The sequence below is a fragment of the Neoarius graeffei genome, chromosome 28 (assembly GCF_027579695.1).
Source record: "Neoarius graeffei isolate fNeoGra1 chromosome 28, fNeoGra1.pri, whole genome shotgun sequence".
NCBI lineage: Eukaryota > Metazoa > Chordata > Actinopteri > Siluriformes > Ariidae > Neoarius > Neoarius graeffei.
In genome coordinates this window covers 23874070-23978564 of record NC_083596.1, presented here as the reverse complement: position 1 = coordinate 23978564, position 104495 = coordinate 23874070, and the positions used below count along the sequence as shown (strand labels likewise).

Sequence of the window (104495 nt, the reverse complement as noted above, 5' to 3'; positions counted from 1 at the left end):
GAGGAAACCCGTGCAGACACGAGGAGAAGGTGCAAACTCCACACAAAGAGGCCCTCGAACCCAGGACCTTTTTGCTGTGAGGCGACAGTGCTAACCACTACGCCTCCCGTTCTGTGTACAATTATGTCCGAAGGGGCTAAAGTAGAAAAGGTTTAGAACCCCTGATGTAAGATCTGTACTGTAGTGAGTTGGTTTTCATGCACATGGAGTTTATTCTGTAAAGACCTGGCAACCCTGCGCATCACCAGCACTCTGAGTGCTAGTCTGTGTTTGTCTTGATTAGCTTAGCCTGCTAGTGCTGCAGGAGGGTGAAGGGATTTTATTCGTTTCGTTTTGGCGTAAAATGAACGTTTTTGAACATTTCCTCTGGATGTGCTGGTGAGGTGCGTTTTTACTGTTTATTTATCTCAACAGAAAAGTCATTGTGTGTTGTTTTTGTGATAGCCGAGCGGTTTCCTCTGGGCAGTGGCCTCCTGTGTATAGACGTTAAACTAAGGGATTTTGACTGAGGTGTTTGTTGCTAACAGTTCCTTCAAATGTCAGTTAGGAAAAGGATTATTTTGTGGTAATATGCAGCAGTATTGTAGATAAACAGCTCGGTAAGTATATTTCTGTCAGATGTGATGTTTGTGCGCTGTCATTGTCATGAAACAGCAGTAATGATGTCGAAGGAAGATGTTTTCCTTGTAAAATATCACAGGAACATTGTTTATGATGTGTCACAGACATGAAGCTGGAGACCTGTGCCATGACTGCAGCAATAAAAACAGGATTATAATACATTATTTAAAAAAAAAAAAGAAGAAGCTGAGGTGTTGCTGCTCGTCCAGCATGCATTGTTTCCCTTTTGTCTGATGTAACACTTGGGATATGATATTGTTTTGTTTTTCCTCTTTCCTGAGAAATATCTCAGTCATAACATAACAGTACACATTTCTGATCAAATATTATATCAGTCAGATTTCCCTTTCATGCAAAACACTTTTTTTAAGGGTCATTTTTAATCATTTAACTAAAGGTAGAGCAATTCATCTTATTGCTGATATTCATACAAGTATTTCATATAGGCTATTGTAGCAAAGTGAGAGAACAGTCAGTGTTAGCCGTACTTGTCCCACGCATATCCATCTCTAGGGTCCCTCGCACAAGGGCCACCTATCCCGGGGTTCCAATGTCCATCCCACTTCTGACACCATCTGTACCTTGAACCCAGGTCTATAGGGAGAAGCCGTACTTGTCCCACACACATCCATCTCTGGGGTCCCTTGCACAAGGGCCACCTATCCCAGAGGTCCCTCATACAGCTCTCACACAGGGCTTCGATGTCCATCCCACTTCTGACACCATCTGTACCTTGAACCCAGGTCTACAGGGAGAAGCCGTACTTGTCCCATACGCATCCATCTCTAGGGTCCCTTGCACAAGGGTCACCTATCCTGGGCCTTCGATGTCCATCCCACTTCTGACACCATCTGTACCTTGAACCCAGGTCTACAGGGAGAAGCCGTACTTGTCCCACACACATCCATCTCTGGGGTCCCTTGCACAAGGGCCACCTATCCCAGAGGTCCCTCATACAGCTCTCACACAGGGCTTCGATGTCCATCCCACTTCTGACACCATCTGTACCTTGAGCCCAGGTCTACAGGGATAAGCCGTACTTGTCCCACACACATCCATCTCTGAGGTCCCTTGCACAAGGGCCACCTATCCCGGAGGTCCCTCATACAGCTCTCACACAGGGCTCCGATGTCTATCCCACTTCTGACACCATCTGTACCTTGAACCCAGGTCTACAGGGTGCCGGACCTGCACCCTGACTACAACACCAAAGAGCCAGGCTTGTTAGTATGGCAGTCAGAGCACATACTCAACTGTAGCGACGGGCACTCCGTCACAGCTATTTATACATATTTTCATGAATGGATGTTGTTTGAATTAAAATATGCATTTCACTGTGAAGGCACTCGACACAAAATCTAGCTGAGAAATTATTTCTTTATTGTTGAACTGAGAAAACGTTATTATTATTATTATTATTATTATTAATAAAAATATTTTTAAGCCATTCAGAATAAAATCTAACGTAAATCCAAGAATAGCTAATCAACATTTCCTCTGTAATGTAATATTAATTAGGGATACATTTCTTTGGCATGTTTAATGATGGATGTTATTACAAAGCAGCATTACAGAAATATATATGAATTTAGAAACTAATGAGCAAGCCAGAGCCAATGGTGGCAAGGGAAAAACTCCTTGAGAAGACATGAGGAGAAAGAAACCTTGAGAGGAACCAGACTCAAAAGTGAACCCATCCTCATCTGGGTGACCTCGGATAGTTTGATTTTTATAAGTGACTCGCTTCTATCAGGGCTTTCCCCAGAAAAAAAATTATCAGAGCGGTGCTACTGATGCGGAGCCCAGCCTGTAAGGGCTGGCCTGGCCCAGAGGGCCCTGAAGCAGGGCTCGAAATTAACTTTTTTTCTTTGCGTCCCCCAGTGGTCCCGAATTCTGTGTTGTATTGTCCCGAATGGAAGCAATAGTGTCCCCATTTTTTTCCTCTCTGAAATAACCAGTGGTTAATATTATCATATGAAGTTACTATTATATTTGTAACTATGCGATTTTGAACCCTTTATATCATTTTTACAATAAGTCACAAAACACAAGTGACACGTGCTATACATCATCTACTTCAAAATTACAGTTATTCCATTTTCAGTTTATTAAACTTTGGCGATCTCACTGTATGAATAGATACCCATTTATTTAACGGGGCCAACTAGCTCATTCAGAAAATGTTTCAACTCACTACATCTGCAGTACACTTTAGTTGAAAATAAGACCCCTTTTATGTTCATTTCATCTACTTATACCTTGAATATCTGTTGGCATATATAAGGCCAACTTATCATTTTCACCATTACCGTTATCCATTTTTATGTAATATACCTGTTGCCCCATTCAGAGATGTTTTGAAAGCCATCAGCCATACCATCAATGGATGAAATGCCCTTGAGCAAGGCACCTACCCCCCAACGTTGCTACAGGGACTGTAACACTGTAAAAAACTGTAAAGTCACTTTGGATAAAAGTGTCATATCATATAAGTGCAAACAAAGCAATGTAATGCAAGTTTTTTTTATTGTAACCTTTAGTCATAGAAATCATTTACATTATTTACAGTGACTTTTCTGATTTTGCAGTCACAGCGCAGCCATGTTTATAATGGCAGTCTATGGGGCTGAGCGCCTGTCCTCTCCTCACTTTCAGGCTTCTCATGCAAAAACTCGTTTTTAACTCGCTCTAGTGACCTCAATTTTTACACTACAGACAAAAAAATTACATCGTGTTCAGGAGAGCCTTGTGGCACTCAATGTGAAAGAATTTTGTGACTATCTCCTTCCGTTTTCGTGTAAATCCCCGTTGTTTGGAGGGAGCGCTCTGAGCAATTACTGCCCTTTCTGTGTCTCTCAGCGCAGCGTGCGGGTGGGGAGGGGCTGCTTGCTCTCTCACACACACAGCGCGCTGCTCCCTCTCAGAGACACACAGGCTTGTCGCCTCAACGCAAATCATTCATTCACAGAGTGCAGCTCAGGCCCTGCAATTGTGACTGCTACGCGCACTGCATCACTCTCACAATTTCCCCCATGTAGAACTTTTTTTTCTAGATCTATTTTTTTCCATTGTCCCGGGATTGTCCCAGATATGATAATTTTGTGTCCCGATGACATTTTTTATGGTCCCCGGGACGTCGGGACACCGTTAGTTTCGAGCGCTGCCCTGAAGGCTGCTAAATTTTGTGTGTGTAGGGTGGGGAGATTTTTAAATTAGAGACTTCAAATGATGCATTCTGGTGGGCTGATTTAGGCACAATTCAGCATTATTAAATTTGTTGTTTTTTACCTTGTCAAATATGCAAGGGGCAAAATTTAAAGGGCAAAATTCAATTTGAAATGAAAGCACTGGAAGCAGTCAGTTCAGAGAAATATTTAATATTGGTTGGCATTGAGTGGTATATCGGATGTATTCCATTCAGCTAGCATGATATTGAACGAGTCGAAGACGAGTAGCTGAAGGGAATATATCCGATATACCACAACAAAAGCCATTTATTATTATTATTATTATTATTATTATAATTATACATACACATTTGATGGAACAACTATAGATTTTACAAAAAGTTAAGAACGGGTAACTTGCCAATATTGAATGCTGATTCTGATTGAGTGTAATTCAATGTTTTGTCAATCCAGTGTACATGTACAAAGTCAAAGTTCTAACAATAAAAATGGTACAAGTCCAAAAAGCCTGAACAGCAACCCAACTTATGTACAAGTTATACACAACTTATATCCAGGTTGACAGTTCAAGTTCAAAGTTACTTTTGGTCGTAGTTAATTGTTACATTGCAGTTGTTCAAAACAAAAAGTCTTTGCTGAGTGAAGTCCTCTTGTAAAAGTCCTCTTGTCACTTTTCCTCACCTCCAAGTAGAACTTTGACAATATTTCCGCTATTGCGCTCTCTTCCAGTTTTTCAAGGTGCGTTGGTCTGTTTTTCTCTTGTAAATATGCGTGAAGAATATCCAGGGAAGTTTTGGTAGCCTTTTGGGTGTTCAGCACGTCTTTCTCTTTAAATTTTCCGCTTTTAATGAAACAAGCCTCGCAGCCATGTTTGTGTACAAACTGTCGGTCACTCGCAAGCGCGGAAGTTTTACGTCTCCGACGTGTCTCTTTTCCATATGTTTAATGCGGAAGATTAAATGCGTGAAGAATATCCAGGGAAGCTTTGGTAGCCTTTCAGGTGTTCAGTGCGTCTTTCTCTTTTAAAATATATCTTCTGCTTTTAATGAAGCAAACCTTGCAGCCATGTTCAGGGCTCTACATTAACTTTTGAAACCACTTGTCCTGTCGGGCAAGTTGAAAGGAAATTTACTTGTCCGAATGTGAAGTTGACTTGTCCGAAAAATATTTGAGAAAAAAACCCCACAAAAACTATTTGTAACCCAACAATCTTTATGGCATTTGTTTCCGAATTCACAACATATGCATAATATCTATGAATCAAAAGTAATCAATACTTGATATACTGAGGCAAAAGTTCAAAAATATAGTAAAACAGACTGATTGATACCATAATTCACCAACTATTATGCTGAAGTTCAGAAGCAATATATTCCAATAGAGTAGAAATTATGAACATAAAGTTTTAAGAACAAAATAACTGTACTATGAGATCCAGAAACACTAACCATTATATATACACAGATCAGTACTCTGCAGTTCAGTAACAAATATCACAAAAACTAACGTTATCATAAATTTTATGACTTGATGAGATATCACTAGTTTGGACAAGAGAAACAAATAACAACAATGCTACAAATAAAAATGACGGATAACAAAATTGACTGATTAATACTGTAAATCACTGATTATTATACACTGAAATCTAGTTATCAAATGACAAGATAATATATCTTGTTATGAAAACCTCCACACCTCTATTGACTCACAGATGAATGGATACAAATAAAGTTTCTATTCATCTTCATCTATCAACCCTTGAGTTCTGCTCCATCAATTGGACTCCATCAATCATTAATTTATTTATGAGAAATTGAAAACCAGAAAATTAAAATTATATATATTTTCATTTTTAAATTATTAATTTTGAACATATATCCTCCACTGATTAATTGTTGTTTAATTATTCAGTGTGGCTCCTGTATGGTATTTAATGGTTAAAAAAAAGATAATTACAAATAATCCATAATTATATCTAAATTATAGAGCCCTATGTTTCAAATCCCTAAACTCCCATTACTAATTAGTTAATTAATACAGCCCGTAACCTAATTAGCAGCCATTTGACAGCTTGGTATTTCATAGATAACTTTCCCCACTCCTACCTCACTCCCTGTCAATCCACACGCGCATGCAGGCGCACATTCCAAGCCCAGCACACGCTCAGCTATAGAATGAACACCACCAACAACAATTCAAAGATTTGGAAATTACCACATACTCAACGTAAATATACAGTTGAATAATGATCCCGCCAACAGAAATGTCAACAAATCCACGGGTATTACACGATTAAAACCAATCATAAACGACCGTTTACTTTTCAGCTCAAATACACGAAGCGGTATTGGCCGGTTTCGCAAGTGGAATATTGCGCATGCGCACATTGCTCTTTCCGAATAGAAACATCCGGCGATTCATCAAAACAATATGTCGAGTGAGATGCTTCAGAAATCATGTGAATAAACTGATAAATTTGATATGTAACCCGAATATCTTGGCGTATTTTGGCACTTGTCCGATCGGACAAGTAACTGAGACGATGAACTTGTCCGACATTAAGCATCACTTGTCTCGGACAAGCGGACAACCGTTAATGTCGAGCCCTGAATGCGTGCGCATCCTGTTGCCATGGTATCACTAAGTGTGTCCCGATGGTCATCTGAGACTTTGGTAAACTCAGCCCTTCTCTCCTCGATCTGGCGCTCGACCAAAATGACGCTTCCGAATAGCGCCGAACATCTCCGAAGATGCACGAAGACGACGCACTTTTTTTTTTGTTTTTTGTTTTGAAGACGACACACTCCTGCTGCGGAGCGGAGCGTGACAAAAACAAAGATGGCGGACCTCGTATCGAAAAGGTGCATTTTTCGAACAATTTCTTCACAATTCTGGGTAAAATATGAGTAATAAAATTAGTTAATTTGTATCGAAAACGTACTGGCCCGCCCGGGCCACTGTTTGGCCAAATTTAGTGGCCCGAATTGGCCTGAAAGACGTAAAAAACACCGCCAGGCCATCGGGCAAGTGTTAATGTCGAGCCCTGCGCCAACAGAAATGTCAGCAAATCCACGGGTATTACACGATTAAAACCAATCATAAACGACCGTTTACTTTTCAGCTCAAATACATGAAGCGGTATTGACCGGTTTTGCAAGTGGAATATTGCACATTGCTCTTTCCGAATAGAAACATCCGGCGATTCAGCAAAACAATATGGCGAGTGAGATGCTTCGGAAATCATGTGAATAAACTGATAAATTTGATATGTAACCCGAATATCGGCGTATTTTGGCACTTGTCCGATCGGACAAGTAACTGAGACAGTGAGCTTGTCCGACATTAAGTATCACTTGTCCCGGACAAGCGGACAACCGTTAATGTCGAGCCCTGCATGTTTGTGTGCAAACTCTCACAGTCCCTTGCTAGCGCATAAGTTTTAAATCTCCGACATGTCTCTTTTCCAGTTTTTCAATGTCTGTTGGTATGTTTTTCTCTTGTAAATATGAGTGAAACATATATAATGAAGGTTTGGTAGCCTTTCAGGTGTTCAGCGCATCTTTAGTTTCAGTTTATTTATTTAGTGCTTAAACCAAGCACTGGATCTTCTCTCTTTCCCGGCCAACAAAGAAATGATTGTGCGCATGCGCAGCAGAAAAGTTGTCACTGGATCTTCGCATGAGCTCCGATGTATGACGTCATGTTGTCTTGACAACGTGCAATATTATAACAATATTGAACGCGCATTCTCCAGTGGGGAGAGTAGCGTAATACATGGAGGATAAGCAATATGATAATATTGCATCAAAACATGAAAGCTCTGTCCTATAACTGTGTGCTATATGGTCAAAGTGTAATTGGGTAACCAGGAAATTCATTATAGTTTAACCATGAAGTCTATTTTGTTGAAGTTATCAACTGTTCAGTGATGGAGGCTTGAATGCAAGACTTCGTGGTGATATTAGTCCTAAAGTTATCATCCCAATTGTAAGCCTAAGTCATTGTAGCAGATCTGTTTGTTTCCTCTTCCTGCAGGAATAAGAATTAACATTTAAAAAGCTTTCAAGGTTTGCGAAATATTCATTAAATAATTGGAAGGAGGTTGACTTTCCCATCATCAAGTGGATCAAATAACATTGGGTAGAACATTATTTTATCATCAGAAAGCTTCTAGATTGCTTCACTGTGATAGAAAATGGAAACATGATCATGAGGTGAGTCTTCTCACCTCATAGACATTCCCTTTTTTAACATACATGTAATAAATACTTGAAATTCATTTTTAAAAACATAACATGCAACTAGATGTTGTTGCCTTGCAGGTCTGGGGTTCAGTCCTGGGTTACTACCAAAAACATGCCGGTAGTTGAAATACAACCCCGATTCCAAAAAAGTTGGGACAAAGTACAAATTGTAAATAAAAACGGAATGCAATGATGTGGAAGTTTCAAAATTCCATATTTTATTCAGAATAGAACATAGATGACATATCAAATGTTTAAACTGAGAAAATGTATCATTTAAAGAGAAAAATTAGGTGATTTTAAATTTCATGACAACAACACATCTCAAAAAAGTTGGGACAAGGCCATGTTTCCCACTGTGAGACATCCCCTTTTCTCTTTACAACAGTCTGTAAACGTCTGGGGACTGAGGAGACAAGTTGCTCAAGTTTAGGGATAGGAATGTTAACCCATTCTTGTCTAATGTAGGATTCTAGTTGCTCAACTGTCTTGGGTCTTTTTTGTCGTATCTTCCGTTTTATGATGCGCCAAATGTTTTCTATGGGTGAAAGATCTGGACTGCAGGCTGGCCAGTTCAGTACCCGGACCCTTCTTCTACGCAGCCATGATGCTGTAATTGATGCAGTATGTGGTTTGGCATTGTCATGTTGGAAAATGCAAGGTCTTCCCTGAAAGAGACGTCGTCTGGATGGGAGCATATGTTGCTCTAGAACCTGGATATACCTTTCAGCATTGATGGTGTCTTTCCAGATGTGTAAGCTGCCCATGCCACACGCACTAATGCAACCCCATACCATCAGAGATGCAGGCTTCTGAACTGAGCACTGATAACAACTTGGGTTGTCCTTCTCCTCTTTAGTCTGAATGATACGTCCCTGATTTCCATAAAGAACTTCAAATTTTGATTCGTCTGACCACAGAACAGTTTTCCATTTTGCCACAGTCCATTTTAAATGAGCCTTGGCCCAGAGAAGACGTCTGCGCTTCTGGATCATGTTTAGATACGGCTTCTTCTTTGAACTATAGAGTTTAGCTGGCAACGGCGGATGGCACGGTGAATTGTGTTCACAGATAATGTTCTCTGGAAATATTCCTGAGCCCCTTTTGTGATTTTCAATACAGAAGCATGCCTGTATGTGATGCAGTGCCGTCTAAGGGCCCGAAGATCACGGGCACCCAGTATGATTTTCCGGCCTTGACCCTTACGCACAGAGATTCTTCCAGATTCTCTGAATCTTTTGATGATATTATGCACTGTAGATGATGATATGTTCAAACTCTTTGCAATTTTACACTGTCGAACTCCTTTCTGATATTGCTCCACTGTTTGTCGGCGCAGAATTAGGGGGATTGGTGATCCTCTTCCCATCTTTACTTCTGAGAGCCGCTGCCACTCCAAGATGCTCTTTTTATACCCAGTCATGTTAATGACCTATTGCCAATTGACCTAATGAGTTGCAATTTGGTCCTCCAGCTGTTCCTTTTTTGTACCTTTAACTTTTCCAGCCTCTTATTGCCCCTGTCCCAACTTTTTTGAGATGTGTTGCTGTCATGAAATTTCAAATGAGCATGAATTTGGCATGAAATTTCAAAATCTCACTTTCGACATTTGCTATGTTGTCTCTGTTCTATTGTGAATACAATATCAGTTTTTGAGATTTGTAAATTATTGCATTCCGTTTTTATTTACAATTTGTACTTTGTCCCAACTTTTTTGGAATCGGGGTTGTAGATACTCTCGATTGCCCCAGGTGTAAACAAGTGTGTGTGGTTCCTGTGATGATGACCCAGTGTTCCTGGGATATGCTCCAGGTCCACAGTGACCCTGACCAAGATAAAGTGGAATCAGTGAATAAATAATGTACAAATTCTTTATAATAATGCCAATCCAGCAGTATGGTTAGCACAGATTAGCCATGACCATGTGATGTAGTGAGTGAAATTTTAGTAAATTTCCACTGCAAGCTATCAGAACAGCTTCAACGTGTCTTGTTGTATGTTTCTACAGGTCTCTGAAACTGTACTCAAGGGACGAACACCATTTTTCCAAAAGAGTACTAACGTGTCGAATTATTTAGTGAGCTGTCATGCCCTACAGAGGAGATGTATTGATTTGCAGTAACTCTGCAGAGCAGCTGTTTTTATCCTTTATTTTGTCATCCATTTCTGTGCAAGTTGATGAATAATTTGGCCTGCAAACTGGATTTATACTTTCATAATTTACATGTACTATAATGTTCAGTGCGATTTAAGTGGTAAGTAAAAGGGTACACAGCAGGGTACGTTACATCCACGAGTATTTTTCGAGAATAAAGAGCACCAAATGTCCCCCTTTTAACCTGAACTCATGTTGTCCATTATTACCTAATTAATATTACCATTACATCCAGTTTTGAACTGATGGAAAACTATTCAACCTTTGTCGACTCCAAGCCAAGACCAAAGTGTTTGAAGCCATCTTGTGAGAGTTCCTGTTTGCAGATGATTGTGACCTTGCAGCTCACTCTCATGAAGACATCCAGTGCATAACGGATCGATTTGCATCAGCGTGCAGACGATTTGGCCTCACAATCAGTCTTGGCAAAACAGAAGCCATATTCCAACCAGTACCTTCACAGGCTTGCAATGCTGTCCCATCACCTGTTGGTGAAATTCTGCTACTTGGGCAGCACTGTGACTGGCAATGGATCCCTGGATGCAGAGGTGACTTTGTGTATCGCCAAGGCCAGTGCTGCCTTCGGCAGATTCATTAAGAGACTATAGGAAGACATCAAAGGCTACGTTCACACTGCAGGCTGAAGTGACTCAAATCCGATCTTTTCGCCCATATGTGACCTGTATCCGATCTTTTATTGACAATATGAACGACACAGATCCGATTTTTTTCAAATCCGACCCAGGCCGTTTGGATATGTGGTCCTAATTCCGATCCCTATCCTCTCTTTTCATATGCGACTTCAGTCTGAACCGCCAGGTCGCATTCATCCGACTTACACGTCATCAACAAGCCACAAATGTCACTATTCTGCGCTGAAGTAGGCGGCGGGTCTCTCAAAAAAAGTTACAACAACATGGCGCATAATCACGGGCGCAGATAGGGGGTGGGACTCATCCCACCCAGATTTAAATTCACCTCGCGCGGTCCCCCCCACTTATAGGGAGGAAAAAACGTCTATGCTGTCTTTCTTTGTATAAGGCAAACCTCACGGAAAAATCAAAAGACTAATTACCATTCGGTTTATTGAGGTGCACAGCAGTGTATACATAGTTGCAACAACTCGCATAAAACAAAGACTGATATTCGGTTGGTTGAGCTGCGCAGACTGCACAGGTTGCGAGCTCGAGCTTGGTTGCTATGGTTACTAACAACAAGTTTGACAGGCATATCGGGGTTGGGGTTGGTTTGCTGGCAGCTTTGTCCCCCCCAGTTTTTTGTCCCCCCCAGTTCAAAAAACGTATCTGCGCCTCTGCGCATGACATCAATGCGAGGGACGCTTTGGGCTGTGAAGGTTCAGAATCTTCTCAATGGAAGGACGCAGAGGTTAGGGAGCTGATTTCCATTTGGGGGGATACAGCTATTCAAGCTAGATTGGATGGGTCATACCGCAACCGGGCGGTTTTACTTCCGTAAACACTGGCCATGCTCATTGCGTGTGACGTCGTCGTATCCTGCAATGCGCATGCGGAACACTTTTAGGTCGCTTTTCGTTCATACTGAGGATCACATACAAGTCGCATATATTTGTTAATGTGAACGACCTCACAAAAAAATCGGATTTCACAAAAAAATCGGAATTGAGCATTAAGCCTTGCAGTGTGAACGTAGCGGAAGTCACCACCAAGGTTACTGTGTACAGAGCAGTTGTTCTGAGCTAGCCTGGGCCCGCCCATCCTAAGCGTGACGCAACACGAGGGCCTGTTGCGGGCTTAGTCTGGCCAGGCAAGTTATCTACAGCTCTTCCAAGCTCCCGAAAAATCGGGAGCCAATCAACTTTGAGCATCTCCAACGGCCCTGGGTAGAGGCGTGTTCAAGGCAGTGACGTAGTAGAACTGTGACCGGAAGCCATAGATTGTTTACAGAATCTATGCCGGAAGCGCTTCATTCACTAGAAACATTACGAACATGGAGCAAGTTCTCATTGAAAACGGAGCAAAGAGCAGCCCTGGAGGTATTTATTGAAAGGAAGGACGTTTTCGCCTTGCTCCCGACCGGCTTCGGTAAGAGTTTAATCTACCAGTTAGCCCCGTCGCGTCACATACGTCAGAGGAAAGAGTGATGTGATTGGTTTAAGCTTCATCACAGCCTTTTCTGGCTTCGACCAGTAGCAAACTGAGGCATTTCAGGGAGGCGGGTCAACCACGCACTTTGGGAAACGGTTGGGCTTAATATCTTTGCCAGACCAAATCCTCGCAGAGCTTTGAAGTCGCTTTAGCCAGACTAGTTCTGAGCACCCTACTCTACTGCTGTGAGACCTGGACCACCTACTGGCGACACATCACCCAGCTTGAGCAGTTCCACCAAACATGTCTGCGGAAGATCTGCCACATCAAATGGCCGGACAAAGTGTCCAACTTATGCTGGAAAAGTGTGGTCTCCCCAGTATTGAGAATCTGATCATCAAGTGTCAGCTCAGGTGGGCAGGACATGTTGTCCAGATGGAAGACAACTGGATACCCAAGATGCTGCTTTACGGACAGCTGAGCAGTGGGTATCGTGACCAAGGAAGGCCATTCAAGAGGTACAAGGACACCCTGAAGGCCAACCTCAAGAGCTGTGACGTTGACATCGTCTCCTGGGAAGACCTGACCCTTGACAGGGCGTCCTGGAGACATCACTGCAGTCTGGACATAAAGATGTTTGAGTCCAAGAGGGCAGCTGCAATCCAGGCAAAGAGAGAAAGAAGGAAGCAGCCCCCAGTCCCATTGAACTCTTTTGCCTGCAACGTCTGTGGCTGACTGTGCGCCTCAAGACTAGGTCTTCATTCCCACATGAGGACTCATCCTGGCAAATAATCTGACTGCCTACTCATCTGTCTTATCGACAGAGACTCCATCAATATTACCGTTACTGGGCAACGGTTTTCCGTGATTGCTTGAGTGACGAAACACCCAGTGACAGTCAAATCCTTATATTAAACAAAGGAGAATCTTATGTCTCTGAACTTAATGTAGGCTCTACCTGAGGTCTCCGTGCTGTGCTTGACCTGTCCCCCTGCCCCTTTCAAACCATCTTGGCCATGTTTCATTGGTCAAGACGTGTTTCTACAACACTTAGAGATATGGTTCTGACAGTGAAGTTAAAAAAAAAAAAGTTTTCTTTATTCCCTGAATTCACCCTACACCACGTGATGTGCGTCATATACTGAGCATAGCAATTTTGTAAACAAGAAGTCAAGTACATTTGTGTAATTAGTTGTGGTTTTTCTTTTTAGTTTAAGGCCTCATCTTTTGTTTGAAACATCAGAACCAAAACATGACCGACTGTGGAGACATTTGTCCTCATTTGGACTCCATAGGTGAAGTGACCAAGGAGGACCTTCTGCAAAAATCAAAGGTGAAACTTGAATGTCAGTACAACCAAAATTAAATCTGGTCACTTCGAGTTATTTGTAATGATTGATTGACTTTACACACTGCAGATACACTGTAGAAATGTCAGTAAACTGAATTTTACGTAAGGGTTGTTTTACAATCAGGGTACAAAGTTTGTGTCACAGGCGTCCAAAATTCAGATTGATTCAAACTGGTTCTTGTACCAGTTTTTAAGTGAAGGACAAGTTAAAGAACAGATTTCAGGTAATTTTTTGACATATGTGTATGGTAGTTTTGTGTAATCTGCTGTAAGATAAAGAAGATTAAGTGTAGCTTTAAGCAGGGCTGGGAGAAACAAATGAAGTGATTCTCGGAGAGGACTTTTTTTTTGACAGTTCAGAATCCACTACTTCCATAGTGCTTTTAAATATAAGGTTGTAAGCTTTGTGTTAGTTGTCTCTAATATTTATGTCCCAATATCTTGACCACATTTTAGGATGAAAATAATCATTTTAGATATGTTATTTTATATTGAAAAATTATTTGTTTTGGAGAGGACATTTTTTGACACAATTACATACTAATTTGATAAATAGTCTGAAAACTTACTGGCATTCAACATTAAAACTTAACTATGTTTCCAATGATATGGAACCAAATATTTGTTTTATGGTATAAAGAATGATTTAAGTGCATCCCTTTTGGAGCTACCTGTGGTCAAAAAAGCACTTTTTCTAAATGACACGAGTAATTTTGCTAAATATGACATATATTGCCATACATTCACCAAAAATAACGTTATCACCAATTTTTTTTGCATGGTAAATAGAGCTATCACAGGGCTACAATCAACAACCAAGTTTATTTAGTCAAGCCTTTTGATATTGAAGATAATAAGTGTTTAAATGTGATTTTTAGCTTGCGTACGCTGATTGTAAAGCAACCCATAATTTTTATTTGTCAACGGCATTTGAACATTCGATTTTCTTTTTCTTATAGGGCACTTGTCAATCATGTGGGGTAGGCGGACCCAACCTCTGGGCATGTCTTCAGGTGAGAAGGAAAATGACGGGGGTTTTTTTTCTCTTTCATTTGTTAAATGAAAATATTCTGCTTGTGTTTGCTACACTGTCCCTGCATTCTGAATCCGAGTGTTGGTCGTGTAGTCCACGAAATGAATAATATTTTTTATATATATATATGCGGCAGTTGGGGAAAACTCACTGGATGTTGCAGTGATTCAATTCTAGCAAACGGTGAGGGCTGAAAATTGGGTTAAAATATTCTGCCTCTAACATACTTTGACACCTTCAGTTTAAGAAAGCATAAATCTATTCCACCAAAACAACTTAGAATGGTTTTTTATGCTTTTGCCGGTAGATGCCTTGGGATGTTTTCTGTTTGTCCCCCCATATCTGTCCAAGAGTGTCTCTTGCATGGAAAGAGTGGTTGAATGTTTGTAGGATTTATATGGAAATATCATTGTAACCAGCAGGTGAACTGATGATATACAGGAACAATTGATCAACTGAAATACATTTTTAAATAGGTTCCCAGTCGTGGGATTTTTCTCCTTAATTTAATCTTGGCTAATTCTCACCCACCAGTCAGGTCCCTTTTATCATATGACCGCTACCAACCTGGGAAGGCTTTGTGTGAAGCCAACCAACGGCTTCTTTTCGAACTGCTGCTCGTGCTGCGTCATGGGCCGGGTACACACCCTTGGAGGAAAGTGCTATTCACCTCCTTCTATATGCATGAGCTCACACACACCTATGATTCACTACTGGCACTATGATTGACATGGGAGAGAGACTTTACCATTCTTTCCACCCTGAGAGCACAGCCAGTTTTGCTCTCTTGGACTCCCTGCCATGAGTGGCTTTGGCATCATTAGGATTTGAACTTGTGATCTCCTAGACGCTTTTTTGTTGTGCCACTCCCGAGTGCATTGAAGTATTTTTTAGGGGTCTTCTGGCATACAAATTAGTAACCGGAAAGACTTGACTTGTTGGTAGTGGAAGTATCTCTGTCAATGCTGTTGACATCACATTCTCCTTTTTTTTAACCTGACCTTCGCTTTCTGCCTGCAAAGGTCACATTAACCCGTGTCCGAAATCGCTCACTCGTTCACTACTCCCTATTCCCTATATATGGAATTACTATATCGTGAGCTCATTGGTAAAATAAAAAAAAAATGCTTTTGGACACTAGTCCGTCGCGCTGATCTTTACGCCATTACTGTCGCGCAATTAAAACGTGCCAGATCAGTCGGCTGGTGGGTTTTCAAAATAATAAATACATGCATGCGCTTTTGTGATAAATCCATATTATACGGAGCGCGTAGCCCTGTGATGACCTGGCGACTTGTCCAGGGTGTACCCCGCCTTTCGCCCGTAGTCAGCTGGGATAGGCTCCAGCTTGCCTGCGACCCTGTAGAACAGGATAAAGCGGCTAGAGATAATGAGATGAGATGAGACTGAGCGCATTTCCCACATTAATCAATACAAAGTACCTGCATCTTTCAGTTCTTTCTAAATCAAGGCTGAATACTTTCTTCTTTGCCGCTGCCTTTTATTAAATCAAATTTGAGACTTTTTAATTTGATTTCTTTCAGCGCGACCGCAATACATGATGGGATATATTGCTTTGGTTAGTGACCATTATTGTTCACTACTTTTCATGATGCATTGTGGGATACTTTGAGTGCACTATATAGGGTGTAAGTAATCCTCACTAAGGTTTCGGACAGCACCACAAAATGGTGACCTCACTATATAGTGCCCTATATAGTGAGTAGGGAGCGATTTTCGGACACAGGGATTGAATAAGCAGCCAGTTTAACAAATTGAGTGGTAAATGCAGGCAGTCTGTCTAAAGATGTCCTAAAAGGTTGGTAAATAAGTGTAATTGTCTGTGATGCTCCTGCACCATCACGTCTTCAAAACAGAGAAAAAAACTCTCTCTCTCACGCACACACACATACACACGCATCATAAAAATATGGGAAATTTAGCCACCAGAGTAGCACGCATTGAATTTTTAATGTTCTAATTAAATTTATTAAAGTGTTGCTAATGTTCTGTGGTTTTTCCCAATAGTACATTAGGTTACAGATGTAAAGGTCAGCAGGGTGTTTGCTTGTTGGATAATATGATATCAGTTTAAAATCATTTCAACTGACATAACATAGAAATGACCGCAGTATTTGTAAGGGCTCGTAAAAGCATTTAAGATGTAAATATAATGACTTGTAATCATCTACAAATATTGGCTGCCCTGTTTATATAAAATAAAAGCGATTATTATTAAACATGGAATGATTGATAGATGGGCGGGACTTCTAAAAAGAGTCCGTAGACTATGAGCAAATACTGTATTGTAGATTTTTAAAGGATTATAATTGTGTTTTTATAAAGGTTATTAATCTTATTTATGACTAAGTGCAAATGAAATTAATAAATGGTGTTTGCTTCTTCAGTGTGACTGTCCCTATGTGGGCTGCGGAGAGTCATACTCGGACCACAGCACTACACATGCGCAGGTAACTCTGAACCGCACGTACAGTACATCCTCACCTCTCTCCATTGTCTTGTCAGTATCATCTTTCAGTACCTGTTCTGTTTATTCATTCATCAGTGTAACTTCCCTTCCCTTTTCTTTTCAGGCGAAGAAACACAATCTGACCGTGAACCTGACCACGTTCAGGGTGTGGTGTTACGTATGTGAGAGAGAGGTGTTTCTGGAACAGAGACCTGTAAGTCCAGTGGCAGCAACTCAGCGCTACAAACCTCTGGAACAGGTATCTTCATATCTCCTCTCCTCATCTGAACTTGAAGATCTTGTGCATACCACTCTTCATTTGATCAGGGTGTCCGCGGAGTCTAAAAAAGTCTAAAATGACACATTTTCAATTTTAGGCCTAAAAAAGTCTAAAATACAGAGATATTTTGCACTGTTGGTCTAAAATCTCATTTGGGTAATTTAAGACCTAGGTTACGTGCAGAATTATTCTGCACGTAGAAAATCTTCCCGGAAGTTCCGTTCAGCACCTAGATGTCACCCGGGATTGGTTGGCATCTCGGTGCTGAAAGGAACTTCCGGGAAGATTTTCTAGTTTCGGTTGTGTTGCCAGATTGGGCGGTTTTAAGTGCATTTTGGCGGGTTTTGAGCATATTTTGGGCAGGAAAACGTCAGCAGTATCTGGCAACACTGCCAGCGGGAAGATTTCCTGGTTCCGGTTTATAGCGCTGACTCAGTTCGTGCAATTGCTGGTGTTGCGTAGGCTACCGTGTAAGCTCTGTCAATTTCAGCGACAAATTAAAAATGGAAGCGGACGAATTGGTTCCTAAAAGAACTAGTAAGGGGTCAGTCATCTGGCATTTTTTGGATCTTGCGAGGAGGACGTGGAACAGCAAATGCCAGTTTGTAAAGTGTGCAAAAAAAACCTGTCATCACGAAAGGCAGCAGCACTACAAGTATGTTCCATCACCTGAAAACTTACCCGGTACAGTATGAAGAGTCTCTTAAACTCCGAACTACTTGCCCACGAGCTAAAATCCCCCACACAAGCTAAACAAATGGCCATAGTGGCCTCGTTCTCCAAAGCCGCCCCATGAGAAAACGAGGCAGAGATGGAGAGCTATAACGGATGCAATCACTAACTTCATTGCCGAAGACATGATCCCAGTTAGTATAGTGGAAAAACCAGGCTTCCAAAAATTACTAAACACACTTGATCCCAAACATGAGTTGCCTGGTCGCAGACATTTTACAGAGAAGGCAATACTGGAATTATACACATCTGAGAGGCAGAGCCAGAAAACATTCAGTTCAAAAGTGTGCAAAGAGAAAAATTATGTTTTGCAGATCTCTCTCTTCTCTCCCTCAATCTCTCTCTCTCTATTGTGAATGTTCCAGTGGTTCTCAGTAGTCAGATTAATAGCTTGGAGATCTGTTTTTTTAAATAATTTAATGAATGAGCACTTTTCTTATTTAGGCTAAACGTCTTTCTCAGTGTTGAGCTTGCACTTTATTGGTTTGAGCTCTGAGCAGCTCTGTATTGTATTGCCCCTTTGTTGCAATTTTCAAGATTGTTTTTGCAGTTTGTGCCACATCTTTGTTGAATAAAAATAGTCTTATTTCAATTCAATTGTGATTAATCACCAACATGAAAATTTAAAATGTGTTGTTGAAAACCACCTGTAAAGTTAACCAAGAATGTTGTTTAATCTGCAGGGACTGTAGTGAAAACAGTAAAGAGTAAAAGTTAGATTTCATGGGGTCCTTTAGAGGAGATTTAAATATATCGAGATATATCGTGAAATGGAGAAAATGTATCGGGATATTCACTTTTTCCCATATCGCACAGCCCTATTGTCACGGTTTGTAGCAAAATGGGTGTTGGGGTTCACCCAGAAACACTCTGGTTCCCCTGTCTGTTTCTATCGTTCTATCATTCGTCCCGGATCCGAGGGTGGCCCACGAAGGAATCGGGGTCTCTTTCTGGGTGAACCCCAACAATTGGCAAATGCAAGTTTAACGACTGCTGGCTTGAATGCAATGATTTCGTAGACTGGTTAAAACGTGTACCAAACAATCCGTTTGAGGCATACTGCACATTGTGCAAAAGAGCACTCAAACTCAGCACCCTGGGTGTATTGCTGCTTTTCCACTACAAACGCGGCTGAGTCGGGCTGAGCCGTGCCGTGCTGAGTCGAGCTGAGTGGGGCTGTTGGAGTTGCATTTCGACTACAACCGCACTGAACCGTGCTGGCTGGAAGTGGGTGGACACATTGGGTGGAGTTAGCTAAAGTGGGTGGACGTCAGGTGATGTCGTTAAGCAGCGCAAACAGTGACATCAGTGATCTTTTAAGCGGTAGTCTCACGACCCGAATAGTAAACAATAAACATGGAGGACATGGAGTCGTTAGTGTTGCTGGTCTTGGTGCTGTGGCTTGTTGTCACCGACAACGCGGACAGATACTGGCAAGAGCGTATAGATGAGGCGAGGTGCATAAGGCTTCAGAAATTCTCGTAATTTGTAATTATTCTCCTTCCGGGTTTGCGGTGTTTACAGATCCCAGCGCGCTCGCGGGGCGTGTGTGGGCATGTGAGGACACTCCTCCTCACCAATCAGTGCACAGGGGAGTGTCTGCTCACGCCCCCAGCCTCACTCGGCACGGCTTTGCTCGCTTCAGCCCCACTCCAAAACGGTGCGAGTTTTAGGGGCTAAGCAGGGCTGAAACGAGCTGAGTCGTGCTGGTTTTTGGTAGTCGAAACGCGAGCCGTGTCGGGCTAAAGTGAGCTGAAGTGAGCTGAAAAAGGGTAGTGGAAAAGGGCCATAAAGGCACCGGAATCGCACGCGAAAGCGGAGAAGCACCAGGCTGCCCATAAAAGTCTGCAACATTCGCATGCCATCACTCAATTTTGTTCACCGTTGTCAGGTCCAAGCACATCTCGAGACGGTGTATCAGCTAACTCCGTGCAAACTGTAACGTTATAACACGCAAACCGTACGGAATCGAATGCCTCATCCTCAAGTGATTTGCGGGATGTCTTTGGCTCCACTGCAACTTAGTTCCTCATTAATGCAAGAGCGCACCCTCGGGATGTAATGAGTTCACTGGTGAATGATAATAAATTTTGTTATTTCGAAAGTAATTCAGGCTCTCCCAATTTTCTTTATTTTTTTTTGTGCAGCATAAGTCTTAAATTTAACCTGTTATGGTCTTAAAAAGGTCTTAAATTGAACTTGTTCAAGCCTGCAGAAACCCTGTTGATAACAGGGACGTTTTTCAGCCAAGTAGTGTTCCTGAATTCTTTGGCAGACTGGCGTTTGAAAGTATTTTTGTCAAGACACTTTTTATTTTAGAAAAAAGAAGAGTGGCAATAAATATCAGTGATTTAAAAGGGAATGCAAATAACGTGAATTTTATTTTTCAACATTGACCTTTTTCTTGACCACCTTCTCGCCTGCATTTCTTTCTTTTCAAATTTGATAACTTTATAACTCTCAAGGATGGCAGACATATTTCTTGTTTATTTGTTTGCTTGTTTGTTTGTTTTTTACGTTATACATTTGCAGGTCAATTTACACTGTGCTCATACCCCAAAAATGTTTTTTTCTGCTCAGGATTCCCCTCCCCAGAATGCATGCCACCCGTTAAAGGCAGTACCGATCGCTGTGGCGGATGATGAAGGTTCAGAGTCTGAGGAAGATGAGTTTAAGCCCAGAGGTAAACAAGTAACATAACTGGCAGTTATTTCAAAGTGATACAAAATTTCAGTAGCTGCATTGGTGCAAATGTGTACCTGAGATGAGGCGTAACTATATGGACAAATGTTTGTGGACACCTAACCGTCACACCCATATGTGTTTGTTGAGCATTCCATCCAGATTTAGTTCTCCTTTACTGTTATTATAACCTTCACTCTTCACAGGAAGCATTTTCTCTAGATTTTGGAGCGTGGCTGTGGGGTTTTGTGTTCATTCAGCCACCAAGAACAGTACTGAGGTCAGATACTGATGCTGCTTGAAGAGCCCTGGGGCACATTTGGTGTTTTAGGTTATTTCAAAGGTGTTCAGTGGGGTTGAAGTCAGGGCTCTGTGCAGGCCACTTGAGTTCCTTTAAGGCAACCTCGGGAAACCATGTCTTCATGGAGCTCGGTTTGCGCTCAGAGGCATTGTCATACCAGAACAGGTTTGGGCTCTTTAGTTCCAGTAAAGGGAAATTGTAAAGTTACAGCATACAGAGACATTCTGTACAATTGTATGCTTTCAACTTCATGGCAACCGTTTGGTGAAGAACCACATACGGGTGTGATAGTCAGGTGTCCACATACTTTTGGCCATGGGTCATTCCACGTCAATTCAACCGGGGCCTGCGCACTTACGTAGGTCTCAAAAAATTCTGAAAAAATCACCAGATGTACCCATGTTACCTAGGAGAAACACTGTAAATTTATTTGAATGTAAGATGTATACTTTCCATGTTACAGCCAGTTTTACTGGGGGGTCAATTTTGTTCAGACTCTTTTTTTTTTTTCCAAAGTTCACAAACCCATAGCTCAAGAACTAAACCATGTAGGAGGCTCAAATTTTGCATGCTGGTACATAAATAGGAATAGTATGTAGTAAAACTGTCGTTTTGGGTCTGGATGATCCTGCATGGTCATAGCACTCCCTCAAAGATGATCAAAATTTTATTGGAGTTTTTGGCTGTGCTCTGTTTAGGCCTTCAGAAGACATATTTTTACCCAACATAGGTTCTTGATTTTTTTCCCTTTATTGATAAGTAGAAACACTCAAAAAAGCAATAAACAGAAAGGAAACTCTATCAGTGTTTGAAGAGAAGACCTCACAACTCTGTAACCACAGGTGCCCCTAAAATCACTGAATCATTGAAATTGAAAAGGATCCCTCCACCCCTACACAGGCGCTCTCAGGTGATCATGTCAGGGCAAAATTGGCCTTTGGTTATTTACTCTTTACATTAATGTTATAGAAAACATATTGCTTTCAATGGTGCATTTTGCCCACGTTCAGGGTGGAAAATAAAAAAGAAAGATTCGAGTAAGACAAGCCAAATTGGTGTTTTTAAAAAGAAGGGATCATGGAGAATAAAGAAAAAAATATTTTTAAAAAATCTGCACATATTCCCACAAGGTGTTACGGTGCTCTGAAAATGACATCCAAAATGATTTGTCAGACTTGTGAGGTCTTCTGTTCAAACACTGATAGAGTTTCCTTTCTGTTTATTGCTTTTTTTGAGAGTGTTTCTACTTATCTCAATAAGGGAAAAAAATCAAGAGCCTATGTTGGGTAAAAATATGTTTTCTGAAGGCCTAAACAGAGCACAGCCAAAAACTCCAATAAAATTTTGATCATCTTTGAGGGAGTGCTATGACCATGCAGGATCATCCAGACCCAAAACGACAGTTTTGCTACATACTATTCCTATTTATGTACCAGCATGCAAAATTTGAGCCTCCTACATGGTTTAGTTCTTGAGCTATGGGCTTGTGAACTTTGACAAAAAAAAAAAAAGAGTCGAAATTGACCCCCCCCGGTAAAACTGGCTGTAACATGGAAAGTATACACCTTACATTCAAATAAATTTACAGTGTTTCTCCTAGGTGACATGGGTACATCTGGTGATTTTTTTTTTTTTTTTTCAGAATTTTTTGAGACCTAAGCGCGTGGGCCCCGGTTGAATTGACGTGGAATGACCTGTATGCCATTTATTTAGCCTCACTCAGTTTTAATCCATACACAAGGTAAATAAAGTAACAACGATTTAAGTAAACCATTACAAAATTTTGTAATAATACTGATTCTGCATCCATACGTCATAATATAATTAAAGTAATATATTGCATCAGTTAGTTTCTCCTCCATCTCATCTCAGAAGGAATATTTGATATTTCACAGTGGGAAAAATATTGTCTTCTGAGTCGCATCATCCTCAACTCCAAATGTAGTAGTCACCACATTGTTTTGCTTCTCATTTGCATCAGGCTAAACGTTCATCAGTCTCATCTCACCTCACCTCCCCCGTCCCTACTTTTGCTTTTTGTGGTTGAAAAATGAATGACTTCCACTTTTAACAACAGACATTGCATGCACATCCAAATCGTTTTTCCACTTTTAACAACAGCGTTTACATGCACATCCAAATCGAGCTACTGTCGGTAATCGAGCTGAGGGTCCCAGCAGGGGTGCCAGAGAAATCCAATCCTACATGCACACAAGGAAATCGAGCTATTGTGTGAGGTACATTGTGCACCCGAGCCACAGGTGGCGCTACACGCCCCATTGTGTTGGTACACTTCCGGTTGTCGTCATGAAGAAGAGCTGTTCAAGAGTATAAACAAAGTTATCAGTTCCGTGTTCTGCTCGCCATTTTCTCTTCTTCGTTCGTTTGTTCTTCTTGTTCCTCCTGACCTCTTCTGCTGCTCGCTACTACTGTTGTCATGCCGACTGAGGCTGTTGTGTTTCCCGTTTGTGGTCTCGTCACTCGTCACTTCCGGAAGGGGCAGTGCTGAAGTAAGTAGCTCGACTACGTAGCTCGATAGGGTATACATGCACTAAGTAGCTCGGCTACAATCGCATAATCTAGGTCGCGTAGCTCGATTACGAGAAATCAAGTTCGGTTCAATTTCAGCCGAGCTAAGGTGTTTCCATGGCATTTAGAACTTCGATTTCAGTCGAGCTACGGCAGAAATTCGATTTTCTCTATGTGCATGTAAACGCAGCTTTGCAGAAGCTGGATATCTGGATATTAAGGTGGTGTTTACATTAGACCGTATCAGCGGATCATCAGATTAACGTTTTTAAAACGATACGCGTGCACACAGCAACGCCAATACATGATTCGCGTGCACACAGCAACGCCAATACACGGATACGCTCGGCTCCGCAGGCACCCTGTGCTCCAAATCACTCCGCCCTGAACAGCGAGTGCCCTCTGGAGGGTGCGCACTCCGGCCCTGCGCAGCTCACAGAGCGCGTGAGTGAAGCGCACGAGCAGTGATTCGGGACAAATAGCAGGACGTGAAGTTCGCGCCGTTTTTCAGCAGTCGCGTCACATGACCAACGTGGCATGACCAACGCCAGCGAATCAGGAAGGTAGATGTCACAGTGACGTTGTCCAATGACGACGTCAGCTAGAGCTCAGCACTGCGTATCCTCGTTCCTCAATGTTTACACAGCACCGGATCAGATACGTACTGGGTTGAATACGTGGGCCCTGGCGGATTCAAACTGTTCCGCCTGTGGAGTCGTTTCCCGGTGTTTTAATGTGCACGGACAGTGCATCCGCGACGAAAACGATACGGATACGGTCTAATGTAAACACCACCTAAGAATGCAAGTCTGGATATTGACTTGCATACCTAATGAACAAGCCAGAGATGACTGTGGCAAAGAAAAACTTCCTGAGGCAACATGAGGGTGAAAGCTTTAAAGAAGAAGGAACCTTTATTTGTCCATGCACACTTCAAGCAGGGAGCCCATACGGTTCTAAAATTGTATCCTATAAAGTCAAATGGCACAAATTGTGTTGAAAAGATATTCAGTATGAGGACTGTTAATAAGAGTCTCGGGATAAAAATCTGCAAGTATGCAAGTGAGAAGGACTTTCACTGAAGGAAGGATATGACTTGAGCATAAACTGCCTTTGGGAAGTGCAAATCTTTAGAGTATCCATGTTTGTGTATTTATATCTTCCTCCCCTTTTCTGCAGGCCTCACAGGGATGAAGAACATTGGAAATTCATGTTACATGAATGCAGCATTGCAGGCCCTCTCAAACTGGTGGGTTCCACATTAGGGTTGGCTGCCAAAACCCAGTCCCTATATGGCGCTGGTTCCTATACGATCGGTATCTACCAGACTGAATCGCAACACAAATTCCAGTGCCTCATTTTGGTGCCACTTAAACGCAGTGAAGCTGGTTTTATATTGGGATAGTCAATGCACATTTGAAATTCTGCTATTTCTCAAGAAATAAACACAAAAAGGGCAAGATGTGTGTTTTCTTACTCTGGAGTGGAAAGAGAACTAAATGCAGGTCAGTAATATTGAGAGTAAGGGACCATCTAAAAAATGCATGACATGGGCAACTATGTAAGATGCTACCAAGATTATCCAGTTGGCTAATTTGCCAGATATCTTGTAAGGATACAGTATTGATTCAGTAAAGTGAGATGTAAGACTCACTACAAGTAAAATACTACAAATAATTCTTACAAAAGAAGTATAGTAATAAAATCATAATACTGTGTGCGCATGTGCGTATATCGGCGGCACGGTGGTGTAGTGGTTAGCGCTGTCGCCTCACAGCAAGAAGGTCCTGGGTTCGAGGACGGCAAGGGCCTTTCTGTGTGGAGTTTGTATGTTCTCCCCGTGTCTGTGTGGGTTTCCTCCAGTTTCTCCCACAGTCCAAAGACATGCAGCGTGCAGGTTAGGCTAATTGGTGGCTCTAAATTGACCGTAGGTGTGAATGTGAGTGTGAATGGATGGTTGTCTCTGTGTCAGCCCTGCGATAACCTGGCGACTTGTCCAGGGTGTACCCCGCCTATAGTCAGCTGGGATAGGCTCCAGCTTGCCTGTGACCCTGTAGAACAGGATAAGCAGCTACAGATAATGGATGGAGATATATAATAATCTCATCTCATTATCTCTAGCCGCTTTATCCTGTTCTACAGGGTCGCAGGCAAGCTGGAGCCTATCCCAGCTGACTACGGGTGAAAGGCGGGGTACACCCTGGACAAGTCGCCAGGTCATCACAGGGCTGACACGTAGACACAGACAACCATTCACACTCACATTCACACCTACGGTCAATTTAGAGTCGCCAGTTAACCTAACCTGCATGTCTTTGGACTGTGGGGGAAACCGGAGCACCCGGAGGAAACCCACGCGGACACGGGGAGAACATGCAAACTCCACACAGAAAGGCCCTCGCCGGCCACGGGGCTCGAACCCGGACCTTCTTGCTGTGAGGTGACAGCGCTAACCACTACACCACCGTGCCGCCCTATATTTTTATATATAATATAAAATAAAAAATCTAGAAATTGATATTTCCACATTCTGAAGGTTGTAGTAGTGGGGCATAGACTCACTACAACTGCAATATTTCTGTATAAGTACAGTAGTAATTTAGCATATATTTTATGAATGGTTGATTTGTTAATCATATTCTTTTTTTGAGAATAAGTGATTACAAAAATAAATTAATTGTGCCAAATACAACCAAGGGTTAGTCTTTCCAACTACAGCAAAATGATTTTGAAATCAAGTGTTTTTTAATTGCTACTTCTTTTCTGAAAACAAATTGAAATGAAATTCAACAAATTCACGCTATATTATACTCCATTTATTCTAATAAAGACACAACTCCGTTTAATAAAATCAATGTAATAAAATATTATCAACTTAAAATATTTGACCTCTGGTGATCCGAAATGGATGTTCCAGGCAATATAAGCATCACTGCACCCCACATCCCATCGCTAATTAACATTACCCTTGCTCTAATGGCAGCAGATGCCTACCGTCAGCCAGGAGCTCCCTTAAACATGGTTAAAATGCCTAAATATATATTGTTCAATTTGAAGTTCAAATTTTCCTTAGAAATAAAAAAGATGTTCTTTAATGTCGTTGACCTTCATTTTGTGCCACTCCCCAGTGTTTAGGCATTGGCACCATTATAAAAGTATCGTTTTAGCACCGATAGCAGAAAAAAAAAAAAAACCAGACAATACCCAACACTCTTCAACATTTGTTATATCCTTCTGAGTGACATGAGGGGAGTGGATGGAGTTTGTTAGAAAATGATGGAATGGAACTTTACTGTAGACCCTTTAATGCAAGTATTGTTTTTGTTCTGCCTCTGTAAAACAAATTTATCTCATTTTCTCATCTTTTTTTTCCAACTCTGTCTGTATACCAGTCCTCCTTTGACTCAGTTCTTCTTGGACTGCAGTGGGCTGGTGCGTACAGATAAGAAACCTGCACTTTGCAAAAGCTATCAGAAACTCATCTCTGAGCTCTGGCATAAAAAAAGGTACACACACACATTGTTATAATGTAATATGCCTAGGTTGAAAAAGGGCTTTTCTATTTTTGGGGCTCGTCTAATAGATTCAGTCATAACAATAATAGTTCATTGCCTCCACCTGGTCCAGGGTTATAATTCATTCTGTGTCCTTTTTTAGCAACTGTCAAATGCCCCTTTTCCACCAAAGCAGTTCCAGGGCTGGTTCGGGGCCAGTGCTTAGTTTGGAACCGGGTTTTCTGTTTCCACTGACAAAGAACTGGCTCTGGGGCCAGAAAAACCGGTTCTAGGCTAGCACCAACTCTCTGCTGGGCCAGAGGAAAGAACCGCTTACGTCAGCGGGGGGGGCGGAGTTGTTAAGACCAACAACAATAACAAGACCGCGAAAGATCGCCATTTTTAAGCGACGAGAAGCAGCAGCTGTACAAACGCAAAGTCATCCATTATTATTATTGTTGTTGCTGCTACTGCTTCTTCCGTGTTTTTGTTTTGATATTCGCGCCAAGGTTTATGAAAACGTAGCGACGTAACTGACGTATACAACGACGTAACTGACGTATACAGCGACGTAATGACGTGGCTTCCCTTAGCACCGCGAGCTATGGAAAAGCAAACTGGTTCTCAGCTGGCTCGCAAGTTGAACGAGTTGTGAACCAGCACCAGCACCGGCCCCGAACCAGCCCTGGAACTGATTTGGTGGAAAAGGGGTAAAATTGTTACTTTTGTTTTCTATCACCCGGTTTCTCTCTTCCTGTTTAGACCCAGTTATGTGGTTCCCACTAGTTTGTTTCATGGAATCAAACTGGTGAATCCTATGTTTCGAGGCTACGCCCAACAGGTTTGTAAAGAATGTTTTTCACTACATACACAAGCACCAACTCACTGTGCTTTATTTACAAATGCAGTAAACACTGAGGATTTTCTTTTTCTCACAGCATTTTATGTGCTTTTTGGCCTGGAAAGACACACACAAACACTAGTGATGTAACTAAATATAAATGCATTATTTCAATTGAACAGATGTGTTCTAAACAGATATAAATAGGAGGTGCAGAGTGAAACTGTCAGATATGAAAAGCATTGGAGAAACAAAGACATCATTGTCAGCATGAGTGTGACGCTACATGATGCATTTATAGCAGGGGTGGGCAATTATTTTTTTCCATGGGGCCGCATGAGAAACAGAAAATTTTGTGGAGGGCCGGACCAAAAGGCTGAACTAAATTCTGCATAATATTAATTGTATTTCTTTATATAAAGCAATAAATAACATTGTTTTTACAAGCTGCTAAGACTGGTAAGAGTATGGAAAAAACGAGGTTGCCTTACAAAAAATGTCATTTATTCAATCAAATTTCCCAAAACAATGGTTAACAAAATGTCAACGTTTGTACCTTTTTTTTTTTCAGTCACATTCACCCGAAAACACAATAAAGACATCACAATATTGTCTTTCTACTCCAAATATCAAGTAAGATACATCATATTATAATAATGATGCCCACATTTGTAGTTTAATCACCTCATTTGGTGTTTTTCGCCGGAGATCGGCTCGGGCTCTGGCGCCTGCTGGTGACGTCACACTATGTGATTGGCTGGACCGTTTGAAGGATGACGTACAAGTTTGTGGTTGGTCTGGACAAATTACGGAAGTAGTTATCGCGGGATTAGGTTTTGTGGGATTTCATGTCATGTTCATGTCATGCGCATTGCGTTTTTGTTGAACACAACTTCAAAATAAAAGCAATGCACATTCAGTCCATGCATGAGGTAAAATTAGAAAATACGTTTATTTTGTAATTAGGGCCCGAGCCCTATGGGCGAAGGCCCTATTGTTCTTGTAAGAGTTCACTATTATTATTCTTCCGTCTTCTTCTTCTTCTTCTTTATTTTTCTCCGCTGTTGGGCCATTTTCGGGGCGCTTGCCATGGGCGAAAACGCACGAAATTTGGCACCAGTTCCGAGAATTGCCACCGCTACTCAGAACCAAAAGCCCAAACTTGGCCGGGGCTCAGGGCCTCTATAGCGCCCCCTAAGTCGTTGTGATTTTGGTCTCCCGCATTAAGGTGCCTGGTTGCCATGTAGTTTGTAGTAGTGGCATGCCATTTGGTACGCATATGTATCTCACTAAGCCGGACAAAAATGTCATGCCAATGCATTAGCCACACCCAACAGGAAGTGAGGTAATTTCACTTTTGTGCGAAATGCATGGCCACGAAGACGGCGCAACTCCTCCTAGACCGTTCATAGGAATGTCACCAAAATTGATACACTTCATCTACAGACATGGCTGACAAAAGTTACTAAATACGTTTCACGTAGCATAAACCGTTCAGAAGTTACAGGTCAATCAATTTTCGATGCAAAATTTTACCTGCTTAAAAATTCATTACAAATCTTCTAATTGCTCAAAACTGCTCATACTTCACACGCAAATCACTCATTGGGCTTCTGACATGTTACCCAATTTCTGTGATATTTCGCCACTGGGGGCGCTATTTTTGGGCAAAAAATCCATCCTTTCCTCAAATTTGGTCAAACTTCACGGCCACCCTCTTACTACCTCCCATGTCATGTATACCACATTTTGGGAATTTTCGTCCATGGGGGGCGCTGTTTTTGGCCGACGCAATTGCTCCAAAACGGGTTTTTGGTAAATAATTCCATAATGCTTTTCCTTCACACCACTACCTTGTGATAGTGCGTTGCTGTTGTAGACACTTATTTTTCCAACTCATAATCGCTCATGTACAGCATAGCGCCACCTTCTGACATGGGAAAAACCAAAAAATTTATTCTTCAAAAATCTATATCTCGTCTTCTATTTACTCAATTGTCATCAGACTTCATACGCAAACTCTTCATAGCTCACCTGACATGCACGCCAAATTTTGTGCTCTTTCGCCCCTGGGGGTGCTGGTTATGGCGGAAATGATATTGCAGCTTCTGATTTGTCAAACTTGGCAAGCAAACTCTTTACAAGACCCTTATTGGGGCGCTTGCCATGGTCGACAACGCACGAAATTTGGCTCCTTTTTCTTAGACTGCCACCGCTACTGAGAACCAGAAGCCCAGATCCAAGCGGGCCTCAGGGCCTCTATAGCGCCCCCTAACTCGTTGTGATTTTGGCCTCCCGCATTAAGGTGCCTGGTTGCCATGTAGTTTGTAGTAGTGGCATGCCATTTGGTACGCATATGTATCTCACTAAGCCGGACAAAAATGTAATGCCAATGCATTAGCCACGCCCAACAGGAAGTGAGGTAATTTCACTTTTGTGCGAAATGCATGGCCACGAAGACGGCGCAACTCCTCCTAGACCGTTCGTAGGAATGTCACCAAAATTGATACACTTCATCTACATACATGGCTGACAAAAGTTACTAAATACGTTTCACGTCGCATAAACCTTTCAGAAGTTATACGTCAATCAATTTTCAATGCAAAATTTTACATGCTTAAAAATTCATAACAAATCTTCTAATTGCTCAAAACTGCTCATACTTCACACGCAAATCCCTCATTGGGCTTCTGACATGTTACCCAATTTCTGTGATATTTCGCCACTGGGGGCGCTATTTTTGGGCAAAAAATCCAATCTTTCCTCAAATTTGGTCAAACTTCACGGAAACCCTCTTACTGCCTCCCATGCCATGTATACCACATTTTGGGAATTTTCGTCCATGGGGGGCGCTGTTTTTGGCCGACGCAATTGCTCCAAAACGGGTTTTTGGAAAATAATTCCATAATGCTTTTCCTTCACTCCACTACCTTGTGATAGTGCGTTGCTGTTGTAGACACTTATTTCTCCAACTCATAATCGCTCATGTACAGCATAGCGCCACCTACTGACATGGGAAAAACCAAAAAATTTATTCTTCAAAAATCTATATCTCATCTTCTATTTACTCAATTGTCATCAAACTTCATACGCAAACTCTTCATAGCTCACCTGAAATATACACCAAATTTTGTGCACTTTTGCCACTGGGGGTGCTGGTTATGGCAAAAATGATATTGCAGCTTCTGATTTGTCAAACTTGGCAAGCAAACTCTTTACTGTATTTCGCGGGGACGCATGCCCCCGCCCCCCTTGGCCGCTGGCGCGAGGGCCCGTCGAGGCCGCTTGCGGCTTTAATTTCTAATTAACCTTACGTGGGCCGGTCAGAATGAACCAAAGGGCCGGATGCGGCCCGCGGGCCGTAAAATGCCCAGGTCTGATTTATAGTATCCTGAGTAAGTGCCTGATCAGGGTCGCAGTAGTCTAAATGAGGCTGCTGGGTTGCTTATATTTTGTGAATTAGAATCGACTGAATTCATTCGAAAATATTGCGGGCAGGTACAAACAAAAAAGTTGCACACACGTCAGCATTCGAGACCAATTATAAACTCAAGCGATGGAGCGAAGGTTGAGAAATTATCAGAGCCAGAATTCACACACTGTACTAACACCACTTTGAATTGCTTGTTGTGTTTGACCAAAAAGATAAACCCTGTCTTTTTTATTGACCTTTGCAAAACAAAAGTTATCAACCTGTGTGTGTGTGTGTGTGTGTAATGTATTTGCTGTACTTCATCGTGGTACAGGGCACCTCGATGCTTTATCTTTCCCATTTCTTGTCTTGAGTTCCACTGCCTGCTGCACTACACACATTGCCCAAGGCATGATCAGTTAATGTTTTTTTTTTTTGGTTTGCTTGTTTTGTTTTCACTAGCCAGATTAAATAATAATAATGGATGACAAATGATTTTTTCAGAATGATGTGCACGCAGATATTTAGAAATACTGATGAAACTAAGCAAAGCAAGATTCACCTCAAGAGAAAATATGAACACTAACCATAATCAAACTAGGGATGGCGAAAACTAAAACAAATCTTGACCGACCACCGAGCCTCATTAGCCGGTTAAAGTCGGTTAATCTATGAGTTTAACAGGGATGCAAATGGTGCGCCTTTTGGCGGATGCCGCCTTTTTCACAGCTGAATCATGCAGATCCGATTTTTTTTGGGGGGGGGCGTTGGAGTGTCGGAATAATTTCAACGGCATTTGCTCATTTAGTAATTTTAATACAGAATTTACTCTGATGAAATTATTCAGACACTCCAGCGCCCCCCCCTAAAAAAAAAAAAAAAATCGGATCTGCACGATTCAGCCGTGAAAAAGTCGGCATCTGCGCCTTTAGTTTGTGTGGAGAGATATGATCTGCAATAACATGCATTGTTGGCTACAGACCGAAACATACTTTCAGAATGCACTGGCCAAGGCAGGACTAAACTCGATGTGCCTTCTAATAATAATTAAAAAAACCAGAATAGTAATTTGTAAGCTAAAAAGCCTGTGTCTACACTTTTCTCTCGCTGAGTGGCAGCTGTTTTCAACTGGGGCAGGAGGGCAGGACATGACTGAATGGGTGTTTCTGATTTGTCAGCTGTCTTCAACTGGGGCGGGAGGGCGGGACATGCCTGAATGGGTGTTTCTGATTTGTCAGCTGTCATCCTTACACCACATGGCATGCCCCAAGCGTTTACAACACAGAATTCCAGGTTCTCTGCTCCAAAATCGGCAGCTTCAAAACGATTGATTTTTTTTTTTTTAACTGACAACCAAAAAAAAATTAACCGGTTGACGTTGATTCGGTCAAACGGTCATCGGTTAACATCCCTAAATCAAACTGTCTTTAATGTGTGATGCAAGGATAGAACCCCACATCTCATACCTGAAAAGTTGGTCGAAAGACTTGCTGAGTTTTTGTCAAGAGCAAAAATATTTTGCGCTAGAAACTTTATTGGAAGAGGATGATGATCATAAACTTATTCATTTTCCTTAGTCCGTATTAATACCCTTTGGTAGCTGATCATTTCAGTTTCACATTGGAACCATTTGCCTGGAACTGTTTATTTGTAGCATTTTTATTGAGTTGTTTACTTATGTAATTTTTGTTTTTTTTTAATTATTCATTTGTTTAATTTTTAATCCACCTTCTTGCCATAAAATAGACTCAGATGCTGAGATGGCAATAAACACAACTGCCTACCATTTACCTTGTGGGCTAACTATTGGATTTATGATTTGTCCACCCCTGCAATATGTGAAAATCAGTCCAGTGTATAGCAGCCAATATTCTAAGATGCAGTGCTCATACAATGCAAAACAATGCGTTTCAGTATTGTGCAAACAGTTTAAACTTAGCTTTCCCTGCATGCTCTGTGCTCTTCAGGACACTCAGGAGTTCCTGCGCTGTCTGATGGATCAGCTACATGAGGAACTGAAGGAGCCTTTCATTGACTGCAGCAACTCCATCACCGATAATGAGTCTGAGAGCAGCCACGACAACCAAACCCATGTTGACGGAGACCGTAGTCCCTCTGAGGACGATTTCCTGTCATGTGACTCAGCTTCAGGGAGCGAGAGAGGCGATGGAGATAGAGCAGGAGGTGAGACGGAGCTTCTTATTCAGGATGAGTGCACAGGAGCGAGGGAGAGCAGTGGGATCTCTGAGAAAGAGAAGCTGAAGGAGAGACGGAGGGAGGACCGGGGAGAGGAGAGAACGCCGGAGATGGATGAGGACGCCGATGTGGACACGGCAGTGCAGGAGGAGCAGCACGAAAGAGTCGGAGGGCAGATGGGGACTGGCAGAGCTCAGGGAAGTACAGGTACACACAAAAACTGATTATGTATAGTACTGTGTAAAAAAAAAAAAAAAAAAAAAAAAAATTGGGCACGATATTTAAATATGTACACTCATAGAACTCACTTTTATTGAAATTGTCTTTAGATTCCACTTCATGTTCTTGACTGATTGATTATTAATCCCAGAGGGAAATTCACACACAGGCATAATAACTTTGATAATGATGGGCTATGAGTTACTTCATTGTAATAATTTAATAATACATGAATTATGAATCATATAACAGCTTTATAATATTTTAGTCGCTACATTTGGATTTATTGTGCAATCCTCTGAACACTGGGTTCATTATCCACAATCATTTAAAAGTTGGTTCAGTTTTTAGTTTAGTTTTTTGTTTGTTTATTGTTTAGGTGTAGTTTCCTCTTCATATTTTCTCTTTCTCAGAACCAGACAATGAGGTGTCCATGCATCGCTCGTCCTCTCGCCCCTGTAGCCCCACTCACGGCGTGCAGGAATTTCATTCAAAACTGTCCAGCAGCCCACCCAGGTCCAGCCCTCTCCGAGCCAGCCCCGCCTATGCCTTCAAGAAAGGTCTGACAAATATGATTGCGTTTTGTAACGTACTGTTGCAGTAATCAAATCTTTACCTACACCTAATTATCTAATTTATCTCTCGTATGTATCTGAAGATAATTACAGCATTTTTACCAACAGCAAAACTGTTTACTAAAAAACTAATTTATAATGGAACCTTGAGTGCAGTTGTTGGGGTGGTCAGCAACTTTTTTTTTTCCATTCTTTTCTCAGAACTTGTGCCAATTCTTGTCTGTAGTAATAGTTGTCGATACAGAGGCAGTGGATAAAGAGTATGTTACAAAAGCTTAATGTGCTTTTATGTCTTTTGTTTGGTCTTGGTATGCTTTTCCAAGACTTTTAAAAGAAATGAAATGAAAATGCACACTGCATTATTCACAACCACCTATTTCATCTACAGCTCAGATGCTCCTGGGCACCAAGAAGAAGAAACAGTCCCGGTTCCGTAGCATTATTTCCGACGTCTTTGATGGGTCCATTCTGAGCCTGGTCCAGTGTTTGACGTGTGACCGGGTGAGAGAGCTCATGTTGTCCACTAGAGGGTAGTACGTGTATAAGAGAATGTCGTGATGCACTAGAGCAGTGTTTCCCAACCTTTCTTGAGCCATGGCACATATTTTTCATTCGAAAAATCCCACGGCACACCAAACAAAAATGTCACAAAAAGTGTGTGTATATATATATATATAATGAAATATGATCATCTAGTCTCAATTTACTCACAGTTTACTTACTCAGTGTGAAACCTGGGCCTGTTTAGTTGAACACAAAGCTGATATACTCGCAGGAATTGAAGAAAGACACACACGAAGATCTTCCTCAACAGCTCTGAGTCTCTCCTTTTTTAGTTTTTATTGCAGTCATGCTTGAAAAGCCCAGTTCGCATAGATAGGTTGTGGAAAAATCACCTTTTTTGCTTTCTTCTGACCTCTACTCATACTAGGGCCTTCATCTGGGTCAGAATTTTCTCCAGGATCCAGTTTGGATTGTGTACCTTTTCAAATATTTATCCATCACTATCACCCCAAAGCATTACTAATTCTATTGTTTGAATGGCAACAGGTAGATACACAGGTTAATTAGCTACCTGCTGCCATCTAGTAGAAGAGTAATTGTTCTGCCTGTCACTATACGAACGAAGACAAACTATTTGCAGTAAATAAATAATTTTCGGAACAATTAAGTGAAATTGGATAATTTCCCACGGTACACCTGATGATCTCTCACGGCACACTAATGTGCCGTGGCACAGTGGTTGGGGATCACTGCACTAGAGCAGCATTTCTCAACCTTTTTTCAGTCATGGCACCCTTCAGAAGTATGCAAATTCTCAAGGCACCCCCATATAAAATATACGCAGTCACGCTGATCATACGCTGACCCCGGCAGTGACGTTGTGACATGGGAAAGGGGGCCGTGAGACAAATTTTGATGATGCATGAGGCGGCGATGACCTGCATTAGTGTAACTATCGTTTTTTGGAATTTTAATTCATTTTATTTATTTCAATGTTAGAATATAATTTTTTTGACGGCACCCCGGTTGAGAAAGTCTGCACTAGAGCTTCAGTCCTCCAAGCCCTCGATTTGTAAAATATGTTTAATTACAATGCGTGTTTTAATTATTATAATACAGTAAACTCTATGAATGTGTTAATGATTTTTATGCTTATGAAAGCATTACCAGTGCTTTTATTTTTTACTTCTCTAGGTGTCAACAACAGTTGAGACCTTTCAGGATTTGTCTCTGCCAATTCCGGGTAAAGAAGACCTGGCTAAACTCCACTCCTCCATCCACCAGAGCACTCCAGCCAAGATGGGCGTGTGCACGGACACCTACGCTGCCCAAGGCTGGCTCTCCTACATTATGGAGTCAATACGCAGGTATGAAAACCAGATAGAGAATATTCACGTTTCTGTGTATCTGTCTGATTGCTTTTATTTAGCAGATGCTTGTATACGAAGCAAATTACAAGACACCTGTGTCCACAATGGCAGTTATTTTTTGCCTTGTGCTATTCAGGTACCTGTACACTGTAGTGAGTATTCCTACCTAGTTAGCCACTCCAAGCGGTTATGGTTTTCTTGCAGCTCCCTACTAGTGGCTAAATAGCTGCCTACACAGTATATACAAATCTGCCCATTTATACACAAATTAGATGTCTTCCTGCCACAAATGAGAGAGCTTTCCTCCTACAGTCCAAAGACCTATGGATTAGGTCAACTGGCTACTCTAAACTGTCCATGAGTATGAATGACTGACTGACTGACTGACTGACTGTCTCTCTGTGTTAGCCCCTCAATAGACAGGTGACCTGTCCAGGGTTTTTTTTTTTTAATTGGCTTGAGATCTGGGGACTGTGAAGGCCATAACATGTAAATTACATAATTTTTATACTCCTTAAATTATTCAGTGAGTCCTCGTTTCCTGTGGATGGGGCGGGGTGATCTAGAAAAGACCACTCCTTTCAGAATAGTTATGTTTCATTATAGATTAAACGTGATCAGCCAGAAGAGCTGAATTTTTAATGATTCTTTCCATGCCAGCAAAATTCCCTCACAGTATAACGCAGCCTTTTTTTTTTTTTTTTTTTAAATCTGTCACGTGTGTGTGTGTTCAGGTTTGTAGTGTCCTGTATCCCCAGCTGGTTTTGGGGTCCCATGGTGACACTGGAGGACTGCCTTGCTGCCTTCTTTGCTGCAGATGAACTGAAAGGTGAAACACAAAATACACTATGATTTTATGATTTTAATCTCCACTTTACTCTTGAAGCTCATCCTCTGTGACAACAAAAATTTGTAATTTTTTTAAATGGTTATTTTCTGTCTTAGGAGATAACATGTATAGCTGTGAACGATGTAAAAAGTAAGCACTTCCTTAAATGTTATAAGATCATATTGCTGCACTATTGCTCTAAATACATGATTTAAAAAACTGCTATGATGTTATGCCAGTTTGATCATGTGACCAAATATGAGTTTTGCTCACTACAGATTGAGAAATGGTGTGAAATATTGTAAAGTCCTCCAGCTCCCAGAGGTGAGCATCTGCATTCATGCTTTTTAAGTTAGTGCACCTTGAGCAAGTGTAAAACCTTTTTGTGTGTCTCTGTAACTGTATATATTTCTCCCTCATACGCTGTACACAGATTTTGTGCATTCACTTGAAGCGTTTCCGACACGAGGTGATGTACTCCTTTAAGATCAGCAGCCATGTGTCTTTCCCGCTGGAGGGTTTGGACCTGCAGCCTTTCTTGGCCAAAGACAGCCCTTCTCAGATTACTACTTATGATCTCCTTTCTGTCATCTGCCACCATGGCACAGCCGGAAGTGAGTCAGCACTTGCTAACTAACACTGACACATTTCTGGCATCATTTGAAGGCCTCCAACCCGAAACACAATACATATGATTATATTAAAATGTTTGAACTGTGCTTATCAATTCCAGTGCTCGTTTGTTGGCCGATGCTGTATTTTGTTTTGGGGGGTTTCTCCTTTCAGCCCCTCTTCAGGAGGTGAAATGTAGGTTTTGGCTTTAGTAGAGCTTAATTTAGGTTCCTGAACATTTGTAGCTCATCTCTGTGTTGTTTTGTATATATTTTTTTTTTTGTAAATTCCAATCTGTCCTTCTGATTCTTACTGACGAGTAGGTGCATCTTGTGGTTTAGACTCTGTATTTTTGCTCTCGAAGTCCTTTTGAAACTGAGTATTGTGATGCACACCTTCACCCTGTAGAGGTTGTTGGTGACGTGACTGACTGTTGTTGTTCACAGCTCTCACAATGTTTCTCTCATCAGCTGCGGTTGGTTTCCTTGGCCAGCCTATCCAGTGTCTGGTTGTTAGTACACCAGTGATTTCTTTCTTTTTTAAGACATTCCAAATTGTTATATTGGCTATGCCCAATGCTTGTAATCTCTTTTCTGAGCTTTAAAATGGCTTGCTTTTCTCCCATAGACAGCTCTCTGGTCTTTCTGTTGATTTATCCTTTATAACTAACAAATGTGGTCTTCACAGGCAAAACCAAGGGATCAAGCCAAGAGTACACATTCACAGCTACTAACTGTTTGAACTGTATAAACAGTCAGTCTAACAGGGCATGTCTGGGCAACAAGAAACGCCTGTCAGTTACATGGGTTTATTTATTATTTTTTTTGGATGACTTGAAAAGCATTCAGACAACAGGTGCCAGGTTCTAACTTAACACGCCTGGATATAAATATCAGGAAATTAAAGCTGAAATTTGATGTGTCCTCTCATTCAGCTTTTTATTTCAAACACTGATGTCTTTAGTGTGTAGCAAAAAGAATTGACCTTGCTGTTCCAATATTTTTGGAGGGGATCGTATGCTCGAAGTCTTAGTTTAGTAGTCTTAGAAATTGTCTTAATACTCCAGCAATGTAGTCTCTGTCTACTGTATCCATAGCCATTCCATACACTCAGTATGTTTACTTTTACTGAGTCCTGTTGACACAAACTGACTTATAGCCTACAGGAACTCTAAGGGCAGTTGTTTGAGCAGCTAGTAAGGTAAAGCTCATTTTTCTGGAATGTTTACTTTATTTCAGTGGTTTCAGTCGAGCCCTGCTCTGCAGATTTGGAGGAGGGGAGAAATCATGTCTAGCCATCTCCATGGTGTTTCATTCTTGCTGCTCCCAAGAGTGGGGGGTGGGGGGAAGGAGTGTTCACCTCACACTTTGGAAACCACTGCATTAGTTCAGGGTATCTTATTTTATGTTTTAGATGATGGAGTAACCAGGTTTTCTGTTCTTTTGTCAGTACAGAGGATTAAAATGATTGCGCTAATCACACATGCAGTTGATAGCGGTTAGGCTGAAAATCTCTGATGTTCCTTGAAGGTACGAATGAAAAGAATAAAGTATAAAGAATGTGATGTTTGTTTGTTTTGGTAATATATATTGTGGTTTGGCCTTTTCTTAGGTGGCCACTACATAGCATATTGTCAGAATGTTATCAATGGCCAGTGGTACGAGTTTGATGATCAGTATGTAACGGAGGTCCATGAGACGGTTGTGCAGAATGCAGAGGCCTACGTCCTCTTTTACAGGTGAGACATTTTCAGCTTACATTAAATGGCCATCCTAGCTTTTTTTTTTCTGTTGACTAATTAGACCTGTTTGTGGGATGGAAAGCTTCAACCCCATGGTCATACAGTTATTTTAAGCTTAAAGTGCCATTCCACCATTGGATGTATTCTTTGGCATAAAATACAGTATATTTTATGACAACATGACTAGACAGAGAAATCTTTTAGCTTCAAAATGATATATCAAACATAATTTTTTGACAACGACAAGTATATTAATTTTGCGACCAAAGTCACCTACCCTTTTAATTTCCGCGCGGTAGTGAAACGTGATGTCATCGGCAGGTTCCCCTTCTTGTGTACCACGTGTCGGTCTATTTTTAGACCAGGAAACCCCTAGCCTGGGAAATCCCATGCTGCTTTGCACAATCGTTCCGATCTGAAAAGACAGCATGGAAACTATGTTCTAAAGGCTCGCCTGAGTTATGGCCCTTTTCCACTACCCTTTTTTAGCTCACTTCAGCTCACTTCAGCCCGACACGGCTCGCGTTTCGACTACCAAAAACCAGCACGACTCAGCTCGTTTCAGCCCTGCTTAGCCCCTAAAACTCGCACCGTTTTGGAGTGGGGCTGAAGCGAGCCAAAGCGAGCCGAGTGAGGCTAGGGGCGTGAGGAGACACTCCCCTGTGCACTGATTGGTGAGGAGGAGTGTCCTCACATGCCCACACACGCCCCGCGAGCGCGCTGGGATCTGTAAACACCGCAAACCCGGAAGAATAATAATTACGAATTACGAGAATTTCTGAAGCCTTATGCGCCTCGCCTCATCTATACGCTCTTGCCAGTATCTGTCCGCGTTGTCGGTGACAACAAGCCACAGCACCAAGACCAGCAACACTAACGACTCCATGTCCTCCATGTTTATTGTTTACTATCTGGGTCGTGAGACTACCGCTTAAAAGCTCACTGATGTCACTGTTTGCGCTGCTTAACGACATCACCTGACGTCCACCCACTTTCGCTAACTCCACCCAAAGTGTCCACCCACTTCCAGCCAGCACGGTTCAGCGCGGTTGTAGTCAAAATGCAACTCCAACAGCCCCGCTCAGCCCGACTCAGCACGGCACGGCTCAGCCCGACTCAGCCGCGTTTGTAGTGGAAAAGCGGCATTAGGGAGCTAATCAAAGATTGGGGAGGGGTGGAAAGACGGTGACGCGTATTACTCGACAAACGGAAGCTTGTAGTTTATTTGGGACTGTTTACGGATCACATTTAACATGGCGGCAGAGGGTCCAGCTTCTCTCATATTTGTCTTGCACAAACGGCAGTAATCATTCGGTGCCATTGTTTTCCTATTTTTGTTTTGCCTTCTCTTTCTCTTTCCTTCTCTTCTTCGCCTCTTCGTCGCTCTAACTACGTCACCGGGTACAACTGCCATGATTGGCCATGGGCTACGTATACGCCAAATGATAGACATTCGCAACGTCCAATAAACGGCCGTTGACAATCGTAAACCACACCTCCCCTGCGAGAAATTCAATAGGCGGATTCCAGACCACATTTCACTTGTGATATGATCTGGTGTTAACCAGACTAGGAAACCCCCAAAGTGAGAGAGTCATTTCTCCTCGTATATGGGGGCCAAAAAAATTGCGAAAAATTGAGTTAATCTTTCAGTTAGCTAGATTTATTGGTATTATTTTTATCGCGTTCTATCCGCCATTGCTGATAATATGTGCCACGTCACACGTCACGTGGTACACAAGAAGGGGAACCTGCCGATGACATCACGCGTGGAAATTAAAAGGGTAGCTGACTTTGGTCGCAAAATTAATATACTTGTAGTTGTCAAAAAATTATGTTTGATATATCATTTTGAAGCTAAAAGATTTCTCTATCTAGTGATACCATTTATATATGTTGTCAAAATATATTGTATTTTATGCCAAAGAATACATCCAATGGTGGAATGGCACTTTAAGACTGTTTACAGACGAAGAGGTGATGATCCCCCGCCGCTGCCCCTTTATCTAGCTACTTAGTTAGTTAGTTAGTTATAAACATTAAGCATTACTGTAGGCTTGGCATTGGAACAAGACCAAGGGAATTGTTGCATTTTGCTCATGTCTTTTTTTTTTTTTTTCCTTTTCCAAGGAAGAGCAGTGAGGAATCAGTAAGAGAACGGCAGAAAGTCATAGCTCTGGCTAATCTGAAGGAGCCCAGTCTTTTACAGTTCTACATTTCCAGAGAATGGCTCAACAAGTTCAACACATTTACCGAACCTGGACCCATCACTAATCATACCTTCTTGTGTCACCATGGAGGTATACAAATATACATAAACACATCTCCTCTCTGATGCATATCAGACATGTTTTTAATTGAACTAGAAAATGGCAAGAATATGATGATGATAACTTTTCATTTGCTTGCAAAACAAGTTTAATTATTCAGGTGTTGGAATAGTCCAGGGGTGTGACATCAAAAGTTAATGCAGACTAGAGCCGAGGCAAACTACTGAGAATACAAGTATTTCTAGGGGATGCATGTAAATACCATGTGTAAACAGCTAGTCGTCTTGGCTGTCCACTTGTGATCGAATCATCTGAGACAGATGTTAATATCTTAGTAAGTCTAACAGGGTCCATGTCTGTGTTGTTGGAAAAACGCTTACTTAAATTGCCATGTTTTTCAGGAATCCCTCCTACCAAATATCACTATGTGGATGATCTGGTGGTGATTCTGCCTCAGAATGTGTGGGAATACCTTTACAACAGGTGAGTAGGGCGGTCAGTTCTTTTTTTTTAAAGATTTTTTTGGGGCTTTTTTCACCTTTATTGGATAGGACAGTGTAGAGACAGGAAATGAGCGGGAGAGAGAGACGGGGAGGGATCGGGAAATGACCTCAGGTCGGAATCGAACCCGGGTCCCCGGATTTATGGTATGGCGCCTTATCCACCTGAGTCACGACGCCCCCAGGGCGGTCAGTTCTGAGTACAGTAGCAGTCAAGCGTTTGGACACACCTACTCATTCATAGGTTTTTCTGTATTTTGACTATTTTCTAAACTGTAGAACAATACTGAAGAAATCAAAACTATGAAATAACATGAAACACATATATGGAATTATGTTGGAAACAAAAGTCTTAAAACAAAATAGGTCTTATATTTTAGATTCTTCAAAGTAGCCAGAGTTCACCGTGATGACGCTTTGCACACTGTTGGCATTATCTTAACCAGCTTCATGAGGGAGTCACCTGGAATGCTTTTCAATTAACTGGTGTGCCTCGTCAAAAGTTAATGAGTGGAAATATGTTTTGCCTTCGTAATGCATTTGAGATCAAACAGTAAGTAATAAAAATACAGTAAATAGTCCTACTATATTCCACAACTGTAGTTATCCATATTACGTCAAGAACCGCTCAGCTAAGTAAAGAGAAATGACAGTCCATCATTACTTAAAGACATGAAGTGTCTCTTAATTAATAAAAATAAAGAAAAACCATTGAATTAGAAGGTGTGTCCAAACTTTCGACTGGTACCATATGTTAAGGAACACTTGTACATTTGTTTTTTTTTTTGTTACCATTCACTTCATCTGTAGAAGTCTGTCTGGCATTTCCCAAATTGCTGCGTTTTTGTTTTGGTTTTTTTTGTTCGTGGAGAAAGACGCATGTTGGCCGTAAGTTTGTCTTGCAACCTGAAAAAAACCGTAAGCGCCCGTAGAGTTTGTGTGACATGACAAAGAACCTCTGCGGCCGGTCTGCAGCCAGTCTACAGCTCGAAAATCAGCACGTCACACGCGCGCCCTCCGTGCATTTCTTGCGTTTTTTTGCACGTAGACCGGCCGTAGGAGCACGTACGGCCGGTTGTGACCGAGGCTTTAGACGCATCCTTGAGAATGGAATGAAAAACCCATTTACACCAAACTCGTAGTATAATGCGATCTCTGGACAGGGTTTTTTTTTTAATTCTGCATTTATTTATTTATACATGTATACAGACATGGACAAATTTGTTGGTAGCCTTACAGCTCGTTGAAACAATGCTTTACTCCTCCTGAAAAGTAATGAAATTAAAAGCAATTTTCTCATGTATACTTGCATGCATTTGGTATATTGTGAAGATGAAGCAAAAAAAAAAGTGTGAAAAACAATTTGTTTCTTTTCCAAAGATATTCTAATATAGCCTGGGCAGATTTGTTGGTACTCCTAGAAAAGACTATAAATAATTGGATTATAGTGATATTTCAAACTAATTCTTTGACCTTAATTAGTATCACGGGTGTCTTCCGTATTGTAATTGGTCATTCGGTCTATTTAAATGGAGAAAAGTCGCCACTCTGCCGTTTGGTATAACTGTGTGCAGCACATTGAACATGGACCAGAGAAAGCAAAGGCGAGAGTTGTTTGAGGAGATCAGAAAGAAAATTATAGACAAGCATGTTAAAGGCAAAGACTACGTATAAGACTAGCTCCAAGCAGCTTGACGTTCCTGTGACTACAGTTGCAAATATTAAGAAATCAGCTACATGTTCTGTGGAACTGTATTATTAAGAAATGGCTGCATGTTCTGTGGACCTGTAGCCAGCCTTCCTGGATATGACCGCAGGAGGAAAATTGACCACAGATTGAACAGGAGGATAGTGCTAATGGTAGAAAAAGAGCCAAGGACAACTTCCAAAGAGATAAAAGTTGACCTCCAAGGTCAAGGTTCAGCAATGCCTGTTTGTACCATCCATCGTTTTTTGAGTGACCGTGAGCTCAGTGGAAGAAGACCTAGGAGGACTTTGTTGTTGAAAGAAAAACTTAAAGCCAGACTGAAATTTGCTGAAATGCATCTTGACGAGCCACAATGCTTCTGGGAGCATGTCCTTTGGACAGATGAGACAAAACTCAAGCTTATTGGCAAGTCACGTCAGCTCTATGTCTATAGAAGAAAAGAACACCATACCTACTGTGAAACACGGACGAGGCTTGGTTATGATTTGGGGCCGCTTTGCTGCATCTGGCACGGGGTGCCTTGAATCTGTGCAAGGCACAATGTAATCTCAAGCAGTGGCGGGTCCTGAAAATTTTCTCGGGAGGGGTAAATTATCCAATAATGTCATAAGGTCAGTGTTTCTTAACTGGTGGGTCGCGACCCAAAAGTGGGTCGCGGAGGGGTCCTGGGTGGGTCGCGGAGCTGTGGTGTAAAAAAAAAAAATGCTAATTCATTGATTCACGAAAAAAAAGTGCAACTTTTTTCTGCGACAATTTGCAACTCTTATTTTGATAGACGATTCCAGCTCCGTGTCATCTGTTGCCATAGACGCAGAATGTTTATGCGACATAACGTGCGTGCTAGTCATTTGAGTGGTGAACAACATGTTGAAACGACGGTACGACCCCGAATATTTGAAATATGGATTTAGTTGTGTTGAGGACAAAATGGTACAGAAACCCATCTGTGTGGTATGTGGTGAGACACTTGCACATGAGAGCATGAAGCCGTCGTTTTGCCTATGTTTATTGATCAGACATACAGCATATAATGGCCATGCAGATGCAAACACAGGTATTATTATAATAATAATAATAGTTATTATTACATATTATGGTTATATTTTGAGAATTACATTAAATTGACTTGAACGCTAAAAAAAATTGGGTCGCGACCTAATGACCATGGAAAATTGTGGGTCCCAAGACTGTTCCAGTTAAGAACCACTGCATAAGGTGACTCATTCAACAGGTACATTATCGGTAGCCAGACATTATTGACTTTTTTTTTTTTTCTCTCTGCATATTACAGTTCCATGCCACTTCTGTCCACTAGATGGCAGCACATTACAGAAATCTTTTCCCTGTAGCTACCTAAGGGCCTCTGCGTGCTCTTGCGACAAGGCTTTCGCAGATAGCTTTTCGCAGACAGTTGTAATTTATCGTTGAGCAGGGAGTAATAGGCGTGCGCGATGTTATTTACCGCCACAACACAAGGGGGCGCGAAGTCGCGAAATCGCTAGGAGTAGTTGGTGGGTGTGGTTAGTGGAGCGTTTATCCTCCGGTTACTTATAATGACTAGAGCTGGAGTCGTATAGATGTACGTACTTCCTCACTTCCTCGATCAACCGCTCTTCGTGCTGCTCCATCTTCACTCGTGTTTTTAAAAATGGCGGTCGTGAAAACAAACCAAACCGGGAAAGTAGGGAAGCGGAAGTGCGTGTACAGCGGATGTAGAGTGGACCAATCAGCGCCCTCTTGTCTGCGACGCTGTCTGCGAGGCTTCTGCGGTGGTCAATTTTTGGGAGGTGCGCGCAGAGCGTCTGCGAAGGTGGGGGGGCTACGCAGACGGCGTCGCAGATAGCAATACGCTAGTTTGAGGAGCAAAGCAGCTTGATAAATGGCGCAAACCGCAACGTCACAGGCAATCGGAGAGATGAGCATGGCAAACAACGTTTCGATATGATGTATTATTACTAATTATATTTTATAATAATGATTAAAAACTAATTACAATATATTTAATAATAATTATTTTAAAAAAAAATTTTTCGCTATTTTTTTGTCATCGTCCCTCCAACTTTCTGAGGCCCCCCTAGTGCCCCCTGGCGGCCCCCCACTTTGAAAACCACTGACCTAAGCTATAGGCTGTGGTGTAAAGTTGCAAACAACATTCACAATCGAAGAATAGTTTGGCTCCACAATGGCCAATTCCAATTACGCCCTATTCACTATTCACATTATTTCAATATTGTATGATGTGAATGATATCTTTATAAAAGATATGTCCAACGACTAAATAAGAAAGGGAACCATATTTTTTAAAAAATAATACACATTTATTTGCCAGTCTTGAAAGTACTGTTCTACAGAATGTTCTGTAAATAGATTTTGTACTTCGAACTCCATGACCAGCAAGAATTTTACAGACTGTGCAACTTAAGGACAAACAGGAAAGTGCACTTACTGTAACAAAACATTGTAAGTAGTTGGCTAACATAGCAATAGCAGTTGAATAAATAGATGAGTGGATCTTTAGATCTTGCAATTACTGGTATTTACCAAGGATATTACCAAAGTGCTAACGCTCAGAGCAAAGTGTGGCAAATATAAAAATGCACATTGAAAACATCAAAAGTGAACTGATTCTGTGACTGTGTGTGTGTGTGTCACGAAGTCAACCAAACCCAGAAAAACACCACGGTGACTGGAGCCCTCAATTTCGTCTTTGCCTCGTAGAGCTAACGCGAACACTCCACAAAATTTCACGCATTGGATGAGCCGGTTTAATATGTGCCTGTTCTTGCTCACCTCATCGTTGTGGCGGTGAACTGCTAGCCTGTAGCCCTCATCCGGTTGTGTAGCGATGTTCACTCTCCCAAAAGCTGAAAATTTCAGGCAGCTGCCCATGTGAATCTTTGATGACTCGTTTTTATTTTCTCCGACAAATGATGCATGTCCGAAACTCCAGTGACCGTCCAAGCAGTGTTGTCCGTGGAGCACCTCCAGGGTGGAAAAGAAAGCAGGGGGAGCAGAAAACCGCTGAGGCGTCCTCGCAGCCAGCTCGCCAGGATTTGCGCTGGGACCATGTTGAAGTAAAACCTCGAGTATATGATTCCCCCGCTTTGTCGAAATTTGTTTAATGTTTAGATTTGGTCGAGGGGGGCCCAGCTTGTTTTGTTGCCAATTTAGCTCGATTTGATCGCTGACTAAATGGAACTTCTTTTAAGGACCGCACTGAATTGCTTTCCACATCCATCTCACCTCAGAAACTGAGCGGATCGAACGCAACTTTGCCGCGCTTCGCAGTGACGTAAGCACGGTAGGGCAAGTCCCCCCCGGAACCCATAGAGATTGCATTGAAGTGTCCGTTAGGAGAAAAAAAAAATATTAACATGGGACTCTATCAGTGAACTCTTGGGCGATTTTCAACGTGACTGAAATCGCCCCAAAAGGGGCGGTACTCTAGAAGCAAGACCACCCTGATTGGACAATGATACCCAGAGACAGATTAAAATGACCTAGAGCAGCACAGGTGAAAGTTTGTTTAAAAAAAAAAAAATTATTTTTTTTTTTTTCGTTTTGGCAGTGCGTTGCCCAATCGCCCTTATGCACCACCTGCCCTTGATCTCAAGACTAAGTTGCAGGTCATGGGCCCTCCAACAGGATAAAGACCCAAAACACACAGCTAAAAGCACCCAAGAATGACGGAACAAAACGTTGGACTATTCTGAAGTGGCTTTCTATAAGCCCTGATCTGAATCCTATCAAACATCTTTGGAAGGAGCTGAAACATGCAGTGTGGTGTAGGTTGAATTGGGATTAATTAAATTATAAATTATGTAATAATTGATAATTAAATTAATCAATTTATAAATAAAGATCAGTCTCATAAAATCTTAAATTATTAATCTTAATACTCACCGTGAATGGTTACATTCAAGATTAATGGTAGCTCTGTATTAGATGGGAAACCCAGTTGTGTACAAAAGCTAAATTCTGAAGGAAAAAGGAGTTCTAAATAGTTGACCTTGTGAATAAACAACAGGAACAAGTAAAATGCAATTCAATTTTATTAGCTTTTATTTGTCTACTACTCACTAATAATAATAAACTCAAAATACATTCAATGTCAGCAAAGGTAATAACAAGACAAAACAATGGAACAATTACACCTGGACTATAAATTTGAGGGAAAGAGAGAGAGAAAGAGAGAAGGAAAAAAAAAAAGAAAAGAATCCCTTGTGTGTGCGTGTGTGTGAGGCTAGGGCAAGCCGATGCGTGTGTGTGTGTGTGTGACCTAGCTTGTCGTTAGCTAAAACAAAGGAATGTTAGCTAAAACAAAGGAATGTTAGCTAAATAGAACAAAGGATTAGCTCTGTGGCTAATGTGTGCTTTGTGTAGGTATCTGTGGGCAGATGCTAATGCTAGCCACTCTGGCAATGCTTAAACAAAATGGCGGTCAGTGCCTAGGTGTCGTATCACAGGTAACTCAATGAGGAAGGTATCAAAATGGCGTCGGAAAAATGGCGCCTGCAGGCCTAGTCGAGAACACAAGCCTACCAGCTAGCAATAAGTTGCTAAGGAGAATCTGACCACGCTACAGCTGGATCCAAACACTGCACTTAACAACAATTTCCAACAGACTATCTAGGCAAAGAACTCAACGCGAGAGAGAGAGAGAGAGAGAGAAAGAGTGTGAGAGAGTGTGTATATGTGTTGGATGGAGAGAACTAGGCCTTGTAGCGGTCTAGCCTCGGAGCTTAAAATAACAAACTTGTCGCTGCGCTGCTAATCAGATAGGGAAGCTAGCAATGGAGTTAAGGAAAGATATCATGCAAGATACCCTGTCTAACAAGTTCAAAGAAAAAAAACAGAACCAAAACAAACAATAAAAACAAACAAACAAACAATAAAAACAAACAAACAAACAATAAAAACAAACAAACACCTTCCGTGTCTGAGCGGGTATGCTAAATAGCTCAAAGCTTAAACATGACCCTAACAACCATCTGAATAAGCTACAAATTAAAAATTTGCCCAAGTGCCTACTCAATGCGATGGAAGTTCTTTCTCCGATGTCCGCGCTGAGGGTCGCAGTCCGAGGAGAGGAGGTTAGCGGCGCGTTGCGTCCAACCGCGGCTAACGAAGCAGGGAGATGAAGGCCTAGCTGGCCCACGGTGCTTCAGGAGAAACCTCCGGTGATGCGTCGACGAGAAAAAGGCTGAGAGGAGCGAAGCTGTCCGCAAATGCCTCTTAGCGTGGAAAACTACTTAACTGTAGTTAAACTTTGCAAAGGTTTAGAATCGAAACCACTATATCGCTGAAACTTAGCGGGTCGTTCAAAAGTTCGGCCGAAACTAATTTGAACAGGCTGTTCTCAGACAATAGCGGTTAGTCTCAACACTGTAGGCGAGCGTGCCTACAGTCCGTCCGACCACTCCAGTAGTCAGAACATGAGAGAGCGAATCGAGGCGCTCTCGATACAGTTAAAGCAGTTCCACTTTACATCACATCCGGGTGGAGCGCGCAAGGAATTGTGGGATCGTTATAGGGGGCGCTGGCGAGTTACCAACATTCCCCCCTTGGCCATAGGCGCTGAAAGGAGTGATACCCTATGGGCACATGGTGTTTAGTCTGCGGCCCACGGTCCCTAGTAATCCACAATGAGGTAGTTCCACAATGAGGTAGTTCCACAATGAGGTAGTTCCAAGGGTCCTTTCTGTGAAAAGTCTTTCAGACACAGTTCAACAGTTCAATTCATTTCATACAGTCCATAAGATGCATAGGCACTTGGGCATGAAAGCATAGGCACTTGGACATGAAAACAATTACACTATGGCTACTTAACTACCTTCTACATACAATATTTCACACAGCAAACAAAAATAATCAAAACTCCATAAAGGAAAATGGAAAAGAGGGGTTAGTTAGCGTGTTAGCAAGCCTACTCTTCAAGAAAGTTAGTGGAGGCCTTAGGCCTGATGGAGAATCGGACAATGCCACGATCTAATTTCTCAGGTGCGTAGATCGTTTTGTCCAGTTTGCGGGGTAGTGTCAGTATGTACCTGTGTAGAGTGATGGCTATGAAGACTGTGATAACCCAACCGCTAGCTAGAAATCCCAGCGCAATTCGGCTTATTAAAGATCCTTGATCGGAAGAAGGGTTTGCGCGGTTATTCAAGAAAGTGGTAGCGATGCCAGTGGGCTTAAGATCGAATTGCACGGTTTTGGTCCCTTCCAGCAGTAGTTGTGCTTGGAGGGTGGAGTTTATCTCAAGTTCGTGACCTGGGAAGGCATCGGGCATTTCTATCTCGGTCTCATACTGGTCAGCGCTAAGGTGATGGAGGGTGATGTCACCCACGTGAACAGTGGCTCCTAGTGGGACACTTAGGAGAGAGGTTTCGTTAGGGATCTTCATTCTAGTGGCAGTGTTATGTTGATCATATGATACCAGAATCTCAGTTTGGGGAGTGTTGATTAGCCACCGATTACCAGCTCTTTCTACTCTAGTTCCTATTCCTTCATCTTTAATAGACAATTTGCCTGCACACTTCTGCTCGGGGACTTTTGTCAATCCACAGAGACGGTCTGTGGTGTCTCGGATAAAGGGATTGCTGGGGCAGACCCAGTGGATATCTTTGGTAGAGGTGCACATGTCTAAATTAGGGACGAGGTAGATAGAGGGGTTGTCATCGTGATAGGCTATGGTGGAAGGTGTCTGCAAACGTACGTGTACGTCGTTGTTCCAGAAACCTACATTAAGGACAGATTTGATTCTGTATATGTTTTGCCGTTCAATAACGGGGAGATTGAGGATGAAGCCTATTTCTAGGTTTTGAGGGTTCACAAAAATGGGGATAGCACTGCCAAGACTATAAGCCAGATGAATCTGTGATGAGTAAACGTTAGTCGTGGTAGTAGATCGGAGTATGCTGTCAACCATGCTGAGGGGTATCAAATATGGTGGGATTTTACCTCCACTCAGGGTGCTGAGAGAGCTACTTACTTCTCTCATCAGGTCCTGCATTAGGTCTCGGACTACTCGGACATACTTGACTTCGCTTCTCATGATTGCTGCTAGCCTGTCTACGGCATGTACTGTGTTCTTGATTAATGTAGAATGCATGTTAACGGTTAGTATGGTTCCCTGCAGGGTTTTGCCTAGGCCCTGCAGCTCCTCCTGTTGAGTTAGTAGTCTACCCTGGATTTCTGGCATTTCTTCCTTAAGAATGTTCATTTCTCGTTTGACCGCGGTTAGGCTAACGGTGTTAACGGCAGAGAGGCCCATTGAGAACAGAGAGCCAATGGCGGATGCAGCAGTAAGTAGTCCTCCGAGGAACCGTTTAGGGCGTGTTTTGCCGCTGAGTTCCTCCTCAGTGACTATGAACTTCTGTAACTGTTCGAGCATGTGAACTGTGGTACGCTTGGCGTGTTCGATGTTGGACCCAATCTCGGAGTCAGGCCCGGTTTCGAGGTTTGTTTGTGTGGGCGATCTAAAATGCTTACGGTACACGTCCCAAGGATCGAGGCGGGTGTACACGCGCTGGGTATGGACGCGGCAATTGGTGAGGAGCAGTCCTGGGGCATCTTGGAGAACAATGCCACTCGGCGGACCTGGTTCCACTATGTTACCGGCCAATGTGGTCTGCAGGACTAGGAAGATACCGAGGATTCAGAGAGGGGCCATTCTGCAACATACAGGAGTTTGTTATTCCGATTTGAGTGATAACGAGGGTGGTTACTTATAGATGCACGCTTATGGATTGAGAGGCATGCAACTAAGTTGGGCAGGCTATAACTTATTGTTTGTCCACCCCCCTATGGAGTGTGGACTGCTCAAAAAGCTTTATTTGGTTGCTATGGACCCATCTATACGAAGGCGCCTGGCTGGGCTTCGAAGTTTTGATGCGGTAGGCGACGGGGGACAGTTTACCGACGATTTCGAAAGGGCCGGACCAACGGGGTAAGAATTTTCTGGCTACTCCTACCGGTTTGGTGAAATTGAAGTATAGGACTCTGTCGCCTACTTCGTACTCACGGTGTGTCGCCTTTCTGTCGTAGTAAGCTTTCTGTCCTTTCGCACTCTTTTCGAGGTGTTCCTGGGCCCACGCAAACGTGGCCTGCAAGTGGCGTTGCAAGTCGGTGACGTACTGGTGTGCGGTGTACGCAGTGGCAACGCTTAGGTCCTCTGGTCGGTAGAGGAGGTGTAAGGGAAGAACCATTTCACGGCCAGTCATCATTTCGAACGGGGTGACTCCGGTGGTGCGGTGAGGAGTGGACCGAATGGCCATCAGCACCAGAGGGAGTTTGATGTCCCAATCTTTGCCATGGTGACTCACATACTTGCGAAGCATGCTCACGATGGTTTGGTTGGCGCGTTCGACCTGACCGGAAGACTGAGGATGATACGCGATGTGGAATTTTGCCTCGACTCCGAGCATCTCCCACAACACTCTCATGACCTCTGCGGTGAAATGAGTACCTCGGTCGGAATCAATGGATAGGGGCAAGCCCCAACGGCTGAACACATGGTTCATAAGAAGGAGAGCGGTGGTCTCTGCGGTTTCGTTTGGGGCGGGCAAGCATTCCACCCACTTCGTGAACGCGCAAGTGACGGTCAGGAGATACTTATTACCTCGAGCCGATTTCGGCACCGGTCCGACCCAGTCTATCTGGAGATTAGACCAGGGGAATGAGATGCCTTTGCTTTGCAGTGGGGCGCGGTTCAACGGTTGGGCTGGTCGGAATTGGCAGCAAATCAAGCACCCTTTGACATACTCAGTAACGTCCTGAATCATGAAGGGCCAATAGACAATCTGTTGGAGTGTCTGGTAGGTCGCCTGAGCGTTCCTATGGCCCCCGCACGGGCTGTCATGAGCGTACTGCAACATGACCCCCCTATGATCTGTGGGCACGACCCACCGGGGAGGTCCCTGGTTGCGTGGTGTGTACACCAGGAGTCCTTTCTCGAGTTTTAAGCCGTTTTTGAGATTGTGAAGGTGATTTAAGTCTCGGGACTGTTGCAACTCTTGTGGGGAAATTGGGGACGCCACGGGGTCCGCAAGGAACTTACGGATTTGGTGGATCACGGGATCCCTTTCCTGCATAGACACCAGGTCGGCATCCTGGGGCAGTCGGCCGAGTTGCACTGTTCCTGCTTGGGGTACTGCGTCAGTTTGACCTGCTCTAGCCTGTCGGCGAGTAATCGCGGTTACGTCATGGCGTGGCGTCTCGGGAAGCCATGGCGGCTGGAATTCCCAAAGGGGGCCGTCTACGGCTCCCGCTTTGGCGAGGCCATCTGCCTCATCGTTACCGACTTTGTCAGGTCCTGGGACTTGAGAATGTCCCTTCACCTTCTTCCAATAGACGCACATTCCCTGTTCGGTTATGAGTCGATCGCATGCTAGGAAGAGTTCGGAGTGTTTCACTTCCTTGCCCCTTGCGTTTTTCATGTCCTGCACCTTCCACGAGGGAAAGTGTGAGACGAAGCTATGCCTGGCATAATTTGAATCAGAGCAGAGGACTAACCGCTTGATGTTCTCACAGGCAGCTTGTTGCAGGACGATGAGCACGGCTGTTACCTCCGCATATTGGCTAGTCTTAGCCCCGAGTCGATGTTGGTATTTCCCTTGTATAGGGCCGTTCGCCCATACGATACCGACACCGGCTTGGACTTTGCGTTCATGATGGAATGAGCATCCATCTATGTAAGCGGTGGGGAGGTCTTTGCAGACGTTCTCGTCATAGTAGTGGTGGTCGGAGGGGAGAGCAGGTACGGTTGTTAGTTCGGTTTGATCCGGACTATTCTCGCAGTCGCAATGCTGGCATTCCGCCAGGCCTCGGCCAAGCGCCATCTTGTGGTTCTGGGCGTACTTCACCTCGACGTCGTAGCCCTGTAGTGCCATCATCCAAGCTGCGATGCGACTGTTCGAAACTCTTCCCTCTCTCAGCCTCTGGCTGTTCAAGAACGAGACCGGTTGATGATTGGTCTCTATCACCACCTTCTGGCCACCAATGTAACTGCGAAAGTGTTCAACGGCCCAGACCGTGGCCAGCAGGGCTTTTTCGCAGTCTGAAAATTTCAACTCCACAGCACTGAGGGACCGACTGGCGTATGCTACGACACGGCGATCTTTGTCATGCTGCTGTGACAGTGCAGCGCTCAGGCAGTGGGTGGAGAAACTAGCCTCCAAGAAGAACGGTTTGTCTTTGTCGGGATACGCGAGGCAGGGAGCAGAGCAGAGCTTCTGCTTCATGCTCTTGAACGCGAGTTCTTGAGGCTCACTCCACTGGAAGGGTTTATCCTTCCGGAGGAGCTCGGTGAGCGGTCGTGCTATCTCCGCGTAGTCCTCGATGAACTGTCGGGAGTAGTTGCAGACCCCTAAGAAGCTCCTGAGTTCGGGTACGTTGGATGGGGCTTTGATATCTTGGATAGCCCGCACCCTCCCTGACTGGGGTTCAATGCCATCTGGCCCGACGCACAGTCCAACGTATTCAACTTTGGTGCGACACCACTGCCCTTTGGTGACAGAGAGCTTCGCTCCTGCTCTGGACAGCTGGGACAGAACATGGCGTATCTCTTCGAGGTGTGCATCAAAAGTCTGTGACCTAATGAGGATGTCATCGACATAGATCAAGTTGCCACGAGCTGCGGCATCGCTCATTGCCTTATGCAAGAAGATGTTGAATTCAGCGGGGGAGTTCGCGTAGCCGAACGGACATCGGTTGAAAGTTAGCTGGCGGTTCCCAAAGGAAAAGGCCAGCTTGTGCTGGTCAGCTGGATCCACGCGCATGGTCCAGAATCCACTCGCCACGTCGGCGGTGGAGAAGAACTTTGCACCCTTCACCTTGGCAAGTTCTTGATCCAGATGGATCATGGGCCATCTTGACAAGGGCACTTGCTTGTTCAGCTGCCTATAGTCAATGGTGAGACGCCACTTGCCGTTCGGTTTCAGCACCGGCCACAAGGGGGAGTTGTAAGTCGAGTTACACTCACGAATGATCTGCTTTTCCAGCAGAGTGTCCAGTGTTTCTTGTATTGAGTCGTATGCGGCTAACGGGATTTTGTATTGCCGCACGAACGTCGGTGGAGCGTTCAGATCTGTTGGGATTCGGACGGTGTGGATGTCCGTGACTCCGCAGTCATTGGAATCTCGCGCCCAGATCGCCTTGAAGTCGTAGAACAGTTCACGGAGCTGTCGTCTCTGGGCGTCCGTGGTCAGGCTGTCAGCTTTCACCAGCTGTTGTTGAACTTCTCGTTCGAAGCCTGGGTACGGTTCACCTAGAGCTGAATCGACGACCTCAGTTGCAGGGGTGTCGTTGCTCGATTGCGTGGCAAGAGCATACACCAGCATGTGTTTCGGGGTGTCAGTTTTGGTCATGACTATGCGCTCGTCGCAAAGCATGATGTGAGGTTCGATGCGGATCATGTGGAAAGGAAGAGTGATCCAGGGAGGTTCCACTGGATCGGAATGAGTGTCCGGCGTTGGCAGCTCACCAATGACTGGAATGGTGAGTTCAAAGTCATGGAATGCCTGGTCTATCAGAAGGCCTAAAGGCCGACGGGCGGGGATCGTGATGGCGTCCCGCGTGGAGTTTTGAACCAGGAGGTAAGCGGAACGATGACTCACTTCAAGCAGCGGAGTCCCACACACGGCTAAATCGAGCTCCATGAAGAATCTGAGAGGCTGGAAGAACGCCTGGGAGCTACGAAACTGTTGGTCTTTCATGATGACCAGCTTAAGAGGGGAACCAGCAGTCCTAGCGGGAATGACGATGTCAAATTCGCTAGCGACATGGCAGGCTTGGGGAATCGTTTGTCCTGACCGCAGCTGTTCCGGGTCAGCTTGGAACGGGTGCTTAGCAGCGTCGGCTTGGGTCCAGATGACCCGGTTGACTAGGTCCAGTTGGGCTCCCAGTCTGACCAAGATGTCTGCCCCAATGACCAGTGGGTCAGGAAGTCCGGGGACGACACTCAAGAAATGAAGGAATTCTCTCTGACCGATGGCGAGCGACACGGCGCAGACGCCCGTGGCTTTGATGGGGCTCTGGGGTTGTTCGGCTGACAGTAGCCGGTGGCTCTTCTGCACAAAGACAGCGGAAGGAGTGCTCTGACGCACTATGTCGAACCACGTTTGGCTGATGACTGACTTCTCTGACCAAAGCGCTAACCTGACGCCAGGTGCCGTGACGCCGTTGACAATAATGTTGCCAGATATCCAGGGGTAGTACCTGGTTGGGGCAGATTCGCCAAGAAAGCAAAGGAAAGACGGGTGGCCATCAAGCGCGTTGCGGTTGAGAGGAGTGTCGGTTGAGTTTGGTGCGTCTTGACTCGGCTCAGGGTGGAGCGGAGTGGTCTCGAGGTTCTCGGGGACCTGCCCTGACTCAGCTATCGGTGGAGTAGCCTCCACCCTAACTTCATCGCAACAGGCTCGATCGTGACGACGAGGATCTGGGGTCTGTGGGGACGCGACCTGGGCCCACAGTTGCCCACGACGACAGTCAATGAGGGGCGCTAGCCTATCTAGTAGGTCTTGGCCAATGAGGAACGGTTCTACACCAACAGAGCAGATGTAAGTGGGGTGAGTGATGGACATGCCCTGGAAGGTGAGTTCTAACCATGCAATGGTTGTTACTGGGGCTTGATTCTGGGTGAAGCTAACCAAGTTGACGTCACAACGTTCGGTTCTGATGGGTCTACCTTGCGCGCGCCGCGCATCAGAAACCTCTGCGAAGACTTTGGAACACATCAGGGTGATTTTTGACCCGGTATCTAAGAGAGCTTGGAGGGAAACGTTGCCTTCTACCACAACTGGGGTATAGATACGCTTGGCGTTGCCTTTCCTAACCAAATCTCCAAGAAACTGCGTCAGGGGTGCATCCTGCGGGTCAGGCTTCACTAACGGAGGGGGTGGTTTCAACTCATCGCTGCCTATTGGGCAGGGGTCCTTTCCCCACCCCACGAGGTAGACACGCGGTGGTGGTGGGGATGGGTCCCGGCCTAGTCATGCTGACGGTTCGTCCCTGTCCTTGCTCGGCTTACCCTTCCTGTTCTTATTGCTCAGCAGTTGTTTAACTCGTGCTAATTCGGTCCTCAGTTCTGCCATCCCAAGCGGCTCTTGGTTGGCTTGTTTAATCCGTGCTAATTCAGCCCTCAGTTCTGCCATCCCAAGCGGCTCTTGGTTGGCTTGTTTAGCGGTAGCTAGCTTAGGGCTCCGCTCCCTTCGAGAGGAGTTGCGATGGGGCCTTGACTGTCCGCTATTCTGAGATTTAGGGCCGTGACTGCCAGGTTTGCGGTTACCTTGCCCTTTGGCGTTGGGGCCCTGTTCCCCCTTGGCTCCAGCTTGTCGAACTTTCCAGTTACCTTTGGGTTGACTCGACGTCTGGTGGCCGGGGTTTGGGTTCGCCCAAGGGGGCCCGCGGTTTGGGGCTTCACCCCCTTCTAGGCCTAAGGACTGATCTTCCTGCTCATATAGGCTGAGGACTCTGGGATCGTCCTCGTGGCGGTCTGTGGGTCGGACGAACGTCTCCCACGTTAGTTGTGCGGTGCGACGCATTTCTCTCATAGTATGGGGGCGCTGGCGACACGCGAGTGTTACTTGGTTACGGATGCACGGGTGAAGGTTATGGAGGAAGAGAGACTTGAAGTTGCGATCTTCCTCTAGCCCGGGCTCGCTTCTGCCCTGAAAGTACGCTGCGCGGAGCCGACGGTAGTACTCGCGAGGGTGTTCGCTTCGTTTCTGTCTGATCAGAATAGCACCCATCGTCGCAGCAGTCTCGTCCTCGTACAACGAGTATTCCTCTTTCAAGTACTTACGTATTTTCTTGTAGTTGTCGAGGACTGACTGCGGTAGGGTCTCAACGAATGCTCGTACGCCACTACCTAAAGTTTTCCAGACTAGTCTGGCCTTTTCATGCGACGTAGCCTCTGGCAGGTCCAGGAGGCTACGCTCGATTTCCCGGAAATAATCATTAACGCTTCGGTGTCTATGATTTTCCGGCTCAAAACGCTCTATGTCTTTCGCAAGGACGTCGATTTGGCGGATCCTAGTTTTGCGTTCTGCGACGAGGCGTTTTGATTTTGACCCGTAGGGGTCCTCGCTGTCTTCGCTATTTGAGCTGCTCTCATATCGCCTATGTCTGCGTTTCGGCTTGTAGGCGGCCTCTCCGTCAGAGGAGTCTGAGGGTACGTAGCGCGGCGTTTTCTGCGGGCTAGAGGCTGCAGCGATATTGAAGCGCGAGGGGGTGTAGTGGGGAGTAAAGTAAAAACTCCCAGCGCCACGAGGTGGCGATCGCGCGACTTTCACGCGAGTTGAGCTTGAGTGCGGTGTCTGATCTACCGTTCTAAGCTCAGGTTCTTCCTCCTCCAGAGCGGAACTCTGTTCTTGGGAGGGTTTGGCCGATCCCTCATCTGAGCGACGTGCTTGCGTCACTTCTTCTCTGAGGTATTCTATTTCGCGCTTTAGTTCATCTTGTGTGGCTCTCAGGCCCACGAGGCTACTCTCCGCGCTTTCTGCTCTCCTTTGAGCTTCGGCCAGTTGTCGTTTTAGTGTTCTTTTCTCTTGTTCGAGGGTCATACACACATGTTCCATTTCCTTATAGTAGATCATGAACAATTTGGGTAGCCCTTCTGGGAGAGTCATAGTACGCTCCTTAAGTTCCCTAACGGCTATGTGTATTTCATCAAAGCGAGCCTTTTGGTCCAGATCACAGAAGTAATTTCTCCTATCCTCCAGGACTTGGCCTAAATCGCCTACAACGTCGAAGAGAGAGAGGAGGGGCCCTTCTGACTCCCTTGATGGGGAACGCGACATTTTGTTCGAAATGTATTAATTAACTTAAAGGAAATTAATACTAGGTGTTGATTAGGTTAGAATTTAATTTAATCCAAGTTGCTAAATAATTGATGTGGTTTCTTAGCTACTTTGTTTTCACTAATGTTTCACTTGTATTAATTAGCTTAATTAATAATTAGTTAATAATGATTATTATTAATAATATTAATTAAGTACTTGGATTAGATATTACTCTAATGTACTAATCAATTAAACCAGTTTATCAGCTAACTGTGGTTGGCAGCTGAATTTCAGTTCTGTGATTAACACACTGTTAATGATTCACCATTAAAGTCATCTGTGTTATACCTTGGCAGTTGATTTTGGGTATACAGCAGTTTACAAGTTATTGTTGAGAAATTCACAAGGTCATTAAACTATTCCTCACACGGGGCACCACTTTAATGTAGGTTGAATTGGGATTAATTAAATTATAAATTATGTAATAATTGATAATTAAATTAATCAATTTATAAATAAAGATCAGTCTCATAAAATCTTAAATTATTAATCTTAATACTCACCGTGAATGGTTACATTCAAGATTAATGGTAGCTCTGTATTAGATGGGAAACCCAGTTGTGTACAAAAGCTAAATTCTGAAGGAAAAAGGAGTTCTAAATAGTTGACCTTGTGAATAAACAACAGGAACAAGTAAAATGCAATTCAATTTTATTAGCTTTTATTTGTCTACTACTCACTAATAATAATAAACTCAAAATACATTCAATGTCAGCAAAGGTAATAACAAGACAAAACAATGGAACAATTACACCTGGACTATAAATTTGAGGGAAAGAGAGAGAGAAAGAGAGAAGGAAAAAAAAAAAGAAAAGAATCCCTTGTGTGTGCGTGTGTGTGAGGCTAGGGCAAGCCGATGCGTGTGTGTGTGTGTGACCTAGCTTGTCGTTAGCTAAAACAAAGGAATGTTAGCTAAAACAAAGGAATGTTAGCTAAATAGAACAAAGGATTAGCTCTGTGGCTAATGTGTGCTTTGTGTAGGTATCTGTGGGCAGATGCTAATGCTAGCCACTCTGGCAATGCTTAAACAAAATGGCGGTCAGTGCCTAGGTGTCGTATCACAGGTAACTCAATGAGGAAGGTATCAAAATGGCGTCGGAAAAATGGCGCCTGCAGGCCTAGTCGAGAACACAAGCCTACCAGCTAGCAATAAGTTGCTAAGGAGAATCTGACCACGCTACAGCTGGATCCAAACACTGCACTTAACAACAATTTCCAACAGACTATCTAGGCAAAGAACTCAACGCGAGAGAGAGAGAGAGAGAGAAAGAGTGTGAGAGAGTGTGTATATGTGTTGGATGGAGAGAACTAGGCCTTGTAGCGGTCTAGCCTCGGAGCTTAAAATAACAAACTTGTCGCTGCGCTGCTAATCAGATAGGGAAGCTAGCAATGGAGTTAAGGAAAGATATCATGCAAGATACCCTGTCTAACAAGTTCAAAGAAAAAAAACAGAACCAAAACAAACAATAAAAACAAACAAACAAACAATAAAAACAAACAAACACCTTCCGTGTCTGAGCGGGTATGCTAAATAGCTCAAAGCTTAAACATGACCCTAACAACCATCTGAATAAGCTACAAATTAAAAATTTGCCCAAGTGCCTACTCAATGCGATGGAAGTTCTTTCTCCGATGTCCGCGCTGAGGGTCGCAGTCCGAGGAGAGGAGGTTAGCGGCGCGTTGCGTCCAACCGCGGCTAACGAAGCAGGGAGATGAAGGCCTAGCTGGCCCACGGTGCTTCAGGAGAAACCTCCGGTGATGCGTCGACGAGAAAAAGGCTGAGAGGAGCGAAGCTGTCCGCAAATGCCTCTTAGCGTGGAAAACTACTTAACTGTAGTTAAACTTTGCAAAGGTTTAGAATCGAAACCACTATATCGCTGAAACTTAGCGGGTCGTTCAAAAGTTCGGCCGAAACTAATTTGAACAGGCTGTTCTCAGACAATAGCGGTTAGTCTCAACACTGTAGGCGAGCGTGCCTACAGTCCGTCCGACCACTCCAGTAGTCAGAACATGAGAGAGCGAATCGAGGCGCTCTCGATACAGTTAAAGCAGTTCCACTTTACATCACATCCGGGTGGAGCGCGCAAGGAATTGTGGGATCGTTATAGGGGGCGCTGGCGAGTTACCAACAGTGGAGAAGCCACCCTTCAAACCTGAGACCGCTGGAGCAGTTTGCTCAGGAAGAGCGAGCCAAACTATGTGTTGGCAGACACCGAAGTCTCACTGAGAGATACAGAGTTCACGTGTTTGCAGTGATTGCTGCTAAAGATTGTGCAACAAAATATTAAGTTAAGGGTACCATCATTTTTGTCCATGCCATTTTCATTTGTTTTGTTATGTAAAATATTCAGTTGACTCAAGCAAAGTCTGATTTGTGTTACGTGGAATAAACAATGATGGATACCCAGGGCTCGAAATTCGCGGTGGTCCGGTCGCCCAAGGCGACTTAATTTGTCATTTGGCGGGTAATTCCTGTCACTAGCCAGCCCGGCTGGCTAGTTGAAAATAAAAAATATATATGAAGCGAAGATTCAGACACACCGTCAACTAAAGCCGCCACATATTAAGCGTGTGCCGTGTCTGTGTTAATCGATGTGTTTATCGGCAGGACGGAAAATACCGAAGAATTCCGAATCATATCGTGTACGAGTCAGGCTGTCCGTTTTTTCATTACTGCGCATGCATATAATGCATCTCGTTGAATATCGTGGTAATCATGTGTAGTATTGGACCAGGTGAGTGGAGCACAGAAGCACGGCAGGCCAGAACTGAGTTCTCAGTGAACTATTTATTGCTAGCTTTTCAGCCTTTTATCACTTCCCAGCCCCCCACACACACATGTTCTGGTTGGGGAGAGAGAGCTCCCTTTCTCTGCTCTCCTCTCCTTTTAAAGGGCGTGGTCACTGGGGAAGACACACAAACACAGGTTAATCCCAATCAATGATTCCACCACTTACCTTCCCTGACTCCGCCCTCCATTCACAGACCGACGCTTGGCCATGCCCCCGCTGCCACATCACGTTATCAAATTCAATAGATGTGGCCACATTATCGCCCGTTTAAACACGTGTTTTTGTTGTTGTTTACATCTACATCTGCCAAAGCTACGTTGCAATGTGGAATTTTCTGAAAGGTGTACAGAAACCACCAGAGACGGGGACAAAGCGACCTCGGTCTGAAGAGGAGAAACGACAAAGGACTTATAAGCAAACGTGGGAGCAGGGTAGGCCTTGGCTGTGATACGATTTTTATGGAATAATTAATTTTTTTCAAGTTGATTCCTAGTCAATATGAAGCTCCGAATGCTTTCTCTCTCATAAATGGTTAAATACAGAAAGCATGTTGGACATATTTTGGGTGCTATAGTCATGATAGTAAGTAGATTTGTTTTCAATACTCGTACACCAAGTTGTCAAGTTTTCCAATATATTATTATTTGTTGATATTATATTATGGTGCTCTGTGTTGTTCTCATTTATGTATTTAACAACAGTATCAAAATACTCGGGTCTTGAAATAAATGCACATTAGTCATGAACAATGGTAATGACTCTCTTTTGTGTTATTTTTGACAGAAGTAAAATTCATACATGAACAAATTTTGGCTAGTTGATTTTCTGTTTGGAGAGTTACTTTGGAAGGTAACTAGTCCGGCTGGCTGGTGGGGAAAAAAAAAAAAAAGAATTTCGAGCCCTGGATACCATTTAACGTTTGTCAGTCTCAAGTTATTTCAGAGATAGTTGTGAGTTCTTTTTTTTTTTTCGTGGAAGGATACCAACAAATTTGGCCATGTCTGTACGTACATACATGCAGTAAAATTGTACTACTCAGTGCAAATTTGAAAATCCAACATGTATGTTTGGACTATTAAGATGTTGCATTGTTTTTTGTTTTTTTTCCCCCCGTTTTATTGTTTGTAATTACAACCACCTGATATGTGCAATAAGTGTGTGTTTTTCATCTACTTCATAATTCCTCCAATTTAATATTTATCTTGGGTGTATTTTTTTTTTCTTTTTAATGTATGAATGTGTGCGTGTGTTTATTATTATTATTATTATTATTATTATTAGTATTTTTTTAATGCGGGTTTTTATTTATTTATCTATCTATTTATTTATTTTAACTTGTGTGGCTTGATATGTCCTCTTCTGCTGCTATCGACTGTGTTGCTGCAAATAGGACATTTCCCCACTGTGGGATGATAAATGTCTTCTCTTCTTATCTTAAACAGACATGAGAGTATTTCTTACCAAACATGTTCTTATGTATATTTTATCCAGCTTTCCAACATTATAACAATACATTAAAAACATTCAGCTTACTTTTACGTTTGTGTTGTTCATGCCCCTATCAGGCCTAAATAATTATGCAGGTAACACATGACGACTCCTCCTCCCCCCCCCCCCCCCCCCCCCCCCCAAATATAGAGGGATTTCACTGACGTCACCCGAAATCGGAAGTAAACAGACCCTGCGCCATTTTGGAAGACCAACAAACTCGTGATTAGGGGGAAATAACGGCAGCGATATGTGAACCCATGAGAATAAAGTGGAGTGGCAAACGACTTAAACAAACAAATCTGAGCTGTTTTATTTATGATTTATTGGCCCAACAGTAGACTTGAAAGAAACCTGTGTGAGACTTGGCAAAAAACTGTGGATATAATGGATAAGTCTGTGCATGATCTGCGGACACTTTGAGGTAAGCAAACGCAAGAAATTCAGATTTAAAACATGCTAAATTGGCCCCAAGTTGATAACTGTATGAGGAGCAAGCCTCCCAGATTTCTACAATTTAATAATAATAATAATTTAGGCTGGTTTGGGGCTTGCTCTCCCTCCTATTATATAAATAAAGCATAGTTGTTGTGTAGGCATATATCATAAATACATATGTATAATTTGGATAAATTAACCTAAATTATGGATACCTTAATAGTAACAAAAAGTATTAATTTTTCAACTGAAAATATATATTATTAAAAGATATCAACAAGATTACCTTGGCCATAACTGTGTGTAGGTTATTCTTAACAACAGCTGTAATATCACGAACCAAGCCGCTAACAACATAATTGTAAGCCTGTAGCCCTTTGTAGGCTTTCAAGTCATCAGCAGTGTAGGCACTGGGTGTAAACAGCAAATAGTTTACAATGTCTGGGTAGCAAACAGATGGCAGAATTGGTGTCAGGTCCTCCTTATGTTTCCATTCTCCCTTGCCACGAGTCTTATCATATGGGTCAAACCATCAATCACAGCCAGTTTCTCCACATACCGTGCCCTTTCTGCAGCTGGTAATGTACTCACATAACCCGAATTATCATCCATCGTGTCACTTTACTCTCGCTCGTACTTTGTTTTATATTGTGAGTGCATGTACTTGGTCTTCCAATATGGCGCCTAACAAAATCTCGCGGCGCGGTCAGCGCTCGAAACTAACGGTGTCCCGATGTCCCGGGGACCATAAAAAATGTCATCGGGACACAAAATTATCATATCTGGGACAATCCCGGGACAATGGAAAAAAATAGATCTAGAAAAAAAGTTCTACATTAATATTATTTACAAAGCCGTAACACATACGTAGACATTCACCTAATTTGTCAATTTTAATTTTAAAACGTTAACAGCGAAAAATACATAGTAGCTGCACTTTCGATGCACCTGCATCCGTAGGCTACAGAGCAGCGCATTCTGTTCTAGAATCTTCGGCCGGAGTCCGCATTATATGGACTTGGAATGGAATTGCTACCGCACACGCTGCGCCGACTCTTGCCAGAACAAAAATGCTGAAGTGGTTGAAGCGGACCGACCGCGGGGAAGAAACTGAAAGCCCAGACATAACATCTCCGGGACCTTCAGGATCCAAAGTGTCATCGCCTGGTCTGCAGGCAACGCTAGCAACTGAATGAACTTAATGAACACTGTTAGACACGTTATAAAATACAACAGGAATGATGTGGATGATATTGACGGAAGATACCGTTCAACAGAATAAGTGAGTTTTCTTGGTGTCTTTCTAGTTCAGAAAGTTTAATCAGTCAGCAGCACAACTAGGCTCGGACCTGCCACTATATGCTGATGGTGCTAACATTTGCACCCACGTTTCGGCAGCGAAAGTTCATAAAATGGATAACGGAAAGTTCATAAAAATGGATAACGGAAAGTTCATAAAAATGGATAACGGAAAGTTCATAAAAATGGATAATGGAAAGTTCATAAAAATGGATAACAGAAAGTTCATAAAAATGGATAACGGTAATGGTGAAAATTATAAGTTGGCCTTATAAATGCCAACAGATATTCAAGGTATAAGTAGATGAAATGAACATAAAAGGGGTCTTATTTTCAGCTAAAGTGTACTGCAGATGTAGTGAGTTGAAACATTTTCTGAATGAGCTAGTTGGCCCCGTTAAATAAACAGGTATCTATTCATACAGTGAGATCGCCAAAGTTTAATAAACTGAAAATGCAATAACTGTAATTTTGAAGTAGATGATATATAGGACATGTGTCGCTTGTGTCTTGTGACTTATTGTAAAAATGATATAAAGGGTTCAAAATCACATAGTTACAAATATAATAGTAACTTCATATGATGGGCGGCACGGTGGTGTAGTGGTTAGCGCTGTCGCCTCACAGCAAGAAGGTCCTGGGTTCGAGCCCCGGGGCCGGCGAGGGCCTTTCTGTGTGGAGTTTGCATGTTCTCCCCGTGTCCGCATGGGTTTCCTCCGGGTGCTCCGGTTTCCCCCACAGTCCAAAGACATGCAGGTTAGGTTAACTGGTGACTCTAAATTGAGCGTAGGTGTGAATGTGAGTGTGAATGGTTGTCTGTGTCTATGTGTCAGCCCTGTGATGACCTGGCGACTTGTCCAGGGTGTACCCCGCCTTTCGCCCGTGGTCAGCCGGGATGGGCTCCGGCTTGCCTGCGACCCTGTAGGGCAGGATAAAGCGGCTAGAGATAATGAGATGAGATGAGACTTCATATGATAATATTAACCACTGGTTATTTCAGAGAGGAAAAAAATGGGGACACTATTGCTTCCATTCGGGACAATACAACACAGAATTCGGGACCACTGGGGGACACAAAGAAAAAAAGTTAATTTCGAGCCCTGGGCGCGGTGACGTCATGCGGTAGCCCTCTATAGGGGAACATATTAAAACATTTTGTCTCTGGTAATCATACACATTTTACAGACAGACTCCTTTTGAAAAACATCTGAACATTCCATTACTTAGATATAAACAGGGTGGAGTTGATTCGATTTTTAAAAACAAAACAAAAACACCACAAGACAGATGGTTCTGACCTCATCTGTTAGCGTATCATCATCCCACATGCGTCTGCTTTCTTAACCAATTCGTAATCCAGACAACAGTAAAATTGTGCAACATGCTTGCGTTCTCCCACTTTGCAGGTTTGGCGGCGGTCCAGCTGTAAATCACTTGTATGTGTGCACTATCTGCCAAGTGGAGATTGAGGCCTTAGCCAAACGTAGGAAAACTGAAATTGACACCTTCATCAAGGTCAGAACATGAACATACACAAGTGTGTAACTATTATTTGTTTCCTTTAGTGGTATGGCTAACAATGTTGTCACTTTTCCCTCTATGTAGCTCAATAAGGAGTTCCAGGCTGAGGAAGCTCCAACAGTCATTTTGTGCATTAGCATGCAATGGTTCAGGGAGTGGGAGAACTTCGTCAAGGGTAAAGACAATGGTAAGAACTTCAGAATATTCATCTGACTTTTTCAGCGACATATAAAACTGAGAAAATATCTACTGCATTCGTTTACAAGTGTTGTTTCTACTTTCTATAAATGAAACTATATTGGCTTAGTCTTTGTGATTATATTGTGTATAATTTGCTTGTGGGTGTGGTGCTTTTATAGTAAATTTTCTAGTGTGTATAGAGATCTTGCAGTCACGTGACCGGAAAGTACACAGCCGCCATCTTGTCGGTAAAAAAGACAGCTGAATACTGCTGCACTCGTGTACAGAATGGATCAATTTCAACCGACGGACTACACGGCTCATTTTTCTAATGAACAGATAACTAGATATATGTCTAAAATAAACGATCTACAGATTAGTGACCCTTATGGCTTACCGGACGGAGTTTTCACGACCGTGTCAGTGGATTTTGTACTGCCAGCGGAATACCCGGACGTGTATAATTACCTCATTAACTTTCCCTCGCTGTTCAGTGGTGAAGCACTGCGTGCTTATAAATCTCTGGACAGTTATCTTTACAGAAATTCAGGATTTGTCAGCGACTCAGATGTGGCATCTTGTAAACAAGAAAATAACAGTCCTCATTGGACGGGTAAGTCACTTAAGTATTGAGTATAGCACTGACCAGCCGATTTATAGAATAGAATAAGGTAATTCCAGCTGTAATTCCAAATCGTCCGTGTTGTTTACCATGGATCTGGCGTTGGAGAGGTAGAGGCTTAGCAGTGGAGATTTGAGTGGTTGTTTTCTGAGCTTAGTCAACAGGCCAGCTCTGCAGCCTCGCTTTTGCTTCCGCTCCCGGCGCCGCTTCCTTCGCTTTGCTTCCGATAACAATCCACGGAGACCCCGCTGGTCTCGCTATCTCGTCCGGAATGTTGTGCATGCGATGGAAATCGCTACAAACCGTCATTTTCTGCTGGAAACCAATGTCCAGTAAGTCCATACGGTTGTAGTGGATATTGAAGTCCGGTACAGACGAACAACACGCAAAAATACACACAAAAAACATAAAAAACGTGCACAGGTAGGGAGAGCTTGTAGCCGCAGCCGTTGTAGTAGAATTGTATATACCGTATTGGCCCGAATATAAGACGACCCCGAATGTAAGACGACCCCCCCCCCTTTTCCAAGTTCATCTTTGGGGAAAAAGTTTTTTGAAGACCAAATGTTCATTCATATAAAGCGTATTTATTTCAAAATTCTGTTTAAAATTGGAGGCTTTTGTTTTTCACATTTAAATAGAGGTCATTTCAGTCTCATTTCCGTGAACACTTTTCATAGAAGTAAAAAAAGAGGCTAAACTGCAGGCTACTAGACAAGCCAAATTAAAACATTTAAATTGCATTAATTCAACAAATTTGTCAGGTTTAGATTGAAAGTTCATAAACTTCAGAATGTCAATGCATTAACTTCCCATAGCCTACGGGTATATGGAATAAATTTGCAGAACAGTGCAAATGCTTTAAACAATGCATTAAACAATACATTAAGGTTTACAATAATAAACAACTGAAACAATGGAAAGGGTAGTTTGCTAAATTACAGCTACTCAGCACAGAGATCCTCAGCCTCACTTTGCTCACTCTCACTGTCCTCACTTTCACTTTTGTTTTTGGCGGCATTTTGTCTAGTCCGCGAATTTAAGACGACCCCCCTTTTTAAGAGCTATTTTTTACAACAAAAACACCGTCTTATATTCGAGCCAATACGGTAGTAGGGTTTTCCAGAAGAAAAGGTAGAAGTAAATGCAGAAGTAGAACTAGAAGTAGAAGGCGGAAATATGGTGTTTGACCGACACGATGGCGTCTGTCACAATCTGGATCGGCTGTGACGTCACATGCAAGTGCTCCATACACACATGAACCCAGATTTTCAGGGTGCGTTTAAAAACAGTACAATAGTTAGTTTAACAGAATGCATGCCTTTCAGAACCTGCAACGTCATTAATGTGAAACAAGTCAGAGTCTTTGATTTAGGTATTCTAACAGTGATGTATAATATAATCTTTTTCCTACACCTTCTGTGGCTGGGAAGTTATTTAACTTGAGGGGATTCCCTCGCAAATAATGTGCATGAAATCACTCGCTTCGCGCAGTCAAGCAGAGAGAGGAAGTCCGGTGTGCGCATGCAGCAGGTTTAGTAGAGCAGATAAGCAGATGAATCGTGCACAAGATGATAAAAGCATGAAACTTTCAGGGTTTGTTCTTGAGGGCATAACAATTAATTTAAGATCTGGAGGCGCACTCAGTTTGACCTTGGAGGTCAATTAGAGGTCATTGAGGTCATCAATAGGACATTTCTATGCATGAGAGTTGAAATGGGTGTGTTTTGGGGAGCAATTTTGCTAAAAATGTACAGTAAGGATAAATATGCATGTATTAAGGCATAATCAAGTAAATAAACATAAATAGATATACACCCATAGAGGTAAATGAATGAAATAAACAAAAAACGTAATGATGATAACGTAAAATTGGGAAATGGCAGATGAACTGTAACTGATAGATACCCAGGTAAACTACATAAATTTAATCATTATTTTTATCATATATATATATATATTCAAATCATGACTTAAACTTTCATTGCCATATCATGGCAATGCTTTATTCCCTCGAATCCTCCCACTCATATCCATGTTCCATGGGCAAGCTGTTATTTTCCCGCACTTCTGTTGGGCATAGTGAGCAACAAGGGGTGTGGCCTGGCATGTTCCCATACTTGGGGTCCTAAAGTGTGTGTGCTTCTCTCACTCTCACACATTCTCTCTCGACTGTCTGACAGCAGAGCAGGAGCAATAGAAAGCAAAATCAGCACTACTGTGGAAGGATTTCTTATCTGTTAGTGAAAACAAAACAGAATTGTTCCACTTTCTTTCTGTTCAAATTGCCGCCATGGCATTAGCTCCTGGCAAAGAAGTATATGCCACAAACGAAAAAAATGTCCTCAGCTCTCCTGTTGACTGTGATGTAAGTAATTTGGTTCCATGCACTCAAGAGGAGGCAGACACAAGGCTATTCCTTCATGTGGCAGATGCTGCTAAAAAGGGACTTAAGAATGTGTTAGTTAGAACACATTCTGAAAAAAGCTGGTTTAGAGGTAGCATTTAAGAACTTTCGACCCATCAGCAACCTCTCCTTTGCTTCCAAGCTGTCTGAGAGAGCAGCCGCTGACCAGCTCACGCAACATGTTGTCGGCCAGGGCCTGGATTGTGATCTGCAATCGGCATACAAGGAACACCATAGTACTGAGACTGCTCTGTTGAAAGTAAAAAACGATCTGCTAATGAATATGGATAAGCAACAAGTAACGCTACTGGTGATGCCTGATTTAAGTGCCGCCTTTGACACTGTGTGCCACTCAACCCTGATCAGTCGCTTGGAAAGCAAGTTTGGTGTTAAGTAGGGCTGCACAATATATCGAAAAAGTATCGATATCGCGATATCATAGTTTGCGATACACATACCGCAAAAATTACTTAAATTTCGATAAAAGGCACATTTTTCTGTGCCGTCCAATCACATTTGAATGTCAACAAGTGCCGCGGGATAACTCCGCCCCCTATTGCAAAACAAGTAAAAGCCTCGTGGTGATGGTGGAAGCGGTAGCAAGTGTGGTGAGACAAACTTGTGTGAGGAGGAACTGGTTTCCAAAAAAAAAAAAAAATGCACGTCTGCTATTTGGAAGTACTTTGGATTCAGGAGGGGTGATGTACTGCAAACTCATGTACTTTGCAAGACATGTACCTGTAAAACAGTGGTGGGGCGGCTCACTGGGACAAACACTGCTGTACAGCAGCATAAAAACATAAAACCGCGCTCTCTCACTCACACACACACACTACCGCTCGCTCGCTCACTCACACACACACCACTGCTCTCTCACCCGCATGTGTTATTAACAGATTGTGTTTGAGTTTATGGTGAATCTGTGTCGCTCACCTTCATCTCCCGGGAGGCGCTGAAATTGCCATTTTGAATGCTTTATGTTAATGTAATGTAGTTTTCAGTTTTTTGTTTACTTCAACTTAAGACATTTTCTGCTGCGCTCACAAAAATTAAGAGATTTAAAGATGATTGATGGACACCATTGCAGGTGTAGCCATGTTTTTCCAATAAAAAATAATGTTGGAATGGAAGCGATGCATTGGGTGTTTTTTTTTAAATGCTAGATACAGGGCAGAACAGCGAGTAGAGGTAAGAAAAACAGTATATATTTAATTATCGTGATACATATCGATATCGAGATATTCAGTCATGTTATCGAATATCGCATATTTTTCTGATATCGTGCAGCCCTAGTGTTAAGGGTGCTGCACTCGAATGGGTCCGCTCGTGTCTCTCAGGGCGCACTCAGCGTGTATTTATTAAAGGCGCTGTCTCTGAGAAGTTTGATCTTCACTATGGAGTACCGCAAGGGTCATGTCTTGGTCCTTTGCTGTTTTCTCTTTATACCTCCAAGTTATTTGACATTACCAAACAACATCTACCAAAGGTTGTCTGCTATGCTGACGACACACAGCTGTATGTGTCATTCCGCCCTGATGAGTCCTCTGGCTCTGGAAAAGCACTTGCTGCGATGTCTGACTGCATACGAGATCTTAGAGCTTGGATGATATCGGATAAACTGATGATCAATGATGGAAAGACGGAGGTATTACTTGTGGGCACTCGTCAACAGCTCAATAAAGTTGACATTGATGCTATCATGGTCGGCTCAAGTAGAGTAGCACCCAGTACATCAGTTAGAAACTTGGGTGCTTGGTTTGATTCTCAGCTGACTATGGATACTAATGTAAACAAAGTTTGTAGTGCCGCGTATTTCCATCTCTATAACATCAAGCGTATTCGAAAGTATCTGTTGCAAGATACAACAGAAAAACTTGTGCACGCTTTCTTTTCTAGTCGCATCGACTATTGCAATAGTCTGCTGTACGGTCTGCCGGCCAAGCAGCTGGACAAGTTACAGCGGGTACAGAACACTGCCGCGCGTATAATATTTCGCCTGCCTAAGTTCTGTCACATTACCCCTGTGCTTGTTCGGCTGCATTGGTTGCCCATCAAGTACCGAATTAATTTTAAGATCTGTTTAATCACATTCAAGGTTTTATGTGGCCTGTCACCTAGTTATCTCTCCGACTTAATCTCGGTGAAGAAAACTAGATATCATTTAAGGTCTTTCGAAGCGCCAGTTTTAAACAGACCGCGGACAGTTAGGAAGACGCTAGGTGACAGGTCGTACGCAGCGGCAGCCCCCACACTGTGGAATGCACTTCCACAAGTAATCCGCCAGTCTCAGAATATAGACGATTTTAAGCGCCTTTTGAAGACTTATCTTTTCAGGGAAGCCTATAATTTATAACTCTATAGAACTTTATTATTATTTTTGTTTTATTTTATAGTCAATCTATCTTAATTATAAATATATAAATAAGATTTTTATTATATAAGTTGCAATTTTAGTATTTTTTGTTTTATCATATAATTTTGGAAATTTTAGCTTGTAAAGCGCAATAGATCATTTGTATGTTATTTTGCGCTATAGAAATAGATTAAATTACAATTGCAACAGTGGATTCAGATGTGGTCGTCTTGGCAGTAGCTGTATTTCAGAAAGTTGACCTTGAAGAAATGTGGATAGCCTTTGGAACTGGTAGCACTTTCTGCTATATTGGCATCCACAAGGTGGTTGCTGCTCTTGGTCCTTCCACTAGCGATGCTTTGCTCGCATTTCATTCTTTCACTGGCTGTGATACAACATCAGCATTCTGTGGCCGTGGTAAAAAGACTGCTTGGGACACGTGGCTTGTGTACCCAGAAGTCACGGAGGCTTTTCAGGAAATGTTGCAAATGCCACAAGAACTGAGTGACCTGTCTTTGTCACAGCTGGAACGCTTTGTTGTTCTCATTTATGACAGAACAAGTGCATGTGTAGGTGTCAATGAGGCACGGAAACATCTTTTCACACGAAAGTCAAGATCGTTGGAAAACATCCCCCCTACACAAGCTGCTTTGAGACAACACATCAAACGAGCCATGTATCAGGCTCATGTATGGAACCTTGCCTTGGTTATTAGGCCCCAGTTGCCAAGTCCTTCAGACTGGGGATGGGTTAACAGTGACGATGGATGGCAGCCACTTTGGACAACACTACCGGAGGCCTCACAGTCGTGCTATGAGCTTTTGCATTGTGGTTGCAAAAAGGGCTGTTGTGGTCACTGCAAATGCAAAAAGGCAGAATTGAAGTGTACTGCCCTTTGTGCATGTTCTGGAGACTGCAATGATTAGAATACTCACATTAGGCCTGTATCACTCATTTGGAAGTCATTTTACAATTACAAAGTATATACTGCTTGGCAATATGCTACAAAATCATAAAAGTTGAAATTGACATAACACATCATATATTTTAGAGTGACCTTCATCTTAACCTTGACTTCTAAGTGTAATATCACTATAAATGGACCCTCATGACCTAGAAAAATGGAAATCCACATGTAATTACAATTTTTGTCACACTTATATGATAAAATGCCCCAATTTTTAATCCTGTCCATTGAAATTGCACATAAGGGTCGATGACCTCTAAATGACCTCCAAGGTCAAACTGAGAGCGCCTCCAGATCTTAAATTAATTGTTATGCCCTGGAGAACAAACCCTGAAAGTTTCATGCTTTTATCATGTTGTGCACAATTCTTATGTTTATAGGGCCTTAACAGCTCTACTAGTTTACCTTCTTCTTTATCGTCTTCTTTTGGGTTTTACGGCAGCTGGCATCCAGTGTTACGTTACTGCCATCTGCAGGTTTATCTTAACTGTGCACTGATCGTTCCATCATTCTGTCGCTAAACGAACAGCTGATCACACCGAGGTGCTCGCTGACCGCCGATATTTATTAGTTTGGTCCTGCGTTTCCTTTTCCTTCGCCACATAATGTCTTTTCTTCTCGCTTTCCGTTACTGTAGTTGGTCTTTCATATTTCATTTGCATCCTCCATTTTTCTCTCCTGTTTCAAATTTTTATCCCACAATGCCTTGTGCGAACAGGGAAAGCCCACCATGTGATGCATGACGTAGTATCTTGTATTGCGTCATGGTGAAGCAGGAAAAAATAGCAGAGACTTTAGGGCCACGTGGCCCTAAGTTCATTAATTGTTCTATTAAAATAAAATCCGAATAAAATTAGAAGTCTGTGATTCGAATTTGGTAGCTTTCGGTCCACTAAACAAAAATAATTGGGTGTCAGAGAAAATTCTTTTTATGACCTAAACTTGAAAAATCTGAAAAGCGGTAAATTTGAAATTGCGAACTTAAAAACAAGTAACAGAAACTCGTGAATTTTAAAAAAAAAAAGCTTCAAATATCGCAAAAAGAAGTTTTTTGCTCACATGAGGAGGTTTCTCGGATGATTTGGTGAAGCAAAATATTTCACAAAATTGAATGAAAACACATTTTTGCATGACATGGCATGAAGAGCAAATAGAAACACAACCTTTCTGGAAAAAAGAGCGCACTGTAAGAGCTATCACAAGAGGAGAAAACCCAGCTTTAATGACATAACTTCACTTGGTCTGGAAACACGGACCATTCACAATTGTGTTATGTCTAAATTGTTAAAATATCACTTCTGTTTTGCAAAAAACTGCAGTGGAAATGCAGCTACCGTTACCTTTGGCATGCTCATTAGGAATCTGAATGATAAATGAATGAACCCTTTATTGTCACTGTTACCAGTGAAATTGACCATCAACCTGTCCTTACAGAGGGGGAACAGAACAGGAAGACAGGGATAAGAGAAAAAGAAAAAAAAGGAAAGATGAGGAAAAAATACCCCCCCCCCCCCCCCCCCCCCACTATGCTCCTATCAGGAGTACAGTGTGGGAGCATTTAAAAACCTCCGCAAAAGCACACAATAACACAAGTACACTTTAAAACATGGGACTTGAGGGGGGGAAAGGGGGAAGGAGGGGGCAATCAGGGGTGGGGGGGAAGGGGGTAGGAGGGGAGGGGAGGAGGTAGAGGTAACCCAGCGCAAGCAAGCAGCCGTCCGCTCCTGCAGCCATGCAAACGGCGCTGGTCACGCACCCGCTTGTCACACTGGGGGTGAAAAACGGCGACCACGGAAAATTGGGGAAGGAATGCGAAAAATGCGAGAGTCTCTCCCAGCAGTGACCTTCTGGGGGAAATGTCTCCCCAGCAACGGCCTTGATCAAGGCCAGTGCTGTTCAGGGAGCCGAATGTCGATAAGATAGATTGTTTAGTCTTTCGAACAGACGCAGTTCTTTACACATCCACACCACTCGTCCATATCTGTCCATTCTGTTCAATTCAATTCCATTTGGTCTCTGAAATACGTATTCCTTGCAAAGCTGAAAGCTGCTCCGAGATAACAACCATTTTGTGGTTAAAGTTCTGAATGTCCACAGTCCGAGTGCGAACAGCTTTGCCCACCACTCTCATCATATCGGGCAGCTTTGTGGGGCTTTGAACAGCTGTCACCGTTGTCTAATTTCCTCGATATACCAGGGCAATGCCTAATCCAATCAGCAAAAGTCCTGTAATCATGGTTCCGAATAGGTAGATATCTTCAATGTCCTCCACAGATGTTCTGGCAGGACAGGTGGGTTCCCCCGAACCCAGAAACTGTGTCAATTTCGCTAGGAGACCAGTTTATCAAATCCATGCTTTTTTAGTTTAGAAATTCAATGCGGAGAGAGTCTCTCAAAAAAAAAAAGTATAGGCAGACGAGATGAACAAAGAGCACAAGCAGGAAAAAAAAGGAGAGGAGAGCAGAGATGCGACCACCTTCCGTGAGAGCACGGAGGAAAAACTAATCTAAATCTGTACCTGGATTTCTATAAAGATGCTTTATGACAATGTCTGCTACATAATTTAATTGAATTGTGCCTCACTTCCATAAGCCAGTACATTCATACAGTATATACATATACAGGGAAGGAAAATAAGTATTTGGACACTTTTGTGTTTGTATATCTGTCTTCATAAGGGAGAGTTTCAAAATGATAGCAAAGAGACGGTTTGTTTTAGCTCTTATTTGCTGTATCAGATTTTCAGTGGGTCAAAGTCTGTACACTTTGTGTGTGGTGGCATAGCCATTTAAATGCGAAACACAAATCAAACTTAGGGCAGCCTTCTACAAGCTTCTCACAATACCTGACATTTTGCCCATTACTTCTGACAGCTGGTGTACAGTGGTGCTTGAAAGTTTGTGAACCCTTGAGAATTTTCTATATTTCTGCAAAATATGACCTAAAACATCATCAGATTTTCACACAAGTCCTAAAAGTAGATAAAGAGAACCCAGTTAAACAAATGAGACAAAAATATTATACTTGGTCATTTATTTAGTGAGGAAAATGATCCAATATTACATATCTGTGAGTGGCAAAAGTATGTGAACCTTTGGTTTCAATATCTGGTGTGACCCCCTTGTACAGCAATAACTGCAAATAAACATTTCTGGTAACTGTTGATCAGTCCTGCACACTGGCTTGGAGGAATTTTAGCCCATTCCTCCGTACAGAACAGCTTCAACTCTGGGATGTTGGTGGGTTTCCTCACATGAACTGCTCGCTTCAGGTCCTTCCACAACATTTCCATTGGATTAAGGTCAGGACTTTGACTTGGTCATTCCAAAACATTATTCTTCTTTAACCATTCTTTGGTAGAACGACTTGTGTGCTTAGGGTCGTTGTCTTGTTGCATGACCCACCTTCTCTTGAGATCCAGTTCATGGACAGATGTCCTGACATTTTCCTTTAGAATTTTCAGGTATAATTCAGAATTCATTGCTCCATCATTGATGGCAAGCCGTCCTGGCCCAGATGCAGCAAAACAGGCCCAAACCATGATACTACCACCACCATGTTTCACAGATGGGATAAGGTTCTTGTGCTGGAATGCAGTGTTTTCCTTTCTCCAAACATAACGCTTCTCATTTAAACCAAAAAGTTCCATTTTGGTCTCATCTGTCCACAAAACATTTTTCCAATAGCCTTCTGGTTTGTCCACGTGATCTTTAGCAAACTGCAGACGAGCAGCAATGTTCTTTTTGGAGAGTGGCTTTCTCCTTGCAACCCTGCCATGCACACCATTGTTGCTCAGTGTTCTCCTGATGGTGGACTCATGAACATTAACCAATGTGAGAGAGGCATTCAGTTGCTTAGAAGTTACCCTGTGGTCCTTTGTGACCTCACCGACTATTACATGCCTTGCTCTTGGAGTGATCTTTGTTGATTGACCACTCCTGGGGAGGGTAACAATGGTCTAGAACAGGGGTCACCAAACTTTTCTCTGGGGGCCACATTGTCATTCCTGACTGTAATGGGGGGCCGGGGTCGGGTCAGCTATATAACATAGAATTGTATGACCCAGACAAATATGACCACCAGCAGGCCTCATTGTGTAGTAGAGATTACTAGCCTGGCACAGCCATCCCCACTACTATATCCACACTACTATATCAGCACTTGGTTCCTGGCACATATTTGTTTATCTTTACTAGTGGTTTGCAAAAGTAGTAATCGAGTCTTCACACTTTGTTTTAATTTGAAATACCACAGATATTCCATTTATTTATTTTCTAATAAAAATAACATCAAAGCTGTCAAGGTAAGAAACATCTGCCTAGGTGAGGTGATTGACACTGGCAAAGGTGAGTGGAAAATTATAAATTGTAGGTAGGCCTGTTGATATTATTAATAATAGTAATAATAATTGTGTGCAGCACTTAATAAAGGTCAAATAAATAGGCCTATAAAATAAATACATTTAAAAAAACAGTGAAATTATAATATGAGCAATAGATCAATAGATCACAGCAGTTGTGCTGTGTCCTGCACGTCATTGCTCTCATCCATGGCCAAAGCAAAAAACTCGAATTCTGACGCTCTCTCATTCAGCTGGTCATACACGGTGTCCCCCAAATCTTCGGTTCGCCTGGTCATAGCAGGTGCGGAGAGACTCACCGCATTGAGCGCATCCTTCTTGTCGGGACACACCTCCTCGGCCACAGCAAGCATGCATACTTTAACAAAGTCCCCATCAGTAAACGGCTTTCCATGGGTAGCTAGTAGGTGAGCTACCTTACAGCTAGCTCAGACAGCAGCCTGGTTGATCTGGGTTTGGTGAAGCAATACATTCTGTTGTGCAGCCAGTCCGCATTTCATCCTCTGAATCCTGTCTTCTCTTGTTTGCCCTCGCAAACTAGCATACTGTTTGTGGCGGGTTTCGTAGTGATGACGCAGATTATATTCTTTGAAAACCGATACACTTTCTTTACATACAAGACAAACTGCACGGTCCTTACACTGAACGAAAAAATAATCGGTGGTCCACTGTTCTTTAAAAACTCTGCACTCTCTGTCAACTTTTCGCTTACCGCTAGCCATTTTACTGTCCTGAACACTGACAGTTCTCTGCGCATGCGCTGCCTGTCACTGCTTGATCGCGAGCATATGACGAAAATTCGGAAAATATGAATAGTTCATTTTATAACTAAATATCAATTTTAATTGATAAAATCAACAAAATACAAGATGCAGACATGTTATTATTTGCCAAAAAGCAATTTAAAAAAATAGGCCGTGACCACTTTTGGGGATTGCTTCATAGGGCCGGTTCAAGTGGTGGGGGGCAGAGGGACTGGGGGCCGGTCAAAGGGGGGTGGCGGGCCGGAGTCGGCCCGCGGGCTGTAGTTTGATGACCCCTGGTCTAGAATTTCCTCCATTTGTACACAATCTGTCTGACTGTGGATTGGTGGAGTCCAAACTCTCTCTCTTATTTGAGATGGTTTTGTAACCTTTTCCAGCCTGATGAGCATCAACAACATTTTTTCTGAGGTCCTCAGAAATCTCCTTTGTTTGTGCCATGATACACTTCCACAAACATGTGTTGTGAAGATCAGACTTTGATAGCTCCCTGTTCTTTAAATAAAACTGGGTGCCCACTCACACCTGATTGTCATCACATTGATTGAAAACAACTGACTCTAATTTCACCTTCAAATTAACTGCTAATCCTAGAGGTTCACATACTTTTGCCACTCAGAGATATAGAATATTGGATCATATTCCTCAATAAATAAATGACCAAGTATAATTTTTTTGTCTCATTTGTTTAACTGGGTTCTCTTTATCTACTTTTAGGACTTGTGTGAAAATCTGATGACGTTTTAGGTCATATTTATGCAGAAATATAGAAAATTCTAAAGGGTTCACAAACAGTTACACAGAGAGCAGTACAAGTTATGACTGGAAAGTACAAATGACAAAACCAGGACATACTCATATTAGAGGAAAACTTAATCTCATCAGCCAAGAAACTGAATCTGGGCACAAGATCACAACATACAACCAAAATACTTCAAGAAAGCTTTGCACCTCCTGACTTGAATACAGTTTCAGTGAATTGATGTGTCCAGAAGATAAGGTAAGATAAGAAAAAGTTTATTATCCCATGGTGGGGAAATTTCCTGTTTGCAGCAACACAGTGGATAGCAGCAGAAGAGGACATATCAAGCCATACAAGTATAAAAATATATGTAGTGGATGTTCATTATGTCTAACTATTACAAATATTTTAAGTTCGTTTCTTAGACAAGGATATTTTTTAAGCTTGTTACCTTGTTAACAGTTTCGGCGAGAATCTCCCGCCTTCTTCAGAAACAGTCACCAGATGTCGAGTGGTGACGTGCCTTATCAGCTGATGTTGCGTGCAGGAGGCGTGAACGTCCCGCCCAATTTGACAGGTAGTTCGCGCTGAAGAAAATAGATTCCAGCGTTGGATTTTAGAGGCAGTGGAGATACGCAAGCGGGCGCAGAGGACGATGAACCGGGACGAGGGAGCGTATGCACTGTCGCACACCTGGAGCGCCGTCCTGGAGGAGCGACCTGACAGCAGGAGGCGTGGACTACCTGTCAAATTGGGCGGGACGTTCACGCCTCCTGCACGCAACATCAGCTGATAAGGCACGTCACCACTCGACATCTGGTGACTGTTTCTGAAGAAGGCGGGAGATTCTCGCCGAAACTGTTAACAAGGTAACAAGCTTAAAAAATATCCTTGTCTAAGAAACGAACTTAAAATATATATATAAAAATATATATTATACCTAAGATAAGTACTAAATTAGAGGAATTATAAAGTAGATGAAACGCACTTGTAGCACATATCAGGTGGTCATAATCGCAAAAGATGAAAGAGAAAAAAACAAAAAAAGGGGAGGGTCAAAGCTGAAACACAATATTGTAAAAAGCTAATTACATCTTGCTGTAGATGTCTCAAAGCTATAATTCCCAGCAGCAGCTTTGCAAAAAGGACTAATGTACTTCCTGGTGTTTTGAAAGGTTTTTTTTTCCCCCCTCCTTATCTTTTTTTTTTTTTTTTTTTTTTTTAATGCTTTGGTTTGCTCTTAAATCCATATGAATGAATACATACTTTTTTGCTCATTAATTATAAGTACGAAGTCAAAAGATATTCTTTTGAAGTGGATATATGCACTGGAAGTATATTAAATAACCAAAACAAAAGCTCTGAGGTTAATGTAGCTAACAAGTAAGGGAAGCTTTTAGCCACCAATTTAGCACTGCATGCCTGAATCATCACACACTGAAGTGAACTATATAAACAAACAGATGTTACAAGCACCAGATAGTCTACACCCTTGGATTTCAGATCTCTCTCTCAGCCACACACTGTCTAAAACCTTCTGGTACCACCAAAGGCTTGCCAAGACCACCTACATACTCCGTTTTAAATGTAAACAGTAATATGTAAGCCTCTTCTCATCTTTTATTCCTTCCCTTATTTCTCTTATTGTTAGCCGTCATCATCTCGCTCTTTTCCTTGTTTTAGAGCCTCCAGGCCCAATTGACAACAGCAAGATTGCAGTGATGAAGGGGGGACATGCACAGTTAAAACACGGTGAGTTTGACTGATGAGCACAAATTCAAAGGGAATATTCAAGTCTTTGAATGCTATTGTGGATTCACTGACGTGTGTGTGTGTGTGTGTGTGTGTGTGTGTGTGTGTGTGTGTGTGTGTGTGTGTGCATAAACAGGGGCTGACTATGGGCAAATCTCTGAGGAGACATGGCAGTACTTGTTGGGAATTTATGGTGGTGGTCCTGAGATTGCAGTGAGGCAGAACATCAGTTCTCCTGAATCAGACACACATGGAGAGAGGAAGATCGAGGCAGAAACTAGAGCACTCTGAGCGAGTAAGCCTCAACATGGTCACTTTTTATCTAAACGTTAACTGACCATAGAGATATTAAAGGTCATAGGCAATGGTCGGAGGTGAAACATAGAATATCAACTTTATTGTCTAGAAGAACGACCCAAAAAGCAAATTCAATCTTCCTGGTGTCTAATTTGCACCCTAAAATTGAATAAAACGGTTAAAATATACTGTTTTGCCCAATTTCCGAAGGTTTGTTTACATCTCACTTATGCGCACTTTCACCGCCGGGGACCGTCGTCATGACGTCATTTAAGCCAGACAGACCGGGAGCAGCTCTGTGTTTACTTGCAAACCGAGCACACGTGTACGGCCGTTGCGAAGCAATCGGTGAATGTGGCTCACTGGTTTGACTGTGCGGCCTCGGAATCGGACAGCGACTCGGCCGACTCCGATCGCGGTGACCAGGGCAGGAATGCCACGAGGGCCATGGCCCTCGTGCCCTCTCTTAATTTGGCCTTGTGCCCTTGGAAAAAAATATCTGCCATAAGGCCACAGTGGCCTTGATGCCCTGCGGTTTTGTAGCCTGCCTCGTGACTGCCAATAGGCTTTAACATCACCTGCGTCTATTGAGAAAAAAAAAAACGTCTTTTGATGACATTCTGGATTCTTATTGGGCAACTCATCAGTGGTGGATCGGACTCGAGCCTGGCATGAACCGCTCTGACGTGCTATAATGACACCAATCTATCACCAGCCAACCAGGAGACTTAATCAAACGCATCCCCCGCCCACTTGTGTCCGCGTCTGAGACGTTGAATTTTCACAGAAGGAGGGAAGAAGTTGACTGAGGTAAGACTGTGTGATAAATTAACAATCGAATAAGAGAGGAATTTCAACATATAGGGCTTAAGTTTGTTACCGTTAAATAAGCATTGCTTGTACAGTAACGTTATGTCGTTACAACGTTGACCCACTTTTAAAGGGCTGATGACACGAACATGACTCTATGCAATTTCTTAAATAAACTATACAACATGGCAAACACGTTAGATTTCTGTTATAATTACGTGAAAAGAAGCTGTTGTTACGTGCTTTTAATTGCACAGCGCAAGAAAACCGGGTCCGTGGCTCACGGCCATATTGTGACGTCAGCGGAAGAACACGCTGCGGTTCACTGGCTGTTCTACTCAATGGAAATGGCGCATGAAAATGCCGGTGAACTCTCTAGCTCTTCCTCTTCTGGGAGTCTAGAATTGTGTTGTGAGTAGGATAGATCGGAAGAATCAAGTGATGACGAACACGGGTGCATCCAACCGTACAGGTTTGAACCTGTTACTGTGCAATCTGAGAGCGACTCCGACTCCGAGATGGACAGCGGACGGACAGGCAGCCCAGCATTGAACACCACAAGGTTGGATAACAAGGATTGGTAGGTCAACCCGTATTTGTTCAAAATGTTACGGAATCAATATTTTAATATTGTGTATTGTTGTCTTGCATGTGTAAACACTGCTTATATCATGTAAGCTGTATGCTACACTGAATACATAGTTCCTAATGGAGCATGCAAACGGCTAACATAATAAGCTTACGACTATGCCTGATCCGTGATACATTTAGGATAATATTGGCAGGCACGTCTTCTAGTTTATGGCTTCTTAGTTTTATCCTTGAATGAAGCAAAATATTTGATAACCTACATCAGCGTAAGCAAATGACAATCTGTAGCCTACTTGTCTGGCTAAGTTAGTTTTCCCTCAGTGTTTGCTTTGAGAAACAAGCTTTCACAAGCAAATGCATGACTGATATCACGCCGACTTTATGATTACATTTATGATTATCATGAATGTGTACTCTATGATGTGTACTCTATGAGCGCTCTGGAGCGAGTCACTTCCAAGATGGCCGCGCAGACCGCATGGTTACTATTTTTAGCATCATGTCGGAGCACTCTATAGCTCTACGTACCTTTATCTTATGTCGTTTCTCAACACATGTTCTGACAGTTGGACTGTCTTTGGAGGAGTCGCCTTGTCCCAGGCGACTGCTGGATCCGGCATAGCTACTAGTAGACCCCCTCCGGAATACTGTAGGCACTGCTGATGGTAGCAACACACGTTTGTGCTGAACTGCACACCCAAGAGATTCTTTTAAGCTGGGAAGGGTGTCAAAACAATCCAAATCGAAGTGTTCAGAGCACAGGACGGATGTTGGTGAGGGCTCCCACTTGTCACGAGTGCGCCTGACTTGCTTCACCCACTTCGCATGCAGCTCGGGATCTCTGGGAAACTTGAATAAACTTACCCCATCCTTGTGGGTTTTGGAGCAAAAGCCGGCAACACAACGCAAAGGCATAATATATATATATATATATATATATATATATATATATATATATATAATGTCTAATAAAAATACTAATAATGATAAACTGAACACCTGCCGCATCAACAACAAACTGGTAAGTTAGGAGGAAGGTTCTTTCGCTGACGTCATATAGCTCCTCCTCCTCCTTCGTCTCCTGGGTGCTGCAGCCCCATCAAATTTGCCCAAATAGCCGCGTTTTTTATCATAACTTGTAAAATAGGCGCCTTTGTGAATTAATATATGGATCATTGGGAATTACTTTTTATGTTGTAAAACATCACCAAAGATGTCAAAAACGTGTCATCAGCACTTTAACGTGCAGAGTACCGACTGTAGCCGCTAACAAATGCTAATTAGCTTGCTGTCAAGTTTTTCCTTTGTCGAGCTTTAAGTGTAAGGTCATGGATGTTACTACTGCTTGTTCCTGCCGTAATATGATACGTGATATGTGCTGTTGTCTGTTCATAGCCACTTTTTGAGCCAATCACAACAGGGCAGCACTGTGGCCTGAGGTAAAACATGATAGTTTAAGTTTGTTTAAATTACAAAAATGAGTACACCCAAAGACTGTCTCATATACTCTTCATATACTGTTTAAGTAATGCAATAAAACTAATCTTTAAAAGTGGTATTTACTCAAACTGTTTGCATAGAATGAACTTTCGGGTTAACAGTGTAATAGTGTTGCAAATTTGCAATTTAATATTTCAGATCTTGAGACATGAAAGTGCTATTTTAAAAAATAAAAGGTCAGAAATGTTTTCTTTGTCGTCTATTTTTAGTTCGTTTTATTTCCTCAATAATTTTCCTTGATTGAGAAATCGGTCTGGGCTCTTAGGGGTTAATCAGTAGCCTGCATGCTAGTATATGTTCCATTTACGGTCAAACATTTTGATGTACTCCAGGCTCAGTTTTGATTAATCAAAAATCTGTGTAGTAGTACAGTCTGAAGATGCTCTTGCACATTTGGTGTCAATTGAACAAAAATTTTGGGAGGACATAGGTTTAATAAGTTTTACAATTTTTGAAGTGAGTGATGGATTGATAAGTTTAGATGTGTTCAATATTTTCTTATCTTCAGACATAATAGTGTAGGAGATGTTTCTTTACCTGCTTGATAGTTTCGACTGAGACTCCAATCTTCCTCAGAAGAGTCATTAGTCCTTCAATTAAATTCATTATAGACGTGAACTTAAAATCATTGTTTTATTTTATGGCCTTGGTGCCCTGGCTTTTGACCTTCGTGCCCTCAAAAAATTGACAGCACTAAAGGCCAAGTGGCCTTGCCCCTAAAATGACGAAATTCCAGGCCTGGCGGTGACCCCGGACCTCAACAAGACTCGCGCCCAAACGATTTATCCTGGTAATTATGATAAATTCTTCCTTTCGTCATAATACTAAATAAGAGCCCTTTTGAAGAATAATTAAACCGCCCTCCCTAGTGGATATAGGTAACGATTACTTGACAGTGCACCGGTAGGCCACATTAGCCTGCCATCCGCGGCATTATACTGTTTATAGCTGACTCTAAGTGAGGAAATATCCCTTTGTCTCATTTCCACAATGACTGTACAGGATCCCTCAGGATTCTTGGCTTGTCAATTGCAAGCAAAAGTAAAAATGTTTACCTCCAATCTTCTCCTTTTTGCTTGAGTGTTGCTGGTCTGTTTCTTCTTTGACTGCTTGATTTTGTTTCACGTGCACAATCCACTCTCTCCGCCTCGTCTCCTCTTCCGGAAAAAGCCAACCCTCTGGCTTCACTTGCACAATCCACTCTCTCCGCCTCGTTTCCTCTTTTGGAAAAAGCCAACTTGCTCGCGCCGCCTCTTCTCCTCTTTCGGAAAAAGCCAACCCGCTCGCGCCGCCTCTTCTCCTCTCTCGGAAAAAGCCAAGCCGCTCACTCCGCCTCTTCTCCTCTCTTGGAAAAAGGTAAAAGCTTCTTCCTGAACCGGTCCCGTTGTTACAGTTCACTGCACAATAAGGCATGTTTTTTCTTTGGAAATTCCCGAACGCACATCTGCACTCAAGCCGAACGGCAATGCAAGTAAACGGAAGTGGACTCAACTCAAGCGGTTTGTTTGTCTTGAATGACATCACGTGCCGAGTGCTCACGAAAATCGCCAAACAGAAATTCGCCGCGATCCGCACAAACTTATTTTAATTATTACTTATTAACGATACTTCTTGGGACCAGAAGAAAATTACAGAGGGTTTTTTAACATATAAAGTTTCAAATGTGCATAAATTGAAAACCGTTGCCTATGACCTTTAATTACACTGCGTTCACAGCAGCAAGGTATGAGTCACCTGACATGTTCCAGATTTGTTATGTCTGGGCGTAAAACAACCGCTATCGTTATCACTTACGCCTTGGTCAGCTTTTTAAAGTTCTGTTAATAATTATTAGTGGACAGAATGGTCCTTTGGGTGCACAGCACAAGCAGATTATGCATCTGGGCTACCAGTTTTTCATTCATACTTGAAAAGCAGGTTGTTGGAATTACTTCTCTTGTCCAACAATCAGAGAAAGGGAAAAAAAAAAAGAGAATGGTGTTTGGTGTCAGGGTGGACTAGTTTGGCATGAGTATCTCGGTCATAGCACTAAAAACAGTTTTGCGAACCTACATAGGGATCGTCTGTCGTTATGAATGTAAGATTGTTCTGCAAGCGTTGTTTCTAATTCTCGTTTCTTTCCCTTGTAGGTAGCATCCTGAATGTGGCTGAACTTTATTTGCACCATGTTTACACCTGCTTTCCTGTAAGCACTTTGTAAGCGCTGCCTAATGCCGTGGGCTGTTACCTCTGTAGGACCTGGATGTCTAGTAACACAGGGTTGGTATACTAGAAGGTCTACATTTCTGGACAGTGTCAGGTACAGTGAGTCACTCCTTTCATGCATTTGGGAGACTAAGCCCATTTCCCCTCTTCAGATCTCGCACATGCACATTTAAACTTTATTTCTTCCAAAATTCAGATTACATATGTGCAGTAATGCACAGGTTTTTTTAAATTAACAACTTATAAAGTAAAAAAAAAACTTTACATGCACTTTGTGGAATGAACAGTGTCCTAGGTTGTAAATATTTACTCCCAGCAGATAAAGTTCTAACTGGGATTACTGCATTACTTACAGGATGAAGGTTACTGTACCATAAAGCTCCACTCTCACAGATGTGCATAAACTAAACAGACCCAGTCGACTCATCTGTCTCTGTCAGTCTCTGTCTCTCTCACACACACACACAAAATTCATGCAAATCCAGCTGTTTAGATTGAGCTCTTCCTTGTGATTTTAATGGATGAGACCCAACCCTGGTTGCTGCTTTTTAGAGCAATTACTATCACCTTAGACCCGGGCAGACTAAATCACAATACACTCCTGATCTTTGTTCAGTTCTCCACATTTTTCTAACTTGTTCTTCTGATGGCTGCTAATGATAAAGGTGGTATACGTGGCTCGTAGCCTACTTTCAGATTGAGTCAGAGCACTTGCGTCAAAACTACTTTTGACTTTCATGTAATGTGATCAAAACGATACTGACTCATCATCTCTAATGCTGTCATGGCAGACACTAACGTAAATTGGTTTTCAAGTTTGCTAGTGGGTCTTTTTAATTTCATTGAAAGTTAAAGGAGAACCATGATAATTACAGTACAGAAAGTGAGGTCATATCGTTAGAGCTAAACTTTGCTGGTTCAGTAAGAGACTGCTCTTAGTTGCGTTTGGTCCAATAGCCATTTTTCTGTGACAGTTAAAGAATTAGATTCTGTTTTAGATGTAACTGGATTTGGAAGTCCTATACCGTATGTCAAATGTGAGTGATGGGTTATGTCTCTGTTCCGTTGACATTTGAAATATCAATGTACACTTAATTTAAAAATAATTTTATTATGTAGAAATGAAAAGAGTGGGTTACAAAGAGTTATCAGTCCTTTACAGTCCTTTTTTTTTTATTTATTTATACATGTTTGTTTATGTGCCCTGTGCTCCAGCTGAATTTCACTAATGTTATACCAACATTTGAATTTGTTTTTGGTTAATTCTTAAATTCAGGGCTTGTACACTGAAGCCAGTCTTAGGAACCTTGACAATGAAGAATGTTTTACTGTTATGATAATGTACAGTATGTTGTGTTTATTCGAGTTGATGTCAACAGGGGACGGTGTTCCAAACAAGCCATCCTTTGGCATTGTATCATCTTAATTCTACTGTTGGTCCCATCTATATTTAAAACATGCATATTTAAATATAAAATCCTATTTCAGGTTTATATTATGATATATAATAGATATTTCCTCCTCAGTTAAAAGGTCAGCCAATTGTTTCATTAAGCACAATCAGAGACAACTTGATAATCAGATTATTAAAAGAAAAGTGTTGAGAACTAAGAACGACTGATTATGCTGATTATGTGAATTGCAACTATTTAAAATGCCAAGCTTAGTTCTTGTGTAATAGCTTTTCAACTCTGAGCGTGTAGATGTCACTGACAAGTGAACTAATAAAGCCTGTTTTTTCATCACTGTGTTAATTTTTCTTCATTTGAATTATGATGTTAAAACGTGATGTACCTTACAATGTCTGATCACCACAATATTCAGCTCAATCATAACTTGGGTAATCCATAAATGTGTAATTTGAATAATAATTCTGAAATGAAGTGCTTGCTTTTTGTAATTGTTACAGCTGTTCTGTACATGATCTTTATGAAATAGTTTTTCTCAACATTTTCATAGGACACCCAAATTTGTGCAAATCCCATATTTAATCATTGTATCTACCGCTTAACTTGTAAACCTTACTGTGTAGTAATGTGTTAGGAAAAAGATGAATTCTAATATGTTTTTATTAATGAATAAGACAGTGGTTACGTAAGGAATAAAATACTAAGGAGCTTGCTGTTATAGGAAAATAATCAACAACAAAGTGGAGTGATGTGGCCTAGAGTTGCTATTACCACCCAGAAGTTGATCATTTTCAGCACATCCGAAAGTGTTTTATTCTTTCACACTTTTATCTGTTTATAGTCACATTTATGATGTGTAATAGAATAGAATGCCTTTATTGTCACTGCACAAATGTACAACGAAATTTAGTTCATCACAGGAGAACAAAGCCGCTGCATACATACATGCGTGAATATGCATACATATTCAGCCCAAGGCCATCCTATGTTAACCTAACCTGCATGTCTTTGGACTGTGGGGGAAACCGGAGCACCCGGAGGAAACCCACGCAGACATGGGGAGAACATGCAAACTCCACACAGAAAGGCCCCCGTCAGCTGCTGGGCTCGAACCCAGAACCTTCTTGCTGTGAGGCAACAGTGCTAACCACTACACCACCGTGTGGACTGATGTAACAGTTTAGTTCCTGTTTTATAGACACACACACACGAAAGTTCAGAAGTTTGCATATACTCCTCACGGATATGAATTATTTTTTTCCTGAGAAGTTTGATTGTGCAATGTCAATCTTTGGACCAAATTAATTTATGTATTACAAGTTTTAATTTAGTTTGGGTTTTCTGAAATCAATACAGGGTCAAAATTATACATATAGCACACACATTATTTGGTTAAATGACCCTTAAGTTTTACCTACCAGCCACTTTTGGTAGCCATCAACAAGCTTCTGTCAGGATTCTGGTTGGATATTTGACTGCTCATCTTGGCAGAATAGGTAAAGTTCAATTCCTGGCACTGACCTGAATTTTTTTAAGCACAGTCCACATATTTTTGATAGGGTTAAGGTCAGGACTTCTTTTAAGCTAAATGTTGTTTGATTTATTGATTCCACAACCAACTTTGATGTGTGTTTGGTGTCATTGTCCTGTTATACCACCCAATTTTGTCCAAGTCTCCCTATGGTTTGAGGTTATGCTGAAGAATTCTGAGGTACACCTCCTTATTTATTCTAGTCGCTTTGTGGAATGCGCCAGTTCCATTGGCAACAAAACAGCCCCAGAGTATGATGCTACCGCCACCATGCTTAACAGTTGGTACAGTGTTCCTCTGGTCATTGTGGTCAAACAACCCAATCTTTGTCTCATCTGACCATAAAGCTTTCCTCCAGAAGCCTTTTTCTTTGTCCATATGGTCAGCTACAAGCTTTAGCAAAGCTTGAAGGTGTCAATTTTTGAGCAGGGGCTTCTTTCTTGGATGACAGCCTCTCATTCCATGGAGATATAAAACTCGCTTGACTGTAAACACTATTCCACCAATTTTTCAGTTCATGGCTGGGTTGTTCTTACCTATCCAAACCAATTTCCTCTCAGCTGAAGGTGATAGTTTGGGTCTTCTTCCAGCAAAATGGCTTGGCAAAGTGACTACACCTCCAAATAACTTGTACTTGCATATAGTTATTTGAATTGATCTTGGAATCTGTAGTTGTTTAGAAATGGTTCCAAGAGACATTCCTGAGTTGTATGTCTTTTAACTATGATACTCTTTCTCAGATCTGCACTGAGCTCCTTGAACTTTGGCCCTGTCCACACGGCAACGGATTCAGGTGAATCTGATAAAATTGTTTATCGCCCACACGGCACCGACGTTTTGGGTGCCCAACGAAATCTTTTGAGAACGGGTTCCAGAGTGGAAAAATCTGGCAACGACGCCATTGCGAAGTCGTCTGGATGAGTAGAACAGATTTGTTTACGATGATGTCACAACCACATGACTGAGTGCTTCACGCTGGGTAGAAGTGTAACGAACTCGATGCGAGTTGTCAACAAATCCTATAACTTGGTTCATGAAACGTGCTTACAAAATATTTTCACTGTGAATATTTATTGTGTAATGGTGCAAAGTGAGAGAGAGAGAGTGTGAGAGAGAATAGCCCTTAGGGCAGAGTCTTTAGTCCAAACACTGCGGAAGCAGTATAACCAAAACCGCGCACCGCCCGTGCGCTTTCCAAAAACAAATACAATCCCGGCAGCAAAAATAGGAAAAAAAAAGGAGCGATCTCACCTCTAAAGATGTTGGTATAAGTCCGACAATACATTCCTCAAAAAGGGCATAGAAGAACAAAGTAATCCATCAACGTGTAGCATTCAGTTTATTCCGGACCATTAAAGAATTCTGGAGGATATCAGAATGTTGGCGTACCGGCTTCCATCTACCCCCATTCATTCCTCTTTCCGCGTCTCCATTCAAAAAATGAGCACGTGATTTAAAAGGATTATATCCATAGGATAGGGAGTGAGAAGGTGTGCGCGTGTGACAGGGAAGAACCTAGGCTCATGCTCGCCCTGAATTTCTCTTAAAGTGAAGGCAGAAGAACGTTCAGCGCCTGGCCAGGCTTTCTATGTATTAATTTACATAGACATTTTAATATGAAATATAAATAAGTGTCTTAGACAATAGATACTATTTTATGCTACTGATTAATAATCAAAACTTTATGTGGCTGATGCTACAGAAGAAGGGGTTTATGTGCATGCTTCTACTTCTATTGTTCTGGTGTCTCCGATGGGACCGTCTTACAGCGCACGTAGTGGTGTGGCATGTGTATTGCATCGTTTTCAGCAAGCGTTGCGTTGCCATATGTACCTGATATTTTACTGATCCGTTGCCCATGTGGACGCGATATTTAAAAAAAAAAAAAAATCTCGTTGTCGTGTGGATGTAGCCTTTGCCATTGTAATGTGTGTTGGTCAATCCATTGAGTGCTGTCAAACAAACACTTTTATATTGGTATAGAATAGCTACCAGCTGTAGTCAAGCATGATCGTTAATAGGAAGGCCCTGGCAAACCTTCAAGGTTTGATGTGTCATGCTTTTCTGCTCAAGGTTCTAAAGAGTGCTTATTTGCATTACTATAGACTTCCTGTCAGCTCAGACCAGTCTGGTCATTCTCGTTTGATCTCTCTCATTAACAAGGTGTTTCAGTCTGCAGACCCTCTGCTCACAGGATATTTTTTTATATGAGTTGTGTGAGAAAATCCCAGGAGATCAGCAGTTTCTGAAATCCCACCCCATCTGACACCCATGTTTCAAGATGCAGAGATCATTTTTCCCCTATTCTGTTGTTTGATGTGAACACTGACTGAAGCTCTTGATCCGCATCTCCATGATTTTATGCATTGTACTGCTGCAACATGGTTGGGTAACTGCATAATGACCAGTGCTGGGAATAACGGCGTTAGAGTATAACGGCATTACTAACAGAGCCACATTTTGGGTAACGGAATAATTACTTAGTTACTTAATCCATATTTGTATCGCCGTTACCGTTACTCGGGAAGTAACGTGATGCGTTACAATTTGATATGGGCGCCTTGACAACATGAGCATTGGCAACACGGTACCGCAATATATAATAATTATGTACCAATATGGCTTTTACATTCTCCCATTCACCCTTTGAATGCAAGAGAACAAATCGTGATTTGCTAAGATGTTCTAGGTGGGTGGAGTCGATTGTGTTTTCCCGCTACGCGCACACAGAGATGGGGAAGAGACAATGGCAGCACCAAGCCGCAAAGTCGCATTTTCGAACTGGAAACACCGGCATAATTTCAAAAATCACAGGCAAAATAACATAACAGATAAACAGGGTATTCATCCTTGATCTGTTATGTTATTTTGCCTGTGATTTTTGTTTAGGATGCTTCCTTAAAAAACACTATCAAAGATCTTCCTGACCTATTGTAAATGGTGAAAGCTAAGCTAACTGTAATAAACCAGGTTATCATAATGCTGTAAACTGTGAGGACTTAATTGCTCACTGACTCTGTACTCTGTATTCCAAAAAAGTAATTGCGTTAGTAACTGCGTTACTTCACTAGAAAAGAACAGTTATCCTCGTTTATCTGTAAGCAAAAAAAAAAAAAAAGTAACGCAATAAATACTTTTCCTGGTAACTAGTTACTTTTCTAGTGAAGTAACGCAGTTACCAACGCAATTACTTTTTTGGAGAAGTAACTAGTACTTGTAACTAATTACTTTTTCAAAGTAATGTGCCCAGCACTGATAATGACCAAAAAAAAGGCAACTTGTTCTGAAGTGCTGATACTGGAGACACTTTCATATTAAATAAACATCTCTACAGCAAACTTTAGCATATCAATGATTTTATATATATATATATATATATATATATATATATATATATATATATATATATATATATTGATAGAAATACATATATTTAGCATGCTTGAACTGGTACAGGCTGTTCTGATTGCTACTTGTTTTGGTTAAATCCTTGAGACTTATCTTCCCTCGCACATTCTGCTCTCTGCTTCATGAAGGTTATGTTGACCAATAATGTCTTTATTCTTTTCCTAAGACTATGATCCTGAAGGGTGATGTAATGGTACATAATGTCTTTTTCTTCTTTCATACAGTAGTGTAGTCTAAACGAGTGATGTAATGCTTTATCACCCTATGAATAACTTTAGCTTCGTCAGTTAAATCATCATCATCGTCCAATCACATCGCTATGACACACTCTGGAATGTGAATATACACTCATGTTTGTTCTACAGTAAGCTGAGAAACATCTCTGAGCAGCTGTGTCTGTGTCAGTGACTGCTCCCAGATCGATCCATGAGGTAGAGGTCTGCGCGGGTTGGATTTTTCAGTCGCGCCCGCATTGTGCAGTCCCACTCCTGCCCGCGCCCACAAAGAATTATGATTTTTCAGGCCCACTCCCGCCCACAAAAAATTATGATTTTCAGTCCCGCTCCCGCCCGCAAATCCCGCATGATGCAAACGTTCGCGTTATTTCTCAGGAAAGTTCTTGTCTTGACACAGCGTGATGGTGCCCCACCCCTTACTTTGAGTGGATTTGAGCATAAATATCTACAGCTCATGTTCACGTTTGTTATTATTTACCTCGTTTCTGAATTCAGCATATAGTGTCTCTAATAATAATAATTAGTGCTGTCAAGCGATTAAAATATTTAATCGCGAATCGCACATTTTTGTCACATGAGAAACCATTGTAATTCTCTGATCAGCATAAAAAAGTGAATGGGCTTGCTTTGTACCATGAGTGAAGTGATTTACTGCTTGAGTTAGTCTACAACTCTAATCAGAGAGACAGGTTACACAGTGACGGTAGGCTTGACTCAGTGCTATCCCAGAAATCCTTCCTGTAATATGCAAATTTGGCTGTCCAATCAGAGGCGGCCAAATTTGCATATTACAGGAAGGATTTCTGGGATAGCATTGAGTCAAGCCTACCGTCACTGTGTAACCTGTTTAAAACACGTTTTTAGTTAGCGGGACTGCAGCTTATCACCGCTCCCGTCTGTGCCTGCATATGTGCACTCCCGCCTGCGCCTGCATATGTGCACTTCCGGTCCCGCCCGTGCCCGCAATGAGCTTTCAAAATTTGTCCCGTGCCGCACTGCTTTGCGGCGGGTCCCGCGGGACTCCCGTGGGAGTGCAGGGCTCTACCATGAGGTCTAAATTCCTAGATCATATTTTATCAATTTCACCTCCTTCGGTACAGACAGATCAAAAGCTAACATTTTTTTTGTTGTTAAATAATAGCACATTTTTAAAATGTATTATTAGTCTTTGATTTAATGTGGTGCAGCCTACATATAAGTCTCACTATATATCAAAAATAACATGCTAGAATAAGTGCATTTAATAGATAGAGTTAATATAACAGTATATACTATTAAATTGAAAATGGTACTACTGTTAGAGTTGATGTTAAAGAGGAAAAAAAAACACCTTCTAACCAATCAGATTGAATTGTGCATAATTCACAGAGGGTATAAAGACTGGTGTCTGCTTCTAATCATATGCTGACTGGCCCAGCTGAGTCCCATCATCTGTCCCTCATCCATCTTAATCCTTTCATTCAATAGAGCTAAAGTGAAGTGCATGGCTACCCCAGGGGATATGTATAGGAGACGATGCTAGTCTTGATGGCACCCTGAATCGCCATTCTACTAGCAGGCAGATGAAGAAAAGCACTTGGAGACAGAGCAGGAGACGAGAAAGCAGCACTGCAGACGAGCTGTTCAGCATCAGGATACAGGATCATCTTCCTTAAGAGGTGAGTAGTCACATATTTCTTCTTCTTTTCTTTAACAGTATCAGTACAATTGGCAGCATCAGAAGAAGACTTTCAGATGTTTTCCTTGGACAATAATAGCTGCACCCTAGTGCACGCTAACATATGGCAGAGGGAAACCTTTCCAGACTCTTTCCAACACAAAAAAAGGGTGTGTCCTTGCCCACTGAAATTACACTGTGATTATGCCATCAGCTATAATGATTATGAGCAGTTTCATTTGACCCAATTGTGCATAATTATCTTTTACATCTCCTTTCTAATTTGTACAGGATAGCACATAATTCTATTAATGAATGTGTTAGTTCACAAAGCTATTGTTTAGCTTGTATTAAGTGTTCAAATCCTAATACACCAAGCCTTTTAAATGACAAATGTCAAAGCATTATTGCAAAAAAAGACGCGAAATTTACAGAAGAATTAAACATGTATAATCAAACCAGAGTCAGTTTATCAGTAATGTCTACACCAAATAAGATGGTTGTAGCCTAGATGAGCTCGAGATTTTTCTTCCTTTTTGATACCTGTTCAGCAAACATCATTAAAGAACGTCCTTATAGTGTTACTGTTGCCTGAACTTGTACATATTGCGTTTTCAACACCCTAGAGCATGGTTCAGATACGTTAAGTTAGCTCTTAATTATTATACACCATTTAGATTTTTTTTTTTCTTCCTGTGGCTTGCTCAGAGATGCAACATTTTAGCTCAGGGCAAATATTTTGGGATGAAGTGGACCCTACCATTTTATTTTCCTTAATTAAGGTAAGCATAATTATATAAGTGGCTACAGATAATGGATGGATGGATAATTATATAACATTTTCCAAAATGTGATCAGCAGAATGAGCAGTTTGAGAAGGTGTGGTTAAACCTTGTGCTTGCTAACTGCAATCAGTATTTTACAGCTTTGATTACTTTGGCTGAATAAGGCTACATCCACACGGCAACGAGATTTTTTTTTTTTAGCGGGTAAAAAAAATATCGCGTCCACATGGGCAACGGATCAGTAAAATATCAGGTACATATGGCAATGCAACGCTTGCTGAAAACGATGCAATACACATGCCACACCTCTACGTGCACTGTAAAATGGTCCCATCAGAGACACCAGAACAGTAGAAGAAGTAGGACGCATGCGCATAAACCCCTTCTTCTACCCGGCGTGAAGCACTCACAGGAACAAACACACAACAACAACAAGAAGATGGCTGCGACTACGCAAGGAAATCGTGCCTTCTGTGTGTACAAATTAGTTTTATTAGTGTGCATAGTTTTATATAACTTAATTTTCTTATTGTGTGTGAACATTTTGAAAATCATTTTTATATAATTTATATAACTTTTTATATTGTGTGTGAACATTTTGAAAAGCAGTCTTATCCAATAAAAAAAGAAATTCAAGAAATGGTTCAGTTACTTGTTTATTTAAAAAAGCTGTATACAAAAGTGAATGCAATGCAGTGGTTCATACAAAACAGTCTGTTGAAGGGTCTTCTGACCCTTTTCCCCTCTGCCTCCATTATAGTCAGGTAACTGTTGCTTTGTGTGGAAGGCTGTACTTTCTGTTCATCAAAGCAGGTGTAAATTGTCTGTCTGGCAGGTCAGTCAGGTTAATGTGTAAACAAATCCGTTCTACTCATCCAGACAACTTCGCAACGGTGCCATTGCCAGATTTTTCCACTCTGGAACCCGTTCTCAAAAAATATCGTTCTGGGGCACCCAAAACGCCGGTGCCGTGTGGACGCCAGGCCGAAACGATAAAAAATTTTATCAGATTCACCTGAATCCGTTGCTGTGTGGACAGGTCCTAAGTCTCTGACTTGTTCACACTCGGCAAGACTAAATGATGAATGTGGTACTTTGAAATAGCAGGTCATGGCCTTGTACCTAACATCATCCTGGGATGATAACGTAAAATGTTGTGATTTAATCGTGTTGTAATATACAACCCCGATTCCAAAAAAGTTGGGACAAAGTATAAATTGTAAATAAAAACGGAATGCAATAATTTACAAATCTCAAAAACTGATATTGTATTCACAATAGAACATAGACAACATATCAAATGTCGAAAGTGAGACATTTTGAAATTTCATGCCAAATATTGGCTCATTTGAAATTTCATGACCGCAACACATCTCAAAAAAGTTGGGACAGGGGCAATAAGAGGCTGGAAAAGTCAAAGGTACAAAAAAGGAGCAGCTGGAGGACCAAATTGCGACTCATTAGGTCAATTGGCAATAGGTCATTAACATGACTGGGTATAAAAAGAACATCTTGGAGTGGCAGCGGCTCTCAGAAGTAAAGATGGGAAGAGGATCACCAATCCCCCTAATTCTGCGCCGACAAATAGTGGAGCAATATCAGAAAGGAGTTCGACAGTGTAAAATTGCAAAGAGTTTGAACATATCATCATCTACAGTGCATAATATCATCAAAAGATTCAGAGAATCTGGAAGAATCTCTGTGCGTAAGGGTCAAGGCCGGAAAACCATACTGGGTGCCCGTGATCTTCGGTTCCTTAGACGACACTGCATCACATACAGGCATGCTTCTGTATTGGAAATCACAAAATGGGCTCAGGAATATTTCCAGAGAACATTATCTGTGAACACAATTCACCGTGCCATCCGCCGTTGCCAGCTAAATCTCTATAGTTCAAAGAAGAAGCCGTATCTAAACATGATCCAGAAGCGCAGACGTCTTCTCTGGGCCAAGGTTAGTTTAAAATGGACTGTGGCAAAGACTGTTCTGTGGTCAGACGAATCAAAATTTGAAGCTCTTTATGGAAATCAGGGACGCCGTCTCAGTCGGACTAAAGAGGAGAAGGACGACCCAAGTTGTTATCAGCGCTCAGTTCAGAAGCCTGCATCTCTGATGGTATGCGGTTGCATTAGTGTGTGTGGCATGGGCAGCTTACACATCTGGAAAGACACCATCAATGCTGAAAGGTATATCCAGGTTCTAGAGCAACATATGCTCCCATCTAGACGACGTCTCTTTCAGGGAAGACCTTGCATTTTCCAACATGACAATGCCAAACCACAAACTGCATCAATTACAGCATCATGGCTGCATAGAAGAAGGGTCCGGGTACTGAACTGGCCAGCCTGCAGTCCAGATCTTTCACCCATAGAAAACATTTGGCGCATCATAAAACGGAAGATACGACAAAAAAGACCTAAGACAGTTGAGCAACTAGAATCCTACATTAGACAAGAATGGGTTAACATTCCTATCCCTAAACTTGAGCAACTTGTCTCCTCAGTCCCCAGACGTTTACAGACTGTTGTAAAGAGAAAAGGGGATGTCTCACAGTGGTAAACATGGCCTTGTCCCAACTTTTTTGATATGTGTTGTTGTCATGAAATTTAAAATCACCTAATTTTTCTCTTTAAATGATACATTTTCTCAGTTTAAACATTTGATATGTCATCTGTGTTCTATTCTGAATAAAATATGGAATTTTGAAACTTTCACATCATTGCATTCCGTTTTTATTTACAATTTGTACTTTGTCGCAACTTTTTTTGGAATCGGGGTTGTAACATGCTGACTAATGTCTATGAATAAATAACCATGACATGATCTGTAGAACATGGGAGTTTTGTGGCTGAATACAGACTGAACATTTGTTTTCATACAGCAAAGTCAGAACACCTTATGCTTTACTATCTGTTTGTTTTTAAATTATGGTAATGCATCTGGTAGCACTGATGCTTCACAGTTCCAGGATCATCAGTTCGATCCTGAACTCGGATTACTGTCTGTGGAGTTTTGCGTGTTCTCCACATATCTGCATAGGTTTCCTGCAAGTTCTCCAGTTTCTTCAAACCTCCAGAAAGCTGCAGTCAAGTGGATTAGCCATGTTAAATTGTCTCTAGGTGTAAAGCTGTGAAGATGAAGGAAAAATATGATTTGATGTTCTGTTATTATTGTTCTTGTTGTTTTAAATTATCTATATTTTTTTATTCCAGAATGCTTTATTATTAGACCTCCTCTTCTTCTACATATTTAATTATTATACCCCCGCTCCGAAGGAGGGGGGGCTATACTGGTTTACCTTTGTCCGTCCATCAGTCTGTCCGTACGTATCTCCGTCCGTCCGCTATTTCAAGAAGTAAAATGCTATTTCAAAACAGAGCATTTTTACCATAGTTACCGGGAGACCAAATGGTCTCCCAGTGGCCAGATTTGGTCTCCTAGTCAATGCCAAACCAGCTTCACTGGGAGACCAAATTTTAAACCAAGTTATGTTAGATTGATGCTGAAAGGTAAAACTGAAATGGGATTATGGGAGATGCTTGAATTGCTGGTCCAAATTCATAAGACTGTTTTCTTTGGATTGGAATGTTTAAGAAATATTGAAGTTGGGTTGTCAAGACTGTTCCAATTTCCAAATTATAGACTAAATATACAGTTATTTGATTCTATGTTTCACATTGAGCAATAAAATTGAAGATTTTCTTTTCTTATTTTTCACTGTTTCTTAAAATACATAATATTATGAAAGTTGATAAAACAATAACTTAAACTCATAGTGTAATTTTAGTATTTTACCATACGTATGATGAAGTTATGGTAACTTGGCACTACATTAACTATGTTGATATTATGCTGGCTGAAACGAGGATTTGTAATGTGGCAATTTGCATCACAGAATATGCCGTAGCGGTGCAGCCGCATGGACTCTGGGGCCTGTGATTGTATTGCCCAGACCAGTTGGTCTCCTAGTGGAAAATCCTTAAAAAAATGCTCTGTTTCAAAATGACAGTTTACCAGGATGCTCTTTGAAATCCCTGAGGAGAGACACTGCTCTTTACTTACTTGTTTCAGGGTTAATTATTTGTTGAAGTCAACATTCATAGTAAGTGTTCTGTTCCTTCGATTGCTTACATTCTGATATAAGCGAGAGCGGGGGGATATGTAAGCTCACAGTTGATCTCGTTATTTGTAAAAAAAAAAAAAATCTTTAACTTTATTTTATTTTTCCATTTGACTTTATAACTTTTGTTTTTTCACCTCCTTTTAATTCATCTTCCTCTCCTTTCTTCTTTGTGTTGTTAAGCCTGTGTCTGAAACTATGCCTCATTCATTCATTCATTCATTCATGTATGTATGTATGTATGTATGTATGTATGTATTTATGTATGTATGTATGTATGTAGTTTTACATTATGACTTTTATTCAGGGTTTCTGTTTGGCATGTATTATTGTTATCTTCTTTCATGTATTCCTCTTCAGTAACTGCTTTACCCTGATCAGGGTCACAGTGGAGCCAGGGGAACCTAGGAATTTTGGTTGCAAGGTGGCACCGCTGCACCACCATGACACACTATATTATTACTATTGTTGTTTGTGGTGGTGATGTTATTTACTCCCTTGAACCATTGCAGTGTATAAGATTTCTTGAGGCTGTACAGGTAACAGATCAAAACAATGACACTCTTCATTAATTGGTAGAGCACAGTGTTTTATAATTGTCTGTGGCAAAACACACCTTGAAATTTACCAAATCCTTTAATGCTATTTGGTTAAAATTTTGTCTGAAGTGCCATTGTGTCAGTAAAGCTTTAGTCTGTCTTATCTGCCTGGTGTGAAAATCTGTGTGTTGGTGTAGTTGTTAAAATAAGATTACCAGTAATACCTTGGCGGCTAGAGGCTCATTTCAGCATCTCGTTTTACTCCTCGCAGGCAGGGACAGAAACACGAGCGTCCATCAGCCTCCCTGAAACATGTTCAAGCAGCAGGCACTCAAACAGGTCCGAAACACACCAAGGATTACGGAACAAAGCAGGACATTCCTAACGTCTCAGATGGCTATCAGGATACCCATTCCCATGGTATAATAAGAATTAAAGCTGAAAGTTGGACCTACTGTATGTCTCGTATCAATTGCAAGTGTGAAAAGGATGTGCAAGAAAGTCCTCTCCAGGGAGATTCATCACTGTAAATATTTGCTTTTGTCTTTTATGCAGTGTTAAAGCTGAACTGGAAGGTTTGTGTTATGACCTTTTGACCTGCCTTCTTCAGACACGCCTGCACGAGAGTCTCATGGTGAGACGCCACTGAAACGCATGCAACAGCAGCGTCCCTCATCCTTCTCTTCAGTCTTTCTCACTGTCTTTTGTCTTGTTCGCCACGTTACTATCGTCATTCCCTTTAGGCAAGGGTTTGCCAGGAAGCTGAACTAAACACATACTTGCACATTCTGCCTTTCTATGACACACACTGAGAAAGTCTGAGGATCATTCCGTGACTCTGTTATGAGCCGCCATACGTCTAAACACGTTAGACTGCTGGAAGTGTCGGGAGATAAGTGCAATTTGTTGTGAACTGATGTGTCTGACATTATTATTGGATGACTTATAGTTGTAAGACTGTAAATGTGACATGTATTTCATAGTTAGTAGATAACGTGAGCTAAGTAATTCCTATCATGCAGAAACTTAAAATACAAAGACCTGTATGTGTGCGTGTGAAAGTCAGTACTCTGGTAGCCTCTGTGTGTGTGTGTCATTAGCCTATAGGCATAGACTGTGGGTGTGTTTGTAGGATGTACAGTAGTTAACTGATTGTAAGGAAATCTGCTGTGTGTGTGTGTTATATAGGTGATGAAGAGATGAGATCAACACCACATTGTGCATAACCTTGGGTGTGATTTATTGGGATTAACCATTGAAAGCATAATGCGATAATGGGCTGTGCAATATGCACGCAGTTAATTGACATGTGCAGCGCGTCAGCTTCACAAGCTGGACCGAGAGCCATGGAAATGTCTGGCTTTCCAGAAGTCCCACAGCAGGACTACCACAGACTGTCTGGTTTACACTACACCTCTTCTTTCTCTGATGCAGAAGACTGCTGTGACGAAACGACAAGTACAAGCTCTTCCTCAGATTACTTTGGCATGGACGATTGACGGAATATTTCTGCTTGTTTTTCGCTAATGTTCTCAAGCCTTTGTTAAGCCTTTATTTAACCTAGGGGAAGTGCACTGAAGAGCATGGTGTCTGGGCACCTGGTTTTAAATCTCCTTCCCTTTGTGCCATGAATAATATTTGAAGATCTTGGTCCATGTCTCTCACTATGCACTATATTCTAACACCTTTAGACTTTGCTTTTAAGGACATGAATGTTGTCCTTTTAAATTGCACTACAAGTAAATGTCATGACTGCTCAGTACCTCACTGAACAACACCAGAACAGCCCCACACAAGAACAAGCCTAAGTTTTAAAATCTGAAAGAACTTCCCTAAATATTTTGTTACCAATTTGAATCTATGGCTGTCCCTGCTGACTCCGCCCATTTCTGTTACATAGATCTGGCTACGACCAACAAGTGCAGAAAACATCCAGCATTACACACATCATTTTTCATTTCTTAACCATATTATATGGGTATTAATAGCGTAGCACATCTCCCAGCATGAACACACACAATTTGAGGGTGAATTATTGAGTTAATTTTTTTTTAAAAGATATTTTTTTGGGCTTTTTTCACCTTTATTGGATAGGACAGCGTAGAGGCGGGAAATGACCTCGGGTCAGAATCGAACCCGGGTCCCCAGATTTATGGTATGGCGCCTTATCCACCTGAGCCACAATGCCCCCAAGTTAATTTTAAGTAAAAAAAAAAAAAAATTTTTAACAAAACATCAGCAACCAAAATATGATCAACATCTTAAAATAGGGGCGGCATGGTGGTGTAGTGGTTAGCGCTGTCGCCTCACAGCAAGAAGGTCCTGGGTTCGAGCCCTGGGGCCGGCGAGGGCCTTTCTGTGCGGAGTTTGCATGTTCTCCCCGTGTCCGCGTGGGTTTCCTCCGGGTGCTCCGGTTTCCCCCACAGTCCAAAGACATGCAGGTTAGGTTAACTGGTGACTCTAAATTGACCGTAGGTGTGAGTGTGAATGGTTGTCTGTGTGTCAGCCCTGTGATGACCTGGCGACTTGTCCAGGGTGTACCCCGCCTTTCGCCCGTAGTCAGCTGGGATAGGCTCCAGCTTGCCTGCGACCCTGTAGAAGGATAAAGCAGCTAGAGATAATGAGATGAGATGAGATCTTAAAATAGAAAAGGAAAAGTTGCCATTACATACAGTCTGGTCCATAAGTATTTAAACAGTAAATTTTTTTTTGTTGTTGTTATTTTGCCTCTGTACACCACCACAATGGATTTGAAATTAACCAATCAAAGTAAGATTGAAGTGCAGACTTTCAGCTTTAATTCAAGGAGTTTAACAAAAATGTTGCATTAAACATTTAGAAATTAAAGCCAGTTTTTACAGTCCCTCCATTTTCACACACTCAAAAGTAATCAGACAGTTGACTGATAAGCAGGTACATAGCCAGTTCTGGCCGGTTTCCTTGTTATTTCATGAATTTGCATTTGCTAGCTGTTCATTAGGCTGGAAAAAAAGAGAGACATATCAGAGAGATAGCAGAATTTTTAGGAGTGGTCAAATTAACAATTTGGTGCATTCTTAAAAAGAAAGAATGCACTGGTGAGCTCAGCAATACCACAAGGCCTGGAAGACCATGAAAAGCAACTAAAGTGGATGATCACAGAATTCTTTCCTTGGTGAAGAAAAATTCCTTCGCGTCAGCTAACCAAGTCTCGAGGCGGTAGGAATATGATTGTCAAAGTCTGCAATCAAGAGACACCTTCAGGAATTTAAATACAGAGGGTTTAACTCAAGATGCAAACCACTGGTGACACTCAAGAACAGAAAGGCCAGATTAGACTTTGCTTGAAAGCATCTAAATAATAAGTAAGAAGCCAGTCCAGTTCTGGAACACAATTCTTGGTCAGATGAAACCAAGATTAACTTGTACTAGAATGATGGAAAGAGAAGCGCATGGAGAAGGAAAGGAAGGTCTCGTAATCCAAAGCATATGACCTCATCTGTCAACCATGGTGGAAGCAGTTATACATGGGCATGTATAGCTGCCATTGAAACTGGGTCACTGGTGTTTAATGATGACGTGACTGCTGATAGAAGTAGCAGGATGAATTCCGAAATGTATAGAGGTATACTTTCTGCTCAGATTCAGTCAAATGTGCCAAAACTGATAGGATGGTTCTTCACAGTAGAGATGGATAATAACTGAAATCGTTCTGCAAAAACAACCCAACAGCTTCAGCAAATAAATGGAATGTTCTTAAATGGCAATCAACCCAACTGAGCATGCTTTATACCTCTTCTTCTTTTGGCTGCTCCCGATTAGGGGTCGCGACAGCGGATCTTTCGTCTCCATTGCTCCCTGTCCTCTGCATCCTTCTCTACCACACTACTTTCATGTCCTCTCTCACCACATCCATGTATCTCCTCTTTGGCCTTCCTCGTTTTCGTGTGCCTGGCAGCTACTGAAGACAAAACTGAAGGCAGGAAAAAGGCAGAAACTGAAGGCAGATGCAGTAAAAGCCTGGCAAAGCATCTCAACAAAGGAAACTCATGGGTTCCAGACTGCAGGTAGTCATTGACTGCAAAGGATTTGCATCTAGTATTAAAAATAATCCTTATATTTATAGTTACGTGAATTTGTCCAGTTACTTTTGAGTCTGTGAAAATGGAGGGACTATGTAAGAATGGCTGTAATTCCTAAACAGTTAATGCAGTATTTTTTTCATAAACCCCTTGAATTAAACCTGAAAGTGTACAATTCAATGACCTCTTGATGGCTTAATTTCAAATCCAGTGTGGTCATGTACAGAGGCAAAATGACAAAAATTGCCATTGTTCAATTTTAACTTATGAATCCAACTGAATAATAATGTTTGTTTTATCTGTAACCGCTTATCCCGTGCGGGGTCGCGGGAGCCCATCCCAGCTGACCATGGGCAAGAGGCGGGGTACACCCTGGACAAGTCGCCGGCTCATCGCAGGGCTGACAAACACACAGAGACACAAACAACCATTCACACACTAAGTCAATTTAGAGCCACCAATTAACCTAACTTGCATATCTTTGGACTGTGGAAGGAAACCTACGCAGACACGGGGAGAACATGCAAACTCCACACAGAAAGGTCCTCATCGGCTGCTGGGTTCAAACCCAGAACCTTCTTGCTGTGAGGCAACAGTGCTAACCACGACATCACCGTGCCGCCAATAATAATAATTATTATTATTAAAAATTTAAAAGAATAAGAAAACTTTGTCACATGCACACTTCAAGCAAGGCGGCACAGTGGTGTAATGGTTAGCGCTGTCGCCTCACAGCAAGAAGGTCCGGGTTCGAGGGCCTTTCTGTGCGGAGTTTGCATGTTCTCCCTGTGTCCGCGTGGGTTTCCTCCGGGTGCTCTGGTTTCCCTCACAGTCCAAAGACATGCAGGTTAGGTTAACTGGTGACTCTAAATTGACCGTAGGTGTGAATGGTTGTCTGTGT

General features: G+C 42.2%; 1 protein-coding gene across 5 annotated transcripts; it reads left to right on the top strand.

The window, feature by feature from the left end:
• The first annotated feature begins 251 nt into the window (after positions 1-251).
• On the top strand, positions 252-101930 carry usp20 (ubiquitin specific peptidase 20). Of its 5 annotated transcripts, XR_009651899.1 has the most exons (29): positions 252-383; positions 13489-13610; positions 14588-14641; positions 17070-17132; positions 17256-17390; positions 20724-20826; positions 24835-24904; positions 27048-27161; positions 27912-27990; positions 33370-33805; positions 34231-34377; positions 34781-34893; positions 36091-36263; positions 37001-37095; positions 37212-37245; positions 37374-37419; positions 37529-37709; positions 39319-39445; positions 41579-41748; positions 42120-42201; positions 66187-66295; positions 66386-66488; positions 80377-80445; positions 80582-80740; positions 85773-85942; positions 93900-94090; positions 99805-99953; positions 100089-100167; positions 100722-101928. XR_009651899.1 is itself a non-coding variant. In XM_060913103.1 (25 exons), exons 2-24 carry the CDS (start codon positions 13530-13532, stop codon positions 80734-80736), a joined length of 2739 nt encoding a protein of 912 aa, XP_060769086.1. In that variant the 5' UTR covers positions 252-378; positions 13489-13529; the 3' UTR covers positions 80737-80740; positions 85773-87590. The 5 variants fall into 5 exon arrangements, 2 of the variants coding, with proteins under 2 accessions (XP_060769086.1, XP_060769085.1); XR_009651898.1 differs by having other exon boundaries at positions 100089-101930; XR_009651897.1 differs by lacking the exons at positions 93900-94090; positions 99805-99953; positions 100089-100167; positions 100722-101928 and adding an exon at positions 86204-87590.
• Positions 101931-104495: the final 2565 nt, after the last annotated feature.

Coding starts and splice junctions, on each gene's coding strand:
- usp20 (XM_060913103.1), top strand. CDS start 13,530: ATGACCGACTGTGGAGACATTTGTCCTCATTTGGACTCCATAGGTGAA. Junction 17,391..20,723: donor GCTACAAACCTCTGGAACAG/GTATCTTCATAT, acceptor TTTTCTGCTCAG/GATTCCCCTCCCCAGAATGC. Junction 36,264..37,000: donor ATTATGGAGTCAATACGCAG/GTATGAAAACCA, acceptor GTGTGTGTTCAG/GTTTGTAGTGTCCTGTATCC.